Below are 144,179 nucleotides of genomic sequence, written 5' to 3' on the forward strand. Positions count from 1 at the left end.
ATAAAAAAATTAAATTAAAATTTTAGAAAATAAATAATTTTTTAATAAAATAAAAATAACTAAAATTTTATAATAAATAAGATTAAATTTAAATAGAGAAGAACTGTATAAAAAGTTCATAAATTTTTAAAAATAGAAAATTCAAAATATATATTTTTAATTATAAGATTTTTTTTTCAAAAAATATATCATATCATCGTGGACAATAACAATTTCAAATATATCACTAGTGACAATGATGGTTTCTGATTTTTATTTAACTTATGATTTTTTAATTAAATCTTACGATTTTTTTTTTTAATTTTCTGATTTTTATTTATTTTATTAATTAAATAATATATTTTCATAAATATTTTTTTTCAATGATGATATTGGAAATTATCATTGGAGATATGACAATTATCGTCATTGTTAATGGTTATGTGAGAAACCATCATCGTCACTAGTGATATATTAGAAATTGTTATAGTCCACGATGATACGATATATTTTTTGAAGAAAATCTTATAATTAAAAAATATATTTTTAATTTTCTATTTTTAAAAAAATTGTGAACTTTTTATTCAGTTCTTCCCTATTTAAACTTAATCTTATTTATTATTAAATTTTAATTATTTTTGTTTTATTAAAATTTTAGAAAATTACTTAATTTTAAAATATTTATTTAGTTTTCTAAAATTATAATTTAATTTTTGATTTATGTTTTTATTTTATGAATTTTATTAAGATTTTCGATTTTTATTTATTTTCAAATTTATTATTCATTTATTTATTTTATTTTATTAATTAAATAATTACTTTTGAAAAATTACCTGCTGAACAAGTCAAATTTTTGCGTTTGAGGTTTTTTATGATACAAATGTCACTTTGAGGGTTAAAAGTGTTAGTGAAAAACCTTCAAGGTTTAAAGTGCTAGTAAGTGATACTTTGAATGTTTTTTATGCGATTTCATTTCATAATAATATAGTTTTACAAAATCCTGATCAAAATATTCAATGAATCATTGTTAGTTGATCCGAAAATGTAGTACGCAATATATCTATTGAAAAATATAATATTATGAAATAAAATATTGTACAAAATTATGGTAACTTTTAAGGAAATAATGAAAACATATAATAAAACCAATGTACAAAAACATTTTCAAAAGGTAATCAAATAAAAATAAAACAACAACCATTATACTCTAAAAAGCATCAATAATATTCGTTAAATAATCTTAATCAGTTTGGATGATATGGTTTATTTGAATTTTTTTTAAATAAAATGTATATATTTTTAAATAATCATTTTCGATTGTTATATTATCTACATCAGTTGGTTTAAAACCTTATTAAAGAAAAGATAAGTAACAATCGATTAAATATATATGACCTGAATCATACAAAAATAATAACATATATCATAAGTAAGGAATATCCCGCCCGTAGGGCGGGCCGACCCCAGTTTCTATATAAATAAATTTTCGATTTTCAGTATTTATATAATGATATGTTTCTTGTGTTGTTGGCCTCATCAGTTAGTGGATTATATGTTGTTAGGGTATGTTTAGTGGAATTATTATTGTATGTAGCATGGATTTACGATTCGTTCTCACGGGTCTATCTTGTATTCGGTCAGAATCAGATAATGGTTACCAGATTATGTTGTTAATTTTGAATATAACAGAATTTTTGAAAGTATAGTCAAAAGACAGAAATGGTCTGGAAATACAAGGCTCACGCGTGCAGACTTTCTAAAAGACGTACAAACTTTACCAAATTAGCACCTGTATATTTGCTTATTTGCCTTTTTTTCGTTTTCAGATTTTTTATTGACTGAATGGAGTTCAGCTTCGAAGGAAGTATCAAAAAAGAGTAATTACAGTGAAACTTCTATAAATTAATAATGTTGGAACCAAAACTATAATTATTTATTAATTTATAGAAATTATTAATTTATCAATATATTAATTGAACCAAAAATTCAATTTGAAACTATAAAATTATATAAATTTATAGAGATTTTTAGAGTATATTAATTTATCGAATACTAATTTAAAGAGGATATTACTGTATTGTGCTCATCCATTAGGGTGAACCTATAGGTTTATTAACCAATAAAATTTAGTTATTTTATATTTAATATTTTTCTAAAAAAATATTATCAAGTTATATTATATTTTAAAAATTAAAATTAAAAATAAATAAAAACTAATAGTAGTTGCAAAAAAAAATTAAAAAAACTATTTTTAACAGCAAAACAGTAAATCATAGATATTGAATAACTTTTTAATTTTCATTTCATTTAAATTGTAATATTAATAATTAAAAATTTATAGAGTTATTTTATTCATATTATATTTTATTCAGTTAACTTTTATTTTAAATTAGTTCTAATAAATATATACATTAATATAAATAACATATATAAGTTGATAAATATATAATTATAACTACACTTATTTTGATAATAAAAATATGATTCATAAATTGATAAAAAAAAATTGTAATTATTATTTATATATATAATTATATTATTTTAATAGATATAGAAAAGTTATTAGTATTACCATATTTCTAAAACCTTACCAAAATGGATACTTGTAGAAAATAATATTTTTATATAAAATTTATTAGTTATTACTATATTACAAAACTTTTGCCAAAATATGAATTTGTATTATAGAAAATAGTCATTACTATATTTAAGAAATCTTACCAAAACATAAATCTTAATATAGAAAAATTTACATGTCAAAATTAGATTGATGCCATGTCATATTTCTTTTAAGCCATGTCATCATTTTTTGTTGAGAGTAATTGTAATGATGACACATGTACAAATCAATTCTCAAATATAATCTAGGGGATTTGAGTATCTTTATCTAAAACATCTATTTTATCTATAAATAGCTAATATATTTTATTTATAATTTTAGTTTTAGGTATTAATACTATTATAAATATAATTTTAAATAATGTTTATCTATATTTATATGTTTGAATATATTCAGATACTCATTCTGTTCTTGGTGCGGGTCGGGTTCTGTTTTGATTTTTCAGATTTCTGAAAAATGGTCCCATTCGAATATTTAAGCAAGATCCGATCGGATTGGATACCCTATTTTCATATTGGTTCAGATAAATAGTTCGGGTATAGATATTATGCTAAGCCCTAATTTGGTTATGTAAGACTGTCTAACTAAAAAAGATGACATTTATTGTTTTTTACTAATAAAACAAATTAAAATTGTAATTTCTTACTAAGAAGATGACTCTCAATAATTACCATCATATGCCAATGTCGTGAAACACAGCCGTTTTATATCAATCGCATTTGTCGCTAACAATAATTGGTTGACAAAAATTCGCTAGACTGTAACTTTTTTATACCATCTACTCAATTAAATTTGACCACCGTAGGATAGATGTAAGATGACTATGACTATTTTCCTTGTTAAATATCTTAAGAGTTATAGACTATGACTATTTTCTTTGCCTTTTTTACCATGAGTCAGTGTTAGTGTGTTACGTGTTACGTGATTACTTTTCATCACTGAGTAGAAATCAAATACAATCAGTATAACTTTTGTCATGCTTTGTCATCTTGGCAATGATAATTCATAAGTATAAGTATAACTTTTTTTTGTCAACAATTCATGAGTGTAACCATATTAAAAAAAAAATCTGACAATAAAATGTTTTCCAATTAAAATAATTTTAGCATTTAAGAAGTAAACCAATTATGAAGTGTGGTTTTAAATCAACAAACCAAAATCGTGTAGCTTTAGATTTAAAAAAAACATACATTTATGGTGAATACTATTTTATTTCTAATCAAAATTATTAAATATTTCCAAAGTTTCCAAAATATATTAGTTTGTTAGTATTGTGCTATTCTAGATTTAGAAAATTTTAACTAAAATCACCATTTAGTTGGAATTCTTTTTCAAAAATTAAAATAACAGAATCTTACATGAATATTCTATGTCAATGAGAATTTTATATTTCATATTTTGGTATCATTAATCAGTATTTCTAAATATCAAGATTATATTTTCATTAACTAACCAAAATATTTATACCAAAACATTTACGAAATTTTAAGGTATTGGCATTTTAATAAGATAGATTCTATCTAGAGAATGTTTTGGTTTCTATGAGTGTGATTGGCTATTGCTGTAGATACTTTCCACAACCACAATTATACATATAGTCCCAAATTCACATCAGTCTTGATTTGTATTTTTTTAAAGTCCATATCACTTCTTTAAACTCATGCATTTATAATTTCTCCGCAGAGACAAATACTTACAACCTAAATTCTAAAATTTTAAAAGTTAAAATGAAAACACAGCTCTTACCAATCAAACCCTATATATTTTGGAAACGGTGCTTCTAGAAATCTAAATTACAACTCATTTTTCAACTAAATGTTATCATTTTTATATGATATTATCAAAATAACTGTTCATAATATTTATGTCGATAATATTTTTCTTTAAACTGACTCAAAGATATCTTAAGTATCTTGAAAAGAACCGAATACCACAATATATAAGTAGATGAAAATGTATTAAATATATTTATTATTATTTTGTTGATACAAGGAATGGTATAGCAAGGAATGATATAAAATATTTTATAAAAAGAATGAATTTTGAAAAAATTGAAAGTATATTCACTTTTAATGCGTGAAATTCACAACTAACAAAATCTTTAATAAAAATTTGCATTTAACCTATCTAAATTCTTTTATGTTTCTGTAACCAGATTCTTTGTAAATCTGATTTTATAAAAACCAGATAATAACCAGAATAACAAAATCTGTGGGTAACTTTGTTTCATTACTCTTTTATGTTTCTGTCTAAATAATATATCTGTTTTATAAAATAGCAAAATAAAATTTTAATTTTATAATCAACTTTAAATCATAATATTTATAGTAAAATTTAATAAAACCCACATATATATTTAAAACTCTAATATTTTACACTTTAATTTTTAATTTCCCAAGCGAAATGAATAAAAGCAAAAAAAACACAATCTTATAGTTAATAAATGAACGCTAAACAAGTTGAACAAGATACACCAATATCAAAAGTCAACAACTTATCAATCTATAACAAAAAATAAACATATATTGTTAAGTGAAACATATAATTATAAAAATAAACATCCGCACGGGAGTGCGGATCAAAAGGTTTGTAAACTATTAATTTTATTTATCCCACAATAACTATACAACTTTTATACAATATATATTAATTTATTATAAATATTTTAGTGAATAAATTTTATTTTTATCATTGTTCATTTAAGATCCATATTGCATTATCTTTGATGTCATATATATATATATATATATATATATATACTAATATAATTTAACATCATTAAAATAAATATTAAATTAATATTCACATATTCTATATTTAAAACTATTAATATTCTTTATATATACACTTAAACTAATAGTCAAAGTTTGTAAGCCAAAATCTCTACAGCCATAATCCTAGAACAAAAATTAATACGAAAATCGTTACCAATCGGATCCTAAATCTCTTTAAACTAGAAATGATCCATATATCTCTTTTCGTTTATATCCTATCTCAGCTTGTAAAGTTGGTGTGTTAGTTCCAAATACCAATAATTTCTATGGCAAAATGGTATGTTTTATCAAGGGGATCAGAAAAATATTTCCCCGTGACAAGAAGCATTCCACGACCAAAGAATTTAGAAGAGCAAAATCAAACTGCTTCATGCCTTATTTATAAGATAACTTGTAATAAAACACTAGGTGATAATATGCGCATTGCGCAGAGCGATTTGATCAAATAGATTATAACTTCTTATATATAGATATTAGAAAGTTAAAAGTCATAGCCGCAAATATTATATGTTATAAAATGAAATATTGAACAAAATTGTTTACGTTTATATAAGATAAGCTTCAATTTTTTTTTTTGAAAAAAACTTGTGTAATTAGTTAGGTGTAATTAAAGTATATTTTACGGAACTAAATCTATAAGAGTAAGCAAATACTTATATAATATTGTTTATGAATTTCAAATAAAACGAAACATATACAATAAAATTATTGCTTTCATAATATAAATTATGAATATAAGATAAAACGAAACATAAGCAATAGAATAATAAAATATGAAAAGAACAAATTATTAAGAAACAAATAAAAAATTGATAAGACCATAAGTGCTGTGAAAAGTATCTTCAAAACTCTTTGTTTGCAATCCTTTAAATAGCAATAACAAAAGATATTAGCTTACCAAAATAAACACAATTATTTAACAAATTCTTATGACTTTCACCTAATCTTCTATATATAGACTTCTTTTGTTTCAAGCCAGAGATGAAATCCACATCATTCATTGTTTTTGCATGTTTTTGAAGTTTGTAGGTTGTGATATGGTAGATGAAAATTTAGTATATTATATATAGTAATAACTAATAGGGTTTATGCCACAATAATTGAATCAATCAAATATATTATATTGACTCAATTAAATTCTCATAAATTACGGTCAAACGTAAAATTAGCAAAAGAAATAAAGTAAATATAGAAAATAATATTATTTTATTTTATATTAATAGACGCCATCAAGTTTCCCATTAATTTATTTACGTTTTGATTTCCAATTTATTTACTTGAATTATATAACTTTGTCATATATAATAATATTATATATATATATATATATATATATATATATATATATATATATATATATATATGTGTTTATTATATGTACTTGAATTGTATATATCTAGACAAATGATATATGTTAATATGTTAATACAATATTATACTAACCAAAAACTTAACTAACAGAAAAATATCTTTTAATATTTCGAGGTTTTGATAATATTATATTGTGAACATTCGAGAAATGTAACTACGTCTATATGAATATGCCACTTCTAAGTTACAAAAACATTAGTGTAGTTTGGTTCTTTACTTCCAATTTATAAAAATCTGATAAACCCCATGTTATAGTTTTAGTTTTATAATGTTATAATGCTCTTCCTATATGAATAAGAATACAAAATCCATGTTATAGTTATGTTTTCCTGTGTTTAATGTCATCTATATTATATATATTTTTATTAATTTATTTACGTTTACGTTAATTTATTTTGATGCATACAAAATCCATCAAATTTCCCATTAATTTATTTACGTTTTGATTTCTAATTTATTTACTTGAATTATATAACTTTGTCATATATAATAGTATTATATATATGTTTATTATATGTACTTGAATTGTATATATTTAGACAAATGATATATGTTAATACTATATTATACTAACCAAAAACTCAACTAACATAAAAATATCTTTTAATAAGTCGAGGTTTTGACAATATTATCTTCCTGAACATTCGAGAAATATAACTACGTCTATATGAATATGCCACTTTTACGTTACAAAGAAATTAGTGTAGTTTGGTTCTTTTCTTGCACTTTATAAAAATCTGATAAACCCCATGTTATAGTTTTAGTTTTATAATGTTATAAGGCTCTTCCTATATGAATATGCATACAAAATCCATGTTATAGTTATGTTTTTCCCGTGTTTAACGGCATCTATATTAACTTGTGGTCAATGAACTCGAATCGTTTAGTTTTATAAACTGTAATGTACGTTAGAGAATATGTTGATGTGGTCTCTTTCAATTATAGGAAGCATACGAACTAATAACATAAATGTTATTTTCGTACAGGTGTTAACAAAACTTAATTGGTTATGAACAAACCTAAGTATAATTATGGACAAACCTAAATATATGAGTAGTGGCATTAAATATAATTAATCTAATCAAATAAGGACTTTTAATATAAGGTTATAAGAAGAATCTTAGTGATAACACCTAAGTAATGACATTTTGGTTAATCACACATGATGGTAAAGTTATTTAATAAAAGTGTTTCTCAAATAATATAAAAGGGATATATGACAATAAGAAGAAAAAAGATAAATGAAAACTCCTCCTAAAATCATATAGCTGATTGATAGAAAAAAGGAACACTTTCTAAACAAGAACTATTAGTTTTTAAAAGTATTAGTTGTTCTTCTGCTTGTTTTATTCCTGCACTTTTTCTCCTGTTTCATTTTTGTAACAAGTTGTCTTTTCTTTTTGAAAAAGAAAAACTAAATCCAGATATATTAAAGATAAAGACCTAACTTCAGATGGAAAGTGTTATCTATGACAGACTTTTGCGCAATCATGGTAAGTAGAACAATGCAACTTTGTTTCCGCAGCAATAAGATCGAATTTAGAACGTATTTGCACTCACGACATGTCTATTATTACTTAACTAAAACCCCCGCTTATTAGTTGTTAAATAACAACATTTTAAACATTCATTCAGAAAATGGTAAGTTTAACATTTTACCCCAATTGTTGGAGCTTAATTTTAAGACATGATATACCGATTCATTTTAGGATATACAGTAAGTTACATAAAATGACGGCCGAATTATGAAAGCCATTAATGCATCACTGCAAACACAATGAAATATTTCAAGTAGGCCTGCGACTTTTAACCGAATCCGATTACCCGAACCGGAACCGACCCGCAATTGAACCGGTTCGGACCGGATCGGTTAAATGTAATTATATCCATGGACCAAATCATAATTAACCGTGGGTTGTGGGTCGGTTCGGATTTTTACCCGGTTTATTTAGGATACCCAGTTCAACCCGAACATTAATTACGCATGTTTTTATTTACCGTTGTGTCTTCACGCATGTGTCTCAACAACACTTCACCCGAGTCGTCTCTTCACATTCATCCCCAATTCCAAAACCTAGCCTGTAATTAGAGATCGAGAATCGAGAAAATGAGTCTACAAAAAGGGCAAATCGTGTTAGTTGCACCACCCACAAACCTTGAATCCTTTCAGAAAGTCGACGATTGTTTCCCATCTCCATCATCTGCATCATCAAGAATTCAATCGGAGGTTTGCATCTTTTCTTAGTTCTCAATCTTAAAGTTGATTTATTTTTAATTATTTTCAGTGTTCATAGTGTTCATGTATCACTTCTTAGTGAATTCGATTGATTTTCTGAAATTATATTGTTTGGTTTTTTTATTGCAGATGGCTTCTTCTGACACTCATCAAGAAAACAACAACAATCAACCAATGGAAGAGGACGTTTCTTCTGATGAGGAGATGGAAACACCGGGTAGCAACGGCAAACGGAACGAGAGAGATGAAGAGGCTATTGGTAGTTCTGGTCTAGGGTCAAGGAAAAAGACCAGGTCTTTTGTCTGGCAACATCTCACCAGACTGAAAGACGACTACGACAGATGCAAATGTCGTTACTGTGGGAAAGAGATGACTTGTCCAACTAAGTCCGGGACAACCAACCTCAGGAAGCATATACTTGGGTGTAAGGGCTATCTCGCATGGAAGGCTGCAAAAGCGTCGAAAGGGAAGGGTAAACAGACAGAGTTAACTCCTGATGAAGACGGCAATCTGACTCTGTACAAGGTGTCTGAAGATGTTTTCAAAGAGGCGACAGATGAGTTGATTGTATTAGCCGAGTTGCCTTTGGCTTTTATTGAAAGCTTGGCGTGGAGAAGCTTCTGCTTAAAGGTTCAGCTGCATACACCGGTTTGTAGGAAGACATCAACAAAGCAAATTGTGGAAATGTATGCATCAAGGAAAGCTCAGATGAAGAAAGTTCTTGGACAGAACAAGCAAAGATTATCTCTGACGACAGACATTTGGGTTGCTCCGTACACTTCAGCAAGCTACATGGTGATCACTGCTCATTTCGTTGATGCAAGTTGGAAGCTTCAGAAGATGATAATAGGGTTCAAGAATGTTGATGATCACAAGGGGTCTACGATTGCCAAAGTTCTGGTTGATTGTCTAGCTGAATGGGATATAAGAAGAATCTTCTGCATCACGGTGGATAACGCAACAGCTAACACATCAGCTATGAAGAAGTTCAAGGAAGCGTTTATGAGTCAGGGTGAAGATGCTCTAGTCTTGAATGGAGATTTCTTGCACATCAGGTGTGCGACACATATCTTGAACCTGATTGTCAAGGAAGGCTTAGCTGAAGTCGATGATAGTGTTATTGCCATTCGGAATGCTATTACTTATGTGAGATCATCAACAAATCGTCTCAAGTCTTTTGAATTTCGGGTTGAAAGTGGGAAGATGAGTAGAGGAAGTCTGCCATTAGATGTGAAGACCAGATGGAACTCGACATATCTCATGTTAGACCAAGCTTTGAAGTTTCGGCTACCATTTGAGAAGAAGGCATCTGAAGACAAACCGTACAATGACTATTTCCTGGAGATCACAGATGGTAAAAAGAGGATTGGACCACCATCAAAAACAGATTGGGAAGAGGTTGAGAGGTTGGTACACTTTCTCGTGATCTTTTACAATTCTACTTTGATACTCTCAGCTTCGAAATCCATCACTTCACACAAGATCTACAATGAGATAGTCACCATCACTAGGAATGTTTGTAAGATAAGCAGCGCACAAGGTCCTGATGATTCATTAAGGTACAAGGCGTTGTCTATGATGGGGAAGCTAAGGAAATATTGGAATCCGTTCGTGGAAGAAGATGAAGCTGAGAAGAGCAAGAACAAGAGCTGCAAAATGAACAAGCTCATCATAGTTGCAAGTGTCTTCGACCCAAGAAAAAAGATGAATTTTGCTAATCTCTGCTTTGAGAAGTTGTATGGTAAAGAAAGCATCGAGTATACTCTGCTTTCTGAATCAGTTATGGATATCTTAAAGAAGCTTTATGATGAGTACAGTCTTGGAGGGTCAGGTGGGTCACAGTCGCAAGGAGGCTCATCTTCTCAGACCCAAGATCAAGATTCTGGTGCGGCTTTTGAGTCAAGAGATCTTGGTAATGGCATTGGATATGAAAGAATGGATAACCTCTACGAGGAGCTTGTAAAAGAAGCAGGTGCAGTGGATTCTAGCAATGAGTTAGAATTGTATCTGAAAGAGAAAGTCGAGATCACAAAGCCTATGGTTGGAACCGAGTATGATGTTCTATCATGGTGGAGAAGAAACAGTCCGAAGTTCCCAACCTTGTCTCGAGTTGCTGCTGATATTCTTGCTGTCCAGGTATCATCTGTAGCATCAGAGAGTGCGTTTAGCCCTAGTGGAAGAGTTCTAGACACATATAGGAGCTGCTTGACACACTTTATGGTTGAGGTGTTGGTTTGTACACAGCAGTGGTTGAAATCAGAGAAGCATATGAAGGAGAAAGGCATTTCTACTATCGAACAACTGCTTGAAAATGTGGAGTTAGAAGATGATCTCATGAGAGGTAAACTTTACTAGATTTGAACTCTTTTAATACTGTTTCTTCAATTTTAGTTTGAAAACTGATGTTATTATATTTCTGTAGCCAATGATCCTGGATTCAACATCCAAGCCACTTGAGTAAGGAGTTGCAACTTGCAAGTGGCTGTCTCATTTGAAGTTCAAGAAGACTTTCTTTGTGTTGTGTGTTTGTTTCAGTTAAACAATGTTTTTTCTTTGTGTTGTGTGTTTGTTTTTGCTTCAGTTTCGGTGTGTTTTAGAAAACAATGTTTCATTTTCCATGATTCTAAAACTATGTTTGCTTTCTCATTGTTGGTTTTCGGATAATATGAAGAGATTTCGGTTTGTTTTTTGAATTTTGGATACAATATAACCGAAACCGAGTGATACCCATTTCTTTCGGTTTTCTTTTTTTGAATTTCGGATACAATATAACCGAAACCGAGCGATACCCATTTCTTTCGGGTTAACAAATGGATTAAACATTTTGAAACCGATCCGACCCGAAACCGAAAAAAACCGGTCCGAAACCGAATCGAATGTTTGTTAAATACCCATGGATACAACATCAATATAACCGATTTACCCGAACCGAATGGGTATTACCCGAAACCGAACCGAATACCCGAAATCGCAGGCCTAATTTCAAGTGCCAAAAATTAGAGTTAGCTTGAATATGATGAGACATGAAATGATAAACAAAATTCAATGAACATGAATTAATTTTCATAAGTTTATTGTACAAAACAATTGATGTATGGTTGTATTTTAGAATTCACCGCACCAAACGATCACACTATGAAGATTTACAAGATTCAAAGTAGTGTTTTACCTTCACATAACCCATTTTTGTTTATCATTATTCTAATCACTTACATATTGTTTGAGAAACATTACAAGATTTTAACACATATCATTATTAGAATGCTTTTCAAAATGTTTAGAAAAATATATTGGTTTAACAAAACTTATATTATATTTCTTATTAAACTAATCACACAATTAATTAATACTGCACAACTAATAGTTTTTCCTTAAATTAAACTATATAATTATCGAATATGATTAAAATACATATATGACAATTAATAGTATTTAAAATAAAAATTTGATAACAACTTGTGTATCCTTCATCATTTTTTTAATTTATATTATTAAAATAATTTAAGTAATCACATTGACAATATAGTAAAATATATATATTCGTAAATGTTATGTTTTGAATTTTTTAAAACGACTATAAATTAGTAAAATTATTAAAGTCTCGCATTTAAACTTTTATAATCAGTAGTTTATTTTTTTTTTATTATAACAAGATACAAATGATCATAAAACTATATGAGTAAAAAAATTATTTTAATAGAAATTCAAAATAAGATATATATATATATATATATATATATATATATATATATATACACATATATATATGTATATATATACATAAATATTTTAATTTCAAAATTTGCATTGAAAAAATTGAAAACTTAATATTGTAGTTTGAAAAATTTACAGTGATTTTTCAAAAAACAATTATAAATTTTATAACATTTAAAATTTCACACTAAAAATTGTTATCAATGATTTAAATAAATAAACAAGATTGATTGCTTTGATTTCATCACAAAAAAAAGATTGAATGCTTTGATTTATGTAATTGCGCCCTTTTATTCATATATTTGATGATTAATGGTCTGTCACTTGTCGATATATATTTATTATTTTGTTATATTATAGTATGTAAAAGAACATAAAATAAATAATAGTAAATAAAAATAATTTGTATACACACAGTACCGGTCTAACATTTTACACAGCTCTAATCCAACTTTTAAATTATGCCCTTCAATGTTTTATCCAAAATTACAAACATTAATATAAAAATAACTAAGCTTTCATAAAACAATCAAATCACATCAATTTTTTTTATTAAAAATAGTAAACAAACTAAAAATATAATGAATTTTTCTTGCAAAATCATTTAGTAATTTAATAAATCTTTAATCACATCAGTCTTAATTAATCTATTTAACATCATGTGTAACATAGTAAATCACAAATAAATATATATCAGTTTTAACCTCAGTAACGGTTTTAGCTATGACAATCGATATTAGAATAGTTAGGAATACACATTAAAAAATTGATGTGTTTGATAAAAATCTTCCATCTTTTAACAAAAAAAAAATTATTAGGCTTTGTAATTTTTTATATTGATTCTAATAAAAAAATTAGTCTTATAAACATATTACCATCTATTATTTCTTAATGCATATCATTTTGAAGTTTTCAAGTTTAAATATTATGATTTCAAATTATTATAACTAAAAATATTAGTATTATATTAAGCAAATTTTTTTTATCAATTTTTTATTTATAAACATTAATAAGAAAAAATTTGAAATATGCTCTTTTAAATCGGATGCCCCAATCGATTGCTTGGGTGGCTTCCCCTCTGGGCCGGCCCTGTATACACAGTGTTCATTCTGCGCAAAGTAGTTTAATAAAGTTTATAGTGTAAAACTCTGTTTTTTACTTGATACCACTCAAATTACCTTAATAAGTGAATTACTCTCATCAAAAGAGGTCAAGTTATAATACCTAGGGATTGAATCCATAAGGAGCTAAGGCACACACTAGATCTAATAGTTATGAGATTAAGTTAGGCTAATAGTTTATAAAGCAGTAAATAAATATGGTAAAACAGTAAATGAAATAAAACAGTAAACAAGATGAACAATATAATTGTTGAGCTTGGCAACGAGTTGTTTGATGGAAGGATGGTAGCTAGATCTAAGGCTTCTATTCAGGTATTGGGGATTATAATGTCTACAAATGCCTAACAAGTTGTTTGCATGATATTATAGAACTCAGACGCTTAACAATCAGTGATCTCTCATTGGTTAAATAATATAGATCTTTGGCCTCAACTGTCGTATGTTGACACAGAAAAAGAGTCGATCGATATCATTTAGAGATATCGATCGATACACCTTTCACTCAGCGATCGATTCACCTGTCGGGATATCGATCGACGGCTTCTAGATATGCCTAGGCGCGAGCCGATAATGAACACTAGATCTCAAGGAGGACGGTTAGCTCTTATCCAAGGAGATACTAGTTCAAACAGATAATTCAAGATATCAAAGATCCTAGTGATCTATGCTCTAGTTAGCTACTCTAGAACAAGCATATAGTTCAATCCATTTGATGAATATCAAAACTTAGCAAGTATAGTTTGAGGCTAATTTCACAAACCTATCTGAACCATAGATCTAACAGGTGGATCTATTCAGACATGAAGTTTGTCACAGAAATCATAAATGAATAGATGAAAATGCAATAGATAAATAAACCAAAACCAATGGAGTTCCAGGAGGACTCTCAAGGAGTTCCTCCTTTCTCTCCTAAGAGAAACAATGAAAGCGTAAAGAGCGTCTAAAGCGTAGCCGTCAACAATGGCTTAGAAATAACATAAATAGGGTTTCTGGTCATCAGGGGTATTTTGGTAACTTTGTGGTGACTCCTGGACTTCAGTCGGTCATTAAATATACTCAGTCCACACTCTGATGTCCCTGTCGATTGACATGCAGTGTGCTGCATCGATCGACATACAATCCTCTTCTCGGCAGCCTTCTCTCGCGAGGCAGACTGACCACTCTTCAGTAAAACGGGCATAACTTCCGATCTAACCGTTGGATTGATCTCAAACCAGTGGCATTGAAAATATAACTAAAGCTCTATCTTTTGTCAAAAGATAGGCTAAATTCAACGGTGGTAAGGTCTCCATCGAGAGCTAAACATCTGAAGCGTCTGTACGGTTCTGCACTTCGAAAGACTCCAAAAGACACCAAAATCACTATATATCTCCAAATCGTCCCTGAACCTGTAGATACTCTAAATAGACTCTAATACATAGTAAATATTATATAAAATACTTATATACCATGGGTAAAATAGGACAAATTCCACGGTATACCAACTCCCCCAGACTTATCATTTTGCTTGTCCTCAAGCAAAACCAACAGATAGTCTCTCTGAAATAGGTTTGAAAATAGCAGGGACTCAAAAGATTTTAAAATAACTCAGTTCATCATCTCTTTAGTAGTGCAAACCAAATCATAAACATCCTAACCTTAGAAGCACATTATACAATATCCTAGTATCGCAACCAAATTCCACTAGTTCTACAACCTAACAGATCATGTCTGACAATCCCCTCTACTAACCTCATTTCTTGCATAAAAATAAAAGTGTAGGCTTTACCTTGGGGAGTATCGATCAAAGGACACATGGACTCAACTCCAGCAAGTTTCTGAACACACAGATAGTCTTCTCTGATCCCTTTCTCCCATCACTCTCTTTCCTGAATCTCTTATTAGCTTCAATTTCAATAGGTTTCGATGCCAACAAAGGTCATCTAGTCTATCTCATTGACATTACATTTGTAAATCATACATTTTGACAAAGTGTAGCGAATAATGGGGTCTCAGGTAATTTACCTATCCCTCGTTTCCACAATGTGTGATCATCCTTGAGATTTAGAATAATGGGGTCGCAGGTAATTTACCTATCCCTCTGCCTCTTAAGAAATCATATCAATCTTTTCTTTATAAACTCAGATCTTGAGATGCCGAAGAGAGAGAAGGAAGGGAACCAGAAACACACAGACTTTTTACCTTCCAGACTTGCAGGAGGATTCCGATCCAATGGTTACCAAGCCCCAAGACAAGCAAATCAAGTCAGTATTAGGTTAGAGGTCAGCTTTGGTTTCTTCAAACAATCTCAGCTAGTGCAAACATAGTTGACCTGTTGATCCACTTTAGTATCTCTAGTACTTCTGCAGTCAGTAAATCTAAGACTGGTCTAAAGAGTGGTTAGATGACTGATGACAAGACTTTTCGGGTCCCTATCAAATGCAGTAGTATAAAAGATTGTCGAACCAATCCTAGGTGATTTCAATGCACTGAGAATACAAATCCATGCTTAATCTAAGTGCAACCAAAAGTGAGATGAGTTTTGAACTAGAGTAATATTAAAATGCAGTAAAACTGTAAACTTTCTTTGATTATGAGATGGGAGAACTCATGGGAATAGGGATTAGATCTTGGGTGATCAAGTTTTGAACTAAAGGGGATGACTTTCAATCAATCTAGCAATCTTAGGCCTAGACACAATGCTAAACAAGCTCTATCCCTAGATGAATGTTCATTTGCTAAAGCAACTCAAGCATCAAATTCCTTTGGTTGAATATTGCTAAAGCAATCATTAAAAACAAGCCTACTAGCCATCTTAACACCTTTAACAACAAATTCCTTTGGCAAAGTGTGTTAAGAGCTTAGAAGAGTTGACTCAGACATTTCATCAAACACCTTCCGGGTGTGAAATGTCTAGAGATCAACCTTTGAGAGGCCAACTCAAAAGAAGCAATAAGACTACTCTAATAGCAAGGAAATAGAAAGATAGAACATAAAACCCTTTAGATCTAGCTTAATCACCCTTGATCTCCCTAACCCATGAATCCTAAGAGGACTACTCACTAATCACCATGATTCTTCTCAAACCCATAAGAGATTCAAGCTTAATCATGAAAAGAAAGAAAATAAGAACTTAAAATAACTCAAGAACACAAGAACAAAATGATGGTTTGATTCAAAGGAAAGAACTTTATCCCCCAAAAGGTTTGTGTTTTCTCAAGAGATAATAAGATAAATCCATCATTTGGGTCTAAAAAGTATTTATATGATCCTTCCAAACCCTAATGGTTGATAATAAAAGGTCTAAAAAGCCCTTAAAAGCATTACAAATCGCATAAGTAAAGACACGCAGCGGAGTCGCAACCCCGCTGGCTAACCCCGCTCCGGCCATTTTGCTTCGTCTCCTGTGGTAAACCCGAGCGGCCTTGGTGACTCCGCTCCGTATGGCTGCTCAACCCCGCTCCGGACCTCACACCGGTGTCGTGACTCCGCTCCAAGACCCCGCTCCAGCCACTTCACACCGTTTCTCGTCGTAAACCCGAGCGGTGTTACTTACGCCGCTCCATGTACTCGTTCCGACCTCGCTCTGGATCACAGCGGACCTGCGAACCCGCTCCAAGCACCCCGCTCCAGACGCTAACTTGCACAATCCCCATCTTTCACCTCTTTTGATCCATAACCCATCTCGAACACCTCCAAAAACTCCATAGCATGCTCCAGCACCTGATAAGGACTTATGCATGCAAAATGCAAGCTAAAGAAGCCTAAATCCTATTCTAAATGATCAAAATGTGCAAGATATCAAAGCTAAAAACATGCAAATGCACAAGATATCAACTCCCCCAAACTTGTTCTTTACTTGTCCTCAAGTGAACTTGCAAGAACTCATAGGGAGAGAGGTTTGAAGTTGGGAGCTCATAGCCAAAAGAGAAACTTCCTAACACTCAACTTAACATCCTAAAGAAACATAGCAAGTAGCAAAAGCACACTATCATATTATACTCTAGCTTCTCTAGGCCTATCAATACCCCTATACCTCTACACAAGTTGCAATGCTTATCCATCAACAAGCTCTTTAGACCAACTCTCACATTCATTTATACAAACACATAAGGTGAATACTTGCAAATGGGCACATGATCCTAATCATTTGGCTTGGTGAATAAAGTGGTCAAATGTGAATGAAAACAATGGCTCAAATAAATCATTTCAAAGTGGCAATCACTCAAGAACAAGGAGCTTGATCATTATGCAAAATTTATCTAAGACCAGGAGCAATTTATGCATACATAGATCCATTCTCATCATTCTACCCTTTCCCAAGTGATATAACAAGCTTCACCCCTATTCATATTCATCCCAATACCCAAAGTAACCCACTTTATCACACTCACCTCATGAACTCTTTAACTTAACCATCTAAGGATCTTTTTATTAACTTTCCACAACTCTTAGCTCTATCTACCTTCCCACCATCTTATTGATTCATCTTTTTTTTTTCTTTTTTTTTTTTTAATTGGGGGAAGGTTCAAATAGATTAAATCTAGAGATTTCTTATTTTTGATCCTTAGTGGCTTCTTTTCTCAACTTTTTGATCATTTTTCTCATCTTTCTTTTCTCCCAAACCCAAGATAACAAACTTTAGATTAAACAAACCCACTAACCATCCTAGATGCTAACTCAAACGAGGATCCTATGCTAGCAAGAGATGAGAACAAATCTATGTCGCTCCCAATACTCTCAAGATTTTGCACATGACAAGCTATCAAAAGGAGGCCTCACTCAAGCAAATCAATGTTGGTCTCAAAGAATGGCTAAGGGTTTAGCGGTAGGAGAGTTCCATTTGGGTTAACAAAGGATAATGAATGGAATAAGATAACCCAAATGTGTATGAGATCCATGATCAAGTATGCAAGTGCCCATATGCAAGAGAGATTAAGTTCATTAAGTTCAAGTTCAAATTGGAGTTGGCTTTCAAGAGCAATGTCAATATCAAGCAAGCAACAAGTTTCAAGAAGAGTTTTCAAGGCTCGAAGCGTGCAAGGCTTTAAAGAGATGCTTAGGCTACTTGATATGCTTAACTAGGGTGTCACTTTGAGTGCTAAACAAGCCCTTTGCAAGGCATTTTAAATCATCGCTCCCTATGCAGACGGATGCAACCTATATGAATGCTTCTAGACTCAATCTTAAAGGATGCTAATGCAACTACATGCTTATTTTTTTTTTTTTTTTTTTTTTTTTACTTATTATTATTTTTTTTTTTTTTTTTTTTTTTTAATGCAAATAGATATGTACAATGCATGGTCTCAATGCAATGACAACAAAGCAAACATGATCAAATGTTTGGTACCTCCCCCAAACTTAAATCACACAGTCTCTGTGTTATTAAGCTGAAGGAGATACCGAAAGACAAAGCTAAATGCAAAGAAAAACTGATATATACAAAGAAAGAGTGTAGGAGTACCTCTATGGAGTGTGAGTAGAGGCTGTGGCCTCTTCCTCGGAGTCTTCTCCACCGTCAGTAGAGTTTAGAGATGGAGATTTGTTTCCTGAACTAGAGGGGATGATGTCTGGGTTCCTGTTCCGTCTCCTGATCTGTCTGGCTGTGAAAGGGAGGCTGAGGGCTAGGGGACCAGGATGAGGCTGAGGAGCTGAAGTGTCTCCAAGGTCGAAGTCTGCTGCACTGCAGCCAGCTATTGCTCCTCTAGTTAGGACTTCAGTCACTTTCTTCATGAACCTAGCAGAAGCTTGTGCTTGCCTCTTCATGGCTTTGCTGAGCTCCTTGCATTTGGTCTTGAGCTTGAAGATTGTTCTATCCTGATGCTTGTTCCATCGCTCAAGCTTTCCAATGTGCTCGTGAGCGTCACGGAGGGGACCGGGGGCTAAGGCTCCATCATACGGCTGAAAGTGGTATCGACGAGGACCATAGACTACTTCAGTGGTGTCCTCAGCAATCTCATCTTTGTGCAAGCGTGCATATTGAGCTGCTGACATACTCTGCTTCCTCTTGCTTAAAGCCATGGGGCCTAACTTTCCATGAGGTCCAAGGAAATGCTCTTCTCCAATAGCAAAGCTGACAGCTCCTGGAATTTCTAGACAGGTGATACTCTTGTTGGGGAGGATTAACTCAACAGGATTGCCTTGATTCTTGTACAAGTAGACACATGAACCAAAGTATCTCCCACTGAAGTATTGAGCAACCTTCATATGAGTGGCATCAAGAAAAGTAGGTCCTGCTGCATCACGCTTCAAGTCTATATACGCCAACTGAAGCAATGGTGTAATCATGCCACCAATTCCAATCGTAAGCTCTGAATCAGAAGAAGACCAAGCCCAATCCCTATAATACTCAAGGCGCGTCATGAAGAACCCTACCATTCCAAAGTCTTTGTAGAGCTCATCAACATCAAAGGGGATGTCTTTTGGCGCAAAACGCTTCAGAGCCAGGCAAAGGAGTTTCAAGTCCTCTTCATTCACATTGCCGGGCTCTTTTCTTGGGAAGAAAGCATGTACCAGCATCCTATGAAGGTAGCGAATAGCTGGGTTCCTAATGGCTGAGCTCTTGTCTCCACCAGAGCTGTGGCGTGTACCAGTAATTAAGTTCCACACCTTTGCCGGGATGTTGTCCTCCTTTGCGAGTCCTCTGAGCTTGGGGAGACGAAAGTTTCCTGCATCCTTGAGACCAAGAGCGTTCCCAATGTTCTTGAAGGTTATGTTGTAGGTCTTGCCTTCGACTGTGAATGTAATCTTTCCCCATCCTTGCCTCACATGCACAGATTGATGGTAAGTCACCCTCAATGAAGCCAAGAACTCACTAGCCAGATCTTTGTAGGTGGGATAGGCCAAGGAGTAGAAGTCTGACATGTGCATGTTGCCTAGCATGGCCTTGATGTCATCATCGATACCAATCTCCTCCATCAGCTCAGTGTCACCAAACCGTGTAGGAGACCATGTCACACCTCTCTTCAAGAAGTCTAGAAACACTGCAGGGGTTGGCTTCTTTTCTCTATCTCTGTCGGCATATGGCATCTTCCCGTGGTCAGTAGACTTCTTAGCTTTCTTGGGTGGAGCTGGCTCGTCCTCACTGTCATCATCGCTTTCGTCTCTGGTAGAGGATGCTGGCATCTTCCCCTTTTTCTTCTCTAGGTCGCTTGCTTTCTTAGCTGCCAAAGCTTGCTGTCGAGAGGATCCTCCAGTAGGCATGGAAGTTAGAGCTTTTCCTCTCAAGGCAGTCTCTTGTTCTGCAGCTGCTTGCTCTTTTTCTTTTCTCTGGGCCTGGGTTATCCTCACCATTGTACCTTCAAAATTAAACCTTGAAGAAAACTTTAGTATTGGCAAGAGTCAAAAAGATAAAAGCTTGAAGAAATGAGAGCAAGCTTATCAACTTAGCAATCTATTGAACAAAAGAGCTCACACAAGCTTTAGAACATTTAAACTAAGCTTAAACAAACTCCAACATGACTCAATTATACACAATTTCGAATATCCCCAATTCTCAAGAACCCTAATTTCTCAAACTCAAATCCAACTCAATTCCACCACGAAATCAACAACCCACACACATATATAAGCTTTACCAAATCTATTTAAGCCTAATCAAGCAAGAAATTAATCAAAATTGAACTTTGAAAAATTAGGGTTCATGAACCCACGAAAATCAAATTTTAAATCAAATACCTTGCTCTAGGCGAAAGGAAATGGCGAAATGAATCTTAAAAATAGACTACAGGGGCTAAAGCTCGGATTTAGAAAGAAGAATGGAGAGATTTGGTGGGGATTTGAGTGAGTTGAGAGATTTTGGGTGAGGAAGAGTTGTAGAGAGTGCAAGAGTTGTGAGAGAGGAGAGGTGAAAAGAGAGGGGGAGTCGCGAGGGAGAGAGGTAGGGTTTAGGCGAGCTGGGTCGGGTCGGTTCGATTTAAGTAGATTCGAACCGGTTTAATCCGGTTAAAGGGTGAGAGAAAACTTACCTGGGCGTGGAGCGGTGTCGCGACCCCGCGGTGAAACCCCGCTGCGTCGTTTTTGGTCCCGAATCGTCGTAAAGCCGAGCGACCTCTGATACCCCGCTCTATTCACTTGCTCAACCCCGCTCCCTTTCGACCGCGACCCCTCGACCCCGCTGTGTCGACCCCGCTGTGCGGCCCCAATCTCGCCTTCTCTTTTTTTTTTTTTTTTTTTTTTTTTAACACTCGGAATGTGCTCAGCAAATCACACTGACTCCACTCATCAAAAGGGCTAAAAAAAAAAAGAAAATCCTAAAGGAATATGTACAAGGATAGACATGGGACTTCCTCCCAAGTGAGCTTGTTTCAAGTCTCTAGCTTGGCTTTCCTTCCTTTAAGACTAGGTTGGGGTGGGATCAGAAAGTGGAACCGAAATCCCATCTTCCTCTCGTGTAGTAGCCATGTATAACTTGACTCTTTGTCCATTGACTGTGAACTCTCCTCCATTCTTATTCTATAGCACAATTGCCCCATATGGTCTCACTTCCTTGATTTTGAAAGGTCCGGACCGACTTGAGCTTCCCGGGAAATAATTTCATCCTAGAGTTGTAGAGGAGAACCTGATCTCCAACCTTGAACTCTCTCTTCAAAATGCCCTTGTCATGAAAAGCTTTGGTCTTTTCTTTGTAGATCCTTGAGCTCCCAAAAGCATCCATTCTTATCTCATCAAGCTCATGTAGCTGAAACATTCTCTTCTCCTTGGCACTCTTGATGTCAAAGTTCAACAGTTTCACAGCCCACATTGCCTTATACTCAAGCTCAACTGGTAGATGGCAAGCTTTTCCATAGACAAGGTTGAAAGGTGTGGTGCCTAAGGGAGTCTTGTATGCTGTCCTATAAGCCCAAAGTGCATCATCAAGCTTGTCTGACCAGTCTTTCCTCTTAGTACCCACAATCTTCTCCAGTATGCTCTTGATTTCCCTGTTGGAAAGCTCCACTTGCCCACTAGTCTGAGGATGATATGGTGTGGCTACCTTGTGCTTAACACCCTTCTTCCTTAGGAGGCCTTCAAATAACTTGTTGATGAAATGTGATCCCCCATCACTTATAACCACTCTAGGGACTCCAAACCTTGGGAAGATTATGCTTTTGAACATCTTGACTACTACTCTTGAATCATTTGTAGGGCTTGCCACTGCTTCAACCCATTTAGAGACATAGTCAACAGCTACAAGGATGTATTTGTTGCCATAAGAGGAAGGGAAAGGGCCCATGAAGTCTATTCCCCATACATCAAACACTTCCACCTCAAGTATTGGGTTCTGAGGCATTTCACTTCTCCTAGAGATGTTTCCTCTCCTTTGGCAAGAATCACACTTGGAAACAAAGTCTTGAGTGTCCTTGAACATGTGTGGCCACCAAAATCCAGCTTGTAACACCTTAGCAACTGTCTTGAATGTAGCAAAGTGGCCTCCATATGATGATCCATGACAGTGTGTGAGGATCCCATCTATTTCTTCTTCAGCCACTGCCCTTCTATAGAGCTGATCCTTGCAAAGCATGTAGAGAAAGGGCTCATCCCAATAATACCTCTTCAACTCCTTGTAAAACTTCTTCTTGGCATAGCCTTCAAGATTCAGTGGCTCTTTCCCAGTAACAAGGTAGTTTGCAAAATCAGCATACCAAGGTTCTTTCTCATTTGTTGCCTTGACTTCTTCAATCATCTTACCAGTCTCGCAAACTGCAACCACTGCTCTAATAGCCATAAGCTGTTCTTCTGGAAGTCCTTCATCAATAGGGATACCACACTCTACTCTCATTCTAGACAAGTGATCAGCCACACCATTCTCAACTCCAGGCCTGTCTTTAATCTCAAGATCAAACTCTTGAAGCAGTAGAATCCACCTCAACAGTCTTGGCTTGGCATCTTTCTTGGCTAGGAGGTGCCTCAAAGCTGCATGATCTGTGTAGACAATCACTTTAGACCCCACAAGGTAGCTCCTGAACTTTTCAAAGGCAAAGACAATGGCTAACAACTCCTTCTCTGTTGTAGAGTACTTCACTTGGGCATCATCAAGAGTTCTGCTAGCATAGTAGATCACATGTGTCTTCTTGTCCTTCTTCTGCCCCAAAACTGCTCCAACGGCATAGTCACTAGCATCACACATGATCTCAAAGGGGAGATTCCAATCTGGTGGCTGGACAATAGGTGCACTAACAAGCTCATTCTTCAGCTTCTTAAAGGCTTCAAGACACTCAACCTCAAAACTAAAGGTGGCTTCCTTGCACAACAGCTTGGTCAATGGCCTTGCAATCATGGAGAAGTCTTTGATGAATCTTCTGTAGAACCCGGCATGACCAAGAAAGCTTCTAATGTCTTTCACTGTCTTTGGTGGAGGCAGCCTCACCATCACTTCAATCTTGGCTTTGTCTACCTCAATGCCCCTTTCTGAAATCTTGTGCCCAAGCACAATCCCTTCCGTAACCATGAAGTGGCACTTCTCCCAGTTCAGCACAAGGTTGGTGTCTTCACATCTCTGTAGGACCCTGCACAAATTTGACAAACAAGCAGAAAACGAGGATCCGTAGACAGAGAAGTCGTCCATAAACACCTCCACAACATCCTCAATGAGGTCAGAAAAGATAGATCATGCACCTTTGAAAGGTAGCTGGAGCATTACATAACCCAAATGGCATCCTTCGATAAGCGAAGGTGCCATAGGGGCATGTGAATGTTGTCTTCTCTTGATCATTGGGATGTATGGGGATTTGGAAGAACCCTGAATACCCATCAAGAAAGCAATAAAAAGGATGATTTGCAAGCCTCTCAAGCATTTGATCAATGAATGGCAATGGAAAATGATCTTTTCTAGAGGCTGAATTAAGTTTTCGGTAATCAATACACATCCTATGACCTGTTATGGTCCTAGTTGGTATCAATTCATCCTTCTCATTCTTGACCACAGTGATACCACCTTTCTTTGGGACTACATGCACAGGAGATACCCACTTACTATCTGAGATAGGGTAGATCACACCAGCATCTAAGAGTTTAAGAATCTCTTTCTTTACAACATCTTTCAAGTTGGGATTCAACCTTCTTTGATGTTCTATAGAAGTCATAGATTCATCCTCAAGATGTATCCTATGCATGCACAAAGTAGGTGATATCCCTTTGATGTCATCAAGAGAATACCCTATTGCTTTTCTAAATCTTTTAAGTGCATTTAAAAGTTCAGATAGCTCAAGTTCAGTAAGTTCACTACTCACAATGACAGGATAAGTTTCATTAGGGCCAAGAAAAGCGTACCTTACACCATGGGGAAGGGGTTTAAGCTCCACCTTAGGGGCTTTGAGCTCACTCCAGTCATCTTGATGACTGTCCTCTTGTTGAGAAGCTAAAGATGCTTGTGGTAGCTTCTCATACTGCTCCTTATCCACAAACCCCTTGCGCGAATCCAACATTCTCCCATAGGCTGCACTCTCCTTGTTCTCTACTACTTGAACCTCTTTGTCTATAGTCAAAGCATGCTGTAGAGAATCTTCTAGTCCCAACTCCTCAAGCAGCTCATCAGCTAGAGCTTCCATTTCCTCTATGTAGAAGGCTTGGTTTTGCACGGTTGGCTTCTTCATCATCTCCTTGATGTCAAAGTGGAGAACATGCCCTTTACCCAGATGGAGATCTATCTTTCCTTCTTTCACATTCACTATAGCTCCTGCTGTAGCTAAGAATGGTCTACCAAGGATCAAAGGGTCTCTAGCCTCCTCATCCATCTCAAGCACCACAAAGTCTGTAGGAATCTCACAATTTCCAACCATCACTGGGAGATCTTCTAAGATACCAACTGGAAACTTCACTGATCGATCAGCCAATACCAATGAAAGCCTGCACTTCTTGTACTGAGTGAATCCAAGTCTTTTCGCAACTGACAAAGGCATGAGACTGACACTAGCCCCAAGATCGCAAAGACACTTCTCAAACTCTATAGGACCAATGGCACAAGGGAGTGTGAAGCATCCTGGATCTTCTAGCTTTTTAGGAATGTTCAATCTCTGGATGATTGCACTACACTCATGAGTAAGTATCATCATGCCTTCCATTTCTTTCTTCTTTGCAGCGACAGCATCTTTCAGGAACTTGCTGTATTGAGGAACCAGCATGAAAGCATCAATGATAGGCATTGTGACCTGAACCTCACTCATTTGCTTCTCAAAGAGTGCCTTGTACTTCTCCAACAGTTGCCTCTTGAATCTCCCAGGAAATGGGAGCTTGGGTTCATAAGGGGGAGGGATAAAAGAAGATTCTTTTGATGGAGTAGCAACTTCACCGTGTTTCACTGTTTTCTTCTCTTCTCCAATCTTCCCTTTACCCTTAGCTTCTACTATCTTCTCCAAGATCTCATCATTGGTCTTCTCATCTACAATCACCACATCATCATCTATGTTGATGGCCACCTCTCCACCTTGTTTCTCATCATCCTTGGTGAGAACTCTTGAAGGCAACTCTTTGCCACTCCTTAGAGTGATTGCTTTCATTGTCTCCTTTGGGTTTTGCTCAGGCTTTCCGGGAAGAGTTCCTTGTTGGCGATTGGAGTTAGAACTCATAGAGGCAAACTGATTCTCCAAAGCTCTGAACTTGTTGTTGAGCTCATTGTAGCTCCCATCAATCTTTGAGTGGATGTTCTTCAACTCATAACCAATTTGCTTTTCATTTCTTGATTGAGCTTCAAGTAGTTGCTTGAACATTGATTCCACACTTGTGTCTGGAGCCTTAGGTTGAGAAGAACTTCCTTGGGCTTGAGTAGACTGGTTTCCTTTGTTGGAGAAACCAGGAGGAGGGTTTTGCTGAGGTTGATGGCTTCCTTGTTGGTTGTTCCTAGGCTGGTACCCACCTTGTTGGTTGTTGGAATAGGGTCTTTGCTGGTAGTTGTTGTACTGAAAGTTGGGCTCCTTCCTGTACCAAGTACCATTGTTGTTGATGAAGCATAACTCCTCTTGCCCTTCCAAACCATCAACTTCATTCACCTTAGGAGGAACCTCTTGACTAGGATCACCAACAAAGCTAACCTGCTCCTTCTTGGATTGGTTGGAAAGAACCAAGTCCAACTTGTCTTGCAAAGACTTGATATCTTTCCTTGTCTGCTGGTCATCCCCTCTGTTGGCTCTATCATACTCCTCATTGTAGACTGAATCACTTTTTGCCATGTTCTCCACCAGCTCCTCTGCATCCTGTTCAGTTCTGCCCAAGAAGAAACCATTACTAGCAGTGTCAAGTCTGTTTCTGCAAGATGGGAGAACTCCTCTGTAGAAAGTGCTAAGCAAGCTCTCCTTGCTGAAACCATGATGAGGACACTGAGCTTGGTAGTCCTTGAATCTCTCCCATGCCTCATTGAAGCTCTCTAGATTCTTCTGCTGGAAACCAGAAATCTCATTCCTTATCTTAGCTGTCCTTGAGGTAGAGAAGAATTTCTCCAAGAAGGCTTCCTTACATCCCTCCCAAGTGGTGATAGTGTCACTTGGGACAGACCTCTCCCACTGATGTGCCTTGTCTCCCAAAGAGAAGGGAAACAGCTTCAGCTTGAATGCATCTTCAGAGACACCATTTGTCTTGGACAAACTACAATACTGATCAAACTTGTACAAATGATCAATAGGATCTTCAGCTGCCAGGCCATGAAACTTGTTGTGCTCAATTGTGTTGAGTAGCCCTGACTTGATCTCGAAGTTGTTGTTCTCCACCGGTGGTGCTCTGATTCCCAACCTATGACCATGAATGTGAGGGCGATCATAGGTTCCAATGGCGCGAGCTTGGCGCTGTGGGTGTTGTGGTCGAAGGTTGGCAGCTCCTTGACCATTTCCCTCTTGGGCAGCTCCCAAAGGGATCTCTCCATCTCGATTCTGGTTCTGATGGTGAGCCATATCAAAACCCAATCTGTTGAAATGAGCCTGTTGCTCCTCTTCTCTCCTTCTTCTTGTATTCTCTCTTTCCAAAGCCCGGATGTCTGGTACTAGAGGAGTGAGGTTTGTAGTCCTTCTACTTCTCAAGTTCATACACCTGAAATGAAAAAGAAAAAGGAAAAAGCAGAGCCAATATCACAATAATAAGAAAAATAACTTAGTCTCAAGCAAATGACTAAATCCCAATGTCAAAATCACAATAGAACTTGGCAACGGCGCCAATTTGATAACAAGACTTTTCGGGTCCCTATCAAATGCAGTAGTATAAAAGATTGTCGAACCAATCCTAGGTGATTTCAATGCACTGAGAATACAAATCCATGCTTAATCTAAGTGCAACCAAAAGTGAGATGAGTTTTAAACTAGAGTAATACTAAAATGCAGTAAAACTGTAAACTTTCTTTGATTATGAGATGGGAGAACTCATGGGAATAGGGATTAGATCTTGGGTGATCAAGTTTTGAACTAAAGGGGATGACTTTCAATCAATCTAGCAATCTTAGGCCTAGACACAATGCTAAACAAGCTCTATCCCTAGATGAATGTTCATTTGCTAAAGCAACTCAAGCATCAAATTCCTTTGGTTGAATATTGCTAAAGCAATCATTAAAAACAAGCCTACTAGCCATCTTAACACCTTTAACAACAAATTCCTTTGGCAAAGTGTGTTAAGAGCTTAGAAGAGTTGACTCAGACATTTCATCAAACACCTTCCGGGTGTGAAATGTCTAGAGATCAACCTTTGAGAGGCCAACTCAAAAGAAGCAATAAGACTACTCTAATAGCAAGGAAATAGAAAGATAGAACATAAAACCCTTTAGATCTAGCTTAATCACCCTTGATCTCCCTAACCCATGAATCCTAAGAGGACTACTCACTAATCACCATGATTCTTCTCAAACCCATAAGAGATTCAAGCTTAATCATGAAAAGAAAGAAAATAAGAACTTAAAATAACTCAAGAACACAAGAACAAAATGATGGTTTGATTCAAAGGAAAGAACTTTATCCCCCAAAAGGTTTGTGTTTTCTCAAGAGATAATAAGATAAATCCATCATTTGGGTCTAAAAAGTATTTATATGATCCTTCCAAACCCTAATGGTTGATAATAAAAGGTCTAAAAAGCCCTTAAAAGCATTACAAATCGCATAAGTAAAGACACGCAGCGGAGTCGCAACCCCGCTGGCTAACCCCGCTCCGGCCATTTTGCTTCGTCTCCTGTGGTAAACCCGAGCGGCCTTGGTGACTCCGCTCCGTATGGCTGCTCAACCCCGCTCCGGACCTCACACCGGTGTCGTGACTCCGCTCCAAGACCCCGCTCCAGCCACTTCACACCGTTTCTCGTCGTAAACCCGAGCGGTGTTACTTACGCCGCTCCATGTACTCGTTCCGACCTCGCTCTGGATCACAGCGGACCTGCGAACCCGCTCCAAGCACCCCGCTCCAGACGCTAACTTGCACAATCCCCATCTTTCACCTCTTTTGATCCATAACCCATCTCGAACACCTAGCATGCTCCAACACCTGATAAGGACTTATGCATGCAAAATGCAAGCTAAAGAAGCCTAAATCCTATTCTAAATGATCAAAATGTGCAAGATATCAAAGCTAAAAACATGCAAATGCACAAGATATCAATGACAAGTAGTAAATCGATTAAGATTATATCCCCTTCTTGACTCAATAAAAACTTTTTTGAAAACGTTTTAAATAAGATTCATCAAGTAGATAGATATTAGTAATCCCCCCCAAACTTAAATTACACTGTCCCCAGTGTAACACAGTCGGTGGTAAAGTGAAAATAATAAAGCAATGGCACAAAATTAACAAGTAAGAACGATATACCAGCTTGCTAATGTCGGTGACGATCGACACAATGAAGTGACAATCGATCGTGTGATATGAAGTGCTGGCGATCGATATCGAGCTGGTCACATTAGGCGATGTGCTGAGCAATCGTTTACCTGGATCTTTTTTTTTTTACTAACTAAAACACAATATCAGTAGAACCTCCCCCAGACTTAAATAACACTATAATGGTGTTATCAAGTCGGAGATTGGTGAGAAATAAACCGTAAGTACTCAATTTAACAAGTTAGAACGAAATACCTGACCGGAATAGATGTTGATCGATGTAAACGTGTTGTCATCGGTCGTGGCAGATTTGGTTATGGCGATTGATATCGACTTCTTCTCGTCGGTCGATATTATGGCAATCGTTTACTTGGGTCCCTATTCTAAATAGCTAATCTAAATTATAATATTAGTACGACCTCCCCTAGACTTAAACAACACTGTTACCAGTGGTATACAGTCTAAGATTGGTGGAAGAATAAATCATAAGGACAATAATTAACAAGGAAAATTAGTATATCTGACTTTGATGTGAATATTGACCAACATAGTTAAGTGGCGATCGATACTCTTGATGCTCTTTTGATCAACACAATTAAGTGGCGATCGATCGATGCTAGTGATGCTCTGTCGACAAATGCTGCGCAGTCATCGGTCGATATTGGTATATCAATGCTTTTTCCATGAATCTTCTCATGTAACCTAACATAGATAAAACACTAAAATAAAACATTAAAAGTGAGTAACAAAAAAATATAAAACGAATATTTTTTTTTTTTATTTCGGATGAACAGTGACTCTGCTACAGTAACAATGCTACAGTGACTTTGCTACAGTGTCAATCGATTTTCTTGCTACAGTATTGATCGATGTCCTCGCTATAGTGTCACTCGGCACTGTTGCTACAGTGTTGGGCGTACTGTTCATTTTTTTTTTTGAATAACATGCGATAATTAGAAACAAAAATTGTTAGTATATGAAAATAAATCCAAATTTAAAACAAACCTAACAGTGGGTTGCCCCCCACTCAGCGCTTATTTTCAGTCATTAGCTTGACTTTTGGAGATCTGATTTGGTCCGGATGAGAATGAGAATATGCTCCAAAACAAATCTCAATGTCCAATCTTTGAGGCTTTATCATTCTTGTGTGAAAGCCTCCTCCATAGACTTTTCTCCTTCGTCTATCATCCCAGCAATAAGGGGTGCTCGAAGCTTTGCAAACGGCTGTGAGAAGCTTCTGCTGCGCACTCTGGATGTCCTAACACAATCTGAAAAGTAAGGAGTCAATGGTAACTGAGAACCTCCCTTGGTTCGTTTCCGCTTCTTCCAATTTTTCCTCTTCTTTCCCACAAACTTGTGTAGTCTCACTCCAAATTTCCTGACATCATCGGAGAAGTGAGGAATCAATGATAACTGGGAATCCCTTTTGGTTCTTTTCCTCTTCCTCCAATTCATCATCATCTTTGCCCCAGACTTGTCTAAACGCGTGGTGGTATCTCCATCAAAAATATTTCCACACACTTCATACTCATTCTGTTCTGATTCGCGTCTGGTATCGATCGATGAACCCGTGGTAGTGTCGATCAATAACAGATTGATGATGTCAATCGGTGGTATCCGGTAGTTGTCGATCGATGGTGGAGTGATATTATCGATCGATGTTTTCTGAACAGTGTCGATCGAGGCTTCTTCTCTGAGGCCTTTGTCGACTTCAGTTCTACACCTCATCTCTCTCTGAGAAGCTACTACATGCTGATGATCCTTAAATACTCCATTGTAGGAATCTAGATGCATACCTCTATCTGGTGGTATAGGAGATTCAGCTTCAAACACGGTACAGGGAACCACAATCTTCACAGGGTCATGTATCCTCTTCACTCTTTTGCAAATCCCAACAGATTCTTCTACGCATATGGGTCTTAGATATTCAGGGACATCAAGGTATGAGGTCTCAGACTTGTGCATTCTCACTTCAATCGGTTCCGACTCAACTGTGTATCCTGGTAGCTCGTCCAACCATGTGTGTCGATCGATGCACTCGGGTGGGTGTCGATCGATGATGAATGGTGGATGTTGATCGATCTCATCAGGTTGGTATCGATCGATTCTAGCCTTTGACGAAGTCTCCAAATCTTTTCTCATAGTGTTCTGCTCGTCATCAAGTTTCTGTTCTGACTCAAGCCATTCCTCCAGCTCTATGAATTCTTCCATAGTGACTTCTACACTCGAGTCCAAGTCTCCAAGTTGTTCTCCATCCTCTAACTCCAAGAATTCTTCTAGTTCCAAGAAATCTTCCATGGTGATCTCTTTTTCTACATCTGGGTCAGGATAACAGCTTGATACATCAGTGTACTCCAGTGTCGAGTCTGTAATGTCCTGAGGACAACTCGATCTTTCAGGGATTTCGGGTGGTGTCGATCTGTGACAAACGTCTTTGTCGATCGATGTTGAGATGCTGGTATCGATTGATGCTGAAGTGATATTGTCGATCGATGTCGAGGTCGCGGAGTCGATCGATGCTGAGCTTGTGTTACAAATATCGGCTTCTTCTACTCTGCTCAGCTCTCCAGATTCATGTTGTTCATCACCCTCTACTGTATAATTGTTGACCAGCTGTCCTCTATTCAGTTTGTCCCTTTGTGTATCCTCATAAGCATGTTGAACCTGAACATTCGGCTGCTTGACATGAGTTGTTGGGTTTCAAAATCTTCATTCTGCTCGCTGTAGACATAATCAACAATATGGCTGATACTATTTATTATTCCTTTTTCACGATCTGCACTCATCTTGTCCATCATGTAATCAAACATTTTACTTCGAATTGCTACAGCTTCACTGAAAAATTTACCTAGGAAGGTGGTTTTGATGTCTTCCCAACAAGTTAAAGATCTTGGCTGCAACTTACTGAACCAGCTAAAAGCATCTCCAGATAAAAAATATGGGAAAATCTTGCAGATAATGTGATCTACATGTACCTCATTCTGCTCGTTTGCTGATGAGAGGGCTGATGAGGCTAACCCCTCGAGTGTCTTGATAAGATCTTTGGGATTTTCAATAGGAAGACCTTTGAAAGGGTCCTCGCTTCCCAAATCATAACATTGGCTTGTCAAAGTAAAGTCGTTTGTCTCAGCAACATCAATCACATCAGGGATGACATCACCATCTGCATTAATCAATTGTCCTCTGGTATTGCAAGGACGACCTTCTTCGTCTCGCCAGATACCTCTCTTATCGATCTTAAGTATGAGCGCTTTCGCCTCATGTGTCTCCCCGCAAGTGGTGTTGGTCGACCTTTGATGAACATATTTTTTTGGCGTCGGATGAACAGTGTCCGGATGAACAGTATCCGGATGAACAGTATCCCGGTGAACAGTACCGCGATGAACAGTATTTTGATGAACAGTACCGCGATGAACAGCGTGGCAATAAACAGTATCGGTCGACGGGATGAACAGTGTCGATCGATTTCGGATGAACAGTATCGATCGATATGGGATGAACAATGTTCGGATGAATAGTGTTTTCATAAATAGGACCGCGATGAACAGTGTCGATCGACACGGGATGAACAGTGTTGATCGACGTCGGATGAATAGTATCAATCGATGCGGGATGAACAGTACCTCGATGAACAGTATTCGGATGAACAGTACCCGTGTGAATAGTACCTGCGTGAACAGTACTCCGATGAATAGTACCGGGATGAACAGTATATGCGTGAACAATACTCCGATGAATAGTACTCGGATGAACAATACCCGCGTGAACAGTACTCCGGTGAATAGTAGCCGGTTGAACAGTATTCGGATGAACAGTGTCATTTGACGGTTGGTTGGCTCTATCGACTACCGCTGTGTGTTGGGTGTCGAACGATTTGTGTTGTATGCTGTCGATCGATGCTGCTTGGAGGGTGTATCGTTACTACCCTCGTAGACTTACGGATCGTGCATAAACCAGCAGACTTGTTTGAAAACCCTAAAAATCTTCTCTTCATTGTTGCTCCTGGTATGTACCTGAAATAGAAGAAAAAAAATTTATGAGATTTTTGAACAATTATAAAACCTAAAAAAAAATCTAACTAAACAAGATCTAATGGCGATCGAAGCTCCTCGGCAACGGCGCTAAATTTGATACCACTCAAATTACCCTAAGGAGTGAATTACTCTCATCAAAAGAGATCAAGTTATAGTACTTAGGGATCGAATCCACAAGGAGCTAAGGCACACACTAGATCTAATAGTTATGAGATTAAGCTAGGCTAATAATTTATAAAGCAGTAAATAAATATGGTAAAACAGTAAATGAAATAAAATAGTAAACAAGATGAACAATATAATTGTTCAGCTTGGAAACAAGTTGTTTGATGGAAGGATGGTAGCTAGATCTAGGGCTTCTATTCACGTATTAGAGATTATAATGTCTACAAATACCTAACAAGTTGTTTACATGATATTATAGAACTCAGCCACTTAACAATCAGTGATCTCTCACTGGTTAAATAATCTAGATCTCTGGCCTCAACTGTCGTATGTTGACACAAAAAAAGAGTCGATCAATATCCTTTAGAGATATCGATCGACACACCTTTCGCTCTGCGATCGATTCACCTGTCGGGATATCGATCGACGGCTTCTAGATATGCCTAGGCGCGAGCCGATAATGAACACTAGATCTCAAGGAGGGGGGTTAGCTCTTCTCCAAGGAGATACTAGTTCAAACAGATAATTCAAGATATCAAAGATCCTAGTGATCTATGCCCTAGTTAGCTACTCTAGAACAAGCATAAAGTTCAATCCATTTGATGAATATCACAACTTAGCAAGTATAGTTTGGGGCTAATCCCACAAACCTATATGAACCATAGATCTAACAGGTGGATCTATTCAGACATGAAGTTTGTCACAGAAATCATAAATGAATAGATGAAAATGCAATAGATAAATAAACCAAAACCAAAAAAGTTCCAGGAGGACTCTCAAGGAGTTCTTCCCTTCTCTCCTAAGAGAAACAATGAAAGCGTAAAGAGTGTCTAAAGCGTAGCCGTCAACAATGGCTTAAAAATAACATAAATAGGGTTTCTGGTCGTCAGAGGTATTTTGGTAACTTTGTGGTGACTCATGGGCTTCAGTCGGTCATTAAATATACTCAGCCCATATTCTGATGTCCCTGTCGATCGACATGCAGTGTGCTAAATCGATCGACATGCAGTGTGCTGCATCGATCGACATACAATTCTCTTCTCGGCAGTTTTCTCTCGCGAAGCAAACTGACCACTCTTCAGTAAAACGGGCATAACTTCCGATCTAACCGTTGGATTGATCTCAAACTAGTGGTATTGGAAATATAACTCAAAGATCTATCTTGTGGCAAAAGATGGGATACATCCAACGGTGGGAAGATCTCCATCGAGAGCTAAACATCTGAAGCGTCTGTGCGGTTCTGCACTTCGAAAGACTCCAAAAGACACCAAAATCACCATATATCTCCAAATCGTCCGTGAACCTGTAAATACTCTAAATAGACTCTAATACATAGTAAATAATATATAAAACACTTATATATCATGGATAAAATAGGGTAAATTCCATGGTATATTACTACTCCATCTGTTTCATTTTACTTGTCGTTATAGATTTCAACACACTGATTAATAAAACATTTAAGTTTGTATTTTTACTAGATAAAAACATCATTATAAATATACCTAACCAGATTTTAACTAATAGAAAAATAGCTTAGAATAAAAAATTAATAAATTTTGCATTGAAATCATAAAACGACACTTATTTTAAAACAAAAATTTTACTCTAAAACGACATCTAATTCAAAAACAGAGGGAGTACTAAATTATTTTCAATTATTTATTTGTCAAATTATAAAATAATGGTTCTACATTAGTTCTAAAAATTCCAGGCAGTATGGAAAAGGCTCCATAATTCTGTATGAAGTGATGAGAGGCACCGCCGGCGTCGACGAAGTGATTTTCCGCAATGGAGCTTCCACGTTAAAAGTTAGACTGACTAAATACGATGCTATCCTTAATGATTTTATATATAATTTATTATATAATTAAAAACGAAATTTATGTCAATAATATTATATGTATATGTTATATTAGATTATAAGTTAATATTGTCAAAATTATAAAGATAATTCTTATATATATTGTGTTGTTATCTGAAAGTGATATTTTAAAAAATTTAAATTCAGAAAACGAATTTTAATTTAATTTGAGGTTAATAATATTATATTTATATGTTATATTAGATTATAAATTAATATTGTCAAAATTATAAATATAATTCTTATATATATTGTGTTGTTATCTGAAAGTAATATTTTTTAAAAAAATTAAAGTTAAAAATGAATTTTAAGTTAATAGTATAGATTTATATGTTATATTAGATTATAAATTAATATTTTCAAAAATAAAAGATAATTCTTACATATATTAAGTTGTTATGTAAAAATAATATTTTTTAATTTTAAAAATTTAAATTAATAATATTATCTTTATATGTTATATTAGATTATAAATTAATATTGTCAAAAATGATAATTATTATATATATATTGTGTTGTTATCTGAAAATAATATTTTTTGAATTATAAAAGTTAAAAATTAAAATATAAAACAATTTAAAATTAGATATTATTCAATCAAAAACATTTGTATAAGTTTATTTTCTAAAATATTTCAAATATGTAAGTGTTTTTAAATTTCCAACACAATAATAAAAGTATATGATTCACATCAATGTTCATTATGATGTGATAATTTGTTACGTAAAATATATGTAAGAATAATACATAAAATAACTATAACTATATATTAAATACAATATTATCCTTAAATAACTATAAATAATAGTACGTAAAATTTTATCTTTAGATAACAACTTAATATATTTAAGAATTATCTTTTATTAGGCCAGCATAATTTGTATTATTTCAAATTTAAATTTATTATCTTTTATTTTTAAAAATGATGTTTAATTAAATTTTTGATAACATAAATAATAATTTATTATTATAATTATGAATTAATAAATATTTAAAATAAAATTATGCCCGCATGTGCGGACGAACCACCTAGTTCTGTATAAAGTGATGAGAGGCACCGCCGGCGCCGACAATCTTGTAAACTAAACATATAATTCAAGTTTTAAGGTTAACAAACAAATAAAAATGCCCGGAGAGTTTATGTTCTTCCATTAATAATATCTTCGTCCCTACTTTCAACAAAAATTATTTGGCGGTACCGCCAAAACCATCCACAAAAGATTTTTTTTTTTTTTTTTTTTTCATCCACAAAAGATGATTTGTCTTCATGAATTTAAGAATATTTAATGTCCTGCAACAAACTCATAAAATAAAGTAAGGATTCAATGGCATTAAAGGAACGTAATTGACTAAATTTCAATTAAAAAAACTAACAGTAATCATTTTCTTGAAACCGTATACTGTAGTATTACAATAATCCGCCTCAAACATATGTATAAAAAACAAACTTGTCGTCTCAAAGTTTCTTTCTCTTTAACTTAACATCGAAGCAAGATCCGGAGAAAAAAGTATGCTCCTTTAATTTCATGGTTTCATACCTCAAACCAGCTTGGCTGTCTCAAGTCCCTTTGATTTTTGTTTTTAACCCTCAACGACAAAAACAAAACCGGCAAATTTCATTTTTTGTCTGAAGCAAAACGCAAACTTTATGCACAACCTACTTTGCAAAAAAAGAAAAAAAAAAAGAAACACTAACTCTAACCTCTGAAAATCTCTCATTCTCTCTCAATCATGAAGCCTATCTACCAATTCTTTGCCATCTTCTGGTTCTTCTTACCTTTCACTGTAATCTCCGGTGACAACAACAAGAATCTGATCTTCAAAGGCTGCGCAAGCCAGAAATCTCCAGACCCAACCGGTGTTTTCACTCAGAATCTTAATTCTCTCTTCACTTCTTTACTTTCTCAATCCGCGCAGAAATCTTTCGCCTCCACAACCGCCGGAACCGATAACACAACCGCCGTAACCGGCGTTTTTCAGTGCCGCGGCGACCTCCCCGCCGCTGAGTGCTACGATTGCGTCTCCAAAATCCCGAAACTCGTCTCTAAGCTCTGCGGCGGAGGCGGAGACGACGGGAATGTGGTGGTGGCGGCGCGTGTGCAGCTCTCCGGTTGTTATATCCGGTACGAAGTCTCGGGGTTCCGGCAGACTTCCGGTACTGAGATGCTGTTCCGTGTCTGCGGGAAGAAACAGTCCGGCGATCCTGGGTTCGCCGGGAAGAGGGACTCGGCGTTTGGGATGGCGGAGAACGGCGTGAAAACGGGAGGCAACGGCGGGGGATTTTACGCGGGGCAGTATGAGTCGGTGTATGTGTTGGGGCAGTGTGAGGGTAGTTTGGGAAATTCAGATTGTGGTGAGTGTGTGAAAGATGGCTTTGAGAAAGCAAAGAGCGAGTGTGGGGATTCTATCTCTGGTCAGGTTTATCTTCACAAGTGCTTCGTTAGCTACAGTTACTACTCTCATGGCGTTCCTAACATTTCTTCACTTTCAGGTAAACCAATTAAAACGAGTTAACAATATGATACTATTATTTACAGATTAGGAAGATAATCAATAATATTATTTACTAAGTAGGAGTAAAAAGAACAATTCTTTGCTTATTATTGTAACAATTTGTTGATAATTAAGCTCTAATTGTGCCAAGAGTTGCATGATTTTGTCTGCTATGTAAGCATACACATGGAATCATGGATCTTGCAGAAAGAATATTTTAATATATAGATTAAACAAACCCTAATGGAAGCAAGACAAAAAGAAAGAAAGAAAAAAGCTAGTGGAAGCAATTAAAAAAAAAAGCTAGTGGGGAAATAGATTGCTTTTATATAAAATAAGAAATTATGTTTTCAGATTTTTGTACATTGACACATTACACAAAGTTGGAATGATATACATTTTCGTAATAAGTTATATTATGGAAATAATGAAACAGCCATTGAGGGGTGTGTGTGTGTATGTGTAGATGGAGAGAAGAGACAGCACACGCAAAGAACAATAGCTTTGGCGGTGGGAGGAGTTGCAGTTTTAGGATTTGTGATTGTTTGTTTGTTGGTTTTGAAATCTGCCATGAAGAAGAAGAGTAAATATGATAGTTATTGAGATTTTAACTACCAATTCTCATCTAGCCAGACCAAAAGAAAAACAAATCAACAGTTTTGAGAAGGTTAAAAAAGAAAAGAATAGTATGATGTCCAAATTGTATATTCAATTAAGATACTGATTCATAATAATGAAAGAGATTTGCCAACTTACTGATTAGTACTTGATATTTAATTTCCCATAATGTAGATTGTAGATCAATAAAAAGCGTTCCACGAATTAAGAAAAGTAAAATGTAGCATCGAAGTAGAATACTGTATCTAGAATCAACAAGAAGTTAAAAGCAGCTTTATTAGTGCATCAATACATGACTCAGTTTATTGATAAATCCACTTTTGAGTCGTTTTCGTTGAGAAAGAGTGGAACTTTATTGGTAGCTCAAAGTGATAACACCTTGGAAGCTTGGAACTAGCGATTCAACACGGGATCTATTCAAAAATTAGGATTAAAATTTAATCTAAAATATTGAACAAATAATGCATACATTAACTTTTTAAAATGATTTTGAAAGTGAAAATGTGTTTTTGTTGACAATATATGTTGATACAATGAAGATGACAATCTCTCCCTTGCGTTCATATATATCTTCTAGTATAGAGGTAACAACACAATTTCTTCTGGGGTCTTGGGTGAGGCGATGAGCCGCTCTCCATCCCTCCCCCTTCCACACATGATAGGATAATATCAAACCCCAGATGTTGTGGCATAATATGCCCACACCCAACCTAATCCACATAGCAGCATGTTTTCTTAGTTCTATTTCTTTGATCTATTTTTATAGGTGAGTCAGTTTTGTTATGGTTTGACCATGAACCACGTATTATTCTCTACTGTAGCTTTATGTACATGTCTTCCTCTTGCTGGTTTTCAACTTGACCTATGCGTTTTCTCTGATCTCTTTGGTTTCTGTTTGCCAAGTTTTTGGTAACATCTCATGCATCTCTATTTATCACTGTTCATCTGAATTTCTTGCCGTCTAACTGTTGGATTTTGATTTCCATGTAGATCCACTCGCTCTCCCATCTAGCATTCTAGCCTGTCAACCAAAACCAAAAGAAAAACTTAAACCAACTTAAATTTTATTCAAGGACGTAAATATATAAAGATCACATTCAGTTTAGATACCATCTTCTCTGGCATGCATCTTAATTCTCAGTCATATATCTCCTCTGAGTTCCCTCGTCAATTTCTAATCCGGAGTTTTAGTATGAGAAACAAAACTGAAAGAAAACTTTGACCCAAACTAAAATGGTCATGGTTTCTGACTCTCAAATTTGAGATTTCTCCTATGTTCCATTCCAGCATCTCTCAGTCTCTTTACTTGCCAATTTTCTCGTATGTATCTAAAAAAATTTACCTATACTTGTTCCTAAAACAGACAAAGGAGATCAATCGGAACCTGGTTCAACTCCACAATCTAGAGTTGTGAAGCCTAATGCTATGGTAAATCTGTGGTTTTTGATTTGCCAAGGAAGTCACCAGTGGTGTCACGGCCTGAGATTCAGACTGAATTGATGGTGAGACTGAGATGGGATTCTGGCCGGCCTGGTACTGGTCGGATGGTGTGGGCGATGGGATGGAGATGATCCGATTTGTACCTGAAACAAATAATGAGATTTTTATGAGTTTTTCTTATAGTTTTAGTATATATGAAGAACATAAAGTAAACTATATTGAAAAAATGATGAACAGAAGCAAATATGATTTTTATAGATTTTTAGATGTAAGAACTAAATGAGATGCAATGAAAATAAATAAAGGAAAAAGAGGAATAGAAGATGGCGGATGGATCCTTGCTGCTGGATGTGTACCTCTCTCAGCAAGAACAGTGGATGAATGATGGAATGAAGATGGGATTTGGCTTGCTGGATGTGTATCTCTCTCAAAACAAATCAGTGGATGGAATGGGATGAAGAATCGCCACAAGTTTGGTGGTTTAAACTTGATAAGATTCAAGAACTGCTCCTGACCGATTCACACATCAAAAGGGTTAAGGTTTTTCTTTGCTCTAGGGGGCAAACTGACTCGTATGTTTCATAAGCTAAAAAAAATACAAGGTTGTTTATAGTGGGGATTAAATACCCTACAGCTATGCCCTTCTAAGGGACTTGAAGCAAAGTAACATGGTTTTTTCTTGGACTCTAAAGCAATAAGGCCTACACATGAATGGGCCGACTCTACTTGGATAACTAAAGTAAGGCTAACAAGTGCCTGCATTATTGGACTCAAAATCGACAGCAAAAAATAAAAAAGACTTAAACAATTTGCCCATAAGTTCTTGAATTAAAATTAAAAGAAAAACTAACACAAACCAAAAACAATAAACCGGTTAGAAATCATAACTGAAATCTTACCTGCTTACCTTATTTAGAACCACACGGATTACTCATGACCGGGTTGGATTGGGGTTGATTCTGAATCGAATTCACATGTGGAGATGATTAGACTGGTTTGGTTCTGGGCGATTGATCTGAATTGAATTGGACTGGTTGAATCTTGAACCTCTATTAAACCGGCTTGGTCTTGGATCTTCAATTGGATCATCTCTTTAATCAGTAGCTGGTTATGGCCGGTTTGTCCATCTTGATCTAGGATTTGTTGGACAGCCTTGGAGAACCCTTCTCTTAACGCCCTGGTTCCACTTCGAGTGGTCGGACCACGCCTATTTATGGGAACCTCTATCTGGATGGCCTCATCATTCCCTCCCCCTTGAAAAGGTTCTGGCCTCAGAACACCATCATCTGCAAGAAAAGGGGACAAATCAGATACATTGAACGTGTTGGAAATTTTAAACTCACCTGGAAGATCAAGCTTATAAGCATTGTCATTGATCTTTTCTAGAACCCGGAATGGTCCAGTCCCTTGTGGTGATAGTTTGGACTTCATCTCTTCAGAGAACCACTCTGGCCTCATGTGTAACCACACCAAGTCTCTTGGTTCGAACAACACTTTCTCTCTCTTCTGGTCGATCCGGGCCTTGACCTTGGCCGCCTTCGCCTCCAATTTCTCCTTGACCTTCTGGTGCATGTTCTTAACAAAGTCCGCCTTAGTTGCATCATCTTGGCTGCGGTACATAGGGGTGGGTGTGGAAAGGTCTAAGGGAGTTTCTGGCTAAAACCATAGACAACTTCAAAAGGAAAAAGATCAGTAGCAGAGTGTCTAGCATGGTTGTAAGCAAACTCAATAAACGGTAAACAAGATAACCAGTTCCTCAAGTTCTTACCGACCGTAGTCCTCAATAACTGAGAGAGTATGGTTTACTATCTCGGTTTGACCATCGTTCTGTGGGTGGCAAGTGGTCGAGAATAACAGCTTGGTACCCAGTTTACCCCGTAATGTCTTCTAGAAATGGCTTAGGAATTTGGTGTCTCGGTCGGATACAATAGTCCGGGGCATGCCATGTAAACATACCACCTCTTTAAAGAACATATCAGCTATTTGGGTTACGTCATTGGTTTTGTCGCAAGTAATAAAGTGTGCCATCTTTGAGAACCTGTCCACCACAACAAAAATGGAGTCTTTGTGGTTTATCTTGGGCAAACCCAGCACAAAGTCCATGGAAATATCTACCCAAGGGTGGTTAGGTTCTCGGCATCTCTTCATGTTCGGCCAAAAGAAATGGTCGGTTAGGACACTTAGAGTTTTATTTCTACCGAAGTGTCCCAAGATGGGTTTGGCTTGCTGGATGTGTATCTCTCAAGACAAATCAGTGGATGAAATGGGGTAAAGAATCGCCACAAGTTTGGTGGTTTAAACTTGATAAGATTCAAGAACTGCTCCTGGCCGAATCACACAGCAAGAGACTTAGGGTTTTTCTTTGCTCTAGGGGGCAAACTGACTCATATATTTCATAAGGTAAAAATATACAAGGTTGCTTATAGTGGGGATTAAATACCCTGCAGCTATGCCATTCTAAGAGACTTGAAGCCAAGCAACATGGATTCTTCTTGGATTCTAAAGCAATAAGGCTTAAATATGAATGGACCGACTCTACTTGGATAACTAAAACAAGGCCAACAAGTGCCTGAATTATTGGACTCAAAATCGACAGCAAGAAATAAAAAGGACTTAAAAAATTTGCCCATAAGTTCTTGAATTAAAATTGAAAGAAAAACCAACATAAACCAAAAACAATAAACCGGTTAGAAATCATAATTGAAATCTTACCTGGTTACCTTATTTAGAACCACACGGATTACTCATGACCGGATTGGATTGGGGTTGATTCTGAACCGAGTTCACATGTGGAGATGATTAGACCGGTTCGGTTCTGGGCGAGTGATCTGAATTGAATTGGACTGGCTGAATCTTGAACCTCTATTAAACCGGCTTGGTCTTGGATCTTCAATTGGATCATCTCTTCAACCAGTAGCTGGTTCTGGCCGGTTTGTCCATCTTGATCTAAGATTTGTTGGACAGCCTTGGAGAACCCTTCTCTTATCGCCCTGGTTCCACTTCGAGTGGTCGGACCACGCTTAATTATGGGAACCTCTATCTGGATGGCTTCATCAAGTGGCGCAAAAATAGAGAAGCTGAAGCTGAAGCGAGGTAGGAGTTGTAGTTGTTGTGTTTAAGTGTGTAATATGGATGTAAATGGTAGGGAAGAGGAAGAGCCAGTGAGGTTAAACGGACATGAATTATCGACGATGAAAGGAGTTTAGAAGTCAATTCATAAACGTTTACCATGGAGAAGTAGGTTTATCGATGTCCGGACCAAGGGCGGACTTAGAAAATAAGTTAATATGGATCACAGTATATAAATTTATGTTGTATTGAATATAATTTAATAAATTAAAACTATAGTTTTTACAAGACATTAGTCATTAATTTTCTCAAAATTTTAAAGAAATATTTTACAATTTTAAATATTAATTTTCAATAATATCATAAATTTATATATCCACATAGTATTTTCATTATAAAAATTATTCCTTTTACTTTTTGCTTTTGTCTTATAAAAATAAACTTAATAAAATAATTGTTAAAGTTAAATTTTAAATAAATTATGAGTTTTTTGTTTTGAGAACATAAATATTTAAATGTTCAAGCAAAAATATCTTAACATTTAGATTTATGGATTATTGTTTAGACATTAATATTTAAGGGGTAAAACTGGGTATATTAATTTTTATAAATGATTTTAAAAAGTTAATTTAGTCATTTTCATCACAAAATTATGATATTTATGAAAATAATTATCTTTATTTAAAAACAATAATACTGTTATAAAAATAGTTTTAGGCACTAAATTAAAAGAAAATATTTGCTGACAAAAAAAATCAAAAGAAAATATTTTACAAAAAAACGAAACGCAACACATGTTGACAAAAAAAAAGAAACACAACATATGGGTTCGAGTTTTGGGATGGATGGGGAACATTTGAAACTCTGCTACCAATTAGCTACAAGATTATCTTTGTACTATGCATTTTACAAGCAATATATAGAAGTTAGCATGGGGCACATGCCACACCCACTGTCTATTCAGTGGCGGAACAAGACCAATTATTTGATGGAGACACATAATTAATGTTAATATTAAGTTAATATAAAAATACATAATTTATTAATAAAAGATTGTTAATAGTAAATGATAAAAAATTAAACACTAACACTATTTTTTCAACCCATGATTATTACAATACGTTCCATATATACAAAATGGAATGTTCAACTTATATATATCAATATGTTAATTTCATGCATATGTTTGGTCAAAATACCTCAAAAACTAAATTCTAAAAATTAAATTGAATGAATGAGTTATATATTATTTAAATATTAACTATAATTGTTCATGTACTAACAATTATAAATCTAGCACTAAAACAATAAAATGTGCTTTATACAAGTTGAAATCTAAACTTGAAAATATAAATAGAAAGAGCTATGAAGAAAAAAAAATAAAGAAAAGATACGGTAATAGAAAAATAATAATACGAACAATAAAACAAAAAGTAGAAACATGTTACTATAAGGGAAATTGGGCTGTATGACATGAAAAAAAAAATATAATTCACTAAGTAACTAATTTCCCTAACATTCCTATACATACCGTTAAATTTATATAATAATACTGTATTAGTCCTCGTTTTCACCGGCGTAACCTGCAAAAAAAGAAATAAATAATTAATAATTGTTGATTGTACAACATAAAACGTGGCTCTTTGTTGCTCACGCACACTCACAAAATAAGTTTCTCATTGCTAATATTTTGAAAAAGTTATCAGATTCCCCAAAACAGATTCCCCAAAACTACGCTCCCGAAAAGTTTTGTAGAGGAGGAAACCAGTTTAGGAGGCTTTGTCGGTGATGGAAATGAGAGGCTTATCGGATTCCAAAATCAACAGGAGCGAGGACATTAGAATATGTGTGTATCTGAATTTACAGGAAATTTATGTTGTATGTGGGAGAAGATGAACACTTATGTTATGTGTTCCATTCTATTTGATAATTAATAAGAAATGCTATTTTGTTACTATACTATTTTATCATGTTTCATTCCATTTGATGGTTAATAAAAAGTGCTATATTTTGCTTAGAAACATAATTAGTAATTTTTTTTAAAATTATAACTATCTTTACATGTTTTTAATCTGTAAAAATCGTATCGTGATTTATATTGTATAGTTTAATATTACATAATACTAGGAAACAAATCCGCGCGTTCGCGCGGGCTATTAAATTCTTTACTAATAATTTTAAATGGGTCAATATTAAATAAATTTTACGCACAATAATTAAATTTATTTTTAATTTTTAAAAGTTATTTTTGTGTTTCATTTATGTCCCACATTTATTAACTACTTAATAAAATGTATGCATAATATACACATATAAAAGTCAATTTGAATTATTCTAAGTATACCTTATATTTTCAAATTACTGATCAATCAAGGGATTTATAAAAAAAGATGAAATATTGATATTGTTAATTGTAAAGGTGTTTTGATTGTCTATAGATAAATAGCAATTTATAAAAAAATCCATTTACAATTATAAAAAAATGTTGATCTTAATATTACTAGGAATTAAATTTTTGGATATGAATTTCTTTTTGTTAGAACAGATATTTTCACTTCTATACAATTATAAGATTAATTGAAGATTCAATAACATACAACTGATACAAGAGATATAATGTTAAGGAAATTGAGTTTCTTACAAATTGCATAGAGTTTTATACACTTACAAATTGAGTTTCTTACAAATTGCATAGTGTTTTAATTGAATGAATAGTGTTTTAGTGTGGTGAATATTGTCACACTAAATTTGGTGTGAAATTATAGTGTTGCACTAAAATAGTGTAATTTTTACAGTTCCATTGGAGATGATTTTGGTGTAAAAACTACACTAAAATAGTGTTTTGCAGTCCCATTGGAGATGACCTAAGAGCATCATTAACCCAAATATTCAATTAGGGGTGTTTATTCCTTTTTTTAATAATTAAAGTGGTAAAAATGATTAAGCCCGACGCTTGAATCACTCTTGGACAGCTTAATTAAGCACCAACGCTTCCCGCTTCCATCTTTTGTCTATCTATACTATTAAAAGGGAAGCAGTCTTGAAAAGTCGACTTATACAAGTTATTTTGGACCATTTCATTAACTAACAAGTTTTGGCCTTACCATAATATTTGACTAATAATACATAACCTAAAATTTCTCTAACAATAATTTAGTCCATTCTTTTATTTATTAGAATACATCCTTTTGTACGTGCAAAAGTTAAACGATATGTACACTTTTATTTAACTGGAAAATATCACACGAAAATGATATAACAGTATGCTTTATATACGATCTTTTTTTTTGCCAGGTCATATCAATACAAGACTCAAACAATATCAATCGTTTGATCCAGTTGCCAAAAAAAAAAAAAAATCAATTGTTTGATCCAGCAACTATGTAACAGTAAACTACATCCTATCTATACTTATGTAGACTATATATCTCATCTTTAGATCAAGATCGGTTCGTGTATTTAGAATAAGAAAAAAGATTTGAAATATTTAAAAATCTAAAAGTAGCCAAAACACGAAAAATACTTGAAACCCCAAAAAAATTCCGAAATATTCAAATATCTATAGATTCAAAATTTTATTCGAAATCTGGTCCGATGTACCAAAAAATACTCAAATTTATCTGAATACCCCATTTTTAAAAAAAATTTGAAATTTTATTCGAAACCTAACTATTATCGTAAACCCAAACCCAAAACTTTTTAAAAAATATCCGTAATACCGAAAATATTTGAAATATCTAAACATACTTAATACACAAAATAATTATGATCGGGATCTCAAGTAGGACCTGAACACAAACAAAGATTCGTGGGTACAGAAAGATACCCAGGTAATTTTCTCAGGATCCGGATCTAAACCAAACCTAAGAAAAAATTATATAAGATTATACATATAAAATCTCAAATAAACTAATTAATAAAATATATAAAAGTTATATCCTGAGAAAATTATATAAACGTTATAGAAGTTATATATTTTTCAATATAACATGACTTTGTATAATATAATCCAAAAATCTATACTTTCGAAACGCGGATCAAAATATACAAAATCCTAGAATATTAATTTGTATCAAATTCTGTTTATAACCTAATGAAACCCGCACTTTAATCTAGTTTTTTTTTTAATCTGAAAATCACTAAGCTCCCCATCCTAAGCTACTGCATTAATGAGCTCTAACTCTAGTACAAACTGCTCAACACTACCCCTCTTTGTCTACCACATATTGAGACTCCCATTGTTTAATCAAAAACTCAATAAACAACATCCTATTACTTTCCGCTACGTCGGGGCTGCAAAACAATAGTCAAAATAGATTGGAAAACTTGTTACAACAAAGTTTTGATTCATCAAATTATAAAGCAGCATAGGATTACAAACAACACATGAATGTAATTGTTAAATCATGTTGGAAAAATGATCATCAAATGTAATATTAGTTATTAAGGAATGCAATTGTTCACATGAATATTCATTTACATATTGCAGTTCCGATTAAAACAAACTTGGTAAAAAAATACTGTTCCAATAAACTGATTCATGCAGTTGAAATGGATAAGCGACGACAAATCATAACTCTTCACTTGGAATCTTTTGTTAAATGAAACAATTATAGGAGTTGTAAATCTTACTTCTATTGGCGTTTCAACTGCTATTCTGTATAGAATGTACTTTTTTATTTGAAGATAGAGTGAAGCGAAGGCTAATAAGTGGTTTTCAATCACGGATTCCTAACTAAAATTCTGGGTTGAAAACGTTACCGGAAGAGATCAATGAGTTTTTGAGAGCAAAGTAATCTTAGCTGAGATAAATTAAGTGGTAAATTAAAGTAGTAGTGGGTTGGGGAGACAGAAAAAAAGATGGGGATTAACACAAAAATCAGAAAAGAGGATCTCAGTGGTGTGAAAACAGACGTGGAAAAAAAGAGAGAGAAAGACAATTATTCTCATATCAAAAACAAAATATGAAGAGAAAAATCACAGAGAAAGAAACAGTTATTTCCATAACAAAAGAATTTCAGGGTAAGTGATGGGGAATAAAGAATATTATTCTGAAAGGGTTGCGTCTTCTGAGTTCAGAGTGTTGTGTCTTTTTGGGAAGCAGTGTTTCAAACATGAAACACCTTTAGACAAAATAACTGCTGATGTCATACATTTAAAAGAAACTAACACTCAACCATTTCATAATGAAAGAATCTCTACCGTAAGATTTAACTTTTATTTTCCTATAGAAAATGCATATGTCAACGAAAACAAAAAGTGGCAAATGAAAGTGAAAAGGAAAAGAATATATATATATATATATATTTATTTATTTATTTATTTATTTATTTATATATATGCTAAGAAAATTTCTTTTGAAAGGGTTGTGTCTTTTGGGTATTTCAACAAAAAAGGTTGTGATTGTAGAGAAGCAATGGTTCAAAACTGAAAGAAACGTTAAGACACACCGTTTAGTTTAATAACTGATGACATCATACATCTAAACGAAACTAAAATTTGACCATTAGATTGCATAAGGAAGCTATCTCTACCATCCGATTTCATTTTTATTTTCCTATAAAAAATGATGATGACATTGATCAGCAAAAAGTGGTTTGCTATTATATATAGATAATACATAATATTATGTATTTTTCAGATTTTGATATTTGGGGTTAGTGTTCATATTTGGATTAGAGTTTAGTGAATGGAGATTAGGGTTTAGTATTTAGAATATGAAGGAGTATGGTTAGTGTCGCGTCAACTTTTTACATTGAATCACATACATTTTATAATTTCCCCAATATGTACGATGTTATTTAGTTTGTTTTATTCTATTTGGGTTTATGATTTATATTTGGGTTTAGAGTTTATACTTGGGTTTAAGGTTTGCTGATTATAATTTAGGGGTTAAATATTTAGGGATTGAAGATGTACTATGTTATTTATTTTGTTCCATTCTATTTGGGTTTAGGGTTTATTTTTGGGTTTATGGTTTATACTTTGGTTTAGGGTTTACTAATTAGAATTTAGGGTTTAATATTTAGGGGTTAGAGGTGGAATAGGATATGGTTTATTATCTAAATTGGGGATGAGGTTGATGTCCTAATATATTTTAGTGAAATAGAATAGAGTGACTGAGGTTGGTAAATGGAATACAAAATATATTGGAAAGAGTTCTATTTTAGTCTACACATTTAAAGTGACGTAGTTCTCTTCTACACCAACTCACCTTTATCTTAGGCCATATAAATCACAATCAACGTAATTTATATCTCCTGCTTCACCGGCAACTTGTTGCATCAATGAGTATAACCGGATAATGTGAGGGTTAAATGTCATCGATTGAATTACATCAAAATCATAGCTAGTTTCTCAATTACACTTCTGATTTTAGTTATCTGGCAAATTAGCCTCTGCTATAATAGCTAAAGACAGATACAGTAAAAATGTAAAAGTTAACGTAGATGTGTCAAATATGAAACAACACATTAATTATAAAGATGCACTTCGAACTCTGTTAATGGTGGAGTTCACCTGGACAGTTTTACCATTTGATCTACCACGGCTAAACATATATTTTATATCTAAGCAAATTTCATAAGTAGTCAGGGGCACGTGCCCCCGTACCCAACATTGTAGATTCCCATTGTGCCCACGTGGAACCGTCCCTGGTCGGGGCCAAGAGAAATATAAGGCCACTTCCATTGATAATATTACATTAGTATCTTGTGATTGGAAAATTAATAAAAATAAAAAAATACAAGAAAAAAGTAAAAGTATCTGTCAGAATCTATGCAGAGATACTTTTATTGATATTAAAACTTCTTCTACCATTTGTCTAACTTTTATTGGTCCATTTATTTTCTTAATTAAATTTATTAAAGAAAATAATTTTAAGATACCCATTATAGATTTAACCAATAAGGTTGTCCTAATGACAGTTCAATTAGTGAACTCAGTTGGTTAATGAATTGGAATGATTTAGCTTCTTTTGTTTTTGTTGAATCTGACTTGGCAAATTGTCTGATTCTTGATTAAATTAAATGACATGAATAGCTTGCTACTTGATGTTCCTCAATATCTTCTTATATACACTATTTAGAATAGCTTAAATAATAATTTATAGTATTATTTTTTATACATCTATAATAAAACAAACCAATTTTCTATTAGTATAAGAAGATCTCCGATCTATTGTTATTTTTGTTTCCATAATAACATTTGAGTCATTTCACTCCAATTCATTGTTATTTCATTCCCTAAAATATAGATTATTTTTTTCTTATCTTATTTAGGAAAATATAGTAATCTCTAATATGTATTCTATATTTTAAGAGTTACTATTATAGATGAATACATTGGAACAAACTCCATCACTATTATAGAGATTTTTAAAAGAAAAATATAAAAAACACATTGGAAATGGTCTAACAATCAATCTCAATCTCTACTAATATTTGATTTTATTTTATTCAATAATATAAATAATAACAATAATGTATTTTCTATGTGATAAACAATAAAATTCTTGTTACAATGAAGCTAATTTTACTAGATTACCCATAATCGTTATTTTCCCTTTGGCAACGACCTTAATTCTTAGTGTTGATTTAAACCAAGAGAATGAATTCACAAAAATGTTTATTATAAGAGAATGAATTCAAAGGTTTTTTGTTGATTAGTCAAAGGTGGAGCCAAAAGTGGAGCCAACATTGCATTATGCTTATTATCAAAGACATTCGACTCATGCCAACTAAAATATATAAATTGCAAGGCCTTATTATATTGAATTTTCATGTAGTATAGTGGTTTGTTGATCATTACCTGAGTTTTTGGCAACTATAGTGATGGCAACCAGAGCAATGTAGGCGGATCTAACATACAAAACAAGATCTCTACTCATGATTGATTTCTTGTCTCTTTTTATCTTCTTTATTATCGAAATCGAGGTTGTAAATGGTAGCTATCCATGCTAAACATATTGCATTTAAAGCTATTGAAAGCTTGGCCATATTGTCTTCACTGAGAACAACATTCTTCCTCGCTCCAACCAAATATGCAGCTAATCCAACCAAACATGGTGATAACCCAACCAAACTTCCCAATAATTAAATTGTTGGTTATCAAAATGTTTATAAGCAATGTTAAAATCCGAGAATCTAAGAAACAATGTTAATCAGAATCTAACAATGTGTTTATTAGAGAATTCAACAATTTTTATCAGGATTGCCATATAAATGATTCAACAATGTTTATCTAAACAAATATTTATCACAAATCAACAAGCTTTTACCAAAGCAAGTATATATCAAATTGAATTGCTTCCATTCTCTTAAACTAAAACCCTAAGTATTACAAAAAGTAAAATTTATATGATCGTTTACACAGATCTTAAGAAGACGAAAACAAAAGTAACCTAGAGAAAAATAAAAAGAAAATCCAAAAAAATGAAGCAGATTAGAAACTCTATAATAGTTTTTACAAAATCAAACTCAAATTTCAAACCAGAAATTCTGAAAATGAGATGACGAAAAACAAAATTGAGCTATCAAATTCAAAATCAGATTTGAATGTCGGTAACAGTTTTCCATGATCAAGCTTAGACATTGAACCAAATTTGAAATATGTAACAGTTTAAAAAAAATCAAAATCAAAATCCAACCAAATCTGAACTTCATAACAATTTTAAATTTACTTGGACATTTAAGCCTGACTCGCAACGGATTGAACTAATGAAAACCAAATCGAGCTACGGAAAACAAAATTTTATTTAAAAAAATTACTTTGATGGTTTCGCTCAATCGTTTTCTCTATTATGCACGTTAATATTTACTTTCGAGATGGCTATAAGAAGCCCAATGGTCAGCAATGCTGGTAAGTTTTATAATTAAAAAAACTATTGTAAACAAATTATGTTTAAGAATGAGAAGAGAGACTTTAATAATAATTTCTATTTGATTTAACCAAAAGAATCCAATACTAAAATGCAGAGTTTTTTTTGGAAGGCACTTTTTCTACTTGTTTACTGAATTTAATGCAATTGATCTTTTATTTTGTGTGTGTTGTGTGTTGTGAACAATGACATCTTGTTATGGACATTTTAGGCTTTGATTCATTTCAGACATTCCATCCGGTACTAAGGCATATATTGATTACCTAGAACCACTTGTCGAAAAAATAATAAAACCAATTTCAGACAAACATAATATTACTAGTTCTATTGAGAGGGAATAACTATAATCAATCTATATTAGAGCTAACTAGAAAGAAACACACAACTTTTAAACCATTGAATATCTATTTGATCAGTTATAATAAATTTGGATGAACATAGTCTTAAATGCTCATGAGACTATTTAGAGAAATTAAACCCATAAGAAAAGCAGAAAATCAACATACGAACAATTTTCACCTCAACGAAACCCTTTTGGAGCTAAAGAACTGCAGCAGTCCAAAAGACTTTCTATCTTCAGACAATACTAAAATTATACATGGTTACGATTAGATTACCTCACCTTCTCAGCCAGTTCCAAATGCGCTGAGTCAATGGTCTGCTAACTAGGCAGTACATCTCTATACATATGTTGAGGTTTTATTAAAAAGCTCATTATATCTTATGTTATAATAATTGTCTGATACCATGTACTTGCATGCAGTTTGTGGTGGTTATCCTGCTGGCTATACAGAATCACAAGCACCACAAAACACTGCTTATGGCACACATCCAACACCATTTGCTGCTCAGGTACATAGTCTTAGTTTTACCGGACAATGACTTATTCTTTGTCAGTTATTAGTTTTGATGAGCCAAATTAAAAGACTTGGAGTTTACAAATATGAGACATACGGATTCAAGGTTATGCAATTCAAACTGTAGTTGTAAGCTCACCACTTAAGGGGTTAAAGAGATAAAATGTAACTTTGTATATAGTGATGCATGTGAGATATTTAAATAACTGATTCAAACTTTCTAATTTGTATTTTCCTTCAAAGACCATAAAAGAACTATAGAGTTGTGTTTGAAGGGAGAAAATCTCATAATGAATGATCTATAAAGAAATGATTTATGATACTATATTATCGAAAAACATAAGAAGAAACCATGTGGTAATTGAAGAGTCACCAAAAAAATATTCCATACTTTCTAAAATTAAGCTAAGGAGCGTTATACAAAACAACAAAAACATACATGCCGAGAAAACGTATGTGAGAATCCACCGACAATAACAGTCGAGCCGTTATAAAAATTGAATAATTTATTATCTACCGATACAATTGTTTAAACATTTAAATCCAATTGAATGCTAATAAACACCAATATATGCTATCACTCTAAAAACTGCCATTAACATGTCATTTTATTAATGTGTTACATTTGAAATATAAAAATAAATTTACTAATTATAAAAACTTAACGTTAATTTAGTATGTTCTCAAAAACTATAGTAACTATTGATGTGTTTAATTTAACAAATGCAAAAGTCAAAAACCTTAATTAGACTAAAACTATAAATGATGAGGGTTGGTTTAGTATAAATTGAAAACAAATGGGGTGAATTAATGAGATAAATAAAGAGAAGGTACCAAATGTAGATTAAAAAAAAGAAAGAAAGGAATAAACAGTCTCTTACCCTATCTAGACCCAAAGAAACCTTTCGGTCTCCTCTTTATTTTTTATTTTATTTCTGTAACATAAATCGTAGATCTAAAAACCCTATATAAATCTCTCATTCTCTCATTCTCTTCTTCATCAACCTTCCTCGATTCCTCAGATCTGTTACCTCTTCTATTGATAAAGAGAGAGTGCCTTTTTATCTTCTCTTGGCTTTTTCTCAAACTTGGGGAAGTTGTTCGTATTGGATCGTTACATTTCCATTTCGATCTTATTCTTCGCTTGAATAAATGGGGACTCCTTATCCTGGAGCGATGCAGGCGAGTTTCATTTCTAAAAATAGATATTACGATCTATGTGGCTGGCTAAAGTCTGAATCGAATATGTGCAGGTTGGTTCTTACTTTGTGGAACAGTACTATCAAGTGTTGCAGCAGCAGCCACATCTTATCCACCAGTTCTACTCTGACTCAAGCAAAATGATCCGTGTCGATGTTGACTCCACCCACACTGCCGATACACTGCTGGTAACACTAGTTTTAGTTTTAGATTTTGATTTGTGCTTTTTTAGTTAATTAGTTTTAATAATTATCAAATTATTGTAGAATATTCACAACATGGTCATGTCACTGAACTTCACTGCCATCGAAGTGAAGACAATCAACTCAGTGGAGTCGTGGGAAGGTGGTATCCTCGTGGCTGTTTCAGGGTCTGTTAAAGCAAAGGAGTTGGGAAACAGAAGGAGTTTCATGCACACTTTCTTCCTTGCTCCTCAGGAGAAGGGTTACTTTGTTCTCAATGATATCTTTCAGTTCATCGATCAAGGACTCCTCTTCTCTCATCATCACCTCAATCCTCCTACCCCTCATCCTGAGCCCCAAGGTTTGTTTGTTGTTACATCTTAGTTATGCATGTTTGTAGTAGCTTATTGTTGTTTGTTTCTGAGTTTCCAGTTCATGATGATTATGTTGTGGAGCAAGAGGCTAGTGATTATGTGAATTCTGTCCAAATCAATGATGATCTTGTCGATAAGTACAGTCTGCAAGAGGATCAGTATCAGCCTCACCATGAAGAAGACTACGAGGATGAAGTTGCGGTTCAGGAATCGCCTAGGGAGGAAGTTGTGGTTGTTGATGTTGTACATGAACCTCGTCCTGCGCCACCAGAGGAACCCCTTGGTGAAAAATCCAAGATGAGTTATGCTTCCATTGTAAGTACACACACTCTCTCTCTCTTGTGTCATTTTTATCTATTGGAAAAGTAAAATCGACATGCAAAGACAGATATTGCTGTGTTCATTCATATTTGTCTCAAAGTAGTCACTCTTGCAGACTCTTTTTTTTTACCAAGATAGTGGTGATTTGGTTTTGTTCAGTTATGTTATAGAAAATTGGCTTTTTAATCGAAGGTGTTCTCTCCCTTTTTTCCTCAGCTACGGGTCGCAAAGGAAGCAGCTGCTGTGCCTGTAGCTGCTACACAACCATCATATAACGAGTGGGATCAACCACTACGGACTCCTTCCCCTCAGTTGGCCGCGCCTCCTCAGCAGTCAAACGCTTTTGCTGACTATGGAGCAGAGGCGGATGGTGGCTTTGGATTTGAAGACTGTAAGTTTTTGTTTTCACTTGGACCAGTAAAAGTTTCATAATTCCTCCTTAGGTAAATGGTTGGAGAAGTGAATTAGACTAGGAGTGCTTTTATTTGACTCTATTTGGAAATGTATATTCATTTATTGGTTTGCCTTGTTCCAGTTGAGATCAAATCAGTGTACGTTAGGAATCTGCCTTCCAACATATCTGCTTCAGAGATCGAGGAAGAGTTTAAGAACTTCGGTACAATCAAGCCTGATGGTGTTTTCCTCAGAACCCGCAAGGTTAATAATAATCTTCACTTTTGTATTTTGCCCTTTGTGATATGAATAAACCAAAGATATCAATCTTTCCACACAAACTGTGCAGGATGTTATTGGCGTTTGCTATGCTTTTGTTGAGTATGAGGACATGACTTCCGTTGAGAATGCTATTAAGGTGTGAATTGTTTTGCAACTCGCTAGATAAACTGTCTTCTTTTGTTCCCATTTTGTGTTGGTTCTTATCGGTCTCCCTTTTGTGTAATAAATAGGCTTCTCCTATATATTTGGGTGGAAGACAAGTATACATTGAGGGACGAAGACCCAATCCCGCTGGTGTTCGCGGAGCAAGTAAGCAGTCTCGTTTTGAAATTACAGTTTTTTATATATTTTATTACTGAGTGTCTTGTAAATTACTTGCAAGGATGAGAGATCACCGCATGCAACTCATTCTGACTGATTTTTTATTGACCAGGAGGAAGAGGGCGCGGGAGAGGCGGTTACCCAACAGAAGCACCAAGAGGCCGATTTGGTTCCCGTGGTGTGTTCGGGAGAGGAAACCAGGAAGGAGGTGATTACAGGCCAAGAGGCAACGGTAACTACCGTGGTGGTGGCCGCTAAGGAAAAAGAAAAAGAAGATGAAGAAACGCAGATGAATCTCTTCTTTAAGTTTTAGAGCATCCAAGAATGAATGATTCAGAGGTTCTTGTTGTTCCTTCATCTTCCACCGAAGTAGTTTGTAACATTTTGTTGGGTTTGGTTTGGTGGTTCAATTAAGAAAAAAAAAAGATTTTAGTTCATATGTTTTCTTTTTAATTTGTTTTAGATTTAGGGCTTGGACTCTCTTACTCCCTTTCCTTTGAGAATGGCTTTAGTTATGTGTAACATTTCAATTCTTTTTTGTTTTTCCTTCTATCATTGGCTTGGTTTTGCAACTTGTGTTACTGTTTATCCTTCGTCCACTAGTTATGGCGATGACATGTTATACACTTTTTACGTTTGTGATCCTTACTGTACACAGTCATCAATCGGATCCATGACAAACTTGTCTTGTTGTGTTATTTTCAAACATGGCAAACTTTGACAAAAATGAAAGGTTCTTTTATATGCATTGCATTTCCATCTCAGTGCAGCATAGCCTGACTAAAAATACTTGAGTATGTTAACATCTTTTACTCGACTCTTTATTAGTTGAGAATTCAGGCTGGTACCAAACAACAAAAAATGTGGGTCTTCTTCAGCTACCCGAACTTTTAGCCTCAGAAGAATCTGTGTTATCCACCAATATCTATCATTCTACTGAGTTGGGAAACTAAGATAGACATATTCAACAGTTAATAATCTCCATAAACATGGTCGCTTATTATTAATGATGATTCTCGGTCTTTAATTTTACTGAAACATAAGATTGGACACATACGACTTGAGTCCGCTGCTCAGGAAAGACGCAAAACACATGAAAGATAAAAACCATTGGTTTATCAGTCGCTGGTACTGAGGACACAACGAAGGCAAGTACCTTCATGCAACAGGTCAAAAGCCTTGTTGATCTCTCCCAAGGTCATGTTGTGCGTTATGTACTCATCCACTTTGATCTCCTGCATTTTTTTTTGGAAAATGTCACGCAAAATTCCAAAAGTGTTTCAAGGTTCAGATCACAGAGAATAATTATTTCCAACCTTGTTCATATACTTCTCCACAAGCCAAGGAACTTGGGTTCGACTCTTGAAACCACCAAAAGCTGTTCCTTTCCATACACGGCCAGTCACGAGTTGGAACGGTCGGGTTGATATCTCTTGTCCTGATGCTGCAACACCAACTATAACCGAAGTTCCCCATCCCTGCAGAATCATCATCTTATAACTCTTAACCACATCCTCTTTGTCTTAAGTAAATTCTGTAAAATCAGTTTATGTTCAACAGTACCTTGTGACAGCACTCCAATGCGGCTCTCATCACGGAGACATTCCCAATACACTCAAAGCTGTAGTCAACACCGCCATCAGTGAGATCAACAATCACTTCCTGTATAGGCTTTTGGTGGTCCTTTGGGTTCACAAACTCATTAACACCAAACTTCTTTGCTGAAATGCCAACCGAAGAACCCAATGTTTCAAAAATCACTTTAAACAAGCCAGTGCAAAAAAGAAAAGAAAAGAAAAGAAGTTTTACCAGTTTCATACTTCTTGCTGTCGATATCAATGCCAATGATCCTTGTAGCACCAGCTGTTTTGGCACCCTCAGCAACCTATCCATACACAATAATTAAACAAACAAACCACAAAGTCCTCCTCTTTCATGGGGAAAAATAATTAAAAAAGAAAGATGAAAGCTTACAGCAAGCCCCACGGTCCCAAGACCAAAAATGGCAACATTTGAGCCAGGCTCTACTTTTGCAGTGTTCCAAACAGCTCCAAGGCCTAATAATAGGATCAAGATACATGAGAAACTGTTAAGTACTACAGTAAACTTCAACATCACCTACATGGGGGTAACAAGAAAGAAAGAGTGGGAGTTAAATCAAAAGTCTGACCAGTGGGAACACCACAACCAAGAAGGCAGACTTTGTCCAAAGGAGCCAGAGGATCAATCTTGGCGACACTAACATCATGAACAACAGTGTACTGACTAAAGGTGGAGGTACCCATGAAGTGATAAATGGGTTTGCCATTAACGGAGAAGCGGCTCTTACGGTCGTTCATCATAACCCCAACACCAGTAGCGGATCGAACCTTGCCGCAGAGGTTAGTCTTTCCAGATTTGCAGAACTTGCATTCACGGCACTCGGCTTGGTAACAAGGGATTACATGATCCCCTGGTTGCACTTCAGTTACACCTTCACCAACACTCTCAACAATCCTGTTCCCAGATTATTTAAAATAAATAAATAAAATAAATAAAGAAAAAAAGTGGATATGATGAAGAAGATACCCAGCAGCCTCGTGACCGAGGATACAAGGAAAGAGACCTTCGGGATCCTAAATCCACAAGAGACAAGAGACAAGAGTTAGATTAGATTAGATTAGATCGCCTAATTAAAATGGAGTCGAATCAGTAAGAGATTCAGACCTTGCCGCTCCAAGTGTAGGCGTCGGTGTGACAGAGAGCGGTGAAGAGGATCTTGATCCGAACCTCACCGGCCTGAGGGGGAGCCACTTGCACATCTTCGATCACCAGAGGTTTGTTCGCCTCGTAAGCCACCGCAGCTATGCAATTCAAAAGCGAATCCAAATCAGAGAAATCGACAATAAAAACGAAGCGTAGCTAAGTCATCATTTGCGTACCTTTGCATGTGATAACCTGTCCTTGAGTCGCCATAGACGCACGCACGCACGCACGAGGATAGATTAAGAGAGAGAGAGAGAGAGAGAGAGAGAGAGAGAGAGAGAGAGACTGGTAGGCACTGTTAGAGCATCATTAACGCGGATGCTTAACGCGGGTGCTTAGTGTTTTTAGGTTAAAAAGAAAAAGAAAATTATGTAATTAAACAAACAACGACGCTTAATTAAGACTCACAAGCAACGGAGCTTATGCACACGTGTCACACATTCATCATCCTCTATCTTTCACGATCGAATCATCTTCTCTGGTGACTCCTCGGCGACTCCGACTCCATCTGGTGATCTCTCCGTTGCAGTAAACTTTGGCCACCACCGGATTGGTAACCGCCGGTTTCTTTCCTCCTCTCGCGCCAATAGCTGCCGCCGTAATTGGCTATTCAGAATCCCCTACACAAAAAATTTAGTGATTTGAGGAGAGGAGAGGAGTGTTATAGACGAAGAAGAAAAAGCTTTTACCTTTCTAGTTACCAGAGAAGGAGCGCATGGGTTGATCTGGAGAAACGAGTTCGGGAGAGAAACCGCCATTGAAACTTTTATATCCCTTCCTCGTATTGTTTTTGAGTAGAACTTAGTTTCTGGGTAAATATCTCTACTAGTTGTGTTTAGTTTTTGTGATTTTGCTTCACTTTGATGTCTGACTGAATCTATTCTTTGTTGTGATTCATCTGTGTTCTTGCAGGGATCTTTTAAGGAGGAGACAAGATGAGATTAGTTTGTTTTTTTGGTTTAACGTTTTGGTTTTGGACACACATAGATGCTCTGTTCATTACTTTCTTTTAAGGAGGAGACAAGATGAGATTAGTATGTGAATGTCTCGTTGTTTCATGTTTGTAATTTGACTCTCTCTGGCTTTGAATACAAGTACTTTGATCATAATGATATGTTCAGTAGATTTGATTGTTTTGGATTTTGTTTAATAGAACACTTTGATGTAATCATATGTAAGTTTAAAGTTATGCTGTTTGTGTATCTGGTCTCACTTAATGCATTTCAGGCTAAAAAGAGGAAGCTCGGATTGGTTGTAGATGAGGATGAGGATACTAAGACAGAAGAAGGATATGGAGAGGGGCAGAGTGGGGATGACTTAACAAGACTTGTCAATGTTTGAGGTGAGTGTTATTGTGCTATTGATTTAGATATCTTCTCCTGTCTCCACACGTTTATGTAATTGTTAATTGTTATGGTGATGCAAGCTGGTCCCAACAAGCACCTCGTGTTGGTTCAAATGGGAATGGTGATCATAGCATGATCGATCTTAACTCCAACCCTCAGAGAGTACACGAGCCTGGATCAACTTACCAAGTATGTATTGTTTTAGTTTTTTTTCTTTTAAGAATCCCAAAATAAAAACCTCCCGTTGGAGCACAAAAATGTTCAGGGTGCTTAGCGTTGGATCTTAAATCACTTTTACAACTTAAAATTATTAAAAAAAGAATAAGCACTCCTATTTGGGGTTTTGGGTTAATGATGCTCTTAGTTAGGTGGTGCGGTGTTGTATCTTCTTTTCTTTTCTTCTCCGGGTCGGGTCGAAACGGGTTTGGGTCGTTAATAATGGAGTGCGTGAGAAAAGTCTGGTTTTAAACTAGTGGGCCCGATAGTCTCGGGCCGAGACAAATTTAGATCATATTATTATACACTTCGATTCACAACTATAGTGACATTACAATCAAATGGTGGACCAACTTTCTAAAAATAAAAGGGTGAAGGTGTTATTTTCCCATGAAATCTATCGTATAGCATCATAATCTAGTATTAGATATCCCCGAATTAAAAATCACAAATGTATTTCTCCATGAATCAAAAGTTTAACACTTAATTGTCCATAAACTGTGGTTTTAACTTGTTTACTAATTATCCAGCTAATCCAAACAAACCCAATTTTAATCAAACCTAAGTGTTAGACCCAATTTTGGATATTTTACTAATGGGCAGAGTCAAGAGTATGAGCCAGGTGCACAAGAGCCCACGATAAGCGTTCGAGATCGAAGAACGAGTCGCCGGGATGCCAGAGATCGCGAGATCGGGTTACAACAGAGACAGAGGACGCGACTATAAAAGGAGGGAGAGATCAACACTTGAAGACACATCGAAAACCCTAGAGAGAGCACACTACACACATCGACCTCTTTTTACTTTGTTTCGAGTTTGATCTTATTCGATCTCTTTTGTAGTATTCGATCTCATTTCCATTCTTTGTAATCGATCTTTTACTCAATAAAGTCCATTATTGTCAACCGATTTCCGATTACATCGTTGTGTTCTAAGGATATTGTTGCCTACATCCTTTTTCACTCCCCAGTTTACCTTACAAACACTATCAAATTCCTAGTGTAGATTTTAGGATCTACATTTTAGGACCGACTGTGGGGAAGATAAACGAAAAAATCTTTTATAAGAACCCGATCTAGGATTTCTAAGCACAATTATGGATCCAGATCAATCCGGAAACTCTCAACGGAGAAAGAACGATGTCGATCCCATCGGGATCGAGCAAAGGAACGATCTACCGATCGGATCCACCAACACAAGCGGAGTCGACGATCCGATCCAAACCCCGAAAGCTCCTCTCACCGGGACTATGGCTCCCGATCGATTTGGAGCCCGAGTTTGGAACCGCCCGGAGGACATACCATACCGTTATCTCCTACGCCGATATCACAGACGAGAGAGGAAGTCGCCGAACTCCGGGGTATGATCCAGACACTCTTGGACAAAACCCGAGAACAAGAACTCGCTCATCGAACAATCACGAATCGGCTGGAGCAGACCGAGAGGGAGCTCACTGAACACCGGGTTAGTATCCGAGACGAAATCAGATCTCATACAAATCTGCCACCCCGAGTCCTAGCCTCCCAGAACAGCGGAGCTTCTAGGACTCCCAATTTTTCGAGTACTCGATCCGGACGCTATGTCGGAGATAACTCGCATCATAACCCCCAAACGAGCTCGGCATATCGGAACTCCAACACTGTGAAAAAGGTGATGTTGCTTCACCATCACGTAAGCTCCTAAAAATAGAACCATGACACCGTCCATATGCAAGTAGTATGTGCTGGGAGGTGGGCGAGAACTGCACCAGAAATCCCTAACTAATACTTAAAAAGAGTATTTAAAACAATCTACAAGGACGCTACTTTTGAAGTATATTCAACAACTTACTATTATCAACATAAATTTCTCTAGTACCTATTATCTCTCACAAGTTACTTGATATCACATATGATGAATCGAGATGATTTCACAGCACGACCAAACATATGAAGCAAAAAATTGTATATAATCCAAAACAATTAGAACGATAAATACAAATCCAAAATGGCTTCTCTCTGGAGCTCATAATCCATGAATACTATCTCTGATTATTACGGAAAGGCGACTAACCTGGATAGAGGTTAAGTAATGCAAAGCTTTAATTTCCTGTGACACAAGTACTAAACCAAAACTGTTAAACATAGAAAACAACATACTTAAATGAATCTATTATCTGTGTGTTTTAAGAAGGTAGAAATTAACACAATGAGACATCTGTAAGTGGCTGTTATCTTTTCTTTTCGAGAGAATACATACGAAGCTCGTAAATGACTTGGTGTGCTGTGACAGGGTGTCGAGTTGGGGAAGTTGCAAGCCCTGGATCTTGTTGTGCTAGTGTCTGCGTTCCAGGATCTATCTCTTGATGAGGAAGAACACATGCAACACAGACTGCTAAATATCTCCCACACGGCGAAAAATGAGCTCCCAACTCGCTGCTAAAATCAAACACAAATGCATTAAAAACAAAAAGAATATATGATTTAACATTCCAAGCATTCAAGTGAAAAGAAGAAAGGTTTGCCTGCAAAGAACGACATGCGGTATTCTAACAAGACACCTGTCAGATTTCAGTTGCGCATATGGGTCTTTGATGTCATGCGACCACACTCGGAGTTTGACTGTACAATGTGACTATATAGCATCAGCTACTAATGCAGAAGCAATACTAACTGAGGTAGCAAATTCAGATTGGACCCTGTTCACCACAGGTTGAGTGTTATGAGAAGACACACCTCTAGATCCAGATGACTGTGATTGTTGAGTTTGATGTAAGTAAACAGAGCTCGGGATTTCTAATAATGCTACTGCAGCCTCCAGACCGGCTGTGGATAAACGAGATGCTGAGGAACCTGTGTTAGGAGCTGAGACGACCTAGTCACTACTGCCACTCGGAGGAACCACTGAATTAGCAACACCATGACCTCGAGCCATCAACCATCCTTGTATAAAAGGTAACTCCCAGGAACCTCAGTCCCTTAAGTGGGGAAATAATTGCCTAATCTGTCCAAACTCAAGGAGATCTCACTCATTGAAAGGTTGGCTAGGGATATCAGTTCTTCCAACAGGCTGAGCTTCATTTAAATTGATCCCTTCAACTGCAGGAGCAGTTCTTGAAATATTATTGGAACCATAAGGACCGCTCCCTGTAGCCAAAGGAGGAGAAAACAATATTCTGTTCCCGTTTTCTAGAGACCTCATCATACTCTGAACCCTTGATCGTGAACTACTTAGACCAGCAGTAGAAGATTGAACCATTCTTGTCTCAGCTACAGAAGATGTAGTACGCAAGGACGTGTGTGGAAGTGGCACAGGGGAGAGTTCTGCTGCCAAACTGGTTCGACTGCTTTCAGGACTGTTGAAAAAGATAGCAGGGTGCGGGTACCTCAAGTAATCCTTAGATGTTAAGCTCTAGACATGGAGGAATCTAATAATCAATGTCACTCACCTGTCACTCGGTGTTAGAATATGTAAACAGACAGAGAGGGAAATGAACAATTTAAATGAAGCCTTCTTATTAGGTAGCTCACATCTCCGGTCAAAAGAAATGGAGCCCCATGAGAGTGAAAGTGTACAGCTCTCAGAGAGCGCCTTGTCTTCAATACAACGACTGATTTTGATTCCTCTCCTATCTTATCGTAGTGCCACATGTGCAGCTGCAAAATATCATCAAGGAAACTTTCTGAGCGTTTTGAAAGGAGGTGGAACCTGCAACAACTCCCTGATTTGTTCCAGGACCGTACAATCGTTTCTTCGTCAATATAGGATTTTTGTCTTTTCTAATGGATTTAACTCTATAGAGTATATTTAACTCGGTGGTTAAACAACATTTATATTTTAGTTATATACCCTTATTAGTTTTGTTAATCCTAAATTTCCATGGTATGTCAATTATACTTGCCTTAAATCTGCAAACCCCAAATATATTTGGGTCTGGTTCAGACCGGCCCTATATTTTAAAGCATTATTTTATTTGATATGTTGTGTATAAGATGAGATATATCTTGTATTATGTATTACTAGTGTTTTAAATCGGTCTAGGCTTTTAAAAAATTGGTCTAGACTTACAAAATATCAGCCTAGACGTCCGCCTAAACAATAACTCTCTTTAATACGTCTAACCACCACCTAGCAGTTTTTAGAATATTGTGTATTACTATATACATTATTATTTATCAATTATATATCTTATATACAGTAAAACTCTGTAAATTAATAATGTTGTGATTTCAAGAATTTATTAATTTATAAAGTTGTTAATTTAAAAGAAATTTTCTTTTTTTTTATATATATTTTTAGTGTATAAAACTGAAAATAATTTTCATCTAGGATATTATATATTGGTTAAAGTTTACAGAGTTATATTTGACTATTTTAACTAGATTATGCATGATAATTACATATTGTAGAATACATTCAAATTTAAATGTAGTTGGATAAAATTATAAATAAAATTAGATATGAAATTTATTTTAAATAAAGATAAACAATGAAAAGTTTTGTGTATCTTTATATAAAATTTATATATCTTATAATTATTAATTTATGATTCTACCGAGACCATATATTTACCTAAGAGTTTTTTAAAATATTATTAACTTATTATTTTATCAAATTATGTCATATTTTACATTAGACCAATTTGAGACTAAAAAAATGTATTAGTTTATCAAATATTAATTTATAGAGTTTCTATTTTATATCAAATATAATTATTTTAGAAATAAATTTGCTTATTTTTATGCGTTACATAATTTTAGATAATTTTATATACTATATGTTCGTAATTTAATTATGGTCTTTAGTCTATCTCAAAAAAAGTATATATGCATAACGAACTGGATATCACTGTGTTGATCAAAACTTTAAGATCTTCCTAATTTTTAAACAAATAATACCAATGAAGTAAACTTTACATGTATGTTGGTCGTTGTGTTATTTTCATCTATTACAAGCATAACAAATATTGTATCCTTAGTACATGTATAAATACTTAAATAATAGAAGTAAGAGTTAGAACATAAGTAAGTCTAAAGGTATAACTTCACAAAAACTTATGTATTATATAATATTATATTAAATATTCTGCATCTTAAAATAAGGTTTTATATATGACTTAATGTTTTAGTATGCATTAGTTCATTTCATTTTCATCAGAATATGAATCTGTAGCTAGAAAACAAACAACATTATTTTTATATATATCTTGAAGTTTCTCTAAATTATCTATAGATATATTCTGTTTAATTAGAAACCTAAATTTATTAAGTAATATATTATATTTAATATTTAAGTAAATAAACATATCAATATCTTGAAAATGTTTAAGGGATCTCTTATATTATATTTTATAATGTCTTAAATTAATCTTATATTTTTGATTAATTGTATACACAACTAAATCAATTATACCTGATAATTAATATTAGATAAATTCGCAAAATAAACTTATATTATCTATTTAAGTAATATAATAGAATCTTTTGAAACTTAAAATATTAGATATATATCACAATTCATATATGGTAGTTAGTTTCAAAAAAGTAATTCATATATGGTTGTTTTTTCTTAACTTTTTTTAATTTTTATAATTATGAGATGCATGTGTTAGAATAATATAACATAACAAGTTTAATGTTATCTTCCATTATTATCCAATCAAAAATTCTATATAGATTCTTTTTCAACAAATTCGATTTATTGAAATGTTTCCATATTCTTGCATCTGATGGATGAGGATCTCTCCATCTGTCTAGACATGTTCACCATGCCATCTCATCGATCAAACAGTCTTCTCAGATTGATATAATCTTTTCAATCTGTCTGTAATAGGTAGATACCACGTATTTTGGTACAGTACCATATTCCACCAACGTCTTTGCGGTTTAAATCGTGGTTTTTGGCAGAAGCGACACTATAGTAACTTCTCATCATCTTTCCACTATACCCTACAATTTTCGATGCGAACATCTATCATCTTTGAAGGTAACTCAATACTATAAACCAATTTTTTAATTTCATGATAAGAATCAGCATACAAGTTGTCTTCTGGCAAATATTTTTTAAACAACTTAGCCAATGCATCCATGTAGTTCTTAGGTAAATTATGATCAGTTTTAATATTCATCATCTTAACTGTTAGAGAAAATTTAGAGAGACCTTTTCTACAACATGTATAGATTGATTTGGTTGGAGTATTTAACATTTCATAAAACCATTTTGCATTTTAGTTCGAATCATCAACATTTCCAACTTCATCAACTAAGGTTGAAGTACTTTCTTGCATATGTAACCAATTCATGAACCCTATCATGATGATATATGATATGCTCATCCTGATGGTAATTATTTTCGTTATGAAAATGAATCGGTTCTTACTGTTACTAGCTTTATTTCCACCATAACTCTCTCCATGTTGAAATCAAATATAGTATTGTGTTTAAAACCTCTATTTACTATATAGTCCCAAATAGTTTCACTCTGAGAAAATTTTGTATTCTTGCATTTATGACAAGAACATAATATCTTACTAGTTTTGTGTGATCGGTGTACTAACAGCCTAGTACATGAATATCTCTACATCGTTGAGAAATTCTTTTGTCACTTCCCCGTCAAAATCTTTGTGCATATATACATCCAATTTCTCAACACGAAAATATTGCCATCGCCGGAAAAAAAAATTATATCTTTCACGTTTTCGGTTTCTTCTTTTTTGTTTGTGTGATTCATTCTCAATAGATATGGCATATATATAAGCAATTTTTGTGATTGATATGTAAAAAATTAGCAATTAATTTACAATGAATGGTTTTACAAGTGTTTTACATCTCTATAACAACTAAATCACTATGATTTTTATTAGGAAAGACCATTACAAACACGTTTGCACCTAAAATATCGGTTTACTCGTAAATTCCTTCTTAAAGAAATGTATTTTTTTCTCATGGAAGGCAGCTAATAGACCAAATTAGTGTTAGTTTGGCCCACATTATCAAAGCCTACAAAAATAATAACACATGGAAGCCCATTAGAAGGAGCAACGAAACAAAAGATTTTTATGTTAGGGAGACACGTGTCATGCTGTGGTTAAACGAATTCGTGACATGTAATCCTATATGGCAGCACCAGGAGGGAGAGAACACTTCTTTATAATAATAGTTTATTTTTAACATTCAGGTGTCATAAGAGATACCCAGACTAACGTAGTTTCAGAGACAAACTTTTTTTTCTTTTTGGCCTTCCACAGGTAAGTTAACTAGCGTTATCGAACACATCATTCGAAAAAGAGATAAAATTCTCTAACAATAACACTGAGATGTAGAGAAACGAAAACACTTCAGCTATTGAAAATATCAAAGAAATTTCTCATGCAACAAAGGAAAAACAAACTACATAACATGTGGCTTTACCAACAGTGCTTTAGAAAATTACTCAAAACTAAAGCCAATTCAATCACACAGCTCATAGCTAATGTCATTACTCGACATTGCTTATATAGAAATAATATAACATTGTATTCCTAATTGTAAACACATAAATATTAGAGAAATTACATATAATGACTCAAATTATATATGAAATGACTAGAATAACTTATAAACTTTTGTAATTACTACACTAACTCACATGAATAATGAAAATACTAAAAAAACCATCTTTCCTTTTCATATTCACAATTTTTTAAATAAAATAACTAATTAGATAATTTTTTTATTTTTTCCTCAAAAAAATTCCCTTTCTCTAGTTATCCTCTCCGACGAAAGAAACGTCGAAGACAAAGGAGGGTTCTCCTTCATTTCCGTCTCCGGCGAGTTCTCCTTCGTCACAGGCTTCTTCCGTTTCTCCAACTCGCCGTTGTCTGTCATACAAAAAGAACCCTAAATCCGATTTCATATTTGTCAAATCCACCTCTCAATCTAAGAAAATTGAACCTGTAAGTCCTAAATCAATGCAAATCTAATTTTTTGTTTCATGTTCTTATCATTCATTGTTGAAATGAGTGTTAGATATCAAAAACCCGAAATCTCAATTTTCTCATCTATTTTCTTGCAGTATTGTGTTTCTCTACCTCGGGTTTATAGAGTTTGGTCATGAGTCCTTTTTTGTCCAACGAGTTTGGTTATGAGTCATATTGTGTTTTTTCTCACTGTTTGATGTAGAGAACTTACTTTTTCAGCTATCGTTTCAGATACTCAAGCTGAGTGGTTTATTGCTTTGAAGGTAATTGATGAGTTTTGTTATTAGGCGTTACTTAACTATTGAAATTGATTTGCTCTTGTTTGTGAATTACAGGGATGTTTCAGACAGAACATATCTGGTGTTACTATTGATGCTTCTTTAGGAAAGGAAGCTTTGATTTACTCACTCAATGTGGTTGGTGTGTATGTTTGTTTCTGCTACGTGAATTACAGGGATGTTTTAGAAAAACCAATGCCTCAAGGGGAGATTGCGTCTCATTCATTTGTATTGTCTGTATTATAATTCATAGCAGTGGCAGCTTTGTTTCAAGTAATTACATTGAAAACATTATGGTACAGGCAGACCCAATGAACATCTACTGTGTAGCTCTTGTTGTAGCATCACACGGAGCATTAGAGAAATGGGGCAGAAGAAGCAAGAGTTGAATACAGCGACTTCTCTGAGCTATGTGAAAATGGTGATGCAGTAAAGGAGGTTCAACAATCTCTTACTAAGGCGGCAAAGCTAGAAAAGTTTGAAATTCCAGCAAAGATAAGTTATTGCCGGAGCCGTAGACACCAGAGTCAGGACTAGTCACATCTGCTCTCAAGATAAAGAGGGAGCAAATAAAGGCCAAGTTCAAAGAGAACTCCGTAAGCTGTATGCCTAAAAAAGTCTTGTATATTACTTGTGAATTGTGAAAAACTTCATATACTTTGGTTTTGATTTTACTTTCACTAACAAAGTTTGATCATGATGGGGTTCTCCCATTTTAATACAATAGTTTTCATTCCTACTTTATATCACAGAGCAATTTAAGAGAGTAAAATCATTGTGGGTACTGAATCTAAAGATATGCAAGGAGATGATGAAGTAGTCACTATATATACCATGAATTTGACCCGATTTTAGTCATGGTATATAGGAGTTTTAGGATATATTTATTATATTTTGGAGTCTAGATAGCATATTTACAGGTTCATGAGTGATTGGAGAGAAGATGATTTTTGGAGCATTTTGGAGCATTTTAGAGATTTCACCCGAGATGACCATATCGACCAACACTTGAGGTCGACATGGAGAGAAACATCGATCGATGCACGTCTTGTGACATCGATAGATGGAGAGCGCGCAGAAGTCCAGTTTGGTCACAACCGACTTGAAGTCCAAGACTCCATCTAATTACTGAAACACTCCTAAAGAGTTTTAACCTAATATTTACAATATTTATATCTTGCCTAAGTGTTAGAGGCAGAGAGAGAGAGAGCTTTTTAGGTTTTTCATACTTTTGATAGCAAACAGTTTACGGCTTTAGAGAGAGAGAGAGAGAGAGAGAGAGAGAGAGAGAGAGAGAGAGAGCTTTCTTGTACTTTACTACTTTCTATTCATCTATCTATTCTATGCAATTTTATTTAATGATTATGATGTTTTACTTCGCTATGTCTCAGTAAACACTTTGTTAGGTTTAGGGTTCAAATAGGTTTTAAGGGATTAGCCCCAAATAGGAATACTTGAGTTGTGATATTCATCTTTGAAGATTGTTCTTAATGCTTGTCTTGGATTAGCTAACCTATACTTGAATAGTGGATATATCCTCTGATCTATCTTCTCTGAGTTAGGACTTGCTAGAAACAAGCGAAAGCTGATTTAGCAACCCTAGTGAACTGTTATAAACCCGCGCATAAAGCTTACTAGAGGCGCGTCGATCGATTTTCCTATAGAGACATCGATCGATTCTACGCAAAGCTATGTCGATCAATACATCCTCATAGACATTGATCGATGCTTTCCTGATTATTATATGCGCGCGTTGAATCATTGGATCTAGTAATAGATAACCCAGAAAACGAGAGTGGTATCGGTTATTGTTACTGTTGGGTTCTTTAATATCATCCAAGCATCTCATATAAGCATTCATATCGTTATAATCATGATAACCTGAATAAAAACCCTAAGTCTAACACCTTCATCATAACTGTTAAACCCCAAATCAATCAATTGTCTTGTTCACTTTTCTAAGTTTCATTGCAATTTATAGTTTTCAATTCTTCAACCTAGCTTAGTTATAATAAGATTTAGTGTGTGCTTCAGCTGCCTGTGGATTTAATCCATAAATACTACAACTTGACTTCTTTTGATACAAGTAAAATTATTCTAGGATAATTTGAACACGCATCAGTCACCATCAGTCGAATTGTGATAGTGAGCATTGACATTTGCTATTCGGGCCAGATGGTCCAGAATATATGGGAGTAATCATCAATCAAATAATTCTACAAATAATTATATCCAGTCATGCGACTGCGACAAGAGTTAGTGCAGCAGTTACTTTAGATATCAGGACACTCAAAGATCATTGTCCAAGTTCAGACACCTCAAAAGGCCAGGCTAGAGTTTTACTGCAGAATGAACGGAAGGGATTAAAAAATTAGTCTATATATGTAGACCTGAGACTTCAACTCTCTAAAACTCGGCAACAAAGGAAGCCATTTGAAATGATGATGGTTACAAAGGAAGCCAACTTGATAAGAAAGAAAGGAGGGATGGAAAAGACAACAATTACAAAAAATTAGACCTAATTCTGATCGGAATAACACTAACGTTAAACAAGATTCGAAATTAAGATAAACCGGGTTTAATTCAACCTTCAATTATGTTTGGTTTACACAAATCCAAATTTCTGTCAAAAAGTCTGCCACCACATAAAATAAAAAGCCTACTAACCATTTTAAGTTGGATATATAAATCTGCCATAAGAAAATAAGTCGAACATACAAAAATAAGCTGACCACAAAAATCGATCATCTAAAACAAATCTGCAACCTCATTCGTCAGACATAGTCCTAAAAATATGTTTTATATTCAAATCGTACAATTAACTCTTTTGTGGCAACAAATCTTGACACCACTTTAACGATAGATTTATTTTTCTAAACAGATTTTATAAACTGACTTATTACTCGATAGATTTTTTTTTTTTGAAAATAAATCGGCTGACGATCAAATGCTAAGGGTACTTTGGTAATCTTTTTTGTTATAACTATGGACAATGCCAATTTCGACCATAAATTCTAATAATTTTCAAAAAATATGAGTCATTCTAGTAATAACACAATTAATTTGAGTCATTTTAGTAAACTTCCCTAAATATTATGATCCTTATCTCTTATAATCAAAATCTAACTAGGAATAGGTGTGCTTGCTCCTTAAGCTATCTTCAAGCTTATCTCAACATTCTTTCCTTTAAGCTTGATCTCATTTTTACTCACATTTTTAACGTCAATAAGAATTATCATCTCCTTGAATTTGATCTTTGCAAACGCCTTGGTTAGTATGTCAGCTTCCTGCTCATTGTCGGGCACATGTTCCACTACTTCAACTTGATCATTCTCACACATTCTCTAATGAAGTGGAACCTTCTATGATGTGTTTATTCCGACCGTGAAATACATGATTTCTAGTAAGCCCAATTTCAGACTTATTATCAACCCGTATAGTTACCTTCTTGCACTCATTGCCCATGAACTTGGCCTCGCAGGATGACAATGCAACGATCTCTTATTTCTGGGAGCACCATGTTATTGGACTACCAATTAAATAGAACACATGGCCATTACTCAAAACTAAAGCCTTTCAATCACACAACTCATAGCTAATGTCATTACTCGCCATTGCTTATATAGAGATAATATAACTTCCTATTCCTAATGGTAAACACATAAATATTATGATCCTTAACTCTTAGGATCACAATCTAACTAGGAATAGATTTACTTGCTCTTTAAGGTATCTTCAAGCTTATCTCAACACACGCTCACCTCGGAAATGAAAAAGAAGCCAGAACCACATGATCAACACACAGATTCAGGACGTAGACCATAACATCCATCCTCATAAATATTAGAAACTTTGATTAGAACTCTAAGGACCTTTATAAAAAGGAGTTAAACTAGAAGATTAAACTCAGATCACAGGAAAACAAAAAGAATCAAACTTGAAAGAGAAACTTAGACAAGTTTGTATACAGAACCACATGATCAACACACAAATCTTTTGTAAACAGAATAATGACCCAATTACATGCATCATTATGTAAACTAATTATTCTTTTTTAAATCCGCAGTTGTTTTGGCAAAGCCTTATGAACTTTCATATTACAATTTCCTCGTGGATATCATAGATTTCTGATTTTCTTTTGTTCCCAATAAATTTTCTCATTGCAAAAAGTTTTTAAAAAAATATATATATTTTTCCTGCTACTTCAATAACCTCTTCATATGTTTTTATCATCATTTTGGACTTCTCTAGAAATTCTGGAAATTTTTTATTTTTCCTTTTTATATGGAATGTTATTCTTTCCTCAGACAGATAACTCAAAATCCGACCATCCTCTCAAAATTGTATCCATTAACCTTTGCCAAACCAAATTTGACTTTTATTTTAATAATTGTAATAAAAAATTGAATCTCAATTATAAATGACTATTTTATATTTTAAAATTTTGAATAAAATTAATTAAATAAAAATTACTGTAAAAATATTTTTAAAAGTTATTATGTCTACACATTACGCAGAAAAACATGTAATATCTCTTTAGAAGATTAGTTGGACTTCGGATCAAATACCTTTCAGTTAATAATAATAAATTATTTGTCTACTAAAAATAGTACCAAACATAGCATCCAGGCCTGGTCATGTGCATGGGCCATTACGGTTTTAAACTTTTTATAGTCTAGATAAATGCTCCAATTTTTTCAAAATTATCTGTTTGAAGATATGAGTTACGTTTTTTCTTTAATTTCAAGACCCAAATTATTTTTGAGAGGGCCAGTTAAAACTGAAGAAAAAAAGTTCTGAAAATGGGTTTCACTGAATTATTTTACTGAACTGAAGATTTGTTTTATAGTTTGTTTTTGGACCAAAATTCATTTATGGCCTCAGAAGAGGTGTTCTTAAAGGAGGAGAGTTTTTGCTAGGCCTAAGATTTATTATCTGGGATTTGGATTCAATTTGTGATATATTCTGGATCCGTTCCGAAAATAAAATATCCGGAGCATAAGCATCCGAATCAGGATAGTAAATTTCAAAAATATATAAAAAGTTTATTTTATTAATAATTATATTTGATATATTAATATTTATTCATAAAATTATTTTTATAATACTATATTTTACTTTTAAAAATATTATATTCATATTTATATTTATAAATCTTATATAAATATTTAATTTATGTATTATTTTAGAATTTTAATATATTTTAAAATATTATTTTTACGAATCCGGATCCGAATGTCCGCAGATAATATGATATATGAATGGATATCCAGAATCTAGATATCCAGAAGTTCTGAATCCGGATCCAAATACTAAATCTACCGAACTGACAAATCCGAATCTGAATTTGGATATCCCAAATTTCTTGGATATTCGGAACCATTCCAGCTCTAGTTTTTGCGTTGTTGCCTTCTACGTTGTTGTATCAATACTATTAAAAGGAAAGAAGTTTTAATAAATCTACTTTAAAAAAGTTTTTTGGACCCTTTCTTTTAGCTAATAATATTTTGGTCTTACCATAATATTTAACTAACAACATGTGCCTAAAATTTCTCTAACAAACATTTAGTAATACATTTATTTATTTGGCCACATTATTTTGTACATGGAACAAATTTATACGACATATATACTTTTCTTTATTAGACCATATCATTTTATATACAAAAATGATATAGCACACATACTTAATTATATTCTTCTCTAAACGTATCTCATTAATCTTATAGTCAATACATGACTCAGTTCTCCAATATAAATAAACTATACCAATCTCTGATCCACCAATTATGTAACAATACACTCCATCTTTTCTATACTTATGTCTTAAATTATGAAAAAAACTCCTTCGTATATTTGCCAAGAATATATCTTATTTCTATAAGTATATAATTCTTTTAATCAAAATTTACATATCCTTATACTTCTAACCTATTATCAAAACCAAGATATAGTATATATTGTTACAAAAAAATTAAACAAAAATAGTATACTATATATATGCTATTTAAATTCAATAACTTATCAACTTTAACAGATTTCAAAACTCATTTAAAAATTAACATATACCATACGTCATACTAAACCATGTCATCTTACATTATATATTTCCAAATATTTACAAAATCAAATCTAATAAAGCAAACCATCTGTTAAAAATTATATATTTTACTTAAATTATTTTATATACAAAGTATTTATAGTAAATTTGGTATTTGATATTTTTTTAAAAACCTTACAAATTTATACTATTGAATTAGTCAAAAATATTTCAAGTAAATTTGAAGTCTCATCATCTTAACAAATGTAATTCTTATAAGATGCACACAACATATAACGAGAGAGAGTAGATCTTGGCATTGAGTCTTCGGATCGGGTACAGATCAATTCATTTTAGGTCCTAAATATTTGGACATAACTATGTATTTAATTTTTTTCTGGTTTAAGTCCGGGTTGGTTCTTTACGGGTCTTGATCGGTTTGGATCCATAATTCAAATACCTGCAAAATACATGTAATTTTTGGGTACATAACAGGTCCGGGTTAATTTAGGTTTTTAGGACTCGAAAAATACTTGAAATACCTGAAAATCCAAAAAATACTGAGACACGGAAAATATCCAAAAACCCAAGTAAATACGCTAAAATTATTAAAATACCAGAAAGATCCAAAAAATTTCCTGAAATACGACCCGAAGAATCAGAAATTACCAAAAGAATTTCCAAATACCCAATATAGTTTAAAAAACATTAAAATTTTACTCGGGTTAACATAAAACAAAAATCGAAATAATGAACCCAAAACTTAAAAAAGTTATTTGTAATACCAAAAACATATCTAAAATACTCGAATATATTTAATATATACAAAATTACTTGGGTACTCGGTCAAGTCTTGGTTAGGATATTGATTCAAAAAGGGACCTACGGATCCAAATAAATATTGAATATGTACTTTGCCCTGGATTTGAACCCAAACTGCACCAACATTTCCATATCAATTTCAGATTTGTTTCATGGATCTAGTAAAATATTTATGCCTAAGTGAGAGAGAAAATTACATATCATTGAGCCGGTCACCAGTGGCTTCCTCACTATCCATATCCAGTTCATCCTTCAGAACTGCTCACGAATTGGATTCGAACCAATCAAGCGCGATATCCATGTCTACTCACTTTCTTACCGTCCCTTGCTATTTTCAAGTTCAAGGTTTGACTGGTATGGAAAGAACCTCTCCCTTCTCCCATAGTTTTTTTAGGCCAAGAGGTTGATACCGAAATCTCGAAAAAATTGGATATCCGGAACTTACCATTTGTGAAAAAGGGGGGGGGGGTTGTGTAATACCACCCCTGCTAAAAAAAAGTCAAAGAAACGGCAGCGATTTAAATCAAGATTCCTACATAAGAATTTACATAAAAAATATAAATAAACTAATTCATAAATTATATAATTTTAAATAAATTCTCTTCTTCGATATAATATGAATTTGTAACATAATAATGTACGATAATTTTATAATACTAATTCACAATCTTTGTTTACAATCCAAAGAAAAATCCGCACTTTTGAAGCGCGGGGCAAAATCTAGTTTTGCATTAAAGAAAGACGATAGAAGTTTCAGGGAACAACTGAAAACGATACGATAGAACTTTCAGGGACAATTTAAAACGAAAAGAAACACATCCTACCCTTTAGTATTTGGTCTTATATAATATAGCTTCAAGTCCTCAACTACTCAAAAAGACAAAAAAAAAGTTATCAACTAAGGTGTTATATAATTAAATTCGGTGGCCTCTACTTGTTGTATAATACTAGCATATAAATGTGTTGGCTGTTAAGCGGGTCTTTTATAATCTCATTATCCCACTAGGAAAATTCCATGAAATTTACTAGAAAGTTGTTGGATATTCTTTAGGAAAATGCGTCACAGCAGGAGGGGAAACAAAAATCAAAACCGACAGTCAAGTTCTATAAAAAAGAATCTTTTATCAAAAAAAAAAGTTCTATAAAAAACCAAACAAAAACTTGAACGTTGGTTTTGGTTTTTAAAAAGAGTTGATTTGCCAACTAACCAATTTTTTTTGTGCAACAACCAACTAACCAACTTTTCATTAGAATTAAGGAATATAAAATTAATTTTAACATAATTAAATCAATGACAATTTCACAAATATTATCTGGTATAATTATCTTTTTTCCTAAATCAATAACATTTTCAGCCCATAAAACAAGTCACCAAACCGAGGATTAGAACATCCAAATTAGTAGATATATTTTTTAAAAAAATTATTAATATCAATATACAAATAATGTTTTAGTAGAAAAGGCTTCGAAATTGATTATTTTAACACGCTCGTGGATCAAATTTTAGTTTTCACTGAATCCAATTTGAAAAATTCCAAAATTATAAAAAAAAAACTTTAGATCTTTGTTTGATTTACAAAGGCTAATAAATGCAAGCGATAATACATGGAAGACATCATTTTTAAATGGGAGAATTGGAAAAATGGGACACTTTGAACTTTTGTTTGTCACAATAAGACTTTTCATACTTTTGGCAATTTTGGACATATTTTACCCTTGTTTTATGAGAAAAATAGTAAATAGAATTTTAAAAATATAAAAAAATATGAAAACTATAGAAAACATAAGTATGACAATATATAAGTTTAATTTTTTTTTAAAAAAAATTTGAATCATATTTTATTTTATCTTCTGGCTACAGTTAGAATACTCATTTTGGCAGTCTACTTAGTTTATAGTTCGAATTCTAAATTTAAAACACTGATATATCTAGGCTATATATCGTAGTATAACATTTCTTCTATACCGTGGCAAAGATAGAATCAACTACGCTATAATCAAGAAAGATGGCTTTGGTGTACCTTCAGCTAGAAAACGAGATATAACCACAACTCAATCACAGAGCTCGGTTACATTATGTGTCATAATCTGTTATACCTTTTACCTTATATGACGCCTGAAGGTAGAATACAGTTCTCACCTATTATACGGTGTTCTGGGTAGATAGTATACGTATTCTAGGCAAATCGTGAAAATATGGAAACTTCCATTTTCGGTTACAGAAGTTTCCTAAATCTAAACTAAATCTACCCTAAATCTTTCAAAAAATATTTTCTCCTAAAATCACGTTCTTCTTCTCCTCCCACGATCTTTCTTTCTCATAGTTTGCTTTCTCTCTTCTTCATCCACAAAATCATCTCTTCTCTCCATCAATACATCATACATCATGGTTCTAATCTATGTTAAATCCGGGGAATGGGTGTCTGATTTCAGTGAAGAGTGGAGTTTCGTGGTAGAGAAAGCAAGGGGTGGTCGAATGGTAACATTAGAAACTACTACTCCATTGGTGGTGGTCAAGAGGATCGTGTGTGAGGATTATGGGTTGGACCATATTGCTGTTAATGCCGAGTTCAGTTACTCGATAGTGAATCAAAGAGGGAATCCTCCAATTTTTATCACCAATGATCGCCAATCATCTAATTTTGTGGCTTATGCGAAGAGGGATTCATCTACTACCTTGTGCGTCACGTTCTCTGGTTCTGGCGTAAATAAAAACGAACGGATCAATATTGATTTGAATAAGGAGCCGTGTGATTCAAGTAATGTTGAGGATGAAGAAGTTGTGGAGATAAATGGAGCCGCGTTTGTGAAGCCGTCAAAGGAGTCTTGTGGTAGAAAGAAGGATCATGTCGCCGCTGATGGTTGCCGTGATGCTGGTTTAAGGAGTCAAAAAATTGGAGATTCTCAAAATAATGGAGATACTGAAAAGTCTGGTCGAGAGTGGAGAGGAGATTTTGTGAAGAAGAATCAACTTTTCAAGAGTAAAGAGGTTCTGAAGGCAACAATGGAAATTTTGGCGATGAAGAATAATTTCGATTACACTGTTATCAAATCCACGAGAAAATGGTGGTATTGCCGATGTAAGGATGCATTATGCAATTGTAGTGTGCGTGCAGAAGGTCTGGACGGGTCTGCATATTTCATGATCAACCGGTGTGAGGAACGACATTCATGTGCACCTTCAAAGAAAAGCAATTTCGGAAAAACAGCATCTGCAAGAACAATTGGGAAACTAATACAACATCGATACGGTGATGCCAACGATGGCCCAAAACCAAATGACATCATTGACTTTATGAGATTGGACCATAGTTGTGAGATTACTTATGGGCACGCTTGGGAAGCTCGGGAGTTTGCTATTGCAGCTGCTAGAGGTATACCAGATCGCAGTTATGCTAAAATACCATCGTATTTGCATATGCTTAAAGAAGCTAATCCTGGTACGCATACTCACTATGAAATTAATGACAAGGGGAGATTCATGTATCTATTTATGGCATTTGGGCAATCAGTTAGAGGATACTACAATGCAATGCGAAGGGTGATTGTTGTTGATGGAACTTTTCTGAAAAAATAAATACAGAGGAGTTCTACTTGTTGCTACTGCTGTAGATGGTAACTCTAACTTGTATCCGATTGCATTTGGAGTTGTTGATTCAGAGAATGATGATTCATGGGGTTGGTTCTTCAGGCAGTTGAAAGTGGTTATTGCTGACTGTCAAGACTTGGCTTTTGTCTCAGATAGAAATTCATCTATTGCTAAAGCGATTGGGACTGTCTACCCGCGATCAGCACATGGAATATGCATTCATCACTTGTTGACCAATGTGGTTGCATTTTTCAAGACAAAAGGGTTCACTGCCTTGGTTGAAAAGGCTTCACGGGCATATAGGTTCACTGAATTTGAGGAACATATGACCCAAATTTTTGATATGAGTCCTGAGCTTGGAAGATATCTACAGGAGGCTGATGTGCGCAAATGGGCTCGTTCTCTGTTCCCTGGATCCAGGTACGACATTAGGACCACAAACCCTGCAGAGTCAATAAATTCAGTCTTGAGAGTACCTAGAGAATATCCGGTTATTCCTTTGCTAGATAGTATAAGAGAACTGTTGACTCGATGGTTCTATGAGCGTCGCCTGGTAAGCTCTAAGCATCTTGATCCTTTAACCGCTGAGGTAGAGAAAAAGATAGATAGGAGAATTGTGAAGGCAAAGGGGTTTAAGGTTTACAAGACTGACAACGTCAAATCGGTGGTGAAAGGAGACATATATGATTGTCATGTTGATTTGGAAAGAAGAACATGCACATGTGGGAAGTACGATATAGGAAAAATTCCTTGCCGACACGCCATTCCAGCAATTTATTCACGAGGTATGGAAGTATAAACACATTAACTTGGGACCTATTTATCTGTATATAGACTCCAATAATTCACATTCTTGTTCACACAGGTTTGGAAGTACACAGATTTACCGACGCCTTCTACAGCACTACAGCGTGGAGAACCGCATATGAGGAAAGCATTAACCCAATAGCAGTTCCACAATCTGAATGGAAGGTCCCAGCTGAGGTTAAACTTGCCAAGATTTTACCACCAGAGACAAGAAAGAGTGCTGGTCGACTAGTAAAGAGAAGGCATGAATCAGTAGAAGACAAGATAAAATCTTCTCAAGGATCAAGAATGAATAAAAAGCACAAGTGCAGCCGCTGTGGTAACAAAGGACACAAGAGAGGGACATGCGATTTACCCATTGGAATGGAAGTATAAACACATTGACTTGTTATGTTTCTGTGTTTTTTTCTTATTAATATTCTGTGGAACAACATATTTTGCAATTTGGTGTTTGCTAAACTCTTGAGACAAATCGATCTATGTTACTGACAATTTGGTTCTAGTAGATGATAATCAACAAACAACACAAGAACAAAAACATAGTCTTAAACTTCAAGATCATACAAAGATAAGGTACATGAACACCACCACCAAACAACACAAGAACAAAGCTTTTATGATCCTTAATTCCCTAATGCATTCTGTGGTCTTCTCTTCACATTGTGCAATTGCATCTTCCATCTCTTCAATTTTACTGTCATGGCATTTCATCATGCTCTCATCAGCTCCCATTGATTTCTGAAACTCGGAGTTGTCAACGAGCAGCACGTCAAAGAGGTCCTGGAAGTCTTCAATTTCCTCAACAACTGAGTTATCAGTCCATTTGAACAAGTGGGTTTTGTCCTTCATCATTAACAGCCAATAACCAGTTAGATTCAAACGAAGACATAATAGAGTCGATTTCCATGAGTGCTAATTACATAATCGACTAACCTGCTTGGATCCCAACGGACAAGAATGGAATAATCTTCCCGGATTTTCAACTGTTGTTGAAGTGAAACACGACACTGCCTTACCGCAATTGCATCTTGTGGGAATTCCACGTTGTTTGGCGACTCGAGCTCTTGAAACGGATGAAGAATTGACAGAAGACATTTGTGAGTCAATCTCCCAAATTTCGCCGTCAAATTTCTTTCTGTCGAGGAAGAATGAGGAAGAAAAGGGACTAGGTCAAAAAAAATAAACAAAACTACGTCGTTTTATTTCCTATAACTTGTATTGTACCAAAGGCAGATCAGGAAAAAACACCAAAATTATCTACATAAAACGTTTGTCTTTGAAACCTATAAGTTAGTGTTAAAAGTAGGAGCAAAGAAATTGGACATATGTACATAAATAGTGAATAAATAGTTGTAATGTGTGTGTTAGGGTAATATTGTTTTGACTTTGGTTAGAGTTAAGGGTTTGTTTAGGGTATGTTTGGGGGTTATCGTTTGTTTACGGTTTGTTTAGGGTCTTACTAGTACTCGTGTACGAAGCTTCTTTAGGGCTTCTTAGGGTTTGTTTAGGGGTTTATATAGGGTATGTTTAGGGCTTGTTTAGGGTTTAGGTTGGGCTTGTTTAAAAAATCCTATAAAAACCAAAGATAATTCATAGAAAACTAACCAAGAGTAACATCATTCAATAACAACATAAGTTAGAGTTTTTCCACATAATTTCTAGAAAAAGCAAATCACTAATTAGACACAAATCAATCTTCTAGGTCATATGCTTCAGACCTCTCCCATGGTGAAGGCACATATCGTGTCATAGCCTCAGCGTAGATGGGTTCGTGTGCACCCTCCCATAAGTCCACACCAAGCTTCTGTCTGCAACCCATGATGATTTCATCATCCACCAAACTGATGTCGAGACCAAGCAGAAGGCATTCCAAGTGCTTGAGCGCGTATACACCACAATCACAACAACTCTTGTTCAACCTCTTCTTCATAGGCACATCCACGATAGTATATGCAGAGAGGAGTAGCGGCTTCTGTCTTTCAGGTGGTGCAACCGCCTTCACTATCCTAGGAATCAGAGCAGCAAACTTTTCAACGTGTTGTCTATTCTTTCCCCCACCGCAATCATAGACTTCCACTTTTTTTTCAATGATGTTGACACAGACAGCAACCCAGTGATTACCTGCATTGGACATTACAAAATTTTTAAATGAAGAAATGTAAACAAAAACGTGTATAAGAGTGAATGATTACCATTTACAAACAGAGGAAAGTAGAGCCGATCAACATCGACACCCCAAACTTGATCAGTCCGCCCATGAGATGGAAGCTCTCCTCTGCCGTACCCAAGAAGAAAATCAGTCAATTTATAGGCTTTTCTGTTCGGCGAAAACTTGATGAATGCAGCATGGACTTGGAGGCAGAACATAGCACTCATGAAAGCAACACGTTTTGGGGCCCAAAGGTTCAATGTTGTCTTCACTCGCCACATAAACATAAATGCATCCATTTCCTGAATAAATATTCACAATGAAAATAAGAACATGTAGCAAACAAGCAAACAAGATGTTTTAGAAATTTAAATTCACCAAATTAGGAGATCTCCTTACCTCGTTTCCAAGCCATTTCCCAGGACTTACTACCCTTGTAGCGAGAAACAAATTTAAGATTGTAGGCCCAAGCGGTAAAGAAATTGGATTCAAAGCCCAATCCGTGAATCCTTTCCATGATTCCTCGGAAAAGTTATACAGTGACGACTGTGGAGAACCATCTAGGGGCAATGGTGAATCGCTTAGCTAGAGTGTTTTACCTCTGTACCATTTCTTCCACTGTGACGGCGGTGGAGCTGTAGCTTTATCTTTTTCTTTCTTTATTGGTTTAACTTTTGAACCTCGGACTGAACTCATTGGAGTCCACCAGTCATCTTCATTTGGGGTCTGAGATGGGTCAAAGTCTGTCACATACGACGCCTGAGAAAGCCCATTAACACCTTGCGTACTCATCCCGTGAATGATATCATCTTCTTGACTAAAATGCACATCGAATGCACTCTCTGATGGTTCCTGTTATGTCACAAGAAATAATCAATAAACAGCATAATATTGAGCACTAATTCCATTACATGAACATTTTACAAATAGTTCAAAGTATTTCATACACCAACACACAAGCATTACATTAATATCTTACATAGTTGTGAAAACAAGACACTAACAAACCAACCAAGTAGATACCGCAGATGAAAACAAGACACTAACAAACACAAGCATTACATCTACTTCCTGGCCGATACCGTAGATGAAACTAGCACAAGAGACTGTGAAGTCGATGGCTTCCTCGGTGATGGCTTGCTCGTTGATGGCTTCCTCGGTGATAGGTCTCCAAGCTCAACTTCAACCGTTGCTTCCTTACGTGAATCTCTAAGCTCTGCCTTCATCTGCTCAAATTTCTCATCCATCTGTTTCTGTAGCCTCTGCTCCATTCCAGACAAATTCGCCTCAAACAACTGGGTCATAAAAGCTTTCATGTCTTCACTAAAAGGTGCTTGCTTTGGTCCACTAGAGAGAACCTTATGCTTCCTTTTCTCCATACCACGATCCGGAAGCCTCTTATTTCCCTTTCTAGACGACACATCAGTCGTTGATCCTCTTGGAGTCTGAAAGTCTTCATCACTCTCATTCCCATTTCCTTCACCATTCACAGCTTCGTCATTAAGATCTAAAGAAATCTCCGGAGTGTTTTCGTACTCCCAGATGTGCTCACTGAAGTCATACTTCTTACTTATCATCTCCTTCAGAACGATGATTCCATCATCCCTCACATCACCAGCTCTGCAAAATTGGTCATCCTCGATAACATCCATATTCCCTGTCCATGAGATGTATGGAAAAGTGACATCCTACAGAAGAAAGGTAAAGAAAGTTAATCCTAAAAGCTCATTTGAAAGTGGATTAAGGCAAGGTAAATAGTTTTTCTTTACCTCGTTTGTGAAGATGCTCTCCAAGTGAATGATCTCGTCATATGACACCTTCGCAGCTCCCATCCAGTTAACGCATCTAGGACCATCCTTAAAACCCTTGACCAGCTTTTTACCACAGAGCTTTCCAATCTTTGGTACAACTTCCATTGCCCAAATTTGCAAGGCGTAGGAGAAGCCATCGAACACGTAACTAGTAGTCTTCTCAGATAGGAAGTCACGCGTTTTTACTACTGAGTCGCAGAGGAAATCATAAGCAGCAACTCCCCAAGGATACCTACGAAGCTTCTCAAGATCCATGACCACCTTGATGTATTTGAGGGGGATATTAGCCTTCTCATCTCTCGCTAAAACCACATACATAATGATGCAAAGGTAGACCAATCTGATGCGATCTGCATTACGCCACTTCTTCACCGCATTCTTGTGCTTAATCCACAGATTGTAGATTGTAATCCCTTCTTTCTTCTTCAATACCCTGCTCCAGAACCCATCATCATCATCCCAGTCACTGAACTCCTGAAGCGAGATACTAGTATCGCACTGAAGCCCGGTTACTGCGTGGAACTCTTGCAGTGAAAACCGAAGTGCTCTCCTCGCAAAGACAAACCAGAGCTCGTGCTGTTTGTAAGTCACCAGCTCCCTACACAAGAAAATGTGTATCACTCTTGCGGAGAACCCAAGACCATTCTCATGTAGCTTAAAAATCTGACTAAAAACTGGATCTTTCTTCACTTCTCTCAACTCATTTGGCAGCCACTCCTCCAACTTTCTGATAATGAAGTCGATCCTGCAGTTGTTGTTGATCTGAGTCACTTGGGTCTCCTCGCCCTCCTTAAAAATCCTCTTCGGTAACTCTTGAGACATATCTATAAAACATGAAAAAATTGTGAGTTCAAAAGTATCAATATAATCACACAATAATGAGAGCAACAACAATCATGTCTACAATGAACACATACTCAATCGGATAGCCCATGGTATAAGAAATGTCCAATTTCAAAATCAATATACATTATAATCGGACAACATACATTACACTCAGAAAACATCTACTCTACTGAATTCTAATATTTCTCAGACAAATATGCATTACAATCGGACAACATCTACTCTACATGAACACATACACAATCGGACAGCAAATGGTATAAGTTATCAAGACTCGAATTTCCTATTTTCCACTGAATTCTAAGATTTCTAAGAGCAAGATACATTACAATCGGACAACAACTAGTCTAAGATGTCAAAACCCGAATTATCCCCCTTTCCAAAACCCTAAATCGTTTTGATACAAGATCGCAGTGAAATACATATACAATCGGACAACAACTAGTCTAAGATGATTAATCAAGCCAAAAATGCCAATTTCAGTTTAAGAAAGATGAGAAATTAGGTTTTAAAAAAGTTAGGGTTAAATGAATCAATAGACGAAATCGAATACCTTGTGTGAAGAAGACGTGAGATTTAAATGAATTTGAGGGAAGAACACTTCGATTTGAAGTTGACCCGCTCCGACTAACCTAGATGACGAAGAAAACGTCGATTAAGGTTTTTGGGGACTCGGATGGAAGAGGAAGACGAGGAGGGAGAAGAGATTTCTTGTCACACTAGGATTTCAGATGAAGAGAACGGCGGAGACGACAATGGTGGTGACGAACCCTAGATCGCCATTAGAGGAAGCTCGGCGGAGAGGAAGAAGTAAAAAAAAAATTGGGACACTTTAAACTAAAATTTGGGTCGCGATCCCTTTTTGTTTAATCTTTTTTATTCATTTTTTTTACTTTTAGATGTTTAAATAATAAATCTATTACGAAAATAATTATTTATAATTATAATTCAATTATTTAAATGAGATTTTAAGGGTATTATAGTATTTACAAGAATTAAAATCCTAATTTGACAAAACATCCTACAAAAATCCTAGTGTGACAAATCCTAGTTCAAAGTGTCCTAAAAATCTAATTTTCCCTTTTTAAATCTGGAATATTATTTAATGAATGGTATGCACTAGACATAGTTGGTTTGTTTATAGAACTAAATATTCTTTGAGAGTCAATATCTAAAAGTTTGAAAGCATAATGAAATGCTTGACTATTTAAAAAAATGAAGGATTGTTATCAAATTACAGAAACTGCTTATGCATATTGTTTATCATTTCCACGTCGACTGCCACAAATAAAAGAAGTTTTTTGAAGTTGAAATTGATAAATAATTATTTGAGGTCTATCGTATCATAAGAAAGACTAAAGTGATTGGCTATGTTATCAATTGCAACAACTATGATTGAAAAACTTGACAATATGAATCTAATAGATAGATTAATAGATGATTTTACAGAAAAAATGCAAGAAAAATTATATTTTTCAACAATAAGTGTTCTTAATATCACTGTTTTTTTTAATAAACAGATTATGAATTTTGATTTCTTTTTATTGAAAATTTAAGTTGCTTTTATACTGTTTTGTTTTTGTGATGTTAATAAAATTTGTATAAGGACATATTTTTAAATTTTGATTGGGGCATTATAAAAAGTTAGTCTCGCGCTGGTTACCGGTGATAGAGAAACGAGGAAGTGACATCGTCGACAATTTAAAACATATGGACAAAATAAAAACAGTAATGTTTTAATTTAGATGAGGCATATAACATAAGAGCATTAGCAATGGTAAATACTTGATAAATTTCTAAAAACAAGTTTAAAATATTAATATGAAGATTTTTGATTTTTTTTGAAAATTTCTTAAAGCAGTTGGACCGATAAATAATAGACAGCTGCTTATTGGGTTTTTTAATTTTTTGTGCAGGCTCGGCTACAAGAGATTACTACCGAAATATCCAAATTATTTAAAATTTTGGTATTTAGAGAACCAAAATCGAAACCGATCCAAACCAAAATATTATGGGTACCCGAATGTATCCCAATATATATATATATATATATAATTTTAGATTTAATGTATATAAAAACATCCAGAATATATATGATACTTTGAAGTTGGTTATAAATACTTGAAAATATATACAAATAGTCAAAAGTAAATATCTAAAATAGTTAATGTATACTCAAAACACCAAAAATACTTAAAATAATTATTGATTCTCTATCCAAATTAAACAAAACCAATTTATATGTTAAGTTTAGGTACTATGACATATATTATTCAAATTTATATGTAATATATTATTCAAATTTAGATGTAATATATTATTTTGTTTATATATTTTTAAAAATTTAAAGTTTATAATGAATTTTGAAATTTTAAAAATAATTTAAATGGATTATTAGAACCCGAAAAGAACCCGTAAAGATCTGAATCAAACCTGAATCAAAATTCAGAAATATCCGATTGAGGCTGAAATTTTTGATCCCGAAAACCTGAAACCCAAACAGACTCGAACCTGAATGGGTACCCGAACGTCCTTCCTAGTCACTATTATATACTCTATATGTTTCTAAATAAGTGTCACTTTGACATTTTTTACACAGATTAAGAAAGTGCTAGAAATATATGTAAATTGTTATTAAATACACATATTTGACCAGTTGTATATGAGATAAATAAACTATTTATAATATCATTGCAGTTTGCTAATAATTTTGATCTGAAAGTAAATATAATTTACATTGTAATTGTAAAATGACACTTTTTATATAACAAGAGAAAAAGTTAGAATAACATTTATTATTAAACAGAGATAGTATCATATATGTGTCATCATATAATTAATCGATTAATCGTATTCTATATCTACCATCATATAGTAATCATATAATTAATAATGTTTTATGCGTACCATCATATAAATAATCATATAAAACTTAATGTGAAATATAAAAACCATAATTTAAGTTGGTATATGAAATTTGGTTTCATATTGTATTTTTTCTTATATATATTGAAAACATTTTTAATAATGGTTATTAGGAAATAGATAGTAAAAATCAAATTTTAATATATGTATATTTTTGAATCAATTTTTGATATAAATCAACATTAAATTATTATTTTGATTTGAAATAAATGTATATAAAGTTTAGATAAAAGATGTTTTAGGTGACTTGATTAGCCTATTTTGTATATTTTAAAACTGACTCAAATAGATCGTTTCTCATAATAATATAATGGAATTTCAATTTTTTAAAAACATAAACCCATTACTCTTTCTCTTAATATAATGTTATCCATGTGTCCAAACAACTTTATTTTTTATACTACTATTTATGTTTGCAAACTAGTTTTTAAAAAAAATCTTATCTATATTTTAAAATAAATTTCTTTTTAAAAAAATATTATCCATGTTGTCAAATAAACCTAATTTAATAATATAGATATGTGTTCTCTCTCCTATTTTTCCTTGTTATAATTTATCTGTATACTTAAGAACCTATGAAAAAGGGTACCCTAAGAACACTTAATTAAGTAGGAGACAAAAGAACAAGGATGTATGCGGGAGAACAAGGATGTATGGACGATAACTGAATTTATTAAATAACACATAATAAAAATCTATTATATTTACATAAGTAAATTAATAAAGGTAAGCATCATATAAGAAAGTGTTGTTCAAGAAATAGTGTGTACTTAATATTCCTTTTGTTTCATATTAAGTGTCACTTTAACATTTTTTCCTTTTATATAAAAATATTGTTTTACAATTTTAGTACAATTTACACTTATTTTTTAGCTCAATATTAATTGCAAAATGTATTAATCTTATAAATAAAATTATTTATCAAAATGTTTTTGGTTTAGGTATGATATTAATGAAAAACTAAACACATTTCAATCAATTTTTTAATATGTGTGAAAATTGTCTAAATGACACTCTTTGTGAAACGGAGAGAGTAGTGAGTTCGTAGGCATATTTGCGTAACCCATGTTCGAAATTGCGCTAAGCATGAGTCGGGCAGTCAACTAACGCCTAGCGAGTAGTATAAAAACGGAGATTAATCGTTGATTACTCGGGATTAGTTTTTGTAATTTTAATAAATATGTACTTATATATATTTGTTTCGTAGTATTATTACGAAATATATATAGCTTAGTCCAGTGGTTCGAGCCCGCATTTTATAGAAGACAGATCATGGGTTCGATGGACCTGGGGTGTGGGTGACTTCTTTTTTTTGTCATTAATGACGGTGAATTGACAAAATACCCTATTTTTCTTCCTTTCAGAACACCTCTGCAACCCTAAATTCGCCGTCTAACAGTTTTGCTTCCTAATTTTCATCGGTTTTCTTGTCTAATACACTGATTATTGCTATAGTACAACAGATTTATCAAACCATATGGATTTCCATCATGAAAAGTTGAAAAAAATAACTGATTTTCTCAGGAAACCAAGTTATCAGCCGAATAACACCAAATCGACGCGCTTACTTGCCGCCTAACATATTTCCATTGTAAATTCGGCCGAGTTGTCCGAGTTTTCGAACACGGAGCGTAACTAATAGTGATTATAGTCTTTAAATAGTATAATCATAAACCATATTTCCAATCCACTATGTCCATAAATACTAAACTCTAAACCCCAATCATTAAATTTAAATAAAAATAAAAAATATAAAATATAATTAAATATTTGAAATAAAATTAAAATCTGAAGGTAATATATAATATTTTACAATATTAAATTATTATATAATGATGAATAATAGAATAATAGAATAGAATTGAACAAAAAAAAAAGTGATAAGATATAAAAAGCAGTAAAGAAAACAATAATCGATGGTGATAACAATTGATTATCATCAGAGAAACATATTGGTAACGACGGTAACCATCTAGCAAAATGAATCATTACTGATGTAACAGATTATAACATCGGCAATGAAGAGTGATTAACTCGAGTGTTTATTTAGATTTCTGATTGATCCAACTTTAACTGCATAAAAATCTGTCAACTATCTCATAGATCGAAGGATTTTTAATACTCAGACAAAAAAAAAAGAGAAAAAGATTTGAGAGAGATTTTAGAAGAGAAAAACAAAACAAAGAAAAATGTTGAGTCAGTAATTTTTTTAATTTAAAAAATATAATTAATTTTAAGAGTGTTTTGGTATGTAAGACATAAAATACATTAAATATCGTTGTTAATTTTTTCTTTGATTATAAAATGAATTATTAATTTTTTGAGCGTTATATAATACAATTTTTTTTAGAAATAGAAAAACAAAAATTATGCTCAAGTTTTACTCTTTTCCATCCGTTTGTCTTCGGTTCAACCGAAACCGCTTCATTTTTATTCAACTTCTTCTTTATTATTTTGCTAACAACTAGCTGCATTTTTTATTTCAATTATAGGTTTTGAATGGTGATGCAAAACAAAAAATGTAAATGAAACAGATAATGCAGATCAAGTAAAACAAATGCATATCAATTAAATTATGCAGAACAAATACAAATCAACAAGTAGTTTATGCATTAAAAAAGATATCTAACTGATCAAAATAATTTACTGAATCATCATATATAATTGAATTTTTGAAAATTTTAAAATGAATTAAGCTAATATACATAAAAAATAGTAGTTCTAATAAAAAGGAAATAAAAATACATATATGTGTTATAATATGTTGGGAATAAATTAGATGTTTTATTAAATATTATTAATCATAAAAATAAACTTATTTGTAACATCTTAAGGTTTTAATAATTCATTTGAAAGATAAATAACTTATAACACACTTTGATTTTTAGTATTCATTTAAATGTGTGAAGATATATAACATAACCTGAAGATATACAAATTAATTAATTAAACAAAAGATAAAATATATGCATGTATTATAATACATATGTAAGAACAAACAAAAAACTTATATGTGATTTGAAAGATAATAATGAATTTTAGTAAATATTTCTTAGTTATTTTTATTTATGTTAATTACTATCAATAATTTAAAATAAAAGAACAATAATATGGTATGTTTCTTTACGTAAATATAATATATGATTATGCAGTGACGTTATATATTTTAAATGATACAAAATAAAATGCATAACCCATTATTGTAAAAACTTTATTAAGATATGTAAATTAACATATAATGTTTTATAAAAGTGATATCTATTTAAAAGAAAAATTATTTATATTTTATTTAAAAGAAAAATTATTTACATTTCTTATAATAAATTCATGATTAAATAATTATATAAAACAAAAAAAACATCTATTAAATCATATTTTTGAAAAAAAACTTGTGTTCAATTTGAAAGTCAATGAAATAAGTTAATAATAAAAATATATATAAGCAATTAATAAAATAATAGGATATAATTATATTTTGATCCAGTTTCCGAGATCATCTTTTTGTTTGAATAATAAAATAATGGGTTCTGTCAAAAAGAACTTATCTTTTAAAAGTTTCTTTTAGTTAAAAAAAAAAAGAAATCGTGTATCATGATTCCCTATAATTGTTAAAGAAAGAAAAAAATTGTTTCTTTTGAAAGTTGGGGCCCTATAAATGTCCAATCTCTATCTTCTGCTCTCCTACTTGGTAATAACGCAAAGGCGGAGCTCTGACATGACATCTCGCTCCAACGAAGCTATTCCGGGTCACCCCATTGTCGTGCGTAACTCTATCTTTCTCTTTTATTCTCATGCTTCTTGTGACTTGGTGATAATGATTAGATTCGCTACAATGGCAGCTTGGTTGTGGTCAACTTTGTTTGGATTACTTAGTTACTGTACCGTCTTTCCCAGTTCCCGACCAAAAGATCCGATGCACGAGCTTCAAGGTCCATTACTATTTGCAATGATGCTCTTAATGCTTAGTTGACTTTATTAGAGCATCCGCAACGCGGCGTCTTAGGCGAATCCTTAGTGAAATCCTTAGGTTTAGAACAATATTATATGATTAAATATTTAACTGTAGCTAAGGATGAGTCCTTAGCTAAGGTCATTAAGGATCAAATCCTTAATGTGCTGGCACTCAACTACTGGCTCTCGATTGAAAGAACGATTTGATCAATCTCGATAGAAGAAGAAGATGGTACGTGGTGTTTGTCTTCTCAATCGATCCTTAAAATAACTGCTCTGTATTTTCATCGATTGATTTCTCTTCTGTGGTAAATTGGGGATATCGTGTTTTTTTTTTATTGGAACTGATCTCCAAAGCCCTAAGATTGATTTTTATTTTGTGATCAATTTGGATTAGTTTCGGAGATTTTGTGTTTTCGGTGGCTGAGATTTGGGTTTAGGGCTCGTTCACGAATCATTCAGAATGCTTATATCTTTAACTTGATTGTATTATCAATAGGTTCGCATATGGTTCACAGATAAATTTTTGAGGTTTTTGTATTGATCCCATCATTCTTTGTTATCGACATGTTGAAAAATTTACAGCCTTTTAGCTTGTTAACGATATTTTGTATCTGTTTCAGCTAAATCAGATCAATTGCTTACTGGTGGGTTTATTTTCATGTGTCGTTCCTGTGTGACTCTGCAACTTGCTTCTTCTCTGCATTGAATCGAACACCCTTGGCAATCATAGCAATTTGTTTACTTCTTTCTTACTAATCCCTAATGTCTCAAGGAGTAAACAAATTGTCATGGTTTTAGGATTCTATATCGTTTAATATCTTCCAATAATGATGCTACTAACTTGACACTGGTTTTTTATGAATATGTACACATACCTTGTGTGTTAATTAACAACTATGCTATTGCAATGTTTGATGGCTGCTTCTCTTTTTTTTTTTTTGGGGATGCAGGTTTTAGGACACTAAACAAACAAAATAGTGTCTGATGAGGAAGATTGTGTGTTTGCAGTTGCTTCTTTCAGCTTCTAAAGACAAGACAGTTCGGTTATGGAGAGTTGGTTCTGATTTGTGTCTTCATGTCTTTCATCATAACAACTACGGTAACTTTTGATACTTTCTTAACTCAGTTAAAGAGAATCCCATTCTCTGTGTGTTTGTATAGCAAAACAGAGCATCTCATTCTCTGTTTTATTACATGGTCATCATCAATAGTATGTTTTAGTATTCATCAGACTTCTAAATAAATGAATGGAATTGAACATTTTTTGTATGAAAAAAAATTTCCTAAGGACTCTATATTGAGTAACACCATTGTACATACATTTTAGTGTAAAATCCTTAAATATTCAAAAAGCAAAAAAAAAAAATATTTTATTACTAAGGATTCCAATGGTGGATAACACCATTGGAGATGCTCTTAGTTTCGAAAATTTTCGCTGACATTTTCTGAATAATTTACAGGTTCAAGGAGGTGGAAACACTGGGAATACTTTGACATGCGCTGCTCGTTTGGGTTTGGCTTCTAGGATCTTAGCTAAGAGCATCTCCAATGGTGTTATCCACCATTGGAATCCTTAGTAATAAAATATTTTTTTTTTTTGCTTTTTGAATATTTAAGGATTTTACACTAAAATGTATGTACAATGGTGTTACTCAATATAGAGTCCTTAGGAAATTTTTTTTTCATACAAAAAATGTTCAATTCCATTCATTTATTTAGAAGTCTGATGAATACTAAAACATACTATTGATGATGACCATGTAATAAAACAGAGAATGAGATGCTCTGTTTTGCTATACAAACACACAGAGAATGGGATTCTCTTTAACTGAGTTAAGAAAGTATCAAAAGTTACCGTAGTTGTTATGATGAAAGACATGAAGACACAAATCAGAACCAACTCTCCATAACCGAACTGTCTTGTCTTTAGAAGCTGAAAGAAGCAACTGCAAACACACAATTTTCCTCATCAGACACTATTTTGTTTGTTTAGTGTCCTAAAACCTGCATCCCCAAAAAAAAAAAAAGAGAAGCAGCCATCAAACATTGCAATAGCATAGTTGTTAATTAACACACAAGGTATGTGTACATATTCATAAAAAACCAGTGTCAAGTTAGTAGCATCATTATTGGAAGATATTAAACGATATAGAATCCTAAAACCATGACAATTTGTTTACTCCTTGAGACATTAGGGATTAGTAAGAAAGAAGTAAACAAATTGCTATGATTGCCAAGGGTGTTCGATTCAATGCAGAGAAGAAGCAAGTTGCAGAGTCACACAGGAACGACACATGAAAATAAACCCACCAGTAAGCAATTGATCTGATTTAGCTGAAACAGATACAAAATATCGTTAACAAGCTAAAAGGCTGTAAATTTTTCAACATGTCGATAACAAAGAATGATGGGATCAATACAAAAACCTCAAAAATTTATCTGTGAACCATATGCGAACCTATTGATAATACAATCAAGTTAAAGATATAAGCATTCTGAATGATTCGTGAACGAGCCCTAAACCCAAATCTCAGCCACCGAAAACACAAAATCTCCGAAACTAATCCAAATTGATCACAAAATAAAAATCAATCTTAGGGCTTTGGAGATCAGTTCCAATAAAAAAAAAACACGATATCCCCAATTTACCACAGAAGAGAAATCAATCGATGAAAATACAGAGCAGTTATTTTAAGGATCGATTGAGAAGACAAACACCACGTACCATCTTCTTCTTCTATCGAGATTGATCAAATCGTTCTTTCAATCGAGAGCCAGTAGTTGAGTGCCAGCACATTAAGGATTTGATCCTTAATGACCTTAGCTAAGGACTCATCCTTAGCTACAGTTAAATATTTAATCATATAATATTGTTCTAAACCTAAGGATTTCACTAAGGATTCGCCTAAGACGCCGCGTTGCGGATGCTCTAAGGTTAGTACAATTTTGACTTTGTTCTTTGATTTATTTCTTGTTGAAGCAAGTTTTATTATTTAAATAAGAGTATTGAAAGGCTGATCTGGAAGAAGATTAATGTATTAGTTTCCAAAGCATCTCCAACAATCATTTCCAATGTTAAGAGGAACCACGACTAAAATAAAAATTTAGAGGGATGTTATTGCTCCAATGGCAGATTTAACTTTAAAATAATTTGTATTTTAGACAACTCTAACCCCACTTCGTATTTTATTGGAAAATGAGGTGGAAAAGGTGTAGTGAACAAAAAAAAATCATTACTCCATATATAATATGGAATAAAGCCGGAGATGTTCTATGTCTAGCCATCAATATTATTAACAATCTATTATATTTGAATTTTATTAATTAAATAAAATATTATTTGAAATATATTAAAATAATATATATATATATATATATGTTAAAATGTAAATGTAAATACTAAAATATGATGTAAAGAAGTTAATGTAATATTTTAAATTAAAAATACTGAGAAAATAAAGTGTAAGTACTAAAAATATGATAAAATATATTAAACATGTGCTTCTCATATACAAATTATTTGGACCAAAATAAATCGTAAATAGTGTTTTAAAAGGTGAAAATGCACTTTCAAATGTGAAAATGCAATATTTAATCTCTTTTTTTTAGAGAAATTATCACTAATACCATTTTCAAGATACACTATTTCACATATACCTTAACCAATTTTACCTTACAAATTTAAACATAAAAAAGACTACTATGCCCTTCCATAATTAAACAACAAACATATCTTCTCATCTATCTCGGCGGTGGCTCTCCTCTCCTCGGCGTCGTCTCAGTTTGTGGATGTCGAAGATGGATTCTCTACGACGACCACCACCCGAAACCCTAGCTCCGTTCCAACTCGTCCTGGCATCAACAAGAGCCGCGCCGATTCGATCTCCACCGGCTGCTCCTTCGAACGAGGACTCGAGAAACGCGAACTGGAGAACCAATTGTTTCCCGACGCTCTTGCACTAGCAAACGTGAGGACTGATTCTAGAGAGAGAAGAGATGGGCCTCGCAAGTCGATGTTGATTCGCCTAGAAAGCGTCCCTCCTACACTATGAACTTCTGCAATTCGCGGAATCAAGGTGGACTCCGATACGGTGGTGTAACGCGACGGTGTAGAAAAAGCTTACCCCCAGTGGTTCGCTTGTCAGCTCTCGACTAAAATTCCAGCGATTCACCGACGGAAACTACTCTTAGCTTTGGCTATGCTGTTTGTTGTATGTGTTTTATCGGAAGAGTTATTAGACAACCCATGAATCGAATCTTGTCATTTTACACAGCTGTGGAAGAAGATGCATCATTTGGGCAAGAAGATAAATCAAGTCCCATCTATGAGTTCTTGTGTAACAACCTGTCCTGCGAAACCACCCGTCCGTAGACCCAAGCTCACAGCGCTGCAGCGCACCGACCCCAACCCCTCCATTATGAGTTCTCACTAACTCCATAATTAGGTTGTTGGTGAGGTTCGAACCCCCGACCTCACCCTTTAACAGCATTCCCACAGAACAAGCTGTCACCAATTGAACTGCAGATCAATTGGTGACAGCCTGTCCTGTGGGAATGCTGTTAAAGGGTGAGGACCTGGGTTCGAGTCTCACCAACAACCTAATTATGGAGATAGTGAGATCTCATAATGGAGGGGTTGGGGTCGGTGCGCTGCAGCGCTGTGAGCCTGGGGTCCATGGGCAGGTGGTTCCACGGGACGGGTTGTCACAATAAAAAGTCGACTTTTATGTAACAACCCGTCCTGCGAAACCACCCGTCCGTAGACCCAAGCTCACAACGCTGCAGCGCACCGACCCCAACCCCTCCATTATGAGTTCTCACTAACTCCATAATTAGGTTGTTGGTGAGGTTCGAACCCCCGACCTCACCCTTTAACAGCATTCCCACAGAACAAGCTGTCACCAATTGACCTGCAGTTCAATTGGTGACAGCTTGTTCTGTGGGAATGCTGTTAAAGGGTGAGGTCGGGGGTTCGAACCTCACCAACAACCTAATTATGGAGTTAGTGAGAACTCATAATGGAGGGGTTGGGGTCGGTGCGCTGCAGCGCTGTGAGCTTGGGTCTACGGACGGGTGGTTTCGCAGGACGGGTTGTTACATCTTGTATCCAGGTAAAGAGGAGCTCCCTGATGACAAAGAGATGACTATATTCGATCATCTTGAGGAGCTCAGGGAGAGAATATTCGTCTCTGTTTTGGCTGTGGGAGCTGCAGTCACCGGATGCTTCACCTTCTCCAAATATCTAATAGTGTTTCTTGAAGCTCCTGTCAAAAATCAGGGTGTACGGTTTCTCCAGCTAGCTTCTTGAATCTCTGTGGTCTATCGACCAGTACTTTGAGTTTTTGCTAGTTCTTATGTTCAGCACCGGTTTGTCTTTCCAGGTACGCGGCAGTGAGAGTTTACATCTTCTTGGTTTGTTCACCCGGAATTTGACTTTTTGTTGGTTTAACAGGTTCCAGTAACTCAGTTACTCCTGGGACAAGTAGGGGTGGTGTCTGGAGATCAAATGCTTTCAATATGGAGATATGTGGTGGTGGGTGCGGTGGTTGTAGCAGCTGTGGTCACGCTCTCGACAGACCCAGTCACTCAAATGCTCCTAGCAACGCCGCTTCTGGGGCTATACTTGGGTGGTGCGTGGATGGTCAAGCTCACAGGTCGTTGAGGAACTTGGTTTGGCTGTTCAAAGACGAAATAAATTCATGTATCTTTTGTAGAGTATACGACTTTTGTAGAGACCACATTTTGGTTGCCTAAAGTGTTCATTTGAATCTTCATCTTTGAATGTACACCAGAAAAGTGCAGAGAGGTTAAGGGGATTCTCGAGAATCCTGAAATCTGCACTTCAGAACAGAGGGAATGATAAGTGTAAGTACACATTACAGCAACACAATTACGGTTATAATTATTTTTATAAACTCTTATAAATTATTTACATACCCTTATAAACCCTTACAAAGTATTATACAAACCATTATAAATTGTTTTATAAGTCTTTTTAAATGGTTATTGACCCTTTTACTTGATTTCTAAACCTATATAACTCTAATAATAGAATGGAGAAACTCTCCTGAAAATTGAATGTTACTCTTACAAACTGGTTATATATTCTTATAAATAATATAGAGACCTTATAATTGGTTTATACACCTATATAAACCCTTATTAATAGTATCCCCTTATAAATTATTTATAAACTTCCATAACTTTCTTATAAACATTTATAAACATTTTATAGATTTAATAACTTGTTTTATATGCGTTTGTAAATGATTTATAGACTTTTATAAATAATTTTACAGAGCCTTATAAATTGTCTTATAATCCTTTCTAATGATGTATAAACTTTATGAATTATTTTTATAAACCCTTATAAATTATTTACATACCCTTATAAACCCTGATAAATTACTATACAAACCATTATAAATTGTTTTATAAGGGTTTCTAAATGGTTGTAGACTCTTTTAGCTGATTTATAAACATATACAACTCTTGTAATATCCCTTATAAATTGAATATAAGCTTTTTTCTAAATGGTTGTGGACTCTGTAAACCAAACTGGTTGCTCTGTATCCATATGGACCGTAAACGACGTCTGTTGCCTCACGACCGTAAATTGAATATAAGCTTTCATAACGTTTTTATAAACTCTTATTAATAGTATACATACCTTTTACAAATTATTTATAAACTTTTATAACTTTGTTATAAACATTTATACATGGTTCATAAATTTTATAACTTGTTTTTAATCCTTTATGGTTTATAGACTCTTACAAATAATTTTACATGCCCTTATAAATTGTTTTATAATCCTTTATAATGATGTATGAACTTTATAAATTGTTTTATAAAGCAGAAAATCAAAACATAGTTCTTTTAAATCAAAGCAGTTCAATGGTTTTGTATACCCTTATAAGTTTTTTCAAACTTTTACAAAACTCGTAAAATAATTATAAACTTTTTATAAATTGATTTATAAATTCTTATAAATTAATTTATAAACCTTTATAATTTTTTTTTGAATTGAATAAATCTTTATAATCGATTTACCAGCTCTTATAAACGATTTATAAACTTTAATAAAGGATTTATAAATCAATTTATAAACAATTTATAAATATTTATAAATTACACATATATTCATGATGCTTTTGATTTTCTAAATAATTAAATAGTTTAGAAATACTTATGAATTGTTTTATAAACCCTTATAACAATCTTATATAAACTTTTAAAATATATTTATTAGCTCTGATAGATAAATTTAAGAATAATATTATTATATAAATGATTTTTAAATCCTTATAAATAATTTATTATCCTTTATAAATGATTTAGTCAACCCTTATATATAAGAGGTATAAACTTATTTATAAGTGCTAATAAATTATTTATAGATATTTAGAATTAATTGGTTTTAAGCTAATAATGGGTGAATCCATTTATAACTAATTGGTTTTAAGCTGGAAATTCATCTAACTAATTTATAAAATTATTTATAAGGTTTGTAAACTGATTTATACTGGTTTATAAGTTGATCTATTAAGGTGTTATAAACGTATTTATTAAGGTTTCTAAGTTAATGTATAAAAACCTTATCAAATGATTCATAGAGTTTATAACTTATTTTTTTTTCTTTTTTTGACGAAGTTTATAACTTAATTTATAGACGGATGTATAAAGGTTTATAAACTAATTCAAGGGGTTAGAAGTTGATTTATTAGTGCCTATTTATTCACTGCAAACTAACATAAGGGTTTAGAAGTTGCTTTATTAATGCCTATAAAGCCTTATAAAAGATTGAGAATTGTTATAAATGATTTTACTATTTATAAATGATTTATAAACCATTATAAATGATTTAGAAACCATTATAAATAAATTGGTTTAAGGAAAAAACCACCATTGCTGCAGTCTTTATTCCTCCATCTGAAGCATCAACATATCCACCTCCATGACTGTTAGGCATACTTCCAGGCCGCCCACCAACTGCACCGTAACCAGATGGAGCCCCATAAGAAACATCATTTCCACCATAGCCATAACCTTGACTACTGCCATAACCTGCAGACGCACCACGTCCTTGACCCATCACTGCTGACCTGGGACCAGAACCACCCCACGGAGCAGCAGCAGCATTTCCATATCCCACATTACCATAACCGATGGAGCTTGTCCTCCCCATGAATTTCTTGGACCACTTCCCCATGACTTATTGACTATACTTCAAATCAAATCAACTGTCTAGAGAAAAAACCTTTAACAGACCAAGCTAGAACATGACTAATCAAATCAATAGCATCGTATATCAACATAAATCTGAAAAAGGAATAAACTTTCTTTCAAAATCATGAATCTGGTAGAAGAAACTATTCCAAAATTATCCAACATGCTAAAACTAACTGGAAAAAGCAAAGATTTACAGTGAGTGATAAAAAGAAATATATACCCATTCGTGTGGATTAACGAACACAACAACAAAAATTCTAAACTCTAAGGAATCTATATATATATATATATATATATATATATATATATATATATATATATATATATATATAAACTATTAAACAAGGAAGGCCCCTAAAACGTGTGTATGATTGAAAAAACTGAAACTCATCGTCAATGGAAGGAAACATGTGTGTGTGATTGAAAATCTGATGGCTGAAAACAATGGTAATCAAAAAGTTTCTCTCCATCTTCTCCATCACTTTCCTGATCACATATCCATTAAGAAATTAGAAACAACACATCGAAAGATCAATGAAGACGACAACAGCGAGGCTCAATAAAGACGACGACGATTCTCCATAACCTCTTGTCGCTGCCGTGTGAGAAGACAATTTGTTGCTTTGTTCTCGTCACCATCTCTTGTCACCTCCGTAAGAGAGAGAAGACGTTTTGTTCCTCGCCAAATTATTTTACAAAGAAGACGACGGTGACCGAGAAAAATAGATAAGGGTCAGTTTAGTAATTCATCCATTAATGATTGTGGTATTATTGAAATATCCTTCCATTAAAGGTAAAGATGAATAGTGGTACCAAAAGAAGTGTAGTTATAAAATTTCCCCTTTTTTTATTAATGCAGTATTTATCTCTTAAAATTTTAAGCTATGAAGATATGTGGAAATGGAAAAACCCTCAAATTTAAAGAGATAATCGTTTGTTGGAAGTGTTTCTATTAAAGTTTCTCAGCACAAATTATACTAATAATAAAATTTGTGAGAAGGAATACAAAATTATATTAATATTTTATCACTGGATATTTAAAATTTTAAGAGACCTGAACCCAAAAATATCATTAACTTGTGTTCATATTTTAATAATTAAAAAGTAGTATAATTTTGTATTGAATTTTTTTTTTAAAAAGATTACCAATGCAAATATTATGAAAATTAGAACTTGAAGAAAAACAACTTTGTTAATGTAATTTGGAGATTTATGCTCTTCCCTTTCCAATATTGTTCACCAAAACAAGTAAATGTAAATACTCTATACATTAATAATGTAAAAAATAATTTTAGCAAAAAATTACAAAAAATGATATTATTAATTTACAGTAAGATTTCTTTTAAAAATTTATTTTATTAAAAAAATATCTTAGTTCATGATATTATATATTTATTAAATTTTGTGGATTTAAATTTCATTCTTTAAAATTATATTCTAATATATCTTGAATACATATGGCAGTATATAAATACATTTTAGATGTTAAGCGACAAAATAACAGCAACTTTTTAATGTATTTTGAAGAAAACAAATATACAATGCAATTTTTATATTTATATAGATTTGTATATGATAATTATGTATTTATAATTTTAATGAATCATATATTTAGCTATTTTTAAAAGTATATATATATGTTATTATTATATCAAATTGTCATATTTTACATGGGTCTAATTTGAAACTGAAATAATTTATAATTTATCATATTTATTAAGTTATTCTGTATTAATTTATATAGCTATAGTATTATATAAACATTAAAGTTCATCACAATAAAACTGGAAATATGGTTTTAGGCTGCTGATGATTCTCAAGGGAGATGGATGCTAGAGGAACTAGAATCTAGCGGCGTTGATACTTCCTTTTGTGTGGTAACACCATTAAAGTTTGTCAACTGATACAACATACATATATACTGTATATCAGGCAACATAGATAAAACAACAATCCTTTCTTTTTCTTTTCCATTTCAGACAGCTAAAGATGGAGTTTCACATTTTAATTACGTCATTGTAGATAACCAAACGTGGGTAAACAGTCTTTTTGTGTCATGCTGTGTCTATGTGCTCTTATTAATATAAAGTTTCTGTTTTTCTAATCATACAAGTATAGTATGTCCAAAGAAGCGCGTTAGGTAAACTAATCATGCGTTTGATACTGTTGTTATAACATAACATGTAGGAATACTCGCACGTGTATTTTCACACCAGGATATCCTCCTTTGCTCCCAGATGACCTTACTGAGTCCCTCCTTTTAGATGTGCTTGATGGAGTAAGAGTTCTACATGTAACTGGAAGGTCTCGTGAAACCGAATTGCTTCTTGCACAAAAGGTGAAATACATGCTAGCTCTCCACTCATTTAGGAATATAGTAATTACGGATAATTGTTTCTAAGAAGATTTGTAATTCTTATGCAGGCACATAGCAAGAACGTATCCATCTTAATCAATGCAGAGAAAAGAAGGGAGGGACTAGATAAGCTCCTTGACTTAGCTGATTATGCCATTTGCTCTACTCACTTCCCTCAGGTTAGAGAGTTCTCAGGACATTTTTGTAAAACTATCATGTGTGGCTAGTTCAAAGGGAAAAAAACCCAAAATGAAACCTTAAGCTCACAAGATGGAGTTATACTTGAAAAAAAAACTAATATTAGATTGTGTGGTTTCGGACTAAAAGATTATGAGATTCAGTCTAGAACCTAGGGATGATTCTTTTTCTTTTGAAAACGGTATACAACTTTGTTAGATTTGTGAGATCTGGTTGTATTATACTGAATGTTGGTACTTGGTACCATACATATGTTACGGTATTTATACAGAGGGTAGAAAGTGTCTTTATGACATTTATAACTTATGAGAGCTGAAAAGAACGTTGCAATATGTCATTTACTCCATATGACATTTTAAACTCTTGCAAGTTATTAGTTTATATAATGAGCTGAAAACTTGGTATATATGTATATGTTTTTGCATTTCTTGCAAGTTATTAGTTTATATAGTGAGCTGACGACTTGGTAAATATGTATATGTTCTTGCATTTTAATCCTAAAAGATGGACTTGTTTAATATTGAGGAAAACAGGATTGGACTGAGTCACCAACATCCCCTAGTGCGCTTCTCTCTATGCTCATTAGATTACCGAAGCTAAAATTTGTGATCGTGACTTTGGGGGAACAAGGTTGTGTGATGCTCGAGAGATGTCCCAATGGTGAGTTCTTGTCGATTTCCTTATTTGCAAACTTACACGAATACTTCTTGTGTTTGCCATTTAAAAAAGTAAAATTAACTATAACATTTCTTTCTTTTCCAAATAACTATAGAGGTTCCAGAATCAGAAGAAGAAACAGACATCGATGAACTACATGAGTCTCTTAAGCAAAGCACAGACTTTACAAGTGTTTTACCGGTCTGCAATTCATCGGTAAATAACGACTTGAGATGCATTTTTGTCGCAAGTTTCACTTATATCTTTTGTATATTTCCTTTTCAGAAAGAAAAATATTTATATTTCTCTTACCATTTTCAGATGGTTACTAGACTGAAAGGAAATGTTATAGGGAGATTGTGTATCGCAACAGCTGAGAAAATACCTTCATCGGAACTTATGGACACAACAGGTGCAGGAGATGCGTTCACGGGAGGTTTGCTCTATGGTAATAACAAACTAAGTGTTAATGCATTAAACCGAACCTAACCGAGTTCTATCTTCAGTCTTGTTCTTCCTTACATTTTTGGTCGGTCGTTAAACAATTTTGTTCTTCAATTATTCTCATAGGTTTATGCACAGACATGGATCTAGAAGAAACGTTGACATTTGCATCTCGAGTCGTAAGTTTGGTTCTTCTGTGTTTTGTCTTGATGCGATTTTTAAAACACTAGCCTATCGCGTTTCTTTTGAAGTTTAAGTTGGCATACAATTATAGAAGATGTCTGGTTTGTCATGACGCGAATTTACGTATTTTTGTCTGAATTGTGAAGTATGTTTGTGTTTTGCAGGCAGCTTGTTGCTGCAGAGGTTTAGGGGCCCGAACAACTCTTCCATTCCGTACTGATCCAAATCTTGCAGCTTTCTTGGGGGCATGACCGTAATTTGATTGTCCTTGACGGATCAACACTCAAGGTCAAGTTCTTAAAATGGGTCTGTATATATTTGAATTTTATAAAATAAGAAATAAAATAATTGATTTGGAAAATAAATATAAACTATTGTTTTAACGAGTTATAAATCATATTCTCGTTTGTGACATCGTCGTTCTTTACGTGTGTATCATGTGAACAAGCAAAAATAAACAAAGTATTTTGTATTAAACTATTATTTGGGATGTTTGTTTGTGCGGTGGCTTTGCACTAATCGAAAACTATTGTTTTCACATAGAAAAGGCGGTGAGCAAAATAGTAAATATTTGTCTGTTGGTAGATTGAAAACGCCTCGTTTGCAGATGATATAAGTCTGTGCCTAGCATCATCGTTCTTTGCATGTCCTGAACTTTTTTTTTGTCAGCGTGTTGCCTAAACTTTTTTTTTGTCAACGTGTTACCTAAACTATTTTTCTTTTTTTATAATTTTTTTCTTTTATTTTATTTTGTATTAGTTTCTTTACAAATATATCATTTCTTTAAAATTTACTCAAACAATTATTTTTATTCAGATTGCTTCTAACAATTAGACTAAAATAAAACATTTTAATCACTTTGTCAAGAAATATTTTCTCTTTTGCCTTGGTTTTTTGTTACCTAAACGATTTCTCCCTTTTAACTTTTTTTTTTATTATTTCAAATTTTAAACACTTTTAATCACTTTGTCACAAAATATTTTTCCTTTTACCTTTGATTATGTGTTACCTAAACTATTTTTTTCTTTTTATAATTTATTTTATTTTATTTATTATTAGTTTCTTCAGAAATATAAATTTATTTAAAATTTACTCAAATAATTATTTTAAATTAAGTTTGTTTTTAGAAATTTGACTATAGTAAAAAAACTAAATTTTAACACTCAAGAAAAGTCAAAGATGGAAATGCCAGAAATCATCCATCCATATCATATGCACTATCGATCGACCATCAGTATTTTGTGCTGGATATTAATTTCTCACCCAATCGACTCGTTTCATATGCTAAATCTGCCTGGCAATGGTTCGCAATCTCAGTTTCAAGATTGGAAATCGACATAACTATCCATTATTAACTTAATTAAAAAGGATAGCTTATCTAGTTAGATTTACCGAAGGTAATTCAATCGCTGAACATTGATAATAGCTTTCGAGAAGAGATCCTACTCTCAAGATAGTTCAAACTTCTCCGATTAGTAATGCTCTCACCCTGGGGACACATCTTACCTTTGTCAGCAAAACTGTAGAACCGTCTTCATTTCTCAGTCTTACACTTATTATTCCCTTCACTGTTGACATTGTGTCATTTACCATCTTTATTTGTCCACTATCAGCATCTGATAAACTCACAAGTCATTCCTTTCTTCTGAAAGAACAACCTGTGACAAGTATCCAAACTTTCCTCTGTTAGGAATCCTTTAAGTGAGGCATTCTTGATGCTTAAAGAGCCTCTAGTGACCGCGCCTATGGTCCAACCACCGGATTGGAATTTACCATTAGAGGTCATGTGCGATGCAAATGACTACGCATTTGGAGCCGTTTTAGGGCAAAGGAAGGACATGAAGTTGAGCTCCATCTACTATGGTAGTAGAACTTTGGACGACGCGCAAGTTAATTATGTCAAATATAATATTTGTAATAAATTAAATATTTAACATTATAAGTCATTTATTGATTTTATTTGATTCATTAGAATAATATATAACTTTAATATAATTTTCTAAAGATTAGTGTATTTTTTAAAAAAATCTATTATTTAATTTTATTTATTAAAATATATTTAAATTTATATATTGTGCTTCACGTGTCATTGTTTTCTAGACCTGCCCCTGACTTTAGGTGTATATGATTGAAAAAATTAAGATTAATAATTATAATTTTTTAATCATCTTCCTCATCATTTTAAACCTTGAACTTGAACTGATTGTTACTATGGTTTCAGAATACTCAAAATAATATGTTGCTTACACGAGAGTTCTAGTGATGGAATTTTATAGTTTCACTTATATATTGTTCATCGCAATCTAGTAACTCTTTTTAGTGTTGTTGGAACGTTTTCTTCTTATTTTCAGTCATTTTGTATTTTTCTAATGAGATTTTTAGTTTTTAGTCAATAATGATAAATCCAGTTTCCGAGCAACTGCCTTCAACAACAACAAATGTTGTTACTGATTCAACTAGATATCAAGCTGATCAGTATGAGAATCCGTATTATCTTCATGATAGTGGCAATCCTGGTCTTGTTCCTATTTCAGATAGGTTGACTACGACATCGTAATTTCATTCTAGAGACTATCAGTAATGTATGCAACAAAATGAGATTCATTGATGACACAATTCCTTGACCTTCTCTTGCTCATAGACATTATGGAGTTTAGTTTAGGTGTGATGATATCGTAGAAACTTGGTTGATAAACTCTGTTTCAAAGAAAATGCTTATATTAATTTTTAATAGCATTCACCAATCTCAAAGATTTATCTGTACATATTGTGTGAAGAGTTGACATATTTTTCAAAATTGTTCTAAGTTACATGGTTTCCCTTTTTAGCTGTAAAACTAATTGTTTGAATATGGTCACAAGAATCAGTATCACTCAAAGGCTCAACAAAAACAATCACATCTTTCATAAATGCAGATTGCTCATCCTACTGCAGCTTGACAAGCCAATGTGATTGCTAATGTTCACTATAATATTGGATCATCGAAGTATATGTACTTTAGATTCTAATATTGGATATATAAGCCAAAGCTTATATATCAACTAAATCTTTTCTCATTCTTTACCTGGTAATGATTTAGATTCTGGTATACATCTTCATCACATGGTACTACATCATTAACTTCGGGTCCATCTCGGAGATTTTGGAGCTACAGACAGTTTAATAAAGTTTTCAAAAGTTTGGAGACCTGAATTTTTTTTTTTTTTTTACAAATTTGGGGTATATAATATTTTTATCCTAAAATTTTGGGGGCCTGAAGCGAATGTTTCATCTGTCTTGGTCCATGACCAACTCTGTTCGGGTATTAGCTTTGTGTATATTGATAGGCCTAAACGACATATGAAGCGTCACATGTATCTTTTAGAGTATCATTGTATTTTACTTACTTTATTTCTTTCTCTCTAACAAGTATTCCTTCTTAGCATAAAACACATTATCCAAGTTTATGTCATTTTCTATGACCATCTCAATACCATTTTACATCTTCTACCTTTTTTATACAATTAAAACTGAACTAAAAGGGTTTTGAGAAGCTATGGCATATTAAAAATGTATAACCCTGTGAATATGGAATTTGATGCTATTGATCAAAATAAAACTTGAGATATTGAATTTATGCTTCCTAGAAAGAATGTCATTGGTTGTAAGTAGGTATTCACTATGATATGCAAAGCTGATAGAATTGTTGAGAATCTGTTTCACAATAAAACCAGAAGTGACTTTGGTGATGTTTATGTACTTTCGAGGAGGTATTTTCACTATCCACGACCTTGTCCATATGTTCTACAATTTGAGTGGTTGAAGGAAGTGGAATATGGGAATCAGAAGTTTATAGGAGTTTGGTTTCAAAAGGAAAGATCAAAACAAGATCAAGGAAGCATTAACTTTTGTTGATCCTTTCAAAGTCAAGCTATCGGAGGGAGACTGAACAAGGATCCACTGCCTTGTGTCTTGTCTGATCTTGTAGAGCGTGTTTAGTATACACTGGTTAAGGTTTTGCACCTGTTCAAGTGATCTAGGATTATCCAATTCATCAAGAACTGATGTAGTGATGGTTTTTTAATTCAGTTTTGGTCTGTCAGCGTTTTTACTCTTATCTTTCATGTCTGCTTTGAAAACGGCGGATTCAGCGCAAGTTGGAGGTTTTCTAATAGCGATGGAGGCTTAGTTGGTGGTGGAGTGAAGCTTAGGCCAATCCACGCGCCGGGTCCAAACCGGTGAAACCGTCTGGATTCATTTGGTTCTTCTTTACTTTGCACTTCTCTATTTCTTTTTAGGTTTCTTTTATCTAGTCAGAATCTCTGTCATGTTTAGGTGGTAGTTTTTCCATATCCTCTCTGTGTGTTCTTCGGTTTCGGCTAAAATAATAATACTTTTCCTACTTGTGTTTATTGGTGTTTCGGTTTGGCAATAATTGCAGTGGATGTGAGGACTTCTTTGGTACTTGGTTCTGGCGGGTTTTTTTGGGTGGCGGGCAGCTCTGTTTTTGTCCTTCCATTTTGTTGTAGACTACGATTTTATGTAATTTTTTGTTTGGGTTAACAGTTTCGGGATGTTTTCTATTTGGTTTTATTATTCCTATTTTATTTTAATTTTTTTAATTTTCTGTTTTTTTACCAGTTGTATATATTAATAAAAATATTAGGATATAAAGACTTAAATCGAAAGAAAGTATAAGTAAACGAGCTGAAGGTTAAGCCTGAAAATATGAAAGACAAGGTCCTATAATGCAAAGATGAGCTTAAAATGTTCCAAATCAAGAACATGATAGGTAATTGTTGTTTGTTTGGGTGTTGTGGCTTTTGTTTTCATCTAACACATCATATACTTCACAAGTATTATTATTTTTCTTATGCGAAAGTAAACAATTTACAGTAAAACTCCTATAAATTAATAATGTTAGAACTACATCAGAACTATAATTTTTATTAATTTAAAGAGATTATTAATTTATCGATATACTAATTGAACCAAAAACTTAATTTAAAACTATAAAATTATATTATTTTATAGAAATTTTTAGTATAAATTAATTTATAAATTATTAATTTAAAGAGGTTATATTGTATATAGAGATTATTAGTCTTGTTCCCATTGAACAAAATATAATTAGACGGTTTAGTCAACGGTTTGGCGTTCACATGATTTTTGTTGAAGTCGGTGTATTGGTTACGTTAATATCTAAATTGTGTATACTCGTTCCATTAAGACATGGATTGAATCAAATCAGTCGTAGTGTATTTTCTTAATTGTTAGGGTAAATACTATTTTTGTATATAAGATTTTCCCAACGGACAAAATTGAGGTTAGCGTGTCGGAATGACGTCGAAAACGAAGTCCTGTAATAAATGCAAAATAAAAGGGTAGTTTGGGGATCATACGTTCTGAATTAATCGTTATATATTATATGTTTAGTTGAAAGCTAATGAAAGTTAAGTAATTCATTAATTCAGACCAAATCCCAGCGAGGTGGAAGAGACGAGGGAAGCACGAAAAGAGAAAATAAACTTAGAAAAAAAGAAATAATCAAACAATAATACTCAAAAATATTTTTTTCCAGAAACGCGTTTAGATTTGCAGCCTCCTCCTCCTCCTCCTCCTGCTCCTTCTTCGTCTTTTGCTCGTCTTCTCCACCAAATCTGAGTGTCTTCTTCAAGTTCTTTGCTCCGGAGGTGTTCTTATTTTCGTAGATTTCAGACGTTTACTGCTCATTTGATTCAATCTAGATCCAGATTCTGTATCTGAAGACTCTTATCTACGAAACGAAATGGTAAGATCTCATTGTGATCAAATCCAGTTTAATTCGGGGGAAATTAGTAATTTAGGGGATTGATTTAGTTTGACTTGAGACGAATCCTGATTTAATTTCTTGTTTCTAAGAGTTTATAGTTTTGGATGATGGCTTTGAGCTGCAATTAGATTCCTCATTTGTAGATGATGATAGTTTTGTATGAATTTAGAGATTTGACTTCAACTATGACCGGTCTGTTTTTGAGTTTGACGCTTGGTCTAAATCTTGTTTTGAATCTTCATAAGCTTCATTACCACAACACTTTGATTTTTCTTACATTACATTTTACGGTTTTGATCAGCCATTAAAATTTAAAGTCATTGGGGTTACTTGTACTTTTATAAGAAGTTGTGGTCACCATAAAGGAGCTTAAGAGAGCTCAAGAAGTGTTTTGTTTTTTAGTTCTCTTACCAGCGAGAGGATCTTGCTTTCTTCTATCGTTTTTTCTATTTACTCTCTGCGGTCTTCTTTCTTGATAACTTTGGAAGTTAACTGTATGAAGTTGTGAATATGACTTTAGATGTGCTTGCTTACAGTTTCTTAGTGAGAACTATGCCTTTTGACTCTCTTTGTTTGTACAGGCTGGTAACTTCAATCCTTCAGTTGGGTCGTGTGTGTGGGTGGAGGACCCTGATGAAGCCTGGATTGATGGTGAAGTTGTAGAGGTTAATGGCCAAGAGATCAAAGTGCTTTGCACTTCAGGGAAACATGTATGCGTCCTTCTCATGTGAATTAGAAACAAAAGAAAACTCTCTTTTTTTCTCATGTAAAAACAGTTTTTCTTATTTTCTATATTTTTGTTTGAAAAAATTCAGGTTGTTACAAAAGTCTCTAATGTTTATCCGAAAGATACGGAAGCGCCAGCATCTGGAGTGGACGATATGACAAGACTTGCTTATTTGCATGAACCCGGAGTTCTACAGAATCTGCATTCAAGATATGATATAAATGAGATTTATGTAAGTAAATTCTTTTTGGTTTTGAATACATATGTGGCCTATATACGTTTGGACTAAACTTTCAACTACTTCCAGACTTATACAGGAAGCATACTGATTGCTGTTAATCCGTTTAGAAGACTCCCCCATCTTTACAGTAGCCATATGATGGCACAGTATAAAGGAGCTGCTTTAGGGGAGCTGAGTCCACATCCATTCGCCGTCGCAGATGCTGCATATAGGTAAATTTATACACACTGGTAAAACATGTTGCTTCTTATACTTGTATGTAATTTTCCATGCTTTATTTGTTTTGTGTAATGCAGACAGATGATTAATGATGGAGTCAGTCAGTCTATTCTGGTTAGTGGAGAAAGTGGTGCTGGTAAAACTGAAAGCACCAAGTTGCTAATGAGATATCTTGCTTATATGGGAGGGAGAGCTGCTGCTGAGGGTAGGAGTGTTGAACAGAAAGTGTTGGAGGTGAGAAAATAGCATCTTATATTATATTATATATATATATATAAGTATATGTTCAGTCAAATCCTATTTTTAGAAAAGTGAAGAAATAACTAACACTTCAGCGGATGGTCAAATGTTAATTTTCGGCTGAGTTTGCTTGAGCAACCAAGAGATAACAGATAACTGAAACTTCAGAAAAGTAGTGCTAGTAGTCACCCACTTTAATTCAAGCTGTATAGCAAGTAGCTATATGCTTTGTTACTTATGCAGATGATGTTGATGTTCCTTTTTTCTATTGCTTTGGTCTGTTTCTCACAAGCTTCTTAATTGTATCTTTTATTCAGTCCAATCCTGTGCTAGAAGCTTTCGGAAATGCAAAGACTGTCAGGAACAACAATTCGAGGTAACAAAGTTTTCTTGTACTATATCACATTCTTTTATCTTTTATTGTTGTGGTTTTTCTTGAAAGCTTTTGAATCTCACTATTTTGGGTGTTTGTTAACTCGTGTATTTACGTACTTTATAGTCGTTTTGGTAAGTTCGTGGAGATTCAGTTTGACGAAAAGGGAAGGATATCAGGAGCTGCCATAAGAACTTATTTGTTGGAAAGATCACGTGTTTGTCAGCTCTCTGATCCTGAAAGAAACTATCACTGTTTCTACATGCTTTGTGCTGCTCCAAAAGAAGTAAGTTTGTAACTCACTTAGGAGGAGTATGTAATACTGAAAGTACTTGGTGATACATCTTGTTTTCTAAAACCATCTATCTTTTCTACTATCAGGATGTGCAGAGATACAAGCTTGGCGAACCAAAGACATATCACTATCTCAATCAGTCTAAATGCCTAGAGGTGGATAGTATAAATGATGCGGAGGAATACCATGCCACTAAACGGGCTATGGAAGTGGTTGGGATCAGTACTGAGGAGCAGGTAGCAATCAATCACACAACTCCATCACTCAGATTTTAACCAAAGCTGTTATATTGTGTTTGTAAACAAATTCAATACTTTGCTGATATCTCGTTACAGGATGCGATTTTCAGCGTTGTGGCTGCCATTCTCCATCTCGGGAATATCGAGTTTGCTAAGGGAGCAGAGATTGATTCATCGATTCCCAAAGATGAAAAATCATTGTTTCACCTAAAAACTGCAGCTGAGCTTCTCAGGTATATGCCCTCAACTAACAAAGCGAGTATTGGTCGTTTTGTTTTATGTTCTGTTTAGGTGTCCTTACTCATATCAGTCTTACTTTCCAGCTGCGATGAAAAGTTACTTGAGGATTCACTATGCAAGCGTATCATGGTAACTCGTGATGAAACCATCACAAAAACGCTTGATCCAGAAGCTGCTACTCTTAGTAGAGATGCTTTGGCTAAAGTCATGTACTCGCGGTTGTTTGACTGGTGGGTTTATCGATGAAGATATTCATAGCTGCTTGTCCTTATTTTAATAAATAAATTTCGAAGATGATTTGCCATCATTGTTCTTTACTTATCCTTTATGGTCTTTGCAGGCTTGTTGACAAGATTAATACCTCAATTGGTCAAGATCCTCACTCGAAGTACTTGATTGGTGTTCTCGATATTTATGGATTCGAGAGTTTCAAGACAAACAGGTGCTTAAGTGGTATGCTTGTTGTTTCGTGATTGCTTAGATAGGTCTCTTCAAAAAATGTGGATCTATCTCTGATACCTCCCTTGTTCTCCACAATATATGGGTCTGACCAGTTTGATAGTCAAGCTAGTGTTTGTTTCTAACATGGACTACTGGGATTTTATACTACCCATCGATTGTATGCTTGTGAGGTTATCCGACTAACTTTGGGAGAATAGTGCTATATATACATGCAAGATTAACTTCATTGTTTGATTGCTAAATAATTATGCATGACTGTTTTGTGTTGTTTTCCTAATACTTACAAGCGCAAGCTTTATTGCAGTTTTGAGCAATTTTGCATCAATCTGACCAATGAAAAACTTCAGCAGCATTTTAATCAGGTTTGCTCAGAACGAGCTCTTTTACTTTTTGGTTATTAGCCTTTTTCATATTCTGATGCGCCCATGGTTCTGAGGTGTGTAACTTCTATTCGTGCAGCATGTCTTTAAGATGGAGCAAGAAGAATATAAGAAGGAGGAAATCAACTGGAGCTATATAGAGTTCGTAGACAATCAAGATATCTTAGACCTAATAGAAAAGGTATCTGTCTGAATATTTATGCTCACTGTTCAGTGGAGATATTCTCCTTTTGCCAGTTATCTTGCTCAGACTCAATATTATAATCTCCTTTCATCAATTTCTCATGCTTGGTGTTTGTTTCCTTTTGTTTTTGTGTTTTCAGAAACCTGGAGGTATTATTGCTCTGCTAGATGAAGCTTGGTTAGTAGAAATTCTAACTGTGATTCTATACCCTTCTCACTCTTTCCTTTGCTACCAGTTTACTTAAAAATTTGGTTTGTTTTTGAGCAATATAGCTGAAGTGATACTTTTGCCTTGCAGCATGTTTCCGAGGTCAACGCATGAAACTTTTGCACAGAAACTATATCAGACCTTCAAAAACCACAAGCGCTTTGCCAAACCAAAATTGGCTCGTAGTGACTTCACAATTTGTCATTACGCTGGTGATGTAAGCAGCTCTTGCTTTTATTGGTTCACCATGATTGTTAAAAACGTTCCAAAAATACAAGTATTTGTTCTGTGGTTATATGGTTTAGTAACCATTGGGTTATTATTCCAGGTCACTTATCAGACGGATCTTTTTCTGGACAAGAACAAAGATTACGTTATTGCTGAGCATCAAGCGTTGTTAAATTCTTCTAGTTGTTCCTTTGTAGCAAGTTTGTTCCCACCAATGACTGACGATTCCAACAAATCAAAGTTCTCATCTATAGGTACCCGTTTCAAGGTGAGTCTGATTCTGGTTTCCAACTTTCAAGTTTGTTCTATAAAAAGTTTGGTCGGTTAATTTCCTTTTTATGCTTGTTTTCAGCAACAATTGGTATCGTTGCTCGAGATTCTCAATACCACGGAGCCACACTATATTCGCTGTATCAAACCAAATAACCTTCTGAAGCCCGGAATCTTTGAGAACGAAAACATTTTACAGCAATTACGTTGTGGGGTACGGATGACATTCTCCGTCAGTTCAGAAATTTTTTCTGTTTTTCTGTTTCCCAAAGAAGTTTGTTGTTTGTGTTCATGACTTCAGGGAGTGATGGAGGCTATCAGGATTAGTTGTGCTGGCTATCCTACCAGGAAACATTTCGATGAATTCTTGGACAGATTTGGTATTCTTGCTCCAGAAGTGTTGGTCAAGAAGTAAGATTGTACCCTTCTCCTAGTATTTTCTTGCGTGAGTGATTATATCCATTTGAAATGTCTAACTGAGTTCTTGCACAATAGCTCTGATGACCCTGATGCCTGCAAGAAGCTTCTGGCGAAAGTGGGACTTGAAGGTTATCAGGTAAGTGCCTCATCAAAGCTTTCTGCATTGCCACTACTACCTGTGTGATGAGCAACATTTATAGATTGACATTTACTTTTGTAGATTGGCAAGACAAAGGTGTTTCTGAGAGCTGGACAAATGGCAGACTTGGATACCCGAAGGACTGAGGTCTTGGGAAGATCAGCAAGCATTATCCAGAGAAAAGTTCGGTCGTATCTTGCTAAAAAAAGTTTCATCCTTCTGCGTAATGCTGCTAAGCAAATTCAATCAGTTTGCAGAGGTATTTTAAACTTTCTACAGAACGTGTCTATGTTCTTGGACTAAATGATTGAGTCTTTCTTTCTTTAAATTAGTTTCTGGACTAACTTGCAAACCTATGTGTCTCCCTGGTTGTCAGGTTATCTTGCTAGAAGTGTATATGAAGGCATGCGCAGGGAAGCTGCTGCTTTAAGAATCCAGAGAGACTTGCGTATGTTTCTGGCTAGGAAGGCTTACTCAGAGCTATTTTCTGCTGCTGTGTCGGTCCAAGCTGGTATGCGTGGTATGGTTGCCCGTAACGAACTGTGTTTCAGAAGGCAGACCAAAGCAGCAACAATAATTCAGGTATGCTTATATCAAAACTGCAGAACTGTGGTACCATTTGAGGTTCAACTGCTCATAGAACACCAATAAACATAACAAGATTTGTCTCCTTCCAAGAAATCCATGTTTATAATTGAACAGTTGTTCTGGTCGGTCATTGATCGTGGTAATGTTCATTGTTATTGTAGACTTGGTGCCGTGGATACTTGGCCCGTCTACATTACAGAAAACTAAAGAAAGCAACAATCACGACACAATGTGCATGGAGATCAAAAATTGCTCGTGGAGAACTTCGGAAGCTTAAGATGGTGAGATGTGGTTTCTTTCTTTGTCTAGTTTTGTTCCATGCTCTCTTGTTTCAGAGGTTCACGTATGAAGATATTGCTTACCATGAAATTGGCATAATTGTTTTAATTTGTTTTACCCAATAGGCTGCTCGAGAAACTGGAGCACTTCAAGAAGCCAAGAACAAGCTAGAGAAGCAAGTTGAAGAGCTGACATGGAGATTGCAGTTGGAAAAACGGATGAGGGTGAGATTGCTGTCTGAAGAACCACATTTTTTTCCTTTTGATTGTGCGTTATAGAAAATTTGTTGAGATTTTTTTTTTTAATTCTCTTTCAACGCTGCAGACTGACCTGGAAGAGGCCAAGAAACAAGAAAGTGCAAAAGCGCAGTCTTCTTTGGAGGAATTGGAACTTAGGTGCAAAGAAACTGAGGCATTGCTTATTAAAGAGCGTGAAGCTGCCAAGAAAGTTTCAGAGATTGCCCCTATTATTAAAGAGGTTCCAGTGGTTGATAATGAACTAATGGAGAAGATTACTAATGAAAATGAAAAGCTGAAGGTTTGTGAGAATGTTGAAACTTGTAATTTACATACTGGAGTGCATATGAGAATATGCTGAAAAACGATGTTTCATTTACAGGAGATGGTGAGTTCACTGGAAATGAAAATTGACGAGACAGAAAAGAAACTTCAAGAGACAACCAAGATTAGCCAGGATAGACTGAAGCAAGCATTGGAGGCTGAATCTAAACTAGTGAAGTTGACGACTGCAATGCAAAAGTACCCATTGCAATAATCTTATCTTCAGGAGTGGCATTGTTGACAGCTCTTGTGTTAATTTCTTATTTGTCTTGACATTTCATCTGCAGGCTTGAAGAGAAAATCTTAGACATGGAAGCTGAGAAAAAAGTTATGCGTCAGCAAACAATAGCAAGCACTCCTGTGAGGACTGCTCTTGGACATCCTCCAACTGCACCTATTAAGGTAGAAAGCTCTATAATATGCTCTTTGAGCTGCCTTCTTACCGGACATAACCTTTTCCTCATCGTGTTTGTAGAATTTGGAAAACGGCCACCATACAAACTTGGAAAGCGAGTTCAATGTATGGTTCCTCCAACCAGCTCTCAATCACCTGTTACTCATCATGCTGTTTGTTTACATTTTCCCCTTGGTTTTTATTAATCTGTAAAGTCTGCATTGTTTGTAGGAAACCGAGTTTACAACACCAATTGATGGCAGTGCTGGGAAATCTGCTGCAGAACGTCAAATTGTATGTTGGCCAATCACATCATAGTAATTCTTGTTATAGCTGTGGGTGACTAGTTCTGATAGCTTGATTTGTACTGATCACTGCAGATGGATGTCGATTCTCTCATTGACTGTGTAAAAGACAACATTGGTTTCAGTGATAATGGGAAACCTGTGGCCGCCTTTACGATATACAAGTGTCTTCTTCACTGGAAGTGTTTCGAATCTGAGAAGACCAATGTGTTTGATCGTCTGATTCAGATGATTGGTTCCGCCATTGAGGTAATTGGGAGTGCATTACGTGACATTGTGTGCTATGTGGGATTTTACTTAAACTGGGAAGTTTCAACTGTTCTGCTAATATTTTCAGAACGAAGATGACAATAGTCACTTGGCGTATTGGTTGACAAGTACATCAGCGCTATTATTTTTGCTTGAAAAAAGTCTTAAAACCGGTGGCAGTGGAGCAACACAAAGCAAGAAGCCAGCTGCTTCAACTTCTTTGTTTGGAAGGATGGCCATGGTTAGTATTACAAATTTTGTTGACTTAACATGGCTTGTACTCTCAATACCAGACACTTACTATGGTCTCTCTGTCTTGTTCATCAGAGCTTCCGCTCGTCACCCGCTTCAGGCAACCTAGCTGCTGCAGCTGAAGCCGCTGCTAACGCTGTGATCCGTCCGGTGGAGGCGAAGTACCCGGCTCTGCTTTTTAAGCAACAGCTTGCAGCTTATGTTGAGAAAATGTTTGGGATGGTTAGAGATAACTTGAAGAAAGAGTTGTCGACTTTACTTTCTTTATGCATTCAGGTTTCTTGCTTGCTTTTATTTTATCCTAATGCTGTAATGGTTATGTTCTTTGCACTTTGACTATAACTTTTGTTTGTCCAATTGAAAACTTCAGGCACCAAGAAGTTCTAAAGGAGGGATGTTGAGATCTGGTAGATCATTTGGAAAAGATTCTCCGGCAGTTCACTGGCAAAGCATTATCGACGGTCTCAATTCGCTTCTTGTCACATTAAAAGAAAATCATGTAAGGAAAAAAATGATATGAATTTCTATTGGAACCGTACTGTGTGTGCCCTCACTCCATTATATCAATTCTCATATGTTAAATGAAATGTCCAGGTTCCTTTAGTACTCATCCAGAAGATATACTCTCAAACTTTCTCTTTCATCAACGTACAACTTTTCAACAGGTAAGTATAGTTTTTTCCTCACATAATGTAAAACTGTTCACTTTGGTCTCCATTACACAGACATCTCAGGCTTTTGTTTTATATCTTACAGCCTTCTTCTGCGTAAAGAGTGCTGTACATTCAGCAATGGAGAATTTGTAAAATCCGGGCTTGCCGAGCTAGAGCTGTGGTGTTGCCAAGCCAAAGAAGTAGAGTTCCTGACTCATAATTCTCTTACAAAAGAATAATTACTTTTCATATTGTTCTATCGGTTATAATTTTATTGCTCTGATTTGCAGTATGCTGGACCGTCTTGGGAAGAACTTAAACAAATCAGACAAGCCGTTGGATTCCTGGTATGTTCTTCGCACCAACTTATGTCTGTCCATAAGGGAAAATGTTTTTTTTTTAATTCTTTCTTGAGACCCATTAGTTCCTTTAAACGACAAGGGTAACATTACTTTCTTCTTCCTTTTTCACCTGCAGGTTATACACCAGAAGTACAGAATCTCATACGATGAAATAGCACACGATCTTTGCCCGGTAAGCCTCTGATGTCTGTTCGTAGAAAACATACCTGATGCACATTTATATTGCCTGACATTGTCTTCGTTATTCGCATCTCTCCGTGCGTTACAGGGCCTCAGTGTCCAGCAGCTTTACCGTATTTGCACATTATACTGGGACGATAGCTATAACACCCGAAGCGTCTCTCAAGAAGTACTTAGAAACAATATTTTTTATATAAAAATATAAAGTTTCTTGTTTAAGTTTTGAACCTTGGTAGATGCTGAACAAAATTTAAAATTTCTCTTGCAGGTTATATCGAGTATGCGGGCACTCATGACAGAGGAATCCAATGATGCAGACAGTGATTCCTTCTTATTGGATGATGATTCCAGGTAAAATTTTATTTTGAAAGCATAGACCTAAAAGGAGTTTCAAGGTTATAAGGGTTCCAAATGATCTAAGATCCATCATTCAAGTCTGAAATACAGCTAACTGTTCTAGTACTTGTGCAGCATTCCATTCTCAATCGAAGATATTTCAAGTTCGATGCAAGAGAAGGACTTTGTAGGAATCAAACCAGCAGAAGAGCTTCTTGAGAATCCGGCTTTTGTATTCTTGCACTAAGACGCTCATGAAAGTTGAGAAGCTCAGATACTAAAACCTTCTTGTCCTCTGTGGTTTTTGTTTTAGTCATGTGAGGTGGAGCGAAGGGGGCCTCCCTGAACCAAGACGGAAAGATAGGTAAAAGTGTAAATTTCTTTGTTGTGGGGTTGTTTTGAACGTATACATCTGTTTTTCTCAACTATTCATTCATTTATTATTTTTGACCTCAGATTTGTTTCATTATTCAAAGTTTTAGACCTGACGATTATATGTTGCAAAGATTAAGATCCCTATGTTGTTTTGTTGTACAAAGTTATCAGAACATTACGCGCTATTTTATCATGACTTATGAAATGGATATTGTTATCTACAGTTTGCGTCTTCCTGACCATCTTCCAATTTGGATTATCTTAAAAGTACAGACTTGAATGAATACTGAATCGTAGTCATTAGAACTATTATACAAATATATGACAAGAGAAATTCATTTTCAGTTTAAAATCAATAACTCAACCAGAGAAAATAAAATCAACCGTAAAAGATAATGATTAATGACCATTGTATCAGAGATCGCTAGGAATGAAATTAATATTAGATGATGTGGTTTCGGGCTTCGCCCGAACCTCTTATAAGTGTTCAAAAAGAAAATAGTAGTCAAAAAGAAAATAGTAGTCATTAACAAATCCAATCCAACCATGTTTATCGTGTCTTCCTTTTGTTATAGAAGGTGAAAAAGAGACTTTGCATTGTATTACCTCTCACACGACAAATGTTGGTCCAAACGATTTCAAGTCTATATATCTTGGCTAATTCTAGATAGTTGAGGTTTTCATTCTTTTTTTTTTGTCAAGAGGTTTTCATTTTATTGGTTCATGTCAGGATCAAGAAGTTTTTTCGACTAAAGAATCAAACCAAGAAGTTGTGGAAGCTTTGTTTGTCCACATAATTTTACCCTGTCATTTCAATATAAAATACAATATAGCATCTAAAACCATTTAAATCAAATTAATTGATTCAAAATAAGAATTTCAATTATATATATTGAATTTTATATACATTTTTGGAGGAAAAGAATTAAACAAAAATTCAAAATTAACTTTATCATCCATAGTAGTATCTGCCCTAATATTTTTTGCCCAACAAAAGCTTTATTAATTCTACAAGGATTTTGAATCCGAAAACTGATTTAATGGAACCGAATTAACATAAACCATATTAGAATACTGATTTCGAACACCACAATGAAAGTTTTAGATCATCTTCATCCTTATTCCATATTTTACATTATTTATAGAGTAAATGGAATAAAATACAGAGTGGGATGGAGATGTCTTTAACTATTGTATTTTATCTTTAAAATATGTTTGATTACAAAGTGAAAAAAAAAATCTTTCGTTTTTTTTTTGAAAAATTTATTAATTAGTGTTGTAGCTTGGTGGTCATAGGCTTAGTTATTTGTTCGAAAAAACTCTTTCGTTACATAGTTAGAATTCTCATCAATTGAGAATAGTCTATTACAAACATCACGTCTGCTGTATGTAAGGTTTACATGCATCACGCTGGTAAAATCAGAACTTCACATTCAAGATAAAAATGATACTTTTCAGGTTTTCATGGTCACCATTGCTGAACTTTCTTATGCAATAGTTTGATACGAATATTTCGATTTAACTGATAAATCATCAATCATGATAAGATCTTTCAGCCAACCATTTATATAAGATTAGGTCAAAGAAAATATTTATGTAAAAGAAAAAAAATCCTAAAAACTAACAAAATTAAAATCACACGGAACCTAAAACTTCCTTATGTTAGTTTCATTAGTGGGTCAACCTAGCTCAATCCATTCTCATGGTTTTGAATTTGATGGTATACCACTTATTAACACGGCTTAGTAGCCTTAGTTATTTTTCTCTCTTTTTCTTGACCCAAATGTATCACAACTTACGAACATAATTTCTTCAGTGCCAAAAAAAAGACCGGATATAGTTTCTTACTTTTTTGGTAAAAAATTCTTACTTGGTTTTTCATTAGATATTATATTTAAGGAAAATTAGAAAAATGGGACCCTTTGAACTTTTCTTTGTCCATTTAGGATTTTTCATATTTTGGTAATTTTAGACATGTTTTACCCTTGTTTTATAGAAAAAATAGTAAACTTAATCTTAAAAATGTAAAAAAATATAAAAACTATTAGAAACATAAGTATGACAATATATATGTTTATTTTTTTATAAAAAAAATATAATCATATTTTATTTTAACTTCTAGCTACGGTTAGAATACGCATTCTGGTGATATAATTGATCTAGAAAACGGATACTAAAATTTTAGAAAGGTATATCCGAGCTATATAACCTAAACTATCCTTTCTTGTATATTCTAATGAAGATAGATTTGCTTATGTTATAATCAAGCAAGATGTCTTAATGTACCTACAGCTTTATTACGATATATAGCTACTACTCATTGGTATACCTAACCTATATTATGTGTTATAACATGTTCTACCTTTTATCTTATGTGGTGCTGGAGGAAGAATATGTTTCTCTCCTATTCTTCTGTGCTATGCGTGGGGTAGGATACATATTCTAACAAATCCGAAAAATATGGAAGCTTCTTTTTCGGTATCTAAACTAAATCGGGAGTAATCAATTAATCAGGGAGTTAATTTAGGGTTTTATATAAATATAAGGGTTATATATTTAAATACGTTCAATGATAATGCGATGAATGCGTGGCCTAGTTGTTGCAGTTAACTTGTTACTCTATCTTAACCCGGGTTCGAATCGTCCTATGTCATGTTTTTGCCCAATTTTTTGAGGAATTAGGTTAAATGAAATAGTAAATGACAGAATTGTCCTCGTCTTCTACCTTCTTTCTACGAATCTGCAGCCGTTTTTTTCTTTTTTTTCGTGATTTCGGTGTTGTTTCATGCTAATCTTGCAAGTTTTGGTCTTAATAACACAAATCTTTAATTTAACACATGATATCAACGAACGCTTAATGGTATTAAAGGAAATTCCTCTGTCTTAAGACGAAGCCAATTCCTCCGAATCCTCAATTAACTATCTCCAGCATTTAAAAAAACACAAAAACAGAAAAACGTGATCAAAGGAAGGGGATGATATGGTCGTGAATGCTATTTGTTGGTTGGTAACAAAAAAAGTGAAGAGAGAGAGAGAGACAAAGTAGAGAAAGTGATGATCGCAAATAATTGCCATGGAAACGTTCGTTAATGGAAGGGAAGACTAATCTCATACGAACGATTTCAGTGTTGCTTCATGCTAATTTTTTTGGATTTTTTCTGTTTTTTTTTAATAAAAATGCAAATAATTATAAAATATTAAGATTAATTAGGTTTGAAGGGTATAATGGTTTTAAAGAAAATATAAATCCTAGTTACCTAAATAATCTTCTACAAATCTTATCATGACAAATCTAAGTTGAAAGTGTCTCATTTTTCTAATTTTCTCTTATATTTATTGACCTAATAAATTTTGAAATAAGAAAAGACTCAGACTTATTATTAAGTGGAGATATAATCAACATATAAACCCATATATATCTATATAGATACCCAAAAACAATACTCCCTATATTCCTAAATACAAGATGTTTAGAATATTTTTTTGTTGCAATATGTAAGATGTTCTCATATTTCTAGACAACTTTAACTTTATCAAAAATTGTGTAACCAATCAAATTTAATAGTTCTATTTTTGTAGTTGGTCAGATAGTTTTTAATTTATAACTTTAATAATATTTTTTAAATAAAAAGTAATTTTCTTAATAAATGTGTTTTACCTAAAACATCTTATATTTAGAAACGGAAGGAGTATAACTTAGTTTCGTACATTAAATAGATTGAATATGAAATGTGTTGGTATCTTAATTCTGTTTTATTACTACTCGACTAAAAGGTCCCATATTATTTTTAAACATCAAATTTCAAAATGCATCAGTTCTGAAAGAAATATTAATATTACTATCTTCAAATTACGTTCTATAACCTACCAAAATTCTTTTATGCATGTATCGTAAAAGATATAATAAACATTGTTTATACACCTTCATTTAATTTTGTTAAAAGATTAGATAAAAACAACAACAATGAGTATGAAAAAGAAAAGAGTATGAATGTATGATGCCATGTTAGTTTAGTGACTATAAACTTTGACTGAGCCACTCAATTTAAGAATCTTAACTTTGACCAGCTACAAACATTAACCATCTTTAACGGTCCAATATTCTTTTTTTATTATTGTCCTATGGTTTCATGTAACCGGATTCTTATAATCTTTTTTTGGTCAAAACCGGATTCTTATAATCTAATCTTCATCATTGTTTTAAATCGAAATCCATGTGCCTCATGTGTTTTCTGCTTCTCTCGTAATTCCATATTGCTAAACTACTAAGACAAATTATTTCTTGATGAAGTTATTGTTTAACTAATAGATACCATTATATTCTTGCTAAATCTTTGATTAACCAAAACAGTTTATTCGCAACATGTAGTCAAAATGAGCGTCTTATATTCAAATATTTTGTCATGTTCTCAAAGATTATGATTCCCTCTTAAAAATAATAAACGAGTATTTTACCAAAAATAACGAGTAATTTTAAATTCTGAAATCCAAGAAAGTTGTAATTATATAAATTGAATTATAAGTACTCTAAAAGTTGTATATGCAGGTATATTTATATTTCTCACTAATTAAGTCAGATAATTCACCTTAATTTTTGAGAAATGATAGATACACTATGCGTCTCAATATGGATATTTATGTACATATATTGTAATATGTGTCATCTAAATAAGAAACAAGTTTGACTTGTTTAAAACACAAAGAAAGAAACAAGTTTGACTTTCTTCTTGAGGGAATCTGAGTAGTAATTTAAGAAAATTGAAAGATAGATCATGGCACATGCATTGATCTTGTTCTAGATTGTTTAATCCAATCAAATTTTATAGAAAATGTATAAATTCCTAAAATCTATCAGCATAAGTTTTATACTGGATAACAAATGTAATATTTTATTTAAATTAACTGAGATAGTACTCAGACCAGCCTTTTGGGTTTATCAACGACTTTACGTCAGACGCGTGACCTTCTCTCCTAATATAATTTGCTGGTTAAGGTTAATTTATATATATATATCTCTATATACATTTAATATGACTATATAATTGTTTTTGCATGCAGATTAATACTACGTTTAAGAGATATACGTGCATGCATATAGATGAACTGGCCACGTATAAATTTTCATATCCTCACAAGGACATTTTTTGGGTAAATTTCTCTCAAGGACTTGAGTGTCCATAATTGTGTTTTTCTTCACCAGGATTTATTCAATATTTTTAATTCGGTGTAAAAACTTGAATTTTTAGATTTATCAACTTAGAACCGGTTAATAATCTTAAACATTGGCGGAGTTGGCGCAATTTTATCAAGTTCAATGTTGTATAATTCAACACTACAAAAAAGAACACTTTGAATTTGGTTTATTAGTGAACAAAAAATGAAACAAAATGTTCTCTTACCGGATCTTATGGTTGATTCCCTCATTGATGAAACAACGCGAACTTGGAAATCACATACTCTTCAGGAGATAATGGAACCCGAGGATGTTAAAATTGTAGAGAGTATACCTTTAAGTAGGATACCAAATAATGATCGAGATGGCTGGCACTTTACAAAAAATGGCAAATATACGGTAAAATCAGGATACCAAGTGGAGCGAACATATCCTGATATAGAAAGAGGGACGGTAGAATTCGGACCTACGGTAACTGCTCTTAAAGCTAATTGTTGGAAAGTGCGCTGTCCGCCCAAGATGAAGCACTTTCTATGGCAAGTTTTATCGGGATGTATTGCAGTGAAGAAAAGTCTAAAGGCAAGGGGTATTAAAGGAGATATACGATGTGACAGATGTGGAGCAGAAGAAGAGTCTATAAATCATGTTTTCTTTGAATGCCCACCGGCAATCCAGGTGTGGGCACTATCAATGATCCCAACGCATCCAGATCACTTTCCAGGACAATCTTTATTTGTGAATATGGATTATTTATTTTGGAGGGTTAAACCAACATTAGAGGAGCACCATTATGCGTGGATACTTTGGTATTTATGGAAAGGACGGAATAGTAAGGTATTTAGTAATTTGGACACGGACCCACAAGAGACTCTCCGCCGAGCTATGACTGAATCTTTGCTCTGGAAGGAAGCTCAACAGGAGATTGCTCAGCCCCAGAATCAGGTTACAGAAACGACTGGAGCAGTACTACCGACTAGAGCGGGACGATGGTGCTTCACGGATGGATCATGGAAAGCAGAGGATACTTTTTCAGGACACGGATGGTACAGTACTTTGGAGGGTTATGAAGGTTTACTGGGAGCTAGGAATACGAGGGCTAGTCAATCTCCATTACATGCCGAAGTTGAAGCCCTTATTTGGGCGATGGAGTGCATGAGGAATTTACGGCAATATAACGTTACATTTGCAACGGATTGTTCTCAATTGGTGAAGATGGTTTCGGAACCAGAAGAATGGCCGGCGTTTGCGAGTTACTTAGAAGACATCAAGAGTCTGAAGAGAAGTTTCAACAGCTCAGAGATTATCCATATACCACGGACGCAGAACAAAAAGGCGGATAGCTTAGCACGCAGTGTGAGGCAACAAACGTCGTTTACTGTCCATATGGATACAGAGCACCCAGTTTGGTTTACAGAGTCCACATGAGTCTGTAAAATGGCCGACAAAAAAAAAAAAAAAAAAGTGAACAAAAAAAACAAAAAAAAAAGAATTTGGTTTATTAAGCCACATAAATTTGGTTGAGGCAAGTAATTATGCTCACGTTCATATACACACCATCAGGCCCGGCTTATGGGATGTAGGTGCACCTGCACTGGATCTACATTTTTTACAATTTTTAGTTAAGAGTCTAATTTCTTTGGAAACTTTAGTTGAGTCTAATTTTTTTTCCAAAAAGATTAGAGTTTATTTATCTTACTCGAATAAAAAAATTTGTTCAGGATCCAGTAAAAGTTGACCACTAGGATTATGAATTTGTTCTCATAAACCGATTAGATTTATAATAAGGGGTTTTGCAACAAGAGTAGTCGGCCATCGATCATTTCTTCTTTCAAAATATGCATAATGCTTAAATGTGTTCCATATACCAGCCATTTTAAAAGTAATCTTGTATTGTAAACAAAAGTATCGTTAAGAACGGATGTTTTGTATACTAATTTATTCTCATATTTATTTGTAGAAGCACATTCTGTGGACACTACTAGTCAACAAGTCATTAATGTCTATATGCACATATCGCGTTCCTTGTTGACACAATTTTGGTCAGAGAATTCAGAAACACTGGATTCTTTCAACTACTAATATTCCACAATTATGGAGGATTATTTCTTAGGATAAATATTTTATATGGATATTGTTAAGATTTCTCCTATTATTTTATATTGATCTTATATAATGATAATCAGCTTTTGGGAAGGAGCCATGTGAACCAAAATATATGCATCCCTTGTTAAATTCGATAACATTTTAGGATAATATATATGTAAGAATGTAATCATTGCAAAAGCATTTCAATAATTTGTAATATCTTCAACTACAAAGGGAGCTTTTTAGTGATATGATCATTGAACCTTACCAAAACTTAAGATTACAAAAAAACTTTTGTACTATTCGATTTCTATTGATTATTTTATATACCACCAACCAAACTTAAGTGCCGATGGAAAAAATCTAACCATGGCCGGTTATTGAAATCCAGTCTGATCTAGCTTCATTTTTTTTTCTCATAATCAATTATAAGAATGTATATAACATTTATTGAAAATTGATCTATACCGGCCAACCAAATTCCCAAATCGTTCTTTCTCCTATAATTATTCAGTATGCAAAAAATTATTTACGTCTAATCAATTTAATTTAATGCCCTATAACTTGTCTTGTATAATTTCTTTAAGAAAAATATGAAATGCTGTCATGTCAATATATATAATTCTATGAAATATTAATTAAAAGCAATAATAAGTAAAATATATATATTGTTTTATATTATCAAATTATATTTTATATTTTATATTAAATCTTAACACATTCTTTATGGTACAAGAAGAAGTGCAGCATAAGAATGGATTCTATTTCCAAATATTCAAATGAAGCATAACACATGTTATTATTTGTTACTAAAAGTATATGAAGTTTAACCTGAAACTATAAAATTTGGATCTATTTAAACTAAGGAGTTACATTAATACCTTGAATCGCTAACTGAATTTAATATTTTAAATATTTTCAGAAAACAGACTGAAGCTATAGAAAATCATTAGTTTAACAAATATAAATTATAAATTTTATAAAATTCTATTTCTAAATAACACATGGAAAATTTAGAATGATTAAACCATTTTACTGACTATTCTAGGTTTATGTATCTATCTTATTAAAATCAAAGTACTTGATTTAATTATCGACTCACCTAATTATTTACACTTTATTCCACTGAAATATATCAATTTCTGGGTTTTAGCATTAATTAGTCTTTTCTCATTTAAAACAACTAAAAAAATCCTAATTTACTAACAATACATAAATACATGCACTCTTCTTTTGGATTGATGTATTCTCTATCTTTTGCTACAAACTGTTTTAATTGTAAGGATGTCATTTTTTTGTTTTAAATTTGATGTCTATATCAGAAAATTGTTGTGAAATCCCTGAAATGTGTTCAAGTGATTTTTCATCGGATTTCCTTCCTGATACTTCAACTCAATCAACTTCTTGATCATGTACATATTATTATTTTTGGTCTTCTAATTATAAAATTACTTCAGCTTCAATCACAAAGAATGAACATCTATCTTAGTCTTAATAAGACGCAAAAAATTATCTTCCCACCGCCTTTTTAACCCACATACTAAGCAGTAACATCCAATCATCATCCATTTGATTTTCATGTTTCTTCTCCTAAAATACTGAAATACTGAAACATGGAATTAATTTACAAAGAGCATATCCTCCATCTTGAATTTCCATATATATGATAGTTATCACAACTAAAGCTTTTCATTTATGCTCATATTTTCCAACATTCACACAAGCAAATAATAACTCAAAGTTTTCAAATCTAACGCTCTAAAACCAAAAGTTTTGATACCACTTTGTTGAAAAAGACACATGCTTTTGACGGTGCAGCAAAAATACTTTGACAATAGTAGAATATAGTATAACTAGAAACTAAATGAGACAAATACTTTTTATGTGTAAAACCTTTTTAATGTAAGAAGAAAAAGTAATAGATCGGATTCCACTCAACAATCCACTATATAAATGGGTATAACTACAACTACGTTCTCCCTTTTCAACAACATGAAAAAATCCATAGACTCAAACTAACAAAGAGCTATGTATAACATAAGATATAACAATAAGAGAGCAACATCTTCAAAACAAACAGCCAGAAAATGACCTAAGCTCACTTGGATTCCGGGAACCAAAGACTAATCTCACATATAAATCTAAGATGAACAAGTCAACAACACGTGTGACTTAACAAAAAAAGATCCCACCGTCTTATTTAACATAACCTCAAGACATCAGTTGTTGAAGAATTGTACCAATCAGTTTCACTAAACTTAGATTATAAAGAAACCAACCGTTGAAATGAAAGTCCTGCTATTAAATCTCAAACCCACTAAAAGACGATGTTTCTCAACAAAATCTCAACCGGATCAGGAACCATTTAAACCTCTAAACATTTTAAAAAAAAAACTAAACAAATTTTGCTTCTTCTCATTTCTCTCTTTTATCTATTCTCTTTTTCTTGTGTTATATCTTCTTAACCATAAAAATTATTAGGTTAAAAAGTTTTATATTATTCCTAGACATTATTTACCAAGTGATTTCCTTTAGATGTCATCACCACAATCAAATTAGCAAAACACAATGACATGTCTCACTTGAATGATGACATGGATCCTACCTCTTTAACATATTTCTTACGCAAAACTCAACTAAAGAAATTCAAATATAAAATATTAAGTATATAATTATTACTATAATTAGAAGATTGGATATATATAATTATCTCCTAGACATTATTTACCAAGTGATTTGCTTAGATGCCATCACGACAATCATTTTAGCAAAAAAATAATGACATAGTTCACTTAAATGATGACATAGATCCTATCTAATAATGACATGATTTAACACATTTATTATATGAAACTCAACTAAAAATCAAATATAAAATATTAAGTATATAATTATTACCATAATTAGAAGATTGAATATATAACTATTACCATGGTTAAAAGATATAAATAAAATAATTAAAATCCAAGATGGAATTAATATAAACTTACACTTTGAACAATTTTATAAAAAACAACTTAATTTATTTATTATTTTTAGTATGTTATATATTTTAGTGTTTATAATGAAAATTTATCCAAATATGGTAAAATTGTAAGAAAATGTTTCATTCTTAAATTTATATCTCATCTTAAATTGTTCTATATATACTGTAAATAATACAAGTCCTCTATATCTTTAGAAATTAATAATGTATTGGTTTCTAAAAATAAAATTTTCTGCAAAACTATATATGCTTTACATTTCCAAAAGTTAATCTATCGTGACAACGCTATATTTTAAATAATATGTTACTTTTTAAAAGATTCATTACCATATTCTTATAAAAAAATATTGCAATTAAATTTTTTATATGATATTAAGATTACAGTAACATGGATAATTCATTTTAGATATTTTGATAAGTTTTTAGAATATTGTAATAATGTAAATCATTATATTAAAAATAAACATTGTATTTATATTTATTTTTAAAGCACAAAACAAATATGATAGTAATAACAAAATTTGTATGTATAAAATCAATCAATCTTCTAAACTACTAAATGTATTAAAAGTTAATTTTTAATTTTTTTTTGCACATAGTGCAGGAATGCACCTAATATTTCATTACTACCAAAAAATCTCAATACTAATTTTATGAACTAATATCAATGGCTCAAACTTAAGTTTTGTTTTCTTCAACCAAACTCATTCGTTTCCTCAACAAGAGAAACACCAACAGTTCATCCACAATGTTCAATAAATTAAAGAAATTAGAATAAAACTTCCGACTTTTCCATTTTGAGTTCATACTTTCTAAAACGTATAATGGATGATTCGTAGAAAGCTCAGGGGTAGAAAGTAATGTAAATGGAAAATATCATAAGGAAGCAAAAATCCTATTAAATAAGAATAAGTCGAATAATACAGTTGCGAGATTTAAAATTGATTTTCCCGTATATATACAAGGTTGTAAAGTTAATTAGGTAGTCGGCAGCAGAAGACTGAAGTGGGTAAGCCCTTTATATAAAAAAAAGACAAAGTGGGTCCAAACTTGTGCCCCATCATCATGTAGTTACACTATTTGTCACCCAGATTTGACTTCGCTATTTTTTTTTTTTAATATGGATTCATTAAATACACATGCCTAATTTCGAGATTAGATATGCAAATCATGAATATATTTTTCGGATATTTATATGGACTGTAAACATAAATCCATATCCGCGTGACCATATGTAAAATTAATAATCTCGCACTAATAGAGGATCGATCCTAGACCAACAGAACAACTCTTTCTCTAGTAGAAACCACTAGACCACCACCATATAATTATCTCACCATTTATTTGATTATACTGTTTTTCTCTTTTTTAATCATATATGTGTTTTATTTTTTTCTGGTGCAATCGCATGTGTTCTTTTTGAGAAACAATTAATAAAAAATTATGTTACTGGTCCAAATAAATAGTGCTGTACAATTCAATTTCATGAAGAAATTATGCTATTTTTAATCTCTATAACACTATATAAAATCAATTTTTATATGTCACACTCACATCTACATAATTATATTAAATGAATAAAATAGATAATTTGTTTTTATAATATGTATTCTGTTTTTTAGAATCAGAAACGAGAAATGAAATATATCTCAAAATATAAATATTTTATAATATCTATACTATTATTTAAGAAGTTTATTTTTAACAAATCATACTGACATTCATTTATAAAAATTTAATTATATAAGTAACATTAATTATATAAATCAATTATAACTAATTTTATTTAAGATATTTACAGATATAAGAAATATAATCAATTATCAATGATAAATATATTTTTTTATCATATAAATTCTTGTTTTCTTTGATATAATCTTTTAATAATTAATATTTAATAAATAAATAATAATTATTTTTTATCAACCGCTGTAATTTTATTTTGTTAAACTAAAATACTATTATTATTAATGTATTTTTGAAAACTAATTATAAAGATAAAATAGTTCTACAAAAAATCATCTGATATATGTTTTTAATATAAAAATATTTATGTTATACTAATTTAATAGAAATGAAGACAGTCAAATATTAAATTAACAAAACAAAAATTATGGATGTCACTTGGTGTTAATCATACATTGCCAAATTGATGAAATAACATTTTTAGTTGTTCGCTATTATCATTTTTAAGACTTAAATCAATTTTATGAGTTCTCAAAAGATCACAAGTTTGATTCACATACCCAATTTTGTACCAATAAACACTTTTTAAACTAAAATTACATATATTTATAAAATATATTAACAAATAAGAACCCGATTAAGTGAAATGAATAAAATTAATCAGAATTTAGCCAACCAAAAAAGTAACTTTGATCTAATTCATAAGAATTGCTGCGCAATCTAATAAACCTAAAATGAATGATCAAAATAATAATAAAAATTTAGACCTAAATCACATGTATAACTAACGTAACACTATGTTCAAAAAAAAAACTAACATAGCAATATCTACAATTAAATAAAAATCTATTTAATTTCCATATATATTTTGATTATAAGATATGTTAAAATTTAAGAAAATCAAAGTGAAATATTAGTCACTATTATAGTCTTTATTATAAATATTTATATGGGCACATGATTTCTAAAATATATTATTGGTTATGTACTTATGTTTGCTAAGGCAATTCTAAACTCATTGAAGTTTAACTTTTTCTTAACTACTGCTTTCTCAAAATAATATATAATTTTTTACTGATTTAAAATATATATACTAATCTAAGAGATGAACAAGTAGTACTTTTCGTAATGGAAAAATGTAATCCGTTAATTTCTATATATCTATTTCACAAGTAGTTTTCACATTTCACTATTTCAGTATTATTCTCCAAAGCCACCTACAAGCTCATGGGGTATACAATACGATCCAAAGAATTTGAAGGATCGATGTCTATTATTATGTCGCTGGTCTTGCGCCCAGTGGATAACCTTTTGACATATCACTAATTTATAATCATATCTATGTGTAATATTCAATAGCATCAAGAACATACTAGATTATGATCGGCTCTAAAAAATGCGAATATAATTTTTTGTTTTAAAAATTTAATTTTTATATTTGTATTTTTAATTATATTTGCATTTTTATTTATATAATATTTTTAAAAAATAATTAATAATAAATTTTTATCAATACTATTAAAATAGGTGGACCATATATATATATATATATATATATATATATATAGATATATATGTTCCTGTTTTAATAGTTTTACCGTAACACAATTATATTAGTTATCACTAACTAATCAATACAAATAAGGCGGGGCATATGATTATGGATTGTTATGAGATACTCTAATCAAAGTCCCATCAGCAACTTTGAAGAAAAGAATATAATGATTCGACAAGGAAAAGGTTAAATAAGAGAATATAAACTATTTCGCATTTTAAGCGAAAGCATATGACTAAATGGGAAACCTACTAAACTATTACATTTTAATTAGCCACACTTATTGAAGAACTTTTGCATTCATTTAATTGATTAAAAATAACCTTCGAATGCGCAAATCACATGCAGCTTCCTCATAGTTCGTCCATTATATAAACTCACCCACACCACCCCCATCTCCAAACACATTCCAAAACATCTCATTTCTCAAACAAACAAAAAAACCTTGTTCAAGTTCACTACCAAACTCGCCCACGCCTTGAAAAAAAATACATAAACCTTATTTGATTTTCACCACATATTCGACCAAACTCACCCCTTAAAATGGAGAACATGTTTAGACTCATGGGCAGTGAAGACTTCTCCGACAGAAGACGTAGCATTTGGGTTAACGGTCCAGTTATCATTGGAGCCGGCCCATCGGGGCTAGCCACAGCGGCGTGCCTCCGCGACGAAGGTGTTCCCTTTGTGGTGTTGGAGAGAGCAGAGTGCATAGCTTCACTCTGGCAGAAAAGAACTTACGATAGACTAAAACTTCATTTACCCAAGAAAGTTTGTCAATTACCCAAAATGCCCTTTCCAGAAGACTACCCGGAATATCCAACAAAACGACAGTTCATCGATTACCTTGAGTCCTACGCAACGCGGTTCAACATTAACCCGCAGTTCAATGAGTGTGTTCAATCTGCTCGGTACGACAAGACCAGTGGTCTCTGGCGCATCAAGACGTCTTCTTCCTCCGCCACTTCTGTGTCGGAGATGGAGTACATCTGCCGGTGGCTTGTGGTGGCAACGGGAGAAAACGCCGAGAGAGTTGTTCCGGAGATTGATGGGCTCACCACGGAGTTTAACGGCGAGGTGATCCACTCTTGTGAGTATAAGTCGGGCGAGAAATACAGAGGAAAGAGTGTTCTTGTCGTCGGATGTGGAAACTCCGGCATGGAAGTTTCTCTTGACCTTGCAAATCACGATGCCAATCCCTCCATGGTTGTTCGTAGCTCGGTAAGTTATATAATCAACGCTTTTTACTTATATTTACAATTGTTATAGTCAATAAAAGTTTGAACTATAAACTTAAATTTTTATTTTTAACTAAGGTTTTTTTAAAAAAATTTTGATCAGGTTCATGTGTTACCGAGGGAGGTTCTTGGCAAGTCAAGTTTTGAAATCTCAATGATGCTAATGAAGTGGCTACCTCTATGGCTAGTAGACAAGCTTTTGCTAATCCTCGCATGGCTGATTTTGGGAAACCTAATAAAGTATGGGCTAAAGAGGCCTAAGATGGGCCCAATGGAGCTCAAGGTTGTCACAGGGAAGACTCCAGTGCTTGACATTGGCGCTATGGAGAAAATCAGATCGGGCCAGGTAGATATAGTCCCTGGAATCAAACGGTTCTCTCGTAATCACGTGGAGCTCGTTGATGGTCAGATATTAGATCTCGACGCTGTTGTTCTCGCCACGGGTTACCGCAGCAACGTTCCTTCTTGGCTTCAGGTGAGAAACGAAACAAAACAAGTTTAGTTTTTGATTGTTGAAATAGTTTCTTGTATGACAAGTAAACTTAATCTGTTTTTCTTTTGGTGTTCTTTAGGAAAGTGATATGTTTTCTAAAAACGGGTTTCCAAAATCGCCGTTTCCAAACGCATGGAAAGGGAAATCGGGACTTTACGCGGCTGGATTCACTAGGAAAGGAATGGCCGGAGCATCAGCCGACGCCGTTAACATCGCTAAAGACATTGGAAATGTGTGGAGAGAAGAGACCAAACGTGTGCAGAAAATAAGAACACGAGTTGGTCACCGCCGATGCATCTCAATTGCTTAAGCCTCAAGTTAGGTTCTTACCTTCCTTTGCTATTTTATTCAAAAGGGGTTTGAAAAAAAGATGGTTCGTTTATTATTTCATTTTTTCTGTAAAGAAAAACAAGTATACAGTACAGATAAAAAGATAGGAATAAAACAGAGTGTAAAAGAGAGCCCTCTCCTGAAAACCCAACAGTGTTGTTTTTTAAAGCTGTACGGGCGTTTTTATTAACTAGGATGATGTGGCGTTTCTCTATTTATTTGATATTTGTAATGTTTTTTATTTGTGTGTGTTGTTTTGTAATGGTTTTATGAAACGTAATAAATTTCTCATTCACTTCAAATTTAAAGCTCCTTTGTTTGTTATCTTTACTGTGCAATATAAGTTTGGTTATGATTATACCATTGGAGATAAATATATAAAAACGTTTCAAACAACCAAAATTGACTTCGTAAAAGAAAGTTCTAAGTTTATTTATTCGATATGAAGAAATTATGTAATGATGGTTGCAAAAAGAAAAGATAAAAGTCTGAAACTTATCTGATTATCGAAGGAAAAACAAAATCTAACTGGTCACGAGTTTTATAGTTATGGGCCTTTATGGACATGGGTTAATATACAACGTTACAATATCCTTTTTTTTTTTTAACCATACAACGTTACAATATCTAGTTGTGAATATTCACAAACTTATTTTAAGAGGAATTTTTGTTTAGGGGTCAAGGTTAATGCAGAGTTTTTGTCTATTTCTTTCTACTGGTTGTTTTACTTCTTATAAGGTTGACAAAAAAGGTTGTTTTACTTCTTTTTTCTTGCTAATATCTTTTTTTTCTTTTGCAAACCACCTTTTTATCAATTACTATATTTAACATTTTGTAAAAAAAATACTCTAATCTATATCTTTTTCATTTTAAAAAATAGAAAACAAAAAACATATTGATGACAGAAAACAAAATAAAAGAAGTTTGGGATCAAAAATAAAATTTAAAGTGTTAATATAAAAAAAAGTTTGGGATCAAAAATAAAAAGTTTGGGATGAAAAAAGTCTCGACATAATTCGATCAAAGTTTGTGTGTTTAAGCTAACTTGTGACATATAAGTCCTAGATAGGTTAATTAAAGTGTGCTTATACACCTATTTGTTGAAACTTGAATGTGAACTCGCGTGCCGAAAAGGCTAAAGAGCTTTAGTTGCGTACTTGGGTTTGGTAGCCTTCGGCTGCACACATTCTTATGATTTATTTACATTTAGTAACTTATCTTCTTCTATTCCATTCCGATATGTTTCATCTTTCTTCACGGCCAAGAGGCCTAAGACAGTCTGTATTCTTCAAATACAAAAACGTCCAGTTATAATTTACTGAAGCCGACAAAAAAAAACTTACTGAAACCCTCGATAAGTTTTGTTGGGCTAACAGACAGGCTAACAGACAGGGCTAAAAATATTGTTTTTACAATGAAGAAAAATAAAGAAGAGACAAAAAGCCGAAAAGAGAAGGTGGTGAGAGTGTTCTGACTTGTCACGGACAGAACCTTGCAAACATTAGATTTGTGGTTCCATATGATGACGTTGTCCAGTCACGCCTCCACGTGCACATTATTGATAATTCCACTCCCCCACTATTTATTTAGTTATAGAGCAAAGTCTATCTTTCTTTCTTACATCTCGGGGGTCAAAAGTCTATATAGGATTGAATTTTATTCTGATCAAGATTAGAGCTCGTCACATTGCAACTAATCTTTTGTGATAGGGAAGTTGCGCACATTCAATTCGGAGTGGTCGAGGATCAGATATTACCATATTTTCCAGTATTTGTGATTTGTTTCGTATTTCATAGATATCAATTTTTTTTGATTTGCTTTGTTTGAAAAATTATTCGTGAATTTTCACTTTTATTTTTTGTTTTAACATAATAGTGTATACGAAGTAAAAGATATATAAACGATAAACAAAACAAAAAAAAAGATCGACAGAGGGAATATTAAATTTCAGGATCTGTAACTTTCAAACATCATTCCTAATCATCACCTTTAGCCAACAGTATATATTTGAATCGTTCAAGATGTCAAAAACACAAAACAAAATATCGACCCTTAGTTAGATGCGAATCAGTGTTTCCAAAACCGAATTGGATACCGACTCAGTTTAGCTATTCGTTGACCAGTAAGACCGGTTTAACTGATCAAATCAGATTTTCTATTTTCTAAAAATTTAGTATATAGTCATATATATACACTATACGAATCTTAAAAAGGCACTTATACATATGATATGTTTTTTATTCTCTCTTTTATTAACTAGAAAAATAAATAATAATCATATATCTAGGTATATATAAAATAAGTAAATACCATGTAAATTAAAATTTATAAAAACCAAATGATTAACCGTTCAAATTATCATATTTATTTATTCTTAATTAAAGTCTCAAGTTCTATTAATATGGTAAAATAAAAATGTATATAAGAGCCAAAATGAGAATTTTGTTTACATTATTATAATACTTTAAAACACATTAATTATATGTTAATTTTTTGAAATCAGGTTTTGAATTTGATCCGGGTCATTTTACCGATTTTTAGGCGGGTTTACTGGGTTTTTCTCAAATCTGGATTTTAAACAAAACCGGACTCGGCTTCATCAACGAGTCACGGTCGGACCGGACCGGTCGATTTTCAAAACGCAGATGCAAATACATGTTAAGCTTATTTTGGAAAAGGAAAAACTAAGGAAGTGTTAGCGGAACTTACATTTATATAGAGAGTTTGTTGATTCTAAAAGTCGAGAGATTTGTTAAATTTGAAAAGAGTTGTAGAGAATTTTGTATATTGTGAAAATCTATAAAAATAAAGTAGTGTAATAATTTTAAGAATCCAAGGAAAATATGTAGTATTCTCAAAATCATGTTTTATGAGTTAAAATATTAAGAATTCAACTCCCAATAATACTTACTTTAATAGATTTGTAGAATCACTAAAAACTAAACTTTTTGAATAACAAATGATTTTCTATAAAATTAGAGAATCAATAAACCAATAACACAAGATTTAATGAGAATGTGAGAATCTATAAACCAATAACATTAGACTTGAAAATTTAAAAAATTGTTATAAATCCAATCCCCACTAACACCCTCTGATTAACAATTAGTTTTTTGTGTTTGGTCTTTATCAGAGTTTTTAAAACCGGACTGGAAACTGAACCAGAATATTTTTTGGATCATGGTTTAATATAGTTCGACCGGGTCAAATCTAGTTTGATATATTTTTAGTATATAAATATAAAAGTAATGTAAATATGATACATAATAAAAATTTAAATAAAATTTAAAAACAAAACATTGCAAATATAAACTACTTTTATGTTCATATGGGTGTTTATAGATTATTGATAGTTTTAGTAATTTTTATCGATCTGAGATCTAATCCAAAGTTCATAGTCAAACTAATTATTAGATTCAGTCTGATTATATATCCGGTTCATGGTTGAATCCGGTCCAATCATCAGATCGGTCCGGTTTTAAAAACACCGGTCTTTAGTCTTTACTTTTTAGAGATTAGACTAGCACCGCCTACAATTAATGAAGTGTTTAACAAGTTAATTATTGATCGTATTGCATTTATATCTTTAAGCCCCAACTCGGTATTCGTCGAAAACCGCCAGACAAGTGGAACGAGGAGTAAGCAAGAAGTTAGCATTATCCACCAAGATATAGCCACGTGTTAGCTTTACAACAACAAAAATCAAATCCAACCGTATGATTAGGGCAGTCTTGACTGTACCTCAACTCAACTGCGAAATAAAATCTCTCCTGTCCGCCTTTAAATACCACGAAAGCTTCTCAATAACTTCTTCACTTTCTCACATTCTTTCTCTCTGTCTTTTAATGGATAAAAGTAAAACGTTTGGAGAACAGTGGAGGTTTATTCCGGCGTTTAAACCACCTGAAACGCCATTAGATTCTATGGAGTTTCTATCACGCACGTGGAGTGCTTCCGCAACTGAAGTTTCCCGAGCCGTCGTGGCCTCTCCGACTTCTCAACCGCCGCAAATGCGTTTCTCGGAAATCCAAGGCGTATCTGACGTCACTTTGGTGCCGGAAGATGAAGAAAACGGCATCGTTTCTGGAAACACGTTCTCTTTCGCTTCCTCTGAGACTTCTTTGATGGTCATGGAACGTATCATGGCTCAGTCTGTAAGTAACCACAACCGAAGTCGCATCAAAATTGTTAAATTACTTTTACTTGTTATGAAAATTTACAAATCTTGTATTTAAAAAAAAATTACAAATACTGTCGTGCGAATAACTTTACACATCTTCTATCTTTCTACTTATTAAGATTGTGTAAATCAGAAACTTCCATCCCTTTTTCTTTTTAGTCCATTTTTATAAAATGAGATTTTAAATTTTAAAGACGAAGTGGTTTCTTGCAACAGCCGGAGATTTCATCACCACGGACCTCAGGGAGACTTTCACATAGCTCTTTCAGTGACAGTCCTCCCATCTCTCCCTCTGACATTAACGACTTTAAGGTTAGTTAAATTCTTGAACCGGTTTTAGAAATACTAAACCGGAAACGGAATTTCAATGGAAAGTGGATTTTTTTCTGTGACAAAATGAAACTACTCTAAAAAGTAGCAATTGCTGCAATTCAATCAGTTTCTTCTTTTTTTCTTCTGAATATATAATTTGCTAAGTGTTGGACTAGTGTGTTTCACTCTAGGATTAAGTGGGTTTAGATATGTGTTATAGATCGAAAATATGGGTCTAGATTGTAAATTGGTAAAACACGTTGACAAAACAAAAAGGCTAAAGTGTTAGGAGAAGCAGCCGTAGACGTAGAGTGAGAAAAAAACAGAGGGAACACAAGACGCAGGCTTTCTCTTCTTCCCAAGCATTTTTCTGTCAATTACTACTAGTTGAGCAGTATTATTGTCCATGTTATTAGTCTTTATAATGATATTTATGTTATTTCTGTTTCAATATTTTTAAGATAACAAAAAATATTTTTAAGCATTTACAACAGTCTATTTTCAACATATTTCCTTTTCAATTGCATATCTAGTTAGATAAAATAGTAGTTTGGCATTTATATATATATATACATATATATATATATACATATAATATATATACATGACCCAAAGATGGCTAGTATATGTTCAGAACTGTCAATTTTCCACAGCCTTTTATTGTAGAAACTAAATTTATATAATTCTTTTTCGATAATGATCCAAATTTATTTTAACCTTTCTAGAACAAAAGTATCGAAACATGTATTAATGTCAAAATATTGGTCCAGCAATTCTATCGTGTGAGCCCATCCTTTAATGGGCACGTACGTAGTCCATCCGCCGTCTCTGGTGTGGCTGGAGGATCTAAAACTGTCGGTCGGTGGTTGAAAGACCGGAGGGAAAAGAAAAGAGAAGAGACACGTGCACAAAACGCACAGCTCCACGCGGCTGTATCTGTAGCTGGCGTGGCCGCCGCGGTAGCTGCTATCGCTGTAGCGACCGCCTCTCAGTCGAGTTCCGGAAGTGACGAGCAAGTTGCTAAAACTGACTCCGCCGTGGCTTCAGCCGCTACTTTAGTGGCGGCACAGTGTGTGGAAGCCGCAGAGATTATGGGAGCTGATCGCGAGCACTTAGCTTCGGTTGTTAGTTCCGCGGTCAATGTTCGTTACGCGGGCGATATTATGACGTTGACCGCTGCCGCGGCCACAGGTATAATTCTCATGCCATATCATTTTTACGTATACAAGTTTAGGAGCATGATCCTGATCTTTAGATTATGTCAAAATACTCCTTACAAATCTATAAATAGTCCTTTGTGGCCTGAGTCTATAAATTTCTCCCTGTTTTTTTAAAACGTTTGATTATTAACCATACATATCGTAGTATTCCTTTTTTGAATAACTAAAAGTTTTATGAGTTGAAGTCAAGACTAATAATCAGCATATATATAAAGGAATAGTATATTCTTCTTATTCAAAATTTCACAACTGCGAGTTATGTTTGATACGCAGTAGATATAGTTAAGTTTGGACTTAGGCTCTCATACTGTATCCTAAACCATCAGATCACCATGAGATAGTAAAATGTAGTTTAAAACTTGGTTAACACTTTACTTTAAAAAAATGCGTAGCGTTGAGAGGAGCTGCGACTTTGAAGGCGAGGGCCTTGAAGGAGGTATGGAACATTGCAGCGGTGATTCCGGTGGATAAGGGAATACCAAAAGGCTGTGTAGGCGGAGGTGGTGGTCACCAGAGCGATTTAGCTCCTGAAGATAATTTTCTTTGGGATATGTAGTAGAGAATTGCTAGCCAAAGGTTGTGAATTGCTTAAACGTACCCGAAAAGGTTGGTTCATGTCTTAATTCTTTACAATTTATTTCATACTAGTACTTAGTTCTTGATTACACCAATGTTCTTACGGTGGTCTCATAACTTTTTTTGTAGGCGATCTTCACTGGAAAGTTGTTTCAGTATACATAAATAGAACAAAGCAGGTAGAATAGCTATGGAATTATACTGAAAATGTGTTAATCCATTTATTGTGGAAACTATACTGTAAAACATACACCAATGTTTTAGTTGTTTTAATTTTTAATTTGCATCTTTTCCCTTATTGCGCAGGTAACTTTGAAAATGAAGAGCAAACATGTTGCTGGGACCCTTACAAAGAAGAAAAAGAGTGAGTAAAACACTGATGCTTTCCTTATCTCTTACTCTTGCTTTCCTTTTAGTTCGAAGCCATTAGATCAAAAGGTCAAAAAGCTACTAATGGATCGTAAAGTTAAAGAACGATCTATAAGACACTGTTGCTTTGGAATAGTTTTTGCAGCTTCAGACTCTATTGGATCGTAAAGTTAAAGAGCGATCTAAAGTTAGACTAATGATGGTCTAAGAGATAAATTAATCAGATTCGAATACTACTCTCTTTTTTTTCTTCTCTTTTCGTTCTTTCAATAAAACACGAAAGAAAAGGTAATGATAATTCTATTACACATGCCTTTCAGAGAATAGTCTTAAAATTGGTCTAATAAATAAGATAATTTAGTTTATAAGTTGCTGATCTTGTCCTTGATTTTGATCTATATAGATGTGGTGGTGGAATTGGTCAAGGGATTACCGGCATGGCCTGGCCGCAAATTGCTTGAAGGCAGAGAGGATTTGAGGTATTTCGGGCTAAAGACGGTAGAGAAAAGAGTGATTGAATTCGAGTGCAAAAGCCAAAGGGAGTATGATCTTTGGACACAAGGTGTTTTCATGCTTCTTTCCATTGCTTCTGATAGAAGGTATAAATGTTGAAAATTAAGGTCTAGTCTTAAGGTAAAGACTTAAATGTCAATATGAAAATGAAAAAAGGAAAAGAATTGAGAGAAGGGGTTTGGTGTATTTTATTTCTTGGAGTGTGTTTCTTTCTTTCTAAAATGGGATTGGAACCTTAAATTTGCTTTAGTTAAGATCTTTGTTGTAAAAGATTATGTAAATTACGTAAGTGTTGTAATCTGTGTGAAATGTGGAGAGTGAATTATGAGGAATGTTGTGTGTATTTCTCATTAGCCAACACCACATTATATAGTGGTTTGATACAAGGATTCACAAATGCTTTACAAGGAATAAAATCTACACATTGATTACTCTTGACTACATTGATGTCATACATGAAGACTTGGTCAAGGTGATGATAACGAGGTTGACTGAGTCTTCTCATTTCGGACCGGGATGTAGACGGACCGATATAAACCGGATGTAAACCTCCTTGGACTTTCTCTTGTACTTGTTGGACTTGTCTAGTACTTGGTTAAGTATTTGGTTATGGTCCATCTATACAATGGATATTATAACACTCCCCCTTGGATGCCATAACCATATGAGTTCATAATATGCTTAATGTTGCCTCATTAAAACCTTACTAGGAAAACCCATTGGGATAAAACCATAGTTAAGGAAAAAGAGTACAACACATATTACTCCCCCTGATTTGAACATCACTTTTTGAATAGATGTTCATGGATTCTTACTTGAACAATCTTGTATTGTTCGGACATATCATGTCTCTTAGAAACCTGATGGTAATTTAGGAAATGTACCACTTTGATATCAACCACTTTAGTACTTTAGATAAAATATACTATTTTATACTCTGGTCGTTTGATTATGGTCCTTGACCAAATCACTTTATATGCCTTTCCATAATATTGGCTCGGCTATTACTTTAGATCCTTTATATAATATGGATCATCATTATATCAAGTATGAGCTACTTAGCTCTTTAGGACTTATGGACATGCCTTTGGCTTTATGAGTATAATATTATTTGCCATAGACAACTTTAAACATAGGTCACGTCGGTTAGATCATGATCCTTATTTACATATGTCCATAGATGATCTATGATTGATCTGAGACATTGGCAATCTTAGTGTGCCGGCAATTCGTACACATATATATATGGACGATTGGACTGATCTAGGCCGGACATGGTCATGACATAGAATTGATCTAATTGATCCTCAAATTTATGTCTAATGACATCCATGATCTACAGCTTTATCATGGACCAAATCTTACCATATGGTCGGACCTGTTTGGTCGCATATGGACACATAATGCGGTCCTACACTTTTTGTTCAAAGATGAACTTTGATCTTATAGCTTATCTTTATAATAGCTTATTCATTCATACCACAGCTTGGTTGGTTCATGCTGAGAATTTTGACCAACCATAAGTATTACCAAAATTTAGCTAATTTGTGGTGATGGTCTATAACCTTTTTTAAGGTTTGATGAATAACCATTTAACCTATCTTAGGCTGGTTAGTATAACACAAAGAATTTAAAATTCCTCTATAGACTGATTTGAACTGTTCTTTTAGAACTCTTTATTTGCTTACAAGTAGCAATTTAATTCAATCCCGGGACAGCTTTAGGAAAATGCTGTTTATGAGAACTTCTTTTCTCATCTTATGATTCTGAGCTCAATACATTTTGGTAAACCTTTTAGGTACCAACAATATTATCATCATCCAGTGAGTCATATATAACATACTACATCTTTTGAATTTCTTCCAGACATTATATGTAGTGACATATGTAGTATTATCCACCACTTTGGATTATATAGACCTCCCTTGGTCTGTCTCACGATTTTATCCTTCTTTCAGGATTTATCTATTCACTGGGCATCATATGGCGTTTATATATTCATGGCCAATTCAATACGCCTTTATCTGTCACTTTTTAGAAACCCCACGTTTCTTTTTTTATTCATTATTATGAGTACTCTTGCGTGGATTCATGATCCTCGATTCATTATTCATGTGCTACGTATTCGCGCTTTTTCTATTAATGTATGTGTCGACACATTTATATATATATGGTTCCTTCCATTTCCAGACATCAAATAATTAATTGAGATCTCATTATCAATGTCTATGTCTTCAGTACCAAGAGGTTCATCGTCCCGAACCCCATTAGTAGGTACCTTAGGCATAGCCATTCCGGCCTTGTCTGGACAATCTATGACCTCGGTTTCTTTTGCACCTTTTTTTAATTTCCGAGGTTCCTTTTGGAACATATATTCGGTCTTATATTAGACTTTGTAGCAACTTGGTTGTGTCTTTAAGACATCAAAACCGTGTGGTGCTAAGCTGGGATGACATAGTCATTCTTTCTCGGGTCAATGTGTCTGGCATTTTATTTTGCTATCATTTTTAGCATATGGACGTCTATAAATCTTTTTCTAGTCCGAGGATCTTTGCCAAGACAATGATGGTTGATACCATTTTTTACCAGCTTATTACTTTTCTCCTTTCAATGTTGGATATTAGGATTCATAAACTTTATGTAATCCTTGTTCCTTGGCCTATGATTAAATCACTCATTTTGGCTCAAGGTTTCTTTTAATGT

General features: G+C 33.8%; 12 protein-coding genes, 2 long non-coding RNA genes, 1 other non-coding gene and 1 pseudogene across 16 annotated transcripts; 12 read left to right on the plus strand and 4 right to left on the minus strand.

Moving 5' to 3' along the window:
* The first annotated feature begins 27,069 nt into the window (after nt 1-27,069).
* On the plus strand, nt 27,070-27,176 carry LOC130512079 (small nucleolar RNA R71). The gene has a single exon (XR_008945640.1). It is a non-coding gene; the product is annotated as a small nucleolar RNA R71 (small nucleolar RNA).
* A 9,904-nt stretch (nt 27,177-37,080) lies between these two features.
* Nucleotides 37,081-40,318, plus strand: LOC108849236 (plasmodesmata-located protein 1). 2 transcript variants are annotated; one of them, XM_057007129.1, is made up of 2 exons: nt 37,081-38,101; nt 40,085-40,318. In XM_057007129.1, the coding sequence occupies exons 1-2, from the start codon at nt 37,342-37,344 to the stop codon at nt 40,219-40,221; spliced, it is 897 nt and encodes a 298-aa protein (XP_056863109.1). In that variant the 5' UTR covers nt 37,081-37,341; the 3' UTR covers nt 40,222-40,318. The 2 variants fall into 2 exon arrangements, with proteins under 2 accessions (XP_056863109.1, XP_018478278.2); XM_018622776.2 differs by lacking the exon at nt 40,085-40,318 and adding an exon at nt 38,570-38,858 and having other exon boundaries at nt 37,087-38,101.
* A 13,563-nt stretch (nt 40,319-53,881) lies between these two features.
* Nucleotides 53,882-56,682, plus strand: LOC108855927 (nuclear transport factor 2). Its single transcript, XM_018629857.2, has 9 exons — nt 53,882-54,147; nt 54,219-54,353; nt 54,432-54,708; nt 54,780-55,036; nt 55,259-55,433; nt 55,578-55,699; nt 55,785-55,853; nt 55,948-56,026; nt 56,151-56,682. Exons 1-9 carry the CDS (start codon nt 54,118-54,120, stop codon nt 56,294-56,296), a joined length of 1,290 nt encoding a protein of 429 aa, XP_018485359.2. The 5' UTR covers nt 53,882-54,117; the 3' UTR covers nt 56,297-56,682.
* Nucleotides 56,683-57,013: 331 nt separating this feature from the next.
* Nucleotides 57,014-59,099, minus strand: LOC108855799 (alcohol dehydrogenase class-3). The gene is made up of 9 exons (XM_018629704.2): nt 58,960-59,099; nt 58,745-58,881; nt 58,607-58,653; nt 58,209-58,534; nt 58,013-58,095; nt 57,848-57,923; nt 57,602-57,759; nt 57,355-57,516; nt 57,014-57,273 (listed from the first exon to the last, which is right to left on the minus strand). The coding sequence occupies exons 1-9, from the start codon at nt 58,991-58,993 to the stop codon at nt 57,157-57,159; spliced, it is 1,140 nt and encodes a 379-aa protein (XP_018485206.1). The 5' UTR covers nt 58,994-59,099; the 3' UTR covers nt 57,014-57,156.
* A 155-nt stretch (nt 59,100-59,254) lies between these two features.
* On the plus strand, nt 59,255-60,481 carry LOC130511516 (uncharacterized). Its single transcript, XR_008944995.1, has 3 exons — nt 59,255-59,817; nt 60,011-60,125; nt 60,210-60,481. It is a non-coding gene; the product is annotated as an uncharacterized LOC130511516 (long non-coding RNA).
* Nucleotides 60,482-61,885: 1,404 nt separating this feature from the next.
* Nucleotides 61,886-66,738, minus strand: LOC108824775 (uncharacterized; annotated as a pseudogene).
* A 1,331-nt stretch (nt 66,739-68,069) lies between these two features.
* Nucleotides 68,070-68,891, plus strand: LOC130510815 (uncharacterized). Its single transcript, XR_008944580.1, has 3 exons — nt 68,070-68,257; nt 68,513-68,544; nt 68,617-68,891. It is a non-coding gene; the product is annotated as an uncharacterized LOC130510815 (long non-coding RNA).
* An 8,916-nt stretch (nt 68,892-77,807) lies between these two features.
* On the plus strand, nt 77,808-80,192 carry LOC130511160 (uncharacterized). The gene is made up of 3 exons (XM_057008031.1): nt 77,808-78,904; nt 79,005-79,795; nt 79,876-80,192. The coding sequence occupies exons 1-3, from the start codon at nt 77,808-77,810 to the stop codon at nt 80,190-80,192; spliced, it is 2,205 nt and encodes a 734-aa protein (XP_056864011.1).
* Nucleotides 80,193-80,375: 183 nt separating this feature from the next.
* LOC130511161 (uncharacterized protein At1g43920, Chloroplastic-like) lies at nt 80,376-80,912 on the minus strand. Its single transcript, XM_057008032.1, has 2 exons — nt 80,751-80,912; nt 80,376-80,660 (listed from the first exon to the last, which is right to left on the minus strand). Exons 1-2 carry the CDS (start codon nt 80,910-80,912, stop codon nt 80,376-80,378), a joined length of 447 nt encoding a protein of 148 aa, XP_056864012.1.
* A 595-nt stretch (nt 80,913-81,507) lies between these two features.
* Nucleotides 81,508-84,599, minus strand: LOC108836041 (uncharacterized). The gene is made up of 6 exons (XM_057008033.1): nt 83,736-84,599; nt 83,049-83,654; nt 82,566-82,818; nt 82,366-82,475; nt 82,010-82,268; nt 81,508-81,938 (listed from the first exon to the last, which is right to left on the minus strand). Exons 1-6 carry the CDS (start codon nt 84,597-84,599, stop codon nt 81,508-81,510), a joined length of 2,523 nt encoding a protein of 840 aa, XP_056864013.1.
* Nucleotides 84,600-91,165: 6,566 nt separating this feature from the next.
* LOC130511997 (uncharacterized) lies at nt 91,166-93,465 on the plus strand. The gene is made up of 3 exons (XM_057010030.1): nt 91,166-91,308; nt 91,388-91,477; nt 92,963-93,465. Exons 1-3 carry the CDS (start codon nt 91,204-91,206, stop codon nt 93,077-93,079), a joined length of 312 nt encoding a protein of 103 aa, XP_056866010.1. The 5' UTR covers nt 91,166-91,203; the 3' UTR covers nt 93,080-93,465.
* A 2,989-nt stretch (nt 93,466-96,454) lies between these two features.
* LOC108832525 (sec-independent protein translocase protein TATC, chloroplastic-like) lies at nt 96,455-97,345 on the plus strand. The gene is given in 3 exon segments (XM_057010031.1): nt 96,455-96,808; nt 96,810-96,883; nt 96,955-97,345. Coding segments are annotated over 3 exon segments (594 nt in total). The 5' UTR covers nt 96,455-96,498; the 3' UTR covers nt 97,165-97,345.
* A 4,175-nt stretch (nt 97,346-101,520) lies between these two features.
* On the plus strand, nt 101,521-104,055 carry LOC108852027 (uncharacterized). The gene is made up of 9 exons (XM_018625514.2): nt 101,521-101,611; nt 101,714-101,766; nt 101,922-102,072; nt 102,159-102,269; nt 102,822-102,948; nt 103,061-103,161; nt 103,267-103,393; nt 103,516-103,568; nt 103,737-104,055. Exons 1-9 carry the CDS (start codon nt 101,564-101,566, stop codon nt 103,821-103,823), a joined length of 858 nt encoding a protein of 285 aa, XP_018481016.2. The 5' UTR covers nt 101,521-101,563; the 3' UTR covers nt 103,824-104,055.
* Nucleotides 104,056-109,014: 4,959 nt separating this feature from the next.
* On the plus strand, nt 109,015-118,945 carry LOC108854391 (myosin-6). The gene is given in 40 exon segments (XM_018627933.2): nt 109,015-109,342; nt 109,945-110,073; nt 110,179-110,322; nt 110,398-110,543; nt 110,628-110,784; nt 111,108-111,166; nt 111,290-111,449; nt 111,545-111,694; nt 111,794-111,930; nt 112,021-112,167; nt 112,278-112,379; nt 112,704-112,761; nt 112,859-112,960; nt 113,103-113,140; nt 113,261-113,387; nt 113,499-113,666; nt 113,751-113,882; nt 113,970-114,079; nt 114,164-114,224; nt 114,309-114,486; nt 114,604-114,809; nt 114,977-115,096; nt 115,220-115,318; nt 115,419-115,631; nt 115,713-115,852; nt 115,942-116,056; nt 116,130-116,174; nt 116,280-116,342; nt 116,429-116,602; nt 116,691-116,843; nt 116,930-117,130; nt 117,225-117,353; nt 117,449-117,519; nt 117,611-117,707; nt 117,798-117,854; nt 117,985-118,041; nt 118,138-118,218; nt 118,318-118,400; nt 118,521-118,605; nt 118,607-118,945. Coding segments are annotated over 40 exon segments (4,557 nt in total). The 5' UTR covers nt 109,015-109,339; the 3' UTR covers nt 118,667-118,945.
* A 13,664-nt stretch (nt 118,946-132,609) lies between these two features.
* LOC108852814 (probable indole-3-pyruvate monooxygenase YUCCA5) lies at nt 132,610-134,588 on the plus strand. Its single transcript, XM_018626298.2, has 3 exons — nt 132,610-133,466; nt 133,587-133,958; nt 134,056-134,588. Exons 1-3 carry the CDS (start codon nt 132,789-132,791, stop codon nt 134,284-134,286), a joined length of 1,281 nt encoding a protein of 426 aa, XP_018481800.2. The 5' UTR covers nt 132,610-132,788; the 3' UTR covers nt 134,287-134,588.
* A 3,489-nt stretch (nt 134,589-138,077) lies between these two features.
* Nucleotides 138,078-141,808, plus strand: LOC108850523 (VAN3-binding protein). The gene is given in 8 exon segments (XM_018624043.2): nt 138,078-138,460; nt 138,703-138,798; nt 139,569-139,989; nt 140,411-140,562; nt 140,564-140,624; nt 140,724-140,773; nt 140,901-140,958; nt 141,367-141,808. Coding segments are annotated over 8 exon segments (1,356 nt in total). The 5' UTR covers nt 138,078-138,151; the 3' UTR covers nt 141,576-141,808.
* The last annotated feature ends 2,371 nt before the right edge of the window (nt 141,809-144,179 follow it).

This window comes from Raphanus sativus, chromosome 4, assembly GCF_000801105.2.
Source record: "Raphanus sativus cultivar WK10039 chromosome 4, ASM80110v3, whole genome shotgun sequence".
Taxonomy (NCBI): domain Eukaryota; kingdom Viridiplantae; phylum Streptophyta; class Magnoliopsida; order Brassicales; family Brassicaceae; genus Raphanus; species Raphanus sativus.

Bases quoted from the DNA above. Each gene is read 5' to 3' on its own strand.
- LOC108849236 (XM_057007129.1), top strand. From the start codon at position 37,342: ATGAAGCCTATCTACCAATTCTTTGCCATCTTCTGGTTCTTCTTACCT. The intron at 38,102-40,084 runs GTAAACCAATTA...TTCCTAAAACAG, and splicing joins TAACATTTCTTCACTTTCAG to ACAAAGGAGATCAATCGGAA.
- LOC108855927 (XM_018629857.2), top strand. From the start codon at position 54,118: ATGGGGACTCCTTATCCTGGAGCGATGCAG. The intron at 54,148-54,218 runs GCGAGTTTCATT...GAATATGTGCAG, and splicing joins CTTATCCTGGAGCGATGCAG to GTTGGTTCTTACTTTGTGGA. The intron at 54,709-54,779 runs GTTTGTTTGTTG...CTGAGTTTCCAG, and splicing joins CCCTCATCCTGAGCCCCAAG to TTCATGATGATTATGTTGTG.
- LOC108855799 (XM_018629704.2), bottom strand. From the start codon at position 58,993: ATGGCGACTCAAGGACAGGTTATCACATGCAAAG. The intron at 57,924-58,012 runs GTAAGCTTTCAT...GTGTATGGATAG, and splicing joins TTGGGACCGTGGGGCTTGCT to GTTGCTGAGGGTGCCAAAAC. The intron at 57,517-57,601 runs GTACTGTTGAAC...ATGATTCTGCAG, and splicing joins CATTGGAGTGCTGTCACAAG to GGATGGGGAACTTCGGTTAT.
- LOC130511160 (XM_057008031.1), top strand. From the start codon at position 77,808: ATGGTTCTAATCTATGTTAAATCCGGGGAATGGGTGTCTGATTTCAGT. The intron at 78,905-79,004 runs GTATCTATTTAT...AAATAAATACAG, and splicing joins AATGACAAGGGGAGATTCAT to AGGAGTTCTACTTGTTGCTA. The intron at 79,796-79,875 runs GTATGGAAGTAT...TTGTTCACACAG, and splicing joins TCCAGCAATTTATTCACGAG to GTTTGGAAGTACACAGATTT.
- LOC130511161 (XM_057008032.1), bottom strand. From the start codon at position 80,912: ATGTCTTCTGTCAATTCTTCATCCGTTTCAAGAGCTCGAGTCGCCAAA. The intron at 80,661-80,750 runs GTTAGTCGATTA...TTAATGATGAAG, and splicing joins GTCCGTTGGGATCCAAGCAG to GACAAAACCCACTTGTTCAA.
- LOC108836041 (XM_057008033.1), bottom strand. From the start codon at position 84,599: ATGTCTCAAGAGTTACCGAAGAGGATTTTTAAGGAGGGCGAGGAGACC. The intron at 83,655-83,735 runs GTAAAGAAAAAC...TTTCTTCTGTAG, and splicing joins AGAGCATCTTCACAAACGAG to GATGTCACTTTTCCATACAT. The intron at 82,269-82,365 runs GTAAGGAGATCT...ATATTTATTCAG, and splicing joins GGAAATGGCTTGGAAACGAG to GAAATGGATGCATTTATGTT.
- LOC130511997 (XM_057010030.1), top strand. From the start codon at position 91,204: ATGTCCAATCTCTATCTTCTGCTCTCCTACTTGGTAATAACGCAAAGG. The intron at 91,309-91,387 runs GTGCGTAACTCT...CTACAATGGCAG, and splicing joins TTCCGGGTCACCCCATTGTC to CTTGGTTGTGGTCAACTTTG. The intron at 91,478-92,962 runs GTCCATTACTAT...AATAATTTACAG, and splicing joins TCCGATGCACGAGCTTCAAG to GTTCAAGGAGGTGGAAACAC.
- LOC108852027 (XM_018625514.2), top strand. From the start codon at position 101,564: ATGCTAGAGGAACTAGAATCTAGCGGCGTTGATACTTCCTTTTGTGTG. The intron at 101,612-101,713 runs GTAACACCATTA...TTTCCATTTCAG, and splicing joins TTGATACTTCCTTTTGTGTG to ACAGCTAAAGATGGAGTTTC. The intron at 103,394-103,515 runs GTAATAACAAAC...TTATTCTCATAG, and splicing joins CACGGGAGGTTTGCTCTATG to GTTTATGCACAGACATGGAT.
- LOC108852814 (XM_018626298.2), top strand. From the start codon at position 132,789: ATGGAGAACATGTTTAGACTCATGGGCAGTGAAGACTTCTCCGACAGA. The intron at 133,467-133,586 runs GTAAGTTATATA...AATTTTGATCAG, and splicing joins CCATGGTTGTTCGTAGCTCG to GTTCATGTGTTACCGAGGGA. The intron at 133,959-134,055 runs GTGAGAAACGAA...GGTGTTCTTTAG, and splicing joins ACGTTCCTTCTTGGCTTCAG to GAAAGTGATATGTTTTCTAA.